The sequence below is a fragment of the Diuraphis noxia genome, unplaced genomic scaffold, assembly GCF_037042655.1.
Source record: "Diuraphis noxia isolate RWA-SAM2 unplaced genomic scaffold, SU_Dnox_SAM2 contig0004, whole genome shotgun sequence".
NCBI classification, from domain to species: domain Eukaryota; kingdom Metazoa; phylum Arthropoda; class Insecta; order Hemiptera; family Aphididae; genus Diuraphis; species Diuraphis noxia.
The window spans coordinates 5,909,861-6,047,086 of NW_028301714.1; the positions used below are offsets into that span (position 1 = coordinate 5,909,861).

Sequence of the window (137,226 nt, forward strand, 5' to 3'; positions counted from 1 at the left end):
TGTAAAATCAGGACTAATAATAGAATAATATTTTATTCTAAAATCATATGATAATTTAATTATTGAACCTTCAGAGGATAAATTAAAAATAGATTTTCAAGATTTAAATAGTTAAAATAAGAGTTAATATACGAGTATCCAAAAAAGCATATTAAACGAACCTGTCAATTATCAACATCAATATTAATTTTAAAAAATGAAAATATGTATAAGTAACACTGAATTGTGATTGAATATCGCATTGGTGATGTATTGATGAATTTCGTGGTAACTAATTAAATACCTAGATTTTGAAATTGTAATTACTTGTGTATGTGTATTATTATTATGTTTCATTTATAAATTCTTTAACTATCACTCATTCCATAAAAAAAATAAAAAAATTTTACCAATGCAATTCCACTTTTTATGATTCGTATATACGACACACACTATCGATAGTAATAAAATAAAACACTAATTATTGTATATTATATTTAATTAACAATTAATAATATAACATGTTTTTGGGGGTGTGAGATATATTAAATCTTCTATATTAAATTTATTAATTACATATATAAATGCTAAGCCTGAAACCCTAATTAATTTAAGGTCCAGTTACGCCTATGTTGCAGTCCATTATAATTTAAAGAAATTAAAAGCAGGATAGTATACGCATTATATATATGTATAAATATATACATAAATATACTTATGTCTACTTTTATATGGGTTGTTTGAAACCTTGCACAGTGCACACAAAAAAAAAGGACACACGTGAAAAAAAACCTGAACTGACGCCCCTTCATTTTGATACTTCAGAGGAGAATGACAGACACAAAAATACAAACACATCTATTATTATTTATTATTGTAAAATCAATAATATATTCATCGCTCGGCTCAGAATTTAAAATATCATAAACAGTTATAAATAACTATAATTACCTTCGAAACTTGTACTTGTATAAGTAAATAACTACACTTATTATACGAGCATTAGGGTCGAAAATAATAATACAAAACAAACCTATAAAAAATCGGCTGAAAATACCAACCTATAACTTATAAGTGTATTTATACACCATCTAACCCACTAAAAGAATGTAACTATATTATGCAGTGTTCGAATTGTGGGGGGGTGCACAGGGGGACGGAGCTCACCTACTATTTGTTTTTACTTAGATGGAGGGGGGGGGGTACAAACTAATGTCCGAAAATTTTTTTATTAAAATATGAATTTTTAATTGATGTCAATTGTATACAAATTTTACTATTTTTCTTATAAAATTTTTTTTTGATATAGTTTAATAATTTATTACATCTTTTCTACACGGTTTAATATCTATAACCGTGCTTGAAGCAATTTGTTTATATTTAGAAGATATCAACTTAGTGTCTGAAAGTATTACTATATCTATTGTTGATATTAAATATAAATGCTTTGTGGTAGATATAGGTTTAGGTAAAGTAATCATGACTGTACCCAGGGTGGGGCAAGATACTCAAAAAGGAGTATCGAGATACTAGATATTTGATACTTGGCTTTGGAGTAGGTATCGCGACACAAGATACTAGATACTTCTTTGGAATATCGCGATACTATAGATACTCGAATACTCGATACATTTTAATAAAATTATTCACGGGATTTTTAAAAATTATGGGGATGCGCACATAGAGGGGTGCTTGGGGGTGCTTAGCACTCCCAGGTTTAAAATTAGCACCGCATAAACTATTTAAAATATTTATTACATAGTCATATCTTTTGAAATATTATTATATAAATCTGTTTATGTATATCAAGATATTTTGAAAATATCAACAGTTAGTTTATCAGCAGAAATGATGGTTTTAATGAATAGTCTACCAGCCAGCTTTATATATGAAGGCATGAAAAATCAATGTTGTAAAAGTTCGTTTCCAAATGTCTGTAAGCTATTGGGAATAACAATTCCAATTTCTTCGTCAACGTGTGAACGCTCCTTCTCAGCTATGCGTAGATTGAAAAACTGGTTACGCACCAATATGGGCCAAGAAAGATAGAAAGATTTACCAAGCTATCTACGCTTAGCATTGAGAGTGATCTTACCAATAAAATAGAGGGGGAAATTATATTGCAAACATTTGCAATATCAAACAGAAAATTAAATCTTGTCTAACATTAATAATTAATGATTACATGTTATTATAACTTGTAATATAATTACAAAATATTTATTTTTATTTTTAATAAAATTTATAATTATTGCAATGCAATTATTATAGTATTAGGGTGGTGTAGTGGGGGGCTTCGCTCCCCACAGGTCTGTGTACTATAAATTATTTCAGCACCCCCTAAATTCACACCCTATGTGCGCCTATGGATGGGCACTTCATTAAGTAATTAGAATGACAAATAAAATAACAAAAATTGACACTTATTCAGTAATAATAATACAAAATAAAAGGGTACACTATAACGTAGTAACTATTATATAGGTACACTATTAAACAAAATTACGGATATCTAATAAGGTACAGAACTACAGACGTAAAGTCCAATTCAATGTGCGTGTATATATATATATGTATAATATACAAAATACAATATACATCACATATATAACTATATTTTATGATTAATCGGTACTGGGTAAAAAAATTATTTCCAACAACCTACAATATTAAATAAAAATATTATTTTCTGGATTATTAATTATTATTATTATTATTATTAATTTGATAATAAAATCAGAATTGTATTGAAGATATACTGTCCAACCCTGACTCCACCAAGTGTCATTCATTGCATGAAATGATGATTAATAATCATGATGAGTAGGTAGGTTATATAGGTGCAAACAAATCTATAATAATGTATACCTAATATTAATATCACTTTTTATGTGAATTTTGTAATTGTTTATTTTTTAATATTTTATTATGTTCATCATCTTATGTGTATAATATTATGTTTTATTATTCTTTATTACCTTTATGTTTCTTTAATATATAATAAATTACTCAATTACTTACATTTTATATAAAAACCTGTGTATTTTCTATATCTATAATCTATATAAACCTTCAACTCATATAACATAAAATAAGTTAAATCTTATAGTTGTCAAAGTTTAAAAGATCAACAAGAAATAAAACATTTTATAATTATTATCATTGGTATCGTGTACCTATCCAACTATATGTACTGGCAGTACCTATACTGCAATATTTCTTAAAGATCTTGGATAGCATCTTATGGGTATTAGCTAGGTACCTACCTAATAACTTGTAAGAAATGTTACTATATAAAACCACAAAAAATTATTTTTCGGTAATATTGCATTTATGGTACATTATGCAACATTAACATTATATAAGTACTATATTAATATATGTTTAAAACATTTAATAAATAGTATTTTATAATATCGCTGAAGTATTTAGTGGCATTCAAATGTGAAATGATTTTTTAAAATCAACAAATACAAGCATTATTAATAATCGCAGCAATATATGTATGTTATATTAAAATAACAAACTTAGTGATATTACATGTTGAAGCAAAATATTACATACATATAAAATCAATATAATATTGCAGCACAGTGGAAAACCTAAGACCAACATGAAAAAATATATTATTTAAGAATATAGATTATATGTGATATATGAGTCAATTAATTCCAAGAGTTATAACCTGTATTGGCAGTATTTGTTGACAGAGATTAACATATTATAGGTTTATTAATAGGTACCTAATTACGTTTTAACCCAGAAACACGGGCATATACGAAAGAAGAAGTAGGTAGGTAACGAAAATGTTAAGATTCTGTATAATAAGCCAGACATACCACATACCTATTCTCTTTTATTATATAGGAGAAAACTATTAGGTAGAATGGTCCGGACATGCATGGAGAGCAGATGGACAGTTAATTAAAAATGTGCTAATCAATAAAATAAGTAAAACGAGACCCCTAGGACGACCAAAACCCGATATATTAACGTAGCAAGTTGCCAAAGATATAGTAATGATAGACCAGAACGCAATTTTAGAAATATTGTATCATAGAGATGGATGGAGAGAGATTTTGATGGCAGAGCTGGTCCTGAATGCTCCTGAAGCTCGAGGATCCGTTGAAAAGTTAAAAAAATACGTCGCTGCTATAATAATAATATTATAGACCAGACGTTTTGAGGGCACGTAAACAACAAAACAGTAAATATAGAGTGAAAAATTCAATAATATCGAAGTCGCTAGCCATGGATAATAATTTTGCGTTAAAATGCTGAAGTAATATTGTGACGGTGACAATAATAATATGTTAAAGTAACAAAAATTGTTTTCAATAAATGGCAGTCAATCCTTTATTTAGACAGTAGAATGTTGTTGTTACATTGTTAATGCATGTACCTACCATGGTCATCAACTTCAAAACGATATATATTTATGTTTAATGCATCATTATTTAATTATTACTATAACGCCGTCTAAATATAGGAAATATAGGAATTATAGTATATATTATTCATTGTATTATGCTGAACAATATCTTACACCAACTTCCATTACTTATTCCAACATAACAAGAATGTCATGATGTGAAAATAATACTTCACATATAACCCATATAGGAAATAAATAATAATATTAAATATGGTACTGCATAATATGAATTGAACGAATCGTTTAGATACCTACTAAATTATTACCTATAGCTGTGTGTTGAACAATTTCTAACATAGGCAAAACAAAATATATAAGAAAACTTTCACACAAAAAAAAAATGGATTTTTATGTCTTATTATATTTTACATTTTTTTTAAAGCAAAAAACTAAATTGTCACATTGATGTATTAAATTCTGACCAAACATTATTAATGTATTGATTCAGACAAGATCTTTTTTCATCTGCACGTTTTAGAGCAGTAGAATTGTCCAATCTTCAACTTTAATTTCTTTTTTGACGATGTCCAAAATGGATCTGGTTAGAACTTATAAGGGCGTAAAAGGTTAAGAGTTTTCACTACCTACATTTCTTAATAAATTATAAAATATTAGAAAAACTTGAATTATATAATTAGGGTAATTATTATCCTAAACCAGTATTCAACAAAATCAATTTTGTTATTTTATTGTATTTTAATTTGAAAAACACCGAGTACCTATGGTGTTTGTACCTGCATGTTTACGATTTTTTTTTCGATACATTTTGATACAAAAATACACACAATCAGGTAAACCTGATGCTAAAGATGACGTCCATCCCCACTCAGAATTATGTTCAGTACCTACCTGTGCAATGATTTATTGTTAAATTTAACACATTCATTACCTTTTTCTATAGCCAGGCTTCTCTGCTTTTAAAATTTACTACCCCCCCCCCATTTTTAAACTTTGGTCTTCATATTCTTTACAGCACAATTTCATAAGATGCACATTGCTTTTAAATTTAAATTATGTTCCACGCTTATACCACTATTCAGTGGCATTGGACAGATACTAATCAGGTAAATGAACTATACCTTAAGAATTGGGTTGTTGGGTAAAATAATAAAGTTTACTAACTAAGTTTGGTCCATACCAAGGAAACAAAACATGAAACATTGCTGACGAAAAAATTCCACGAAATGCGTCCGACAAAGTTATCAACAAAAATTTAAAACACATGCGTCCGTCCAGAGTCTGCACCAGTGGTGGAAACCTGTAAATATTTATTATTTACCAAAATACTGTTTAAATATGACGTTGCAATCGCAGCTGCAGCTTGAAAGATTTAAGTTAAGAATAAAAAAAGAAATTTTGGGTTCGTCCAAGTTTTTTAACGAGAAAACAATATGGTGGTAGTGATTTAATAATTATTGATCTTCGACGTGATAACGAAATCTAGAGAATTAAGGTAGGTATATGCTAATACTATAATTGTATTATAATTAATAATTATATCTTAAATATATCTATAACTATTTAGGATTTGTTTTATTAAATTTAGTACATAATATAATTTTTAAACAGGTGTAATGGGCAATGACTGTTTCAAAAATTGTCTACGTATGTCGAGTGAATCAGGTAGGTACATTAATTCGAAGGGTTTTTTCAGTATTGTATTATTTGCTATTGTCGATGTCAATTATAACTTAATATACGTCAACGTTATTGGATGTCAGGTGTATATCCGATGGTGGCGTGTTTGCAAACACCTAATATTTAAACATATTTTATAAGAACAAAAATTAAAAGTATCGGACGACATAGTAATTATGTTTTCCAGGAAGAGATGCACGTAAATGTATAATGCAACACGGCACATTTAATATTTATTGCTGATGATGTCCTTCTATTGAAACAATATGTCAATATACATATAATATTATGAGGCGCACATGACAAAGGATCAAATACAAGAATATTTTAACGACCAGAGCTCGAAGAGTAGTCGAAAGTTGATTGGGAATATCGTTTGCAGATTTTAGAATTTTCTCTAGTTCACGCTCAACATTAACATCAACATTTACGCAGAATGATTTTTTCCACGTTTTAAGTAATATTAGGGTAAAATCACCCATTACAAAAAATATAGAGAATAATATTTTTGAGGTCATGACTTAACGAATTGTCTAAATATTGTCTCAAAATAATTTAAATTTACAACATTTTTTTGTTTATTTTGAAAGTCGAATACAAAAAATCAAATAACAATAAAATATAAAATTATTTACTATTTAAAAAAATTGCCATTTTATGGGTAGGTAAAAATATAGATAATTGGAGAACTAAAAATAATGGAAAAACAAAAAGGGAATATTTAGCATATGACGTTAAAGTGATATATTTAAAAAAATCTTTTGGTAAAAAATTCGTGGACTACCTAGTACCTGGGTCCTACTTATTTTAATTCAATGCCGATTATTACAGAGAAGAATATTATAGTAAACAATAAAAAATGTTTTAAAAAAAACTGTTAACGACTGGTTAATATTGTAAGTACTTAGGGTAGTTATATAATATTTTACGAGCATATATTGTGTACTCTATTATACGTATATTATTCTTTTGTTTGTATTTATATTAATTTAATTATTATTTGTAAGTAATTTGTCGCTCTCTACCTTCAACACAAGCATTTGCTTTTAGAAGGTAAGTAGATAATCTCTAAGCTTAATATGTAAATTTTTGTATTTAGGTGATAAATGGATTCTATAATAAAATAAAAATATAAAAATATTTCATTTAAATGTTCGTTCACATTGGATGAATAATGAATATCTTGAAGTCTGTTGCGCTCACAGTATCTCTGTTCGCTTTAATCACATTTGCAATTTTTTTTTTTACTTAGAGCAAGGCAGGAACTTTTATAACTGGATAGATATTTTGATTTTTATAACATGATAAAATTCTTATTTATGTTGAAAAATAATTCATTATGATCTTAACCAAATGTCTAAAAAATATAAATTATATTCAATAGAAATTTGAGTTTAGTTAAGAATTTTAGAATTTTATTCAACCCTATTTAACTTACAAGTTACAAGCATTTATTTTTATAATGGAAGATCATAAATTCCTATTTTTTAAGACTCAACGGGACTTTAAAATGCTTTTATCATTTCCAATAAATGGACTGAATTTTTAAATGAAAAAAATTTCAACCAAGTAATTAGTCTATCACTTAATATCAGTCATGTTAAGAATACCTTTTAAATATATTCAGAATAAATATTTAAATACTTGAATCATTTGTATTTAAAATATATATTCAAATTACTTCCTTTTAAAAGTACTTGAATATAAATAGTAAATACAAATACTTTTTTAGTTTGATAAATTATATATTGAAATATTTATTTTTATTCATACTTAATTATAGAAAGTTAATTACTTATAAATTCTCAGAAGTTAGAGCCATTATAAAACATTTCAAAAGCAAAACCTAAAATAGTACATGATGAAATATTGAAAAATGGATTTGAGTTAAAACATTAGAATGTAAAAAAGTATTTAATATTCTAGAATATAAATACAAATAAAAAGTATTTCTTAAGTATTTAAAATACATTGGTTAAAAAGTATTTAAAAAGTATTTGAATACTTCGTAAGACCACTTAATTGTTAATTTTATTTAATTAGATATTAGGTACCCAATAAATAAAACCAAAAATGGTTAACTCATAACTTGACATCATTTAGAAAATATAATTTTCTGTTATTATTTTTTGAGTTATAAATGATGATCCTTTTTTGTAGAAACATATTAATTAGGATTTCAAAAATATTTGTATTTTAAAAAGCTATAGGTACAATAAATTATATATTTTTTTTAATTAAAGGCTCATGTAATAATAATAATAATTTATTTTGTGTATCTACATGCCAATACACTAATTATTACAATAATTATTATAAAGATATAATGATAATATTATAATTTATAAATAATATTATATTGTTATTAAAATTATTTGGAATGTTTATTATAATTAGCGCCACAGTAAAAATGAATTTTAACTTTAACGAAACCAAAGCCATTTTACAATAAATAAGTAAACTAACATAAATATACAAAAGTCATAAATTATATATCACATGCAAATTAATAAAAAAATTAACTAAAGGTGATGCCAAATAATATAATATACTAACAAGATTTCTGTTAAAATAACATCACAATAAATCCGTAATAATAAAAACATATATTTATAAAAATGGACTGAATTTCTAAACGGAAGGTAACAAAGAAATTAAAGAATACAAACAATAAAAATAAAATAAAACAAAATTATACCTAATATGATTTATGCAATTTTCCCATAAATAATAATTGTCATTTGTTGGTTACATAATTTCACAATAATTAATTGTTTTCAATATAAATAAAACCACAGTGATAAGTCTAGGTTAAAACTAACAATATTTATAATCAATACAATATATAAGTAATTTAAATAAAATAAATTATAATAAAAAAAAATATTGATAATTTTATATAAATAAGAATTAAATACAACAATAATTATGATTCAGCATAAATATTTAAGGGTTATAATATTACTTTTGACAAAAAAAAAATATATTTATATATTCCACTATGTTATTACAGAATTACCAACATATCACTTTTGATATTAGACAAACTAATATCCAATACTTCTAAAATGTTCGCTCAAAATCGTATCCAAATTTTGTACTTAGTTTTAGTAATTAACATACAAAATAATAAATTAGGTAACTGATGTATAATTACATAATTTTGTAACAATTTAGATATGATTTTGTTTGAACCCAACACTGTACACTACTGTAAATGTCATACCTATTTAAATTTGATACAAGTTTTTCAATAATGATAATTTACCAATAACACATTATATACAAAATACTATACCTTGTTTCAAAAGAGAGCATACCAAGAGGCTGCCGCAGGCAAAACTGGTTTTCTTACGTAAATCTGGTATATTCTCTTTTGAAACAGAGTATATATATATATTGTATTTTAGTGACACGAGAGTAGTTACTTTAGTTTGATAAAAAATAAATATTTTACAATATATTGTATATAATCCACAATACTTACTTTAAATAGTTTATCTAAGTATAATATCTGATAGAGAGAGTAATTTTATTAAATAGTTATACAGCTATATAACTTTTAAATTTATTAACAATATTATACTGCCTGTTTGATAATTAATGTTATATTATTATTACATCAAATAATATTATTCATTATATTATTATAAAATACATAATATATAACTTTTTTAATTTTTTAATTTAATAGATATTCATGAGGTAAACGAATAGGATATAATTTAAATCAAACTTTATTTTATATTGCACTTAATATTAAGTTAAAAAACTTAACAAGATCATAAACTAAAACTGTTACTTTCTTCCTAAAGGAACAATCTCTTTTTCATAGAACACACATTTCTTATCTCTAAGCTAGAGTTTGCCTATATTTTTAAGTAATAATCTAAATAATATAATACTTTATGTTTAATTTAAAATCATTTAGAGTCTAAATTTTAGACTAAAATAGGCAGAAATTATGTTGGGCATTATTATATTTTTATACTTTCACATATAAGTATAAATAGATTTTTAACTAAATAACAGTAATATCTGAAATTGTATTCATTTTGCCAATTTAGAGTTTGAAATTATGGCACAAGGTTTGTTGCAACGATGATATTTATTTTGTGAACCCTTTATAATGTGTACAATAAACATTCTGTACATTTCACTTCTTAGTCCCAGTTTATTTCCTAAAACAAATAACAATGAGTATAATAATGTATTACTAATATATAATGAATTTGTTAGACCGATTTACAAAGAATTTTTTTTAGATACAGAACATAATAAGTAAATTACCTTATAAACCAAAAGGATCTAAGACAGGCTGTGGCTGAGAGCTCTGAGTACTGGAAGGAGCAGTCATTCCAAGATTACCACCACCTACTGCACTACCACCAATACAGCTGGGTTGTACACCCTTAAGATATAACATAAACTTACGTAAGAAATATTACACAAATATTGTTCAAAATACAACTCAATGTTTTTTTTCCAAAACATGAATCATTTATACAATCAACAAATTAATTGAGTTGAGGGTAGATACAAATATTAACATTTTAATTTTGAACGGTAAAATTACTATTAAGTGATGTATAAAAAAAAAAATGTAAAGAAGATAAGATTATTAATTTAAATATACGAAAGAAGTAAATTTTTACAATAAAAGCAAATTAATTTAGGTATATTAAAAGTATAAATTATTGAAGTAAATATTAATTGTAATGGGTAATGTCAAATATCCTTAATTGTAATAAAAATGTTTAATATTATACAAAACAGCAATTATTAAAATAATAATTATGATGAGCTTATAAAAATGGCATATACATCCTTATTTACATAATAATTATACAGAGTTAATTTCAACCACATATTATTAATGACAAAAACCTGCCTCCTATGCAGAAATATCTAAACTATGATATGCTTATATTGTGATGTAAATGTGTAATGATGGCTGAACTAGCAAAGCTACTTAAATTTTTACTTTTTACAAAATAAAATGTGTACCTTTAAATTTTAAACAAAAGTAACTAATTATTGATAAATTCAGTACAACATGCAGACTGATATAAAATTAAATACTTGATTATATGTGTTATATCAACAAGTAATAAATGGGATCAAGTAATATTTAAATTGCATGTAGAAAATTAGATTTAATTTTACTAGCATTAAATTATTAAGAAAAAATAGTATAAAGCAACAGTGGTACAAACATACTTTACTGAGACTCAGTTTTATATAATTTATTTTTTAAATTATATATTCTGAATAATTAATTAAAATAGTATAACAAATAAAGGTTCATGCTACTGCTGGTATAAGGAAGGAATAGGCAACTCAAACTCACCAAAGCGACAATTTTTAAAACTTATAAGTCTCGCAAGCCAGGATTACATTTAACTTTTTTTCTCATTTATTTATAAAAATCAAAAATATAAATTTCAAAATGTCCCCGGTCCCTGGTATAAAATATAACTGGGTTATTATGTTTAATTTTTTCCTAGAGATATTAGTTATCACTTAATATGTTAAATACATATGACAATTTATTGTATATGAACATAGACCACACCCAAAAATTTGTGTTCAATGTGAAATTGAAATAGGTTTAAATAAAACTAATTCAATGCAAATTTATTTTTAAGCAGTTTTACAAGTGAATGTGACTTACCATTGGACCATATGTTGATACAAATGGTGAAGGGTTGGACATCATTCCTTGACCCTATAATCCAATATACAGCAAGCAAAATAAAATAAAATAAAAATAAAAATAAAATTGTATGTACATAAATAAAAACATGCAAAATAAAATGTATATACAAAAATAAATAAATATGGACAAAATTTTAATTTTAGAAGCAATTTACTAAAGAAAATACCAAATATACAAGCAAAGTATAAAACATAGAAACAACTTAATTAATACAAACAGATTTTTCTTATACTTTTTACTACCACTAAAATATATTATTTTTAAGTTGTCAATTGAAAACTAATGATCAAAATTTGCTACATACCATAGGTCGATAATTTGCACCAGTTGTAGCGGCCATAGGCTGAGGACTCCAACCCATCCCTGGTTGACCATTGCCAGGTTTTGGAGCATTTTTAGGAGAATTCCACTGAACTCTTTTTAAACAAAAAAATCAATACTAACCATTTTTATAAAATAAATATAATATAATTACTTACGGTGGTGGTTGTGTAACTTTATTAATAGTAAGATTTTCCGCTAATGATGCTAAACTGCTATCTAAATCTCCAGTTAATACCTTTTTATTACCTGAATCAGAAGCACCTAAAAAAAAAAAAAAAACAAAAAATAAAAATAAAATATAAAATACTTTATCGAAAAAAAAAACAAATCATTAAAGCAAATAAAATATGATAATAATGGCAGCTCTGATTAGTGAAAATCATATTAATAGCTAAAAAATAATAATAATAAATTACGATAATACCCATGCTACTGACATAATATAGCATTAAATATAATAATATAAATATTTAAAAAAAACCACCGCAGAGTTAACTCAAGTACGGACCATACAACATATTAAGCCTAAAACTTGTATTTTTACAAAAGCATTAAATAATTATTGTAAATAAATTAAGATAATGTGCTACAGGCCAGTAATTGAGTGACTGGTTCGAAATAAAAAAATATCCGGAAATCAAGAAATCATAATTCACACAACATAGAAGGCCGAAACATATTATGTGCCTGAATACAATATCATATTATATTGTATACCTGAAGCAAGTGCGGCCAAATCAGTTTTGCCAGAAGATCCATATATAGGCTGAGGAGTGCTTTGAGGAAGAAAAATATCTGCTGCCAAATCCAAAACAGGATTAGGATCAGGATTAGATAATGGAAGAGTAGTAGAAGGCGGAGGAGGTCTTGGTGGAGGTATTGATGTTCCACTAGATTTTCTGGATTGTGATTTTTCAATAGATGGAGTACTTGATTCAAAAATATTTGAATCAGAAAAAACATTTGAGGAAAAAGATGTTCCAGAACTCGCAGCTTGAAAGACATATACACTCAGGGAATTTCTTATAAAAATATTGTTCTATTCATTGTTATTATACTTTGAATTTTTCATTTACCTGTAGCAGTGGGAGCAGGACATGATTGGTTGGGTTCAGGTTGACCAAAAACAGATGTAAATGATTTATCATCAACAAATGCATTACTAGTATTTGTATTAAATCCATTGCTCATCCAATTATTAGCAAGAGGAGTAGAAATATCATTTGAAGTGTTTGCTTGTGATCCTGTCATCGGAGTAGAAAAAATGTCAGCAAATGGATTACTTAATTGAAGCAAATCATCTGAAGCTTTTGTTGACATCTAAAAAAAGACGATTTAAATTAAATAAATAACTTACTGTGATATCATATAGCACAAACATTAAAAAATTAATAATATCTTGTGTAATTACCTGTGTAGCTGGAGCTGGACATGAAAACAAGTCTACAATAGGCTCAGACGAAACTAAAAATGGATTGTTGGCTGAAGCGATTGAACCATTCACAGGACTGTTGACTTTGGCCTAAGAAGATAATTATTGTTAACAAAAATAATTTTATAGAATACCAGTATTTTACTTTGTATTGGTTTAATACAGCTTCTTCTTCAGCCAAAACTGCTTGCTTCAATGACTCTTCAACTCCATCTGCTTGCTGGGCAATTGTTCCAAAAGAGCTGCTAGTGGAAGAAAGGGCAGATACACCAGTCTTTACATCTGTCCGATGAGTGCTATATGATTATGTCAGGGATAGGACAGGAGATGGAAAATAAAAACAAAATAAAATACAAAATTCAAATAAAAAAGACAAACATAAAATAAAAAGAACTGCAAACACTACTAATACTTAGTTCTAAAAATGTTTAGACTAACTAAAGAAACAACTTAATTACTAGTGGATAACATAGGGTGACCATATTTATATAAAAATAGCAGAAACAACTAATTGCTAAGGATCTTGCAAAATTGTTTTACCTTTCTTATATTTTAAAGATATTTTGGAGACAATATCCTATTAGGCCAAATATATTGTTGAATAGACCAAAGAATAGCCATGCAGGTTAATAATATGAATTTGAACACAGTAGAACTGTACAAAAATACATATTTCATATTTTGTGTTCTATTTCATTATAATGACTAAAAGGATGTTTACAATACTCAACTTCTGTTCAGTGAAAACTGTCGTTTATATTGTACTAATGGTTTTAATACAACACTGTAAAGATATGACTTCGAGTACAGGTTATATCTTATACTCAAATTTATTATATAGAGATTACGGTATTAAAATGGGACCTTGTCGGAATAAAGAACATTATTCTTAGAAGTGGCATAGCCATTTTAAATGAGGCATATGGTCACCCCAAAATAACACAATGTGTAGTCTACAGACAAAAATACCAATAATTAACAATTCATTTTTACAAAATTTAACTGTAATATTTTTTAAATAAATGACTAATTAATACTAAAAAAGTGTTACCTAATTGATTTCAAAGGACATAATACTAAACCATATTATTAATTGTTTACAATTGTTCTATAAACTTCTATGGACATTTTGATACTTTATATTACTAATCAAGTATTAATATTTTTACTATTATTTTATTAATTATTTTTTGTAAGCATAACATTATCTGTGCATAAAATGATTATCACTGACTAAGATAGAATTGATTGGAAATGAGAGCCAAATCATCAGGCCAATTAGGGTTAATGTAAGTTTATGTAAGTGAGAGAATAAATAACTAGATTAAGAATATAGGTAGACCTTGATATGTGCTTTTTGAATTTCCTCCATACTAGCCTTTCCTAAAACTTAAGTGACCAATTATAAGATATAAGATAGTGAGGTTAACTGAAAAATATATTATGATATAATGAAACAGAAAAATATTATCCTAAAGAGCAGAGATATACAATAATTTGCAATCAGTTAATAAATTGTGATATTTCACTAAAGGAAAATTGATGCAATATCACAATCCAAAAGAATATTATAAAAATAATCAATCTTAATCATTACAGATTTTAGTTATGTGTTTAGTAGTTAATATTTTAAAAACATTTTTTTTTCTCCCAGAAATTCTAGAATATTAGGTTCACAAATGACCATTGGCCAATAATAGCAAAGCACAAGGAAAAATATATTCGATTCTGTTTAATGAAAATCCATATATAGTTGGATAAAAACTTATTCACTTATCACAAGGCAATTTTCACAGTAACTTTTTAAATACTTAGTTTAAAGTATGTATAGTTATCTGTTTTTATACGTGCAATTTTCAAACTAGAAGCGCAGTTATACAGAAGTATAAATTACTAATTCAAATAATATTTGTCATTTAGAGTGAACATAATAAACTAATGTAAGAACTACAATAGTTCTTTACTTTGAATATAAAATACAAAATGGATAAATGATAATTATATATAACTCTAGTTAAAGTTTAAACAATTTAAATGTAAACAGACATTTGAATTATATAATAACTAAATACATTGTATTAAAGACTCAATAGGTGCATCAATAAAAAACTAACTAATTGGTAGGTACTAGGGAATACAAACATATAAAATATATTATATCACAGCATTATACTGCCAAAAATCCATTAAATTAAAATAAAATACCCTTCACAAATTATAAAAGTTAATCAATAATCCATTTTATGCTACCTAATAAATTAAATTTGTTTATACATTAAGCTACTATAAATGTCAGGAATTCAAGGAATATACGCAATTACTAGATCACTTGACAATGCAGTCCAAATTTTTTAAATTGAATGATAAGTTAAATCAATATAATTTATTGTTATATCCTAAGGTGATAAATAATAAATGATAATCACTTTATTAATTATGTAACTGAATATTACCTTTTGGTTTAATCACATTTTGGGGGAGAGAGAGGTCAAATAGGGATTATCATAAAAATTGATTTTTTGAGCAAACGGTTAAACAATCATAAACAATGAAAGTATCAAGAACTATTATAAAAATACATGCCAAATATCAAACATTTTTTTATACAATTTCAATGGGGAGGGTGATGAATTCAAAATGATTTATAGTTGGTCTTATAAAGATAAAAAAATTATTTATTTTTTAAATAGTCATATCTAATAAATATAAATTATAGTATGACAATAGGTACATGCTATAATTGATATTCTTTAGTAGTCTAAGAAAATAGTCTAATGAATCATGAATGAATTAAACATATCACACTATGAATTATAGGTATTGTATGTATTGTACAGAATATGTTTAAATTGCCTAGCAAAATTAATCATAGTCAATAATAACTGCCTATTGAGAATAACTGACTGCTGACATTGACGGTAACATAACATACTTAATGTAAAATAAAGACTACAAGATACAAATTAATATCATTCATACAAAATCAACCTAATAATTAAAATATCAGTTACAAGAAATATGTATGACATATTTTAGATTATAAGATAAAGTTCTTTAAAGTATGATATTGCATGAATAACATTTTTGTTCAAAGGTACATAACAAAAATTGTTTACTGGTTTTATTCTGGTATTAAAGTTCATAACATAGAATTTTAAATGTTTATTTTTATTTTACCAGTTAATTATTTGTTATTTTTTTTAAACAATTAATTTGTAACATTTGAAATTTAAATGTAATTATAATGTTTTCGTCATATTTTAATAATGCATTAAAAAAATAAAGTTTAATTAAAAATACAAACCTAAATTATAAATATATATTTTTTTTTAAATAAAGTAAATTCTTTTTATAATATTAACTTAGTTAATAGTTTTAAATAAACAGTCAATCATTGGGTGAATAACTACTAATCCAAATCACATTCAAAAACTTTTTTCTAAATAATATTTAACTATAATAGACAGAATTAGATAGAATTTATATAAATAGGTAAAACTAAATAACATAAACACGCACATAAAATAATATAAGGATGACTTGAGGATTTAAAAAAAATGAAGTGGAAAGGAACTTAAGTATTTTAATATTAATTATTATTTATCAATAAGAACTAATGTATAACAATATTGTAAGAAAACATTTTCTTTTAATATTTCTCTATTTATAATATATGGGACGATTCATTTAACATAAGATACTCATTATTTCACACTATACAGAAAACATTGAATCATAAATTATGAATAAAAAAGAATTGAACTCATGTTTTGGTGGTATTTTTTAAAATTGGTTGTGATGATAATATAATTATATTATTTATTGATTGCTATGGGCACCATAGGTACTGTCCGCAAAAATTACAGTTACATTATTATATCCTGCAACAGTTGCTAAAGAGAACCTATGTATTATAATGTTTTAACATTGATTTTAATTTTGTTATTTAGAAAAAAAAATGTTGTATCCAGCCCCAAAACATAAATTGAGTGTTAAAAATGTTTAATTTTTTTTTAAAAGCTTAGTGAGTCTTAGAAACCTTATAAACTATAAAAAATGTTAATAGTTTTTGAAATAATGAGTGTCTTTGAGTTAAATAGAGCATCCAGTATAATTTGTAGATTATTGATAGATAAGATACGTCTTACTATTTTACCAAGATAAGTCATTAAAATAATAATTTTTCTAAAAAGAAGTTGAAATTCTATGATTTCACCTATATAAATTATTCATTATAATTGAAACCAAAAAGGTAAAGAAAAGAATTTAAAATCTTCCATTTAATTTCACAGAAAACAATAAGTTATGAAAATAATAATAATGTTTGAGCATAAAATATTATCAGAGTGATTAATGAATATTAAAATTAAAATGTAACTTTGAACAAAATAAATCTGGAAACTTTGAGAAGACCTCATTCCTCATGTGCTATCTTACTCAATTAGTCTTACAAAAACACTAGACTTGGCAAATCTAACATTCAGAATAGTCCATTAAACTTGTTAGTTACAAAGTTTTTTAATTTTAGAATCAAACAAGCACAAAATTTGGAAATAAAATGTCTATCAAAAATAGCAAAGCGAAATAGACGTAAAATATGGTATGTTATGACTTTATGAGTTTGTAAGTTGGATATTATAAATGAGAATATGACATCCTCATAACACTTTGTATCATATTATTCATTATTTATGTAAAAAAAAATAAAATAATAATAATAAAAATAATTTTTTAAAAATATGCACATACCTTGTTGCTTGTGTTGGAGTGTTTGCTGCTGATTTTTTACCTTCAATAGAAGCTAAATGTTGTTCTAATGCATCCAATAAACTACTTGGGGCCTAAAAAAGTAATTTTGTTATGCAGATAATATTATAATAGCTGTATTGATTAAATTTAACATACTTTAGTGAGATCGGGTATTTCACCCTTATCGATTCCAACATTTTCTGCAACTTTGAGAAATTCTCCTACACGATCCATTCTTATAAGAAACTTTTTATATAAATCTAAAGCATCCCGGCATTGTTTTTTATTCATATCAAAATATTTTTCTGTAAAGAACATTGCATTCGCATTTGATAAATATAAAAATAAAATACTAAAATAAATAACAATACTACAATTATCTAGCTATTAGTAACAGTGATGAGCAAAAACTATATATTTGGGTTTGAGCAAAAATTAATTAAGCAAATCAATTTAAATTTATCATAATTAATACAATTACATATACACAGATCTTACCTAGAAATGCTTTCTAACACTAAGTTTGGTTGAAATCATTACACAGCAATTTGACTTGGGATATTACTATAGTGAATTAGTCTAAGTCTGAATTTTACAAACAAATTAAAATATATAAATTTTTATTGGAATGCTTCCATTAATGAATTACAAAAATGGTAACAATGAATTAAAACAAAATAATCTGCCTGTATCCACACATTTTTTAGCTAAATAATATTAATAATTATTAATTCAGTCAAATAATATTATTAAGAGTACCAAACCAAAAATCAATTTTATTTCCCTTCCATTTCGACACATCTAGCTGCACGAGTTTGTTCCAAAAGGCAGTAATTTCAAAGAGTTTGGCGAGAAATTTTATATTCATTTCTAAATTTTAAATTTAAATTTAAAATATTTAGAATTTTGTAGTTAAATGCCCAACACTGTTTTAAATTAATCTATCATATAAATACCTAAAAGATTAATGATACTATCATTGTAACCAGCAAACAATCGGATCAGATCACGAAATAACAACATGAATGACATGTTAATAACACCATTTGAGAGATCAGCAGCAGAACAATCAAATTCAAGTAATGCATCAAGTTGGGACTGTAAAACTGGTAATGTCTTCAATAACTTTTCTGAATTCATAGTGCGTAGAACTCCATCTTCTTTGCTAAAATTAAATATTCAACAAGATAAGTTTAATTGCAATTTAATAAAAATCAAGAAGCAAAACATAAAACATTTTATTTTGATAATTCGTTCATTATAAATATAATTTTATCATACTAATACCTTCTTTTAACTTTACAAAAATCAAATGCTACAGTGCGATAAGATAAAGCTTTTTCATTTAAATATTTTGAATAACGTCGAATAAATGGTGACATATCATAACCTAAAAAAATAAAACTAATAAGTAGGTACAATCATTTTATATGCATTATATGACTAATTAATTTTATTTAGAAAATCATAAGAACTATAAATAGATACAATTGTTTTATTTGTTTATAATTTTTTTTTTTAAATTAATTAACTTAGTTTGTTAAGTTATTATTCTTACCAGATCGTACTCCAACAGGTCCTAATTGTACCAAGCATAAAAATAAAACAAGTGTACTTTTAATACTAATTTTTTTCAGTTTAATTATTAGTATTTCATAATTTATATTAAGCATTAAATTAAACCACACCAACATAACTCATAATTATTTACCTTGTAAACTGCTTTTATCCAAAAAATTGCTAAGCTGAAAGGAACTATTGCTGGATGCCAAATACTGTGTAAATCTCTAAAATATATAAAAAAATTAAATTAAATACTATAATTAAATAAAACAAAATTATCTTTACTAACCTCGTTCCCATAACACATCAAATGATGAACCGTGATTAATGATTTAAATACAACCACCCAACTGGCATTTTGTGATCGTTCAATTAATAGATTGGCTAGTTGAGGAATTGACACATTAGGTTCATTAGTACAGTGTATCAAATCTGAAATGAAAATAAATTATCATGTTAGCATATTAACAATAGCAGAAAAACAAATACCTTAAAACAATACTCTATAAACAAAGTTCAAAGATAGATAAATAATTATTAATATTATTTTAAGTGTATCTAAAATAAATACTTCAAAGCTGTCACAAAATACAACACCCTGTATACATTAAAAATGTTATGTACAAGCTTTGGCATATCTCCCTCTCATGAACATGAACCCTTTTTTATAACTATCACATACCAGTATACCACATTAGTTGAATTATAAGGAATAAGCCAATACTCGATACTCGATTTATACTTAAACAATAAAATCTACCAGCATTATAATTTAACAAATATGAGACATATAAAATAATGTAAATAAAAAAATAAGTTAGTATATCATTTATTTCATAAATACTTTAAAGTATCTATCTTTTTAACTATAACAATGATGGCAAGATCTATCCCTCTCTCTCTCTCTCTCTAAGCGTAATCAATTTATCTTTCTAGCTATGTCTGTGGTAACTGTTAACTACTATATTTCAAATGCATTTGTCATACAACTAAAATTCATTATAATATTGTAATCATTAAATAAAAAAAAATTTTTTTAGTCATAAGTCATTATCAGTATAGATTAATATACTAGTATATTTAATCTATGTAAATGTAGAGACCAGAATTGTATGCATTCTCATATAGTCATATTTATACTGAGTGTATACATAACTATGTGGGCGTTTTAAATAAAACTAATTTCAAAGATGGAAATTTATTTTGCCTAAAGATGCATATTTGAGAGGTTAAAGCATCCTTGTTATTTAGTTTTAATGCATACAATTTGTATGTTTAATACACTTTTAGTAAAAAAATAACTTTTTACTCTTTCTTTGGTTCTCTATAAAATTAAAACAAGAATTAATTGCTGATAAACAATTAATTTTAAATCACGACATTTTTTTGATAGTCAATTTTTGCATTTTTTTTTTTTGTTTGACATGGTTTTAAGTTTTCCACACTGTATATATAACAACTACATAGGCAAACGCAGGGGGGGTAAGCTGGGGCATTTCCCCCCCTGGCTTTTTCAAAATAATTTTTTTAATTGAATGTTTTAAGATAAATTACTATATACTAAACAACAAATTTAAAGTATAAAATAAGTTGTAATATAATAAAATATAATATATTGTATACGAGTATAATAAAAAAGGTTATTTTTTTAAAACACCTAGTAAAATTATAATATTTATCCTCAAATCCTAACCCCCCCCCCCCCTCTAGGAAAATTTCTGCGGGCGCCTATGAACAACTATAATACTATTCAAAGAAATGAAAAGAAATAATATCATGGATACTAAGACAGTTTATGATATATCTTTGATAAAACCCTCTAAACTAAATATAATAGAATAAAATATAAATAGTAAATAAATATACAGATACATTGTTTGATCTATACAATTCTAAATAGTTTCTAATGAATATACATTTGATTTACCTACCTAGTTTTTATTTATTTTATTACTTAGACAATAATTTGTCAATACAGTCTACTTAACATATTATATTATGTAGCTTAGATTCAAAATAATAATAATAATAATAATAATTATTATTATTAATTTATAAACATTTTTTTTATCTTGGTCCCAATTATTAAACCATATAGTCACAGCATATCTTGATTTTTGTGCATATAGGGCATAATTTGACATTTTAATCATGCATATTATCATCATATTTAGCATTATTTTAATACACATAATTTCAATCTAGGGGGACGAGGTGGCCAAGTGGTCTACCGCGTCGGCTGTGGCTCAGCCGGACCGGGTTCGATCGAGACCATCGGGCGGCATTTTTCTCCGGGCAAGTCACGGTTAGAAACCTACGGGTGCCCCAATAGAAATTCTGCCAAAAACACTCACCCACCGTGTAAAACCAACCTACAGTTCTATAAGAACCTACAGTACAACCCCCTTCCCAATGGCCTTAGTTGCCGCGGGATAATTAAAAAAAAAAAATTTCAATCTATATAGTCATTATTTAAATTTCCTTAAATGTTTCCTTTAATAGCAATAATAGTAATGGTATCGAATAAACAAAATAGATACACATAAGAGTACAGTTATAAGTTATTAGTACTTATATAATATATTCAAGATGGATTTTTGGATATACCTAGAGTAAATTATGAAAATAATCTCAAATCTCAAATCTGGGTATATAATAGTCTGATTTTTTCAATATTTTTTAGATGTGAAATTTTTTTCTACAATACCAAAGCTAACTAGAAAGCTTAGCTACTCAACTACTAATTTCTAGATCAATTTCAATCACTACCAGAAACAATTAGGTGATTAGGTCTAAGTAAGATACGGTGGAATATTATTATTATTTATGATATTAAAATTGTATCGAGTAATTCAGTTGCAATGTCCAGAAAAAAATTAATTCTCATGCTAGCTGATAGTTTATTAATAAGGGAACAAATTCACTTTAGCTACCCAGCAAGTTTTTTGATTTTTATTATCGATTCAAATGTATTTTAACGAATTAATAACGACGGTGCAAAAAAAATTTGCAGAAACCATTATTTTGGAAGTTATAACCTTCCGAAATTTGCGATTTTACGTTTATACGCTTGCGCACATTACATGTACTCGTATATAATCATTCTAATCCCAGACCATAGGCGAATCTACAGGGTGTGCCTGGTGTGCCAGTGCACACCCTGCGACTCTTAAAAACCTGTGTAGAGCCCATTATACTCATTTCAGTTACAATGGTATTGAGTAATGAGTCTAAACATTAAACAATTTGTTTTTAATTTTAATACATTTTTATGGGTACAAATATTGCCAATAAATATTATAGTGATAAAAATAGTTGATAAATGATCAGCAATATTTTCAAGAAAAGAAAAAAACATGCCTGTTTATTTATAGCACGGCTATAGTCGTAATTTATAGCCATAATCATAGTTGTTTTATGTAATTTAATTTTACCAGTAATTATCATTTTTATAGTTATTGACAAAATGAAAAATACTTTATTTCGTATTTCGTATTAACATTTAACATAGAAGTATTAAGTATAATATCATGTCACCTATTACTAGATACCAGTTATATTATATATTGCATACAATTCTTTGTTATTAATAATAATAAAAATAAGATGTTATATTAAACTTCCAAGAATTTTAAACATAATTGATTAACAATTTGATTGTTAGTTGTATGTCCAAAAATAATAATTGAGTAACATATATTGAACTTTGCAATAGTGATGGTTTATTAAATTGAAACATTACATGTGTATTTTACAGCATGAAAAATAGCATATAAACTAGGTAATAAAAATTAATCTTAATAATATTATTTAATATTATTACCTAATGTTATTTCAAATGGGAAACATATTCTAAACGTGTGATAACTGAGAGGTATTTTGAACTTCAGAGGGTCTTTTTGAGGTGAAGGCACACCCTGCTATGAATTCCTAGATTCGCCTATGTCCCAGACGCAGCGTCTATAACGTATTTTGACTTTTTTTCAAGATATTTTAACGACTTAAGAATGACGGCGAAATCATAATTTGCACAATTAGTGAGTTATCTTAGTTCCCGGACACATTAAATTAGGATTTAAAAAAAAAAATAAACAAGATTCTGGTTTTATCAACAAATTATTTATTTACACATCGTAATCAGTGCTATCGTCGTCATTGGAACTGTCCGTATCTTCAATGATTACGTGATTCTCGTTTTCAATGAGAGCAGCTGGTGAATATAATTCTCCAGCAAGTTCAAAAAATGTCGTTAATGGTTCAACTTTTTGGCTAATGAGTATAAATATTATAATATTGTAATTGTAACCTTAGCAGTTATTAATTAAAGTAACATAAGTATATTATAGTAGCTCACTCCACCTACCGCCTCCATCCTATACTGGTGTATACTACACATAAGGCCAACACAGTCAATACAATTAACATATAATATATATTTATTAATAAACAATATCAGATTCTTCATCATCATTTATACCGCTAAGTGAAAGTAATAACATACCTACCTAAGTACCTATAATATTATAGTGGCTCCCTTCGCCTAACGGCTCTGGTCACTAAACTCGAGGTCCTCCGGCCTCTCGTTGAATGGGGGCTCAGCCTTAAACTACCCGGGGCTAAAATAGCAAACCTGGGAGGAGAAAAAGGAGGGACGACCCCTTCGGGGTCGTGGGGGGGGGGAACGAGCACCCCTGCCATTCAGGCAGACGAATCACCAGACAAACAAACTTAACCTTGTTAATTAAAGTAACACAAGCAGAGCTCGTGGCCTACTGGCTCTAATAGCCAAACTTACCAGCTTCGGGCAGTAGACTACCAAAGAACAAACGGTAAAAAAAAATCCGAGTAAACAATTCGACTAAGTCTATTGCGGGTAATGTTATACATGCATACGTAAATCGCAAACTTTGGAAGGCTATAGCTTCCAAAATAATGGTTTCCGCCAATTTTTTTTGTACCATCGTTCTTAACTCGTTGAAATGCATATGATTCGGTATAAAAAATCAAAAAACATACTGGGTAGCTCATGTGAATTTATGCCACTTTTTTTTGATAATATTCATCTACAAAAAGCATCTCATCACCCAGTGACATACACAGGGGGAGGGGCAATGCCTGTGTATTTTAAATTTAAATTTTTTTTTATCAAGCTTCAATTGTCGTCAAATAGTAAGAAAGGATATAGATTCTTACCAGAATAGCTATAGGCTACAGCCAATAAGTAATAATATATAGATAAGCTAAATTCATTTTTATACAAAAACATAGTGTTAGCATACCAATTTTCCTAAAATGTTCAGTAATTTTATGGTAAAGGTATAAACTACTTGTATTAAATTTAAGCATTAGCTATAATACAAATTTCATAATTTATAAATGTTGAAAATTTGAAATACAAATTAACTGTGATGTTGTCAAAATTTGAACTTTAAATGATTATAACAAAAAATTCACCGATGTATCGTTAAAATATTAAAATAGCTATAATAAAAGCTAATGAGGAAACTATTGTATTCAATTTTTAAGCATCATTTTAATCGAATAATTTTTTATAAAAATAACTTAAACTAATCAAATATTTTGTAGGTACCCATCAAATTGAAGACGATGGTCTAGATAAGGTTACTCAATAATTTTAACAAATTTTAATTTTTTTAATTTTTGTTTTCCCAGATATTTAAAAAAACATTTCTAATTTCCAATTTTGACCTCCCAAAAGTACCAAAAGTAAGGATGGAAAAATCTTTCAAACGCAACTTCCTCTGTGACCCTCTCACAAACAAACTAAATTACGCCATTAGTACAGTCACACGACATGTATAATGTATAACCACAATAAAATATCATTTATTTACATATTTTAGTATTTAATAAAAAAACGTTTCAACATTTAAAAATTCTATTAAACGATATTTAATTATTAATTTTATATTTTAATACTTAATAATATGTATTATTACTTAAATACTAAAAATGTAACCAAAAAAAAATGTTCTTTTACTAATGGCCTAGTTTTCGATATATTTTTATCAATAAAAAAAATATGTGTTATTATTTATTAGAGTACAAATCAGACAGGATACAGAAACTGGGTGTGGGAAATTCGTCTCAGTTCCTTTATTTTGTCAGAAAATAATGATAAATAAATATATGTTAATTTATAAAACAAAAAAGTACTGGGTAGAGCTTGGCAACTGGCGTATTACATTTCAATACGAGTTTATGAAAATTATAACTTTAAAAAGTCGAAAAGAGTGTTTTTATAAAATAGTATATTATATAAAATCCAAAATTAATTTGAAATTTCATTCAATCGTTAAAACAAGACATTTTTCAATCCTGTCATAAGAATATCTAAAAACAAATTAGTAGGTATCTACCGCTTTGTAGTAGACGTAGTACATAAAGGTATCGTGTGGATTGTCACTGTATAATGGATGTGCTAAATTTTAATTCAATGTTATAAAATCAATGTATATAAATTTGAACAAAGGTTAAATGGATATTGATATTGATCTATGGGCATATACTAAGTATACATATTTCATGATAATATTGCTATTTTACTTATTTATTTTAGTATTATTAGTAAAGTAGATTGAAGTAATTTTTACCGAAAACTTTGAATTCGCAAATGCCTTTGTGTGAAAAAAATATAATAATATGCTTCAAAAATTCCAAGAACTTACAAATAATATATTTTTTTAATTTTAACAAAATAACTAAAACTGTTATATTTCTATTATATATAAAAAAAATAATAATAACTGAAATTATTAGTGAATATTATAGTATATTATGTATCACAGATATCAAAAGTTGAAAAACGTATGATGAATCTTGTATAAAATACTCATATCTTAAATTCGAAAAGAAAATTTTGTATGAATTTTAACTCAAAAAATTTGACAATGTTCGAGATTTTATTAAAATACTTTTTTTAATTACATTACTAACAACTTATGAAGAATTTTGTATTAAATTTGACAATATTTTGAACGAAAAAAAAAATTATTTTAAAACAATAACAGAAAAAAAATGAATATTGCACATGTCTATAAATAGGCAAATAGCTAAAAAAGAATCAAAAATATTTTGAAAATTATATCATGCATGGAAATTGGTTATAATATAATCATTTGACAAACATAAATTAAAGTAATTGGTTATTGGGTTATACCAAAAATACAAAATTAATTTTGTCAAAAACTGGGTTTTGATTAAAAATTCCCGTATTTTTAGGCTTTTTCTTAGTTATGTTTTTGAAAACTATTGGAAACTTTTTACTTGTGACCCCTCCCATAAAAAAAAAATTAGATTCACTTTCCTACTAAAAAAGATGCTATGCTGAAATAAATTATCGAAAAATGTTTATTGTTTCAAAAGATGATGACGGGAAAAAGTTTATTTAAACAATCATTACATTAATCGCTTCGCTAGAAAATTAATTTTTATGATCTAAAAATTAGGGTGTGATAAATAAATAGACGAAACTAGACGAAAAAATGTAATTATAGTTTAAATAACTTTAGTGATCAATAATTGTAGGTACTTGTAATATTATATTTTTAGGTCTTTAGGATGATTTTATTGATATAAAAAGTAAAATCTTATTTATATAGTAGGTTTTGTTCTTGTATGCATCCTGAAACTTAGGTATTATTAAATATTTTATATATATATATATAAAAAAAAATCATCATTTTATTGTGATAATTTAAGAGGATGTCACATGAGTGCATTGAGCGCCACCACTGATCCCCGATTTTTTTTCATCGAGCATATTACATATTACAACTATTTAAATTTATTTGCGAGGTATCAACTCGCACAAAATTGTAGTGTTATTGTATTTGGGCGAACCAAATTTTTTAAATTCCAGCACTATTTTAAGTGGATAATATAAAACACCGTGGTAATATCAAATATGATTAAGCGTGCATCATTAGAGCATTATGTGCATTTTAGAACTTCTAATTAAATATTTCAAATTGTACTACCTATACCGTATATACCTAATACTTATACTAAATAGGTGCTTTACTTCTTATGTTAATTAATTGGAAAGTCATGACTCATGAGCTCTAATTTTAAATATAAATTAAATACTGTATAATGCAATATATAACTATTATAACTAATATATAACTTTTTAACGCGATCTAAAAATAGAATTTTTTTTTAAATTCGAAAATTGCCATTTAGTATTTATTTATAATATTAAGAAAAAAACAATTTTGAATAAATGAAAGCAACTTTCATTATTAAAAATACAACATATTATACTTATTGTGTAGAATTTTACGGATTTCACACTTTGAAAACTAGTGTGCGAATGCTAATCTAATAGGTAATAAAGAAAAGACTAATTGAAATTATATGTAATATTTTTTATTTGTTGTATAACCACCATAAACAGCTATGTGCACGTCAACTTTATAGCCGCACGATCTTTGTAACGAAATTAACGAGTCGCTTGGAATACTATCTCGCACAAATTTTAATTATAGCTCTAATTATTTTGATACAAAGATCATGGGATAAAATTGACTTGTGCATAGCAGTTCGTGGTGAATATATTGAACAATATTACAAGAAAAATAAATAATATTACATACAATTAGAATTAGACGTGTTTTTTAGGTTGTTACCTACCTGTTGTATTAGTATTATTAGGTATCAAAGTGTAATAACCATACAATTTTACAATATTATGCTGCATTTTAAAAAATTAAGAAGTTTTCATTCATTCAAAATTCAACCAATCATAAAATTGTTTTCAAAAAAAGATTTAAATGGATTTTTGAAATTTAACATGGTAAAAGGGATCTTTTAGTTACATTATATAAAATTTTAAAATACACTATACAATAATTGTATAATATTTTAAATTAGAGTTACTGACTATACAACTTATAAACATACTGCAACTTTAACATACAAACACTTTAAATGTTTACATCAATGGCGTAGCTAAGTGGATTTTATGGTGGGCGAGCTTCGCCACCCTGAAATTTTATTAACACAAAAATAATAATTCTATGGTCTATGAAAGTTTTCTACTGCAAATACAAATTTGTATAGTCGTACAGGAACTAAAACCTAAAATAAAACCTCGACATCAGTATGTTAAATAACTTATGAAAACTCTGGTTAAACCCAAATTCTGTGTAAACAAATCATCAGTTCTCCCTCTCGAAGAAAAAATCCTGGCTACATCATTGGTTTGTATGATATTTATTTTAATTATAATATAATATTAAATCTGTCAGTGATTGTTTTAATCAGTAATTGGGTTCTCTATCATATATTTAACTTAATATATATATATATATTTTTTTTTTTACCAGAAACAGCGTGTTATGATTGTTTTTCATCATGGGCGGATACCGCATTCATAATTGATAGTGATAATTGATAAACATATCGAATTAAGTAAAACTGTGTAAGAGCTAATAAAAACACTATTTAGTACTACATAATTGAATCAATCAAACCATGGTTAGAAGTCAAATTTAAAACGATCAAATTTTAGAATCAATATCGTTATGATCATCATAACTAACAAAACACATTTAGCCTAAATCGAAGGTTATATTCATCAAGGAAGGTTCTGGATTGATATTTATTACTGCTTGGATAGCAAGATTAAATATTATAATGTTTTTGGCCAAGATGCATTTCAAAACTAATAAAATACCCCACTGAGAAATAGAAACTCAATATTTTTGAAGTCATATATTTCTCCCCTTCGTAATTGATGATCTAGTTAAAATCGACGTTAATACAAAAGAGTAGTTAGGAACAGCCAGCCAACAAGCACGATTAACCTTTATTAACAGCATTATTTCAATAAAATAACAAAAAAATGTAATAATTATTGTTGTTTACGTATGAATACTGCATTTCTGCATAACACATAAATTTAACAATATCCCAATTATTTTAGCAAATAAGTGTTTATCTAATTATTGGGGAAAATAGTATTTAAATTTACTAACTTCGCTAATTAATTAAAACACAGTTTGAAATCAACAATATCAGTAATTTTATATATAATTAAAAATCATTTTAAACGTTAGATTATATAGTATATAATATATTAATACACTATTAATAAAATACAACTTGTTAATTTTGAACTGGGAAAGATGCAATTTTTAATATTTTATGGACCCCGCCGATAGTGTTTTGGCGGATCCAGGTTAAACCAGGTAAAACAGACGAGACGTCCCACACTACCGCTTGACATCGTCTGTATATTATATTATATTTTATTTACAATAATAATGCCACGAGTAGCCACTAATCAACTATTTTAAGTGATTACAGTAATTTTTTTCTATTGGTCAGTCTAGTGTTTTACGCGCATAATTGTATTATGATTTTATTGTTTATCCTATTACAGAAAGTTCGAATTCAGTTCCAAATTATGTAAAACAAAATATTTGATGCTCTTTTTAAAAATATAATTTAGGGGTTTGTCATTTATAAATAAGTCTTAAAATAAACACGGTGGACAATAAGATGTATGTATGTATCTAGATAATATTATGATATAAAAATAGAAATTTAATAATACTTTTGAGATAACTGAATATTTTAGCATATTTTATTACTTAATTTTTTTTTTTTTTATAAGAAATTTACAATCTGTTCTTAACTAGAAACAGAACATATTATGAATTTTTTGAGGGAAGAAGCCACCCATTGGTGACACTACCTATTTTGTGTTCTACTTTAAAATTTTAAATATTTTTATATTATATTAAATACCTATATAAATTTTCAAGTAAAATAACTACTATCCTTGAATTTATTTTAGAATATATTAATACATACATTTTTTTTTACAATTAAATTGTGAAAAATTAAATTAAAGTATTTTAATAAATTTATTTTCTTATATTTATAATTCATTGTTTTAATTTAATTGTTAAAAAGGCTTGTACATTTCCAAAAATGTAAACTGTTTTTAGTTGTTATGAAAGTAATAGATGAACCTATGTTGAATGTTAGTTGTTTATATTATATTTGTTACGTTGAGTCTTATAAATATTTGTATTATTACCTATATTATTACTATTAATCATAAAATCAACATACCTACTATACGTGTGTTATTTTATCTAAATACTTGGCGTAGATTCACATTTCTTAACTCAACAAAAAACATAAGTAATAACAAAGTATAATAAAAGCTAAATAAATATATTTTGTTTCAAGGTGGATAATTGGTTCTATGGTCTATGATGAAATTAAAGGATTGTACTTGTACAATTATACATTTTTGACATATTGTGTGTTATTAATGCTATTTCATCAAATCAATTTTTTATTAATGAGTGTACAACATTGCTACTCACTTTATTAATACCATATAGGTACTTCGATCTCATATATATATATATATATATATATATACACTGTTATTCATAATTTTGTACACAATATTCTTTGTTGTGTTTGTTTTTATCTATGTATCTTCAATTGTTTTGGTTTATCATTGGTTTTAGTTATCAAACATTTTAATTGTCACATCAACTTTAAGCAAACATACATAACCTAACAGCATGTTGTTATGAAGCCAACACAATTCAGTAATCTCTGGAAATATTTATTTTCTTACAAAAATCAATTAACAAAATCATTTTGATTCATATTCAACATTTTATATAACTAATACTAAACATTACATTTATTGACGTTATGAAACAATTTCCAGAATACTATGAATATGACTAAACTGTTTCATATTCTAAATTTAATGAAATAGGTGATATTTAATAAATAAGACTTACATTAATGTATACATCAGGCTTTATGTAGTAACAAATTATAAAATATATCTGAGGCTAATGACCTTGATGCCGAGACATAAATTATTTTAATTTAAAAATAATAATAGATATTTATTTAATAGCTTAATTAAGCTATTTAGTTTTACCCTCTAGATATGCATATTATTATTTATTAAATGATATATTATTTTCTTTAATTTGCAGCTAAAACAAAGTTGTAAAGCACTTGGTTTATAATTTATACACGTATATACACTAATATATCATAAGGTTAATTGTTAAATACAGTTGAAATCACTTAAATGTCAATGAATTCGTGAACTTTTAAGGATCAAAGTATTTTATTATTCATCACTTCATTTAATAGCTTTAATGGTGGTACTAGATCCCAGAGGTTGACTGCTCCCTAGAATGTACATTTATCAAGGTTAGCTCACTGTAATGGTGGCTAAAGAAAAATCTTATACTAGTTATGTCTAAGGAATATAAAAATCTATAATATAGTTTACTAATAATCAAAATTAAAAAATATATTATTCATTATTAATTTCAGATACCTAATTAGTAATGTTTTCTGTTCACGGTCTTATTCATAAAAATTATGGATAACCTGATAAATTAAGGTATAAACCTAATTTATCAGCTAACCTTTTTTCTCTTCAAATTATGTTTTTGGAACTTATGTATTTTGACGAGTTAAAAACATTGATACAATCAGAGTTTTTGTTCGGACTTGTTAAACTATAAGTTAGGTCACCCAATATATTAACTTAAGTCTAGAGTCCTAAATCTAGAAACCAATTTTAAAGCCAGACTATAATGATCCTTAGGTACCTACGAATTTCAAAAATTCTATTATGTCTTTACATTTACATTTTAAAACAAACAGGGTTATATTTTTGAAGATTGTGACTTGTGAGTTACCTATATAGATTATTTTAATTTTCTTCTCTTTAAATCTACTGAATCTTTCTTGAAAATGATATATACCAAATGATAAAATATGATTTTTCAAAATTGTTTTGATTGGCATAATTTATGTATTATATTATATCTACGACTTATGATTTATTTAATATTGAAATACATAATTTTAGAAATATTTAAAAATTATTTGTAATTTTATTTGATGATAGTAGGTATGCCATTAAATAACATAAAATATGTTACAAAAGGAAATCGTGTGGCAGGTTTGCTATCCCTGGTTTAGGCTCTACATAGAATCAATTTCTTCTCTCCCTAGGTCCTATTTCCACGTTCAAGAGGGAGAGGGTTGATCACAAACTTCCCGATCGAGAGGTCTGTAGGACTACAAGTTGTACAACCAGAGCAAGAAGGCGTAAGGAGCTACTTGTCATATTTTAACTGGCAAGGTTATGTCTTAGATTATTTCAAATATGCAAGGAAATTAAATGAAAAATCAGAACATTTAATAATTTGAAACCAAGTCCAAGCAACAATTCTGATTCTGTCACCATTCTTAACTTGTTCAAATAGAAAGTTCCAAAAAAATAAATTAAAATTTGTGATAGATGTGATAAATATAATGTATATTCGTAAGAAACAAAAAATAACTTAAGTAGGTTACAACTTACTAACTAATGATTTACACAGATTTTTTTATTTTGCATCATCGTTAATATATTTAGATTAGATTAGGGTAAGTTATTTAACAACAATCGAAAAAAATGTAGCCCAAAAAGAAGTATTTTCTCCAAATTTTTAAAGTTAAGTCTATGATAAACAAAATTAAAATGTATAGAACAAGACTTAATGTCAGCATTCTCTGGTTCTAAGAAAATGTGTAGGACTACAAGTTAGAAGAGCTCACATAAAATGTTATCAATATAATTGGATGGTTAAGGCAAGCCCTGACTATCATCCATTGAAACTTATCATTATATACCTACCTAATAACTGTTGTTTTATGAAATAGTAGATAGAATATAACTTGTAAATACCCAGTGGCCAATATGTAATGTCTAATACTGAACACTAGTATGAGCATGGTATATTGTGGTAATGCTTAATTTAAAATAAATTATATAACTAATTGAGAAGCAATACTAACATAAATACCCTCCTAGTTCACCATAACACTTAAAAAAAAGATATATAATTTATAAAATATCAAAACATTGTTTAAAATGATTAAATATCAGATATGTAAATGATAACATAAAACACTTTTAAAATATGTATTGCTAAAGACTTATAAATCACTTAGCTAATGGCCAGATGGCCTAAATACAGAAATTGTATATAGGTTATAGGTAAAGAAAAAGAAAAAGCAAAGACAATTTTAAAGGATTGTGTTGATTAAATGTGTGTTTTATTATAACTTTCAAAATTAATATTCCTTAAAACAATAATTGTAATTATTTTACAAAAATGAACCAAATATTGGCCACCGATGATGTTAATTAAATAACAGAAGGTAAATAATAACAAATTGCAAGTATCAATTAGGTATTATTATGAATGATAAATAACAATACCAGATGTCTAATTACATGACACTGATGTGTATGGATTATATTCTTTTAATATGAGTGCAAAAATGTACATAGATAGATATTTTTACTTAAATTGGTTTTTAAATTAGTTAATTAAATTATTAATAAATATTATAGTCAGAGGATGATTTTGATTAAAAATAAACAATTACCACAAATTTAGCATTGCTGGTTATGTAGTTAACTTATTAATCAAATAAGCATGTTGGCTACAATTTTATCATATTCGACATGCACTATAAATCAAATAGTACCTAAAACCTAGGTATTATTCTGATAATATCATTGTCAAATAAGTATATATAGGTATATCTACCTAGTTTCAAAATTTAACCAGTTAGGTCTAAAATCAGTCAATAAATAACTAAGGATTAAGCCATAAGCTTACTAAGGGCTGTTCTTACAATGTTCGGTTAACTGTTAACAAACACTTAACCGGACATTGTAAGAACCAGCCTAAGTTTGTGTGTGGGTTGACATTTCCACAAATAATGCAATAATATGGTATAGGTAGATACTCATTGTAACTAACTGTATTCTCTTTTATAACTAACTGTAGATCTTTATTGGATCTCTTGTCATTTAAATACAATAACTGTCAATTACATTTCTAATTATTACTTTGAAATCCAATGGAGATGAGAATACATCTATTATTCATATGATTTAATCATAGTCACTAATTCACTATAATTATTATTATGGAGAATAGAGAGAATTTTTACTAAAATATTTATTTAGGTTAAATTATTGACATTTAAACTATATTTTAAATATTAGTTATAATATATAGGTAATAAGTATGTTTTAAATTAACATAACATAACTTATTTTAACAATACATCCAAGTTACGCATAACACATCTCAAATAACAATCTTGTGATTTTACAAATCATAACATTTTAAAAATGTTACTAAATGTTAGAAAACCTGCAACTTCCACATATCATTTATTGTCCTAAAAACTATATTTTGGGTAGGTACTTACTACTTGTCTGTAGTCCTGACTACCATGGGTCTCAATTTTGTTACCTTAACTATCATCCGATGAAGCGACTACTTACAGTTAAAAATTTGATTATCCCTATTACCTGTTGCTTACCACAATGATGTCTACACTTTTAAAAGCTATTTTAGTCTTATTAGTTACACTTATACCTTACTTTGGAGCTCCGCTAATAAGAAGTATTTATATTTCATATTATATAACACCAATACATATATTCTAGTTAAACATCAGTGTTTAAGAGTTAAATGATAAAATATAGATTTAAAAATCAATAAAACAATGTTGTGCTATCGTAAGAAACAGCCCGATAGATAGGTAATGAATAATAATAATCTCGATGATAATATTAGTGACAAGTATACACTCACAGTCCAAATGTTTCTTTTTCGGTCCAATCAGCTCTTCGGTGGTGGCCTTGCACACAGACTTGGCCAGACCTTGTCCAGCCAAACTGTGTCGGGCAGCCAGCAGTCTATCTTGTATTGTTTGACCAGCCATCTCGAACGACCCTTCGCGTATGAGTGCTTCGCGGTTTTCGTTTCTCCTTCTTTATCTGTGTCGTTGGTTTACCGTCAGGCAGACTATCTACCTGGGCGGTTAAGACGAGCGTGATCCAGAAACAATCAACCTGATCAAACGCTCGGGAACGGGTTCACGAAGTATTTTGCACGCAGTCGATTTTTTTTTTCCTCAACCGTTACGCGAAGTCAAGGGGAGACTAGAAATGGTAGAAATCCTAGCTAACGTCGTCTGTGGTGGACTGCACTGCCGTCTCAGTCTGCTTACTGCTAGCCAGTCGTAGCCCGTCGCCGACGTTCCTGATGGCTGATAATAATAATAATGAGAATGACAGCGATGAAAAAAAAACACACACGCACACGAACACGGACTACCTACTTATCACGGTTCAATAAGACCGTCGTCGAATTTGTTTTGCCGGTAGATCGCAGCCGCCTCGTCATATGTGGACGATGTCCTAATAATAATAGGTATTATAATACGAAATGTAATTTGGTGGCGGTGGTTGTGTGAGTGGTAATCGTCGTCGTATTCGTACGGCGCAAACGGACGGACAGTTGCAATGCTCTCCGTTTCCCGCTTATGGACGAGTACGAAAGGACGAAAGGCGAAAAATTATGTTTGGGGAGGTTTCGAGACAAGATTCTGTTTGCGACTCACGTCTCAGTGTCTCACTATAGTCACTCACTGGCCACTATGACTTGCGAGTAGTTGTGACTGTTCCGCAGTGGGGTTTAGCACTTTCCCACCCGTTCGCAGGCGCGAAAATATTTCCTAACCATTTTGCGCTTGCGCTCACGGGGTCATGGTCGAGTTTTCCCCACCCCCGACAACCTTCACGGTTATCACTCAAATGTCTCAAATCCCGCCCGACTGATAAAGTGATAACCAAAAATCGTTTCTCCGAGACCGGAAACGCCAACTTCACAGTTCCGGTAATTGGACTTCATCTTCATGTTAATACATTTTTTCGACTCGCAAGTCTCGCACTTTGTAGTCGATCTTTATTGGTGTTTTTGAATTTCGGACGAAAGTTATTGTCCCATGGTAATTGACGATTGATGAACTCACATAATCACGTAACGTGGCGGAGATAGACGAGTAAACAACGCTTTAAATAGTAAACTTTCATAACGATGGTTCGAACTGCTATTTTGTCCAGATCCAGTTATCGACTATGTAAGCGATATGTGGCTGAAAAGGTAACGACTAAATATGTTTTAAATCCTAAGCAGAGCGATGAGTTTATTGATTTTATAATGATGTGTGTGTTTTTTGTTTTTGTATACACGATAAGTAGACAAGTAATCGAAATAATGCTTTGATTTTAAACTCAATACCTACATACATCGAAAGGAAGGTGAATATTGTTGGTGAATTCAGGTTGTAGGTATAAGGGAAACTTAGAACTTTTACTCAAAATCTATTTTAGTTCTTGAAGTGACTTTCAAAAAAATTACTGTAGATAAGTACATGTAATTTTCGCTAAATATTTATATTGGTATTTTATAGACATCATACGATTTTCAAAATATTTTGACTCTTGTTGAACTATTTTTAGGCATTATATAATTTTTGAAAAACTTGTAATTGTGTTACAAGGTTCCTTGAAAGTCTCATTGAAAGTTGTTGTTTGTGGGAATTTAAAAAAAAGTTGAGCGTAAATACAAAATAATTTTTTATGAGTGTCTGAAGTTGGAATTAAAATACTAATTAAAACATTTTTTGTAGGTACCTATTTAAAACTTTACAGTATAAAATGATATAAAAAAAAAATATGATAATATGTAAATAATATTACTTCAACCTACCGGCTACTGTGTTAATAATAATAATATAATTTAAAATATACTTAACTGAAAAACCGTCTTCATTCAGAATCATTTTCCTTTACAATTTTTATTATATCATTTAATTCAAATTTAATACTATCCATTAAAATGACCCATTTGTAACCTACAACTGTATAGGTGTATAGCAGAGTGTCACCCACTTACTTTTTTGTCTTTTATTTAAAAAAAATCAATACATTTTATAAAATCATTGTTGGAAAAATGTAACTTGAGAATAATTAATTTTAAGTTAAAAAGTATGCTTCTAATCTGTTTATTGAGCAATTCAGATAATATGTTTAATACCCTGTTATATACAATATACTCACATACATAACTAGTGCCCTAGACTTTATCATTTAATATTTATTTTATTTTTGTAAATACTTTTATCATTGGAAAATTTACTGCCAATTTCATATTTAACTAATATGTGTTTGCCCAAAAAGTTATGTGTCAGATAAAAAAGAAAAAAAAATTATTTTCCAATTGTTAAAATTTTAGTAAAAACGATAATTTTTGTAAACAACTAATATAATATTTTTTTTTTTTTTAATGTGTATATTCTATTGAATTTGTTTGATATTTTGGTGAATTAAATTTTGATTTTAAAATGTTTCAGGTTGCCTGCGCAATTAATAAAAATTCAAAAGATGTAGTAAATGATTTCATAGCTAATCTGAAAATAGGAAAAGTAAATTCTATGAACGATATTGGTTTTCACATGCCTCTTAATATTCTTCAAAAATATTTTGGAACAAATCCATTAATAGATTTTAAAATACCAAGTCACGAAATAACAACTTCTCAATTAAATCCACAACATTTAATAATACATTTAAATAAACATGAGTTTATTAACGACATACTTAAAAATAATATTGATATAACTTGTCAACATTGTATACAGAATTCTAAACCTTCCATCATTGATTTTAGGTAATTGGTAAGTTTAATATAAATAATATAATTACTTTAAAGTCACTGATCATTATATAAAATTAACACATATTTCACTCATTACAGTTCTCCAAACATTGCAAAGCCATTTCATGTTGGTCATTTACGTTCAACTATTATTGGAAACTTTATTTCTAACTTAAAAAATTTTATCAATGGCCGTGTTATACGCATTACCTACTTGGGTGACTGGGGACCTCAGTTTGGTTATACCCTACTAGGATTAGAACAAATGAAACCAGATATGTCTAATAACGATATGACAATAGAATCTTTACACAATGCGTACATATTAGCCAATCAAATGGCAAAAAATGACTCGAGCATTCATAATAAAGCTAAATCTATATTTAAAGATTTAGAGTGTGGTAATTCTACCTCTGATATTATTAACTTATGGAATGAATTTAGATCAATCACTATTAATGAATTAGAAGTTATTTATAAGAGATTGGGAATAGTCTTTGATGAATATGAGTGGGAATCAAAATATTCAAAAGAAAAAATTCAAGATGTTCTAGATCAGCTCAATAAAATTGGCTTATTAAAACGTAAAGAAGATGGATCTACTGTTGTGCTTTCTAATAATCAAGAAATCACAATTTTAAAAAACGATAACTCTACATTATACCTCACACGAGATATTGCTGCAGCACTTAAACGCCACAAATGTTATGGTGCTGAAGATTTATTTTATGTTGCTGATAATACTCAAGGCAAACATTTTTACTTACTAAAATCCATAATTGCACAAATTAATTCAAATATAAATGTGCATCATATTCCATTTGGAAGGATACATGGTATGAGCTCAAGAAAAGGCGAGGGAATATTGTTAAATCAACTTCTAAATCAGGCAAAATTCACTATGAACTTGAAAAGAAAATATTCTGAAAGTTGGTATAAATATAATATGGTAATAATTAGAGTTAAAAACTAATTGCTCATATATGTATACAAATATATGTTTTTCTGCAATGGTTATAAAATATCAATTCATATTTTGAAATTTTTTAATTACAAAGATTAGGTAACATACTTGTGCATATTTTAGTATATTTTACAAAAACTAATAATTTACAACAAATTTAAACATTTTAACAGTATGATTATGATATTAGGATATATTCTCAAGTATTATAATCATAGACATGTTCATACTTTGGTAGCTGAGGGGGCACAACAAATTTTTAAATTGTGAGACCTATTTTTAATTTTTTTTTTTTTAGAAATTTTTAGACATCTTTATGTTACAAAATTCACAATTATAGGAATATTTTTTAATTATGATCAAAAAGTATAACCATTGTCAAAACAATAAAAATACCTTTAAAACTAAATTAAAAACAGATACATAATATTTATAATATTAACTAAACATGTTATATAGTTATAGAGAATTAATTAACATAATATTATTATGATACTATAATCACTAATTAATAAATTCTCAAATATAAATAAAATGTTCTATTAATTGTGTGCAGCTATAAATCAAGGTACAAAAATTGCAATCAATCAAATCTATAGGTACTGCAGGGGACACACAACATTTTGTTTGAAGCACAGTCTAGGGGGGGGGAGGGCAGCAGTGGCCACTTGCCCCTCCCATAAACACGCCTATGATTATAATTTCTTCCTGTTTTTGCCCCCTATAATTTTAGCAAAATATTATTAAGCATATTATAATATTTAAAATAAGTACATATTGCAATAAGTCTTGAATCCTATTAATAATTGTTATTAATGTTATTATTATCACCCCTTATTTATTTTAATTATTTTCAGCTACCAAAAGTAATTCAATGGATGATAATGAAGTCGCAGATATATTAGGAATATCTGCTATAATAATAAATGATCTAAAACAAAAACGAAAAAAAGATTACAATTTTTCTTGGGAGTCAGCATTACAGGTATCATGTTTAAATTTTTTTTAATTCAACAAACCTAGTTTGGTTTAAGATATTAATTATTTTGAGATTCTGAACGAAGTGATGAATGTATTGATTTTACAATGATGTGTTTTTTTTTCTTTGTGTCTGTGTACTGCATAACTAGTCGAAATAATGCTTCGATTTCAAACTTTTGAGGTGGTTTCCGATGTAAAATTGCATTATAGAGGTCAAAAGTAAACATTTTCCAACATTTTTCAAAAAAATCGAGAAAAACAAAAAAAAAATGACAGAAAAACGGGAATTTTTACGCAAAATCAGTTTTCAACCAAATCGATTTTTTTATATGGTTGTAATTCAAATACTAATCACTGTAAATACTTGAAATTTTCACCAAATGTTTATGGTAGTGTTATCTATATACAGTTTAATTTTCAAAAATGTTTGTGTCGGTAAAAAAATGTTGAACGACCAAAAAAACTTGAAAATTTAATACAAGGTTCCTTCTGAGTTATTCTTATTGTAGCTAAAAAAAATTAAAAATCATAAGTCACGATTTTTTTTAATAAGCGTTTATAGTTCAAAATTTTACGAAATCTGTCCAAAACGCGAAAATTTGCAAGTAATTTTGAAGTTGAAAAATCATAAAAAATTTTGCGTTTATAACTAAGGATTAAAAATACAACAATAAGTTTTCCTTCAAATAGCTATAGAGAAAACTCGAAGTATCATTATAGGAAAAATTTTAAGTGCGTTTGAATTTTAAATTTTTACGAAATAGCGTAACGATAACGATTTATCCTCAAACGATTTTAAATATTTGTTATTATTCAAAAAGTATAAGTCGTATATACTTCAAAATTTTATCAGTTATTTAGATTGGCATTTTCTTTACATGATTTAATTTTCAAAATGTTTTGACTTTTTTTGAGATATTTATAGACGACTGAAATTTTCAATTTGTTTGAAAATTTTTTTTTGAAGTGTGGATAAAAATGTTTTGGCCCTATCAAAATACTTGAAAATTTAATACAAAGTTCCTCATAAGTTATTATTATAGTGATAAAAAAATTATAAGAATACATAGGCACAATTTTTTTTTATTAGTATTTGAAGTTCAAATATTGACTTAACACGTAAAAATTACGGCAATTTTCAAATTATCTTAGATCGAAATTCATAAAAGTTTTTCTTTTTAATTCTATGATTTGAGAATTTAATACAAGGCTCATAATATATTTTTACAATAGCAGTTGAAAAATAAAATAAATGTATTGCCACAATTTTTTTTTACATGTATTCAAATTTTAATTTTGACAACATACGTAAAATTCACGAAAATTCGTAAATTATTTTATTCTAGAAATTCATAAAAAATTTTCCTTTTATACCTAAGATTTGAAAATTTAATACAAGGCTCCTTACAAGTTTTTCAATCTTTATCACAAAAAAAATGTCCACCGGAAATTCAAATTAAATTTTTATTAACATTTGAATTTCAAATATTGACAAAAATTCGTCAAAACCATGAATATTTGCAAATTATTTTGTAGTTCAAAATTCATAATATTGTTTGTATTTATATCTAAGGTTATAAAATTTAACACCAAGTTTTCCATAAGTTTTGCTTCAAATAGCTATAGAGAAAATTTGAAGCGTCATTATAGGAAAAATATTTTGAGCGTTTGAGTTTTAAATTTTTATGAAATCGCGGTAATGATAACTATTTATCCTCAAACCAGGTATTCGTATATCTATGATAATATAAGGTATTATGAATTATGACAACTATATGATAACTACACTAATTGATTTTATCTATTCTGTGGATTAACCGTGCCTTATGCAAAATGCGCCTTAATTGAAAAATAAAATATTTGTTTCAAAATATAATATGTGACAATATTTAAATATAATATATCCTAGACTGACAAATCATCTCCGTTCAGAATCGTTTTTCGTATACTATGATACCTATCATTGCATTCAAATTTAATCCCATCCATTACAGTAACCTACTGTACAGCAGAGCGACATACACGACTGACCCGCTTTTTTTTTTTTAATATTTGAATAGTTATTTTAAACATGTATTTTTGTTAAATGCTTAAATATTTTCAAATATTCTTTTTTTCAATTCGAAAAGCTAAATCTTGTCAAAATGAAAAAATTGACTTCCACTTTTCTCTCTTTAACGCCTGGGGTTGTACTCAAATGTCTTACAAGTACATTATATAGTAAATTTAACATTCAGCAGAATACATGTAGCTCCATCTGCTTAAAAATTAGAGTGAACTGACCTCTTATAAAATTTAAAGGTAAGACTATTATCTAGACAACTTTATATGCTTTTTATTATATATTAAATTTAAAGTGAGTTATGAGTATTTTAAAATTGTAAATTTTTTGTGCATCTTAAAATACTCATAACTTCCTTTAAAATGTAAATATAATAAAAAGCATATGAGGTTGTCTAGATAACAATCATACCTTTAAATTTTATAAGAGGTCAATTTACCCTAATTTTTAAGCAAACGGAGCTACACGTGTTCGGCTGAACGTAAAATTTACTATATAATGTACTTGTAAGACGGAGACAACACATGCGGGTATCACGTCCTCTTAATATTTATACTGTTGTACCTGTCTCAGTGGGTACTCTTTTTTTTACTTACTACCGTAACTTGACTTTTATTTTATTTATATTGTTCTTCATCAAGTATCATTTTAAAATTTCATTAAATTTATCTATTGATTGTTGCATAGCTTTCGCTATCTCTGTTGCCATAGATGTCATCAGCAAATTTGACACAATGGATTACTTTTCCATTTATTTTTATACCATTGTTTGTACTTTGAATACTTGAACAACTTCTATGAATATATTGAATAAGTAGGGTGACCAAAAACAGTCTTGTTTCGCTCTTTTTTTGGTTTCTGACAAACTCTTTCTCTAATTATTGTTTCTTGGTCTTTATATAATTCTATAATAATAATTTTTCTGTATTTTTCCAATACAGTTATCGATAGTTTAATTTATTTTTTAGGTGAATGGAGATACTGGCATTAAACTTCAATATACACATTGCCGTTTAATAAGTCTAGAAGATGTTAATTCTAATGTAACCTTACCAGATGATGTTGTTCCTGAATGCTTTACTGAAACTGTCGCATTAGACTTAATTTTAGAAATATGTCGGTAAGTTATTTTTAACAATATAAATTAATCAATAGACAATAATTTTTATCAACTACTATAGTGAAGTGACAAACTGTACATACATTTTAAATGAAAGAATTTTCATTATTTTGTACTTACCACCACTATCCCCCTTTTTAATTACAACAAAGTTATAATGCAAATAAAATGTAGTCGAAAGAGCCAAGTGGTTGTGCCTTAGTATATAATTCTGCGCCACAGTCACCACCCCCTTTGAAAATTTGAGCCCTTCAACCCACTACTGTTATAGTACCTATTACACATTGATTATATTTCTGATATGCCAATCATTTTTTTTATATGATTCTGAAAATAATTACTGATGGTTACAAATTTGATGGAAAGTCTACTTGTTGTTGATTTGTTGTTGACTTTTTTTCATTTTTTAAATTTAAATTCACCATTGAATGTAGCAATTTGAAAATTTTTTAATTTGTTTGTTCAAGTCTAAAAATGTAAGATATAAGATATTTGATCTCGAGTAAGTCTCATAAAAAACTAAAATTTGTATTCATTAATCTTTGATTTAACATAATATAATGAATATATTGCCTAAAAACTATAAAGTAAATAAAAAAAAACATCAATCAGCCTTTCTGATCTTTTAAATTGCAGTTGATTGAAAATTAATAACATTGTCTTACCTCTTATTTTGTAATAATTAAATTATAATATTATTTTGTTTTTCAGATTTGAAGATATATTAAATGAAACAAACCAGGAATTAGAAGCATGTATTTTAGTCAACTATTTATTTCGATTATCCAATTGCATCAACAAAGCTTTAAAAGTTTTAAATGTTAAAAATTCTAGCAGTATTGTTGCTCAGCAAAGAATTTTGTTGTTCTGCAGAGCAAGAGAAACACTTAGTTGTGGAATGAAAATTTTAGGATTAGTTCCATTAAAATGTATGTGATTAATAGCTTACTTACAAATTTTTGTTCTACTAGACAAATGTGAAGAATATAAATAATTAATAGTTTTTTTGAATGTTTTTACTTTAACTTTCATTCAGGGATTTCCAACCAAATCATTTATTCGGGTTTTGAGTACTAAATGTATTTGGGTGTTCAAACACTGAAGTAAAAAAATGTAAATGAACGTTAGAGTTTTAATAACTGTTATTTCATGAGTTAATGATGGTTAATATGGGTAATGAGTAGTCTAAAAAATACAAATATTTAAATTTCATTATAAGCTAAACCCTACAAAAAATTTTAAAAACTTATTTATTTTATTATTTATAATGTGCAACAATTGTTTTGGACCAATATAATATACACTAATAAAGTAATGAATTATATATATATTATAAGAAATAATTTAACATCAAGTGATTTGGTTTAATCCTTAATCGGAATCAAATGATTTTGTTGGATTTTATTTTTAAGAAAATATTTATTAAATATACCAACAATTGATTATAAAATTGTTCTTGTCAATACTATTGTTGATATTGAAGACCTACAAAATCAAACTAATCACAAGAAATACAAAATGATATATCACATGAAGATTGCAAAAAACAAAATTATTTGTGTTTCGGGTTAATTTGAATGTTTTGAAAGCAGAATTATTCAGGTTATATGGGTTTTGGATGTTTGATTCTTAAGGTATTTATAATTTATGGTTGTTAAAAGTTTGGTAATTTAGGTGCAGGACCCTGCTTTCATTTAATCTTAAAACCTACTGTAAATATATTACTATAAATAAATAAACTATGTAAATAGTAAATATATTACTATAAATAAATAAACTATGTATTTATAAATAATATCTAAGCTATTTAAGTTTTAACGGATATCGGGATATTGTAGAAAACTATGGATTTGCTCACAAGTTATCTTATTAAAGTCCAATAATCTGTTAACCTGATTTTAGTTACAAACAAAAAAATCTTTGTATTGTTATAATTGTGGTTATTTAAACACAAGTTGCAATTAAGTAATGAGTAATATAATATGTTAAACATTTTAATACCTTATTTAACTTTACTAATTACAACATTTTAGTCATAGGCGTGCGCAGGCCTCTTTTTCAGGATATGCAGAAGACTGACAATAGCGCGCTCTGAAAGTTATTTTAAGCTCGTAAAATTCTGATAATATGTATACACAATTCACAAATATTGAAAAACCTACTGTTTAATTAAAAAAACTATTTTAATAAATACCATTACACAATACAAGAAGTATGTATTTCGCAAATACTTGGTAGTTGATGATAACTGATAACTGGATGTTTCAATTTTCCAGAGTCGATGTTCGCCCCTCACAGAACTTCAGGGTATGCAGCTGCATACCCTGCATACCCCCTGCGCACGCCTATGATTTTAGTGTTACAATTAAAAATATTAATTCATGTCTTCATAAAGTATGTGTGTTAACACATTTTTGATCTGATAAAATATTTAACTATTTTAAATTCATCATTCATCTATACTTTTTTAATGTTTTCACGGGTATTTAATAATGGAAAATTACACATGTATGTCAACCATCAGGTGTTATACGTTTAAAAAATTGCAACATGTTTACTAATGCATATATTTGTGGTATTGCATTCACCTGTTTTTTGAATGCAAATTCTTTCTAAGCCACATATTAAATAGGTGATAAAATTAAATCTTAAAATAATATACTTATAATATGAAATATTATTGTACATACCGTACATTGTAAAGTATTTTAAAGTAGCTAGCATATAACTTATGTTCGGATATGTTTCCATAGGACACAACGCTTATGCTTGATACTCTAAAGATCAAAAAATTTACAATTTTTGATGTTTTTTTTTCTTGTGACTCATTATACCTCATTTATTAAAACAATAATTACTTCTGTATTAATCTGTTAATGGTTATTAATTTCATTAGGCTATAATTTTACTTGATAATTATTTGAATTAGATGAATTCAATCATATCTCAAACAAAATAATATAAGTGTACAATAAGAAATGACACATAACAAATGGGTAATAAAGACATTTTTACTTGGAATTAGGATCGAAATATTATTGATTGAAAATAATTTGTATAGAGAATATTTATTTAGAACTAACATCTAAAAGATCTTGGTCTTCAATAATCTGTTTTTTTTAATGCTAAAATGCATTAATTTTCAAAAACTGGATGTTTGGTTATTGATGAAACCTATTGCATTAGAACCATTAAGGTTCTTTTATTATTTGTTTATAAGTTTTTTACTGTACACCAAAACATATTAATAAATTAATAATAATACAAGAATAAGGTCCAGATAAATTTTTTTATCTATATATTTATTATTATAAGTAACAATACAAGAATGACTTACAATTAATTGTTGTTTTATTTATTGATATAAATAATTATTAATTAGTACATATTATTTAAATTACATATACATGGTATTAAAATTTATATCATAATAAGTACTATATAAATACACAATAATACAATATACTTGCTTAATATATCTTAAACCAGTGCCATAGCCAGGAACTTTTTATGGGGGGGGGTTCAGCAAATTTAAACTTACCATACTTTACTTAGTGGTATCGGATATTTATTTTATTGTAAAAATATAACATACGAGTATATCGTAAAAATTAAATTCATCAATTTATTAGTTTTAAACAAATACAACTACATAACAAAGTAGTAAATATGATCATAATATTATGACTTGGTGTGTGTGTGTGTGTGTGTGTGTGTGTGTGTGTGTGTGTGCAGCGTGTATACAGGGTGTCCCAAAGAGATCTGACATTCTGACAAATGAAATAACTTTTGTTCTAATCAATATTTTTAAATATAATTCATAGACACTTGCGCTACATTTTTAGAATACATTTTTTATTTTTTAATACTGAAAATAAAAAACTTAAAAATTGATAAATTTTTTTTCGAAATATTCAATATAGCCAATTTGTAAATCTGATTTTTAGAAAAATGTATATGGTAAAAACACTTCTTTAAGTCAAATGGCTGATTTTTTACAATTTTTTTAAATATCAATATTTTCGTTAAGTAAATTATAGTTAATTATAGTAATTTATATTTTATAATCACATATTATTAAAATAAATGCAATAAAAACAATAATTATATTTTAACATGCACCTATTTAAAAATTTTATTATAAAATATTTTTAAAAAACTTTATATTATTTGAAATTAAAATGTTTCTAACATAAACTAGATCGTAATTTACTTAACGAAAATATTGATGTTTAAAAAAATTGTAAAAAATCAGCCATTTGACTTAAATAAGTGTTTTTATCATATACATTTTTCTAAAAATCAGATTTACAAATTGGCTATAATGAATATTTCGAAAAAATTTTTTATCAATTTTTAAGTTTTTATTTTCAGTATTAAAAAATAAAAAATAAAAAATGTATTCTAAAAATGTAGCTCAAGTGTCTATGGATTATACTTAAAAGACATTCAAAAAAAATATTGATTAGAACAAAAGTTATTTCATTTGTCAGAATGTCAGATCTCTTTGGGACACCCTGTATTGGGGGTCAAAACCGCCACTGTCTTAAACCATGAACCACAGACACAATGTGGATAACAGGGTGCCTTTGCATATTATATATAAGGTAGTAGGTACCATAATTCATAGGCGTACAAATACCTTAATGATATTAGGTTAGGTTTTTAAAGTCACAATTGAGGGAAAGTGGCCCATTTTCTTCATGGCACACCCCATACAAAATCCCTGTGCATGCCTGTATACCATATTTGTTTAGTGTAGTTAGGATTTGTTTCGTAGTTTTAGGATGAGATATACTTTTTTACATTCATAATAGTGAAAGACTATCCCCCACATCCCCTCTGTTGATTAAATTTTATAGATCAAAAAATTTAATTGATTTATTAATTATTATTAATTAAATAAAGTACCTAGGTAGGTAAATTAATTAAAAATTATTTTCATCCATTGTCTTACTTTTCCTCGTCATATCAACCCTATATCGATGAAAGAATGTTGAAAGTACTTGGATTCATTAAATGTACCTAACACCAAAGGCTTGAAAGGAAAATCTGCTCTTTACCTCCATTTTTTATTGATTGCCACATTTTCCTCACGATAGGCCAACTACCTTGAACGAATACAGAATAAATATAAGTAGTACTTAGCATGTAGGTACTTATTAAGTACCTATACATGCTGCTTCCATACTCAACATTTCTATCATACCACACGACCACTCCTACATACCTACATGAAGTTCTCCACGTCCAAACTACTTAACTTAAATAGATCTTTTTACCATCAAATTGTTCTTATAATCGGATTCACAAATAGGCTATTTTAAATTTATCCATATACATGTAGCACTAGGGTCAATTAACTAACAAAAAAATAAATAAAAAATATTAATTTGAACAAGTTATTCCAAAAGTCAGTTCTATCTGTTACCTACACCTTATACCTACATATAATGGTAATAATTATTTTTCCAGATTAAAAAAATCCAAAGCAGTTATACCCATTAAATTTTACATTTATTACCGTTAAGGTACCTATACTAAGCATATACAAGAATCTATCAACACCTTTTAGAGCATTAAAACATTTTTTGCGTTTCTATAGCATTAAAATCGCAGGCCGTAATTTGCAAAAATAACAGTTTTTAACAATGTTAATAGTAAAATTATTCAGTGCTCATACTAAGAAGATATAAGATGTAGACGGTTAAAAATTATATCAGAAAGTTGTAAATTTCTATCAGTTTTATCTTTAAACTGTGATAATAGTAAACCATTGTCAATTAATATTATTACAAAGTCACCATAAAATATTTTATAGCCAAGTGATGCTTATGAGAATTTAACTACCATTGGGTATTTAAAGAAAAAAGCTTTGTGGGGTTAGGGTGGAAGTATTATTAATAAAATATATTGAACAAATTTTATTAAATGTAAAAATTATTCTAATTCATAATACATCCTATTTTTATTAAACCACTTGTTCTATTTAGGGCCAGTTACATTAAATAATATTTACGAAGTCAATTTTGAAGGAAAAGCAAAAAATATTGAGTAACGGAGTCTAAAAAAATATTATAAATAATTTCGTATGCAAAATGTTTAAGACGGCGTTTCTGTCTTTGCTTACTAATATTTGATTAAAATTGATAGGTAGTTATAATAGATATTTGGTTTTTAACAGCCAACAGTGGTATGCACTAAAATATAAACACATACTTTTAATCTGATCTTTCGTAAGATTTGCTTGATTTAAGTTATCTTCTCTGCATAAAGGAACAATAAAATCTGTGCCAGGTCGTCCGGTTTTTAAAACTGAAAAATGTACATTTGTCGGAAAAAAATCATTATTTTTCATGGATTCTTCTGTCATTATCTCAAACCCTTTTTTTAATATCAACGGAATTGTATGAATAGTTGAATAATTACCATTTACTTTTTGATAAACAACAAATCTCAGATCGTATAACTCACCTTTTATAGTTCTAGCAAGACTTAAAATTGGCATAACCAAGTAAGGATAACCAGCACCTCTGCCAAATTCTTTTTTTATTTTATTAATATTTTCATAAAAACGTCGTTTAAAATCTTCGTTTGATTCACCAGTATTATATGCTATAATCCCTTTACTTTGTCCAGTGCCACATGGTTTGTACAAAGGTTTCATTCCTAGGTTTTTAAAATCATCCAATGCTTTCATAATACCATTAATCCCATCTTTTTTGGTAATCCCTCGAAAGTATTTCATTCTATAAGCAGCAAGATCATTATTATTCATATCAGATATTAAAGCTAAATCTTCTTCATTATTTTGAAAATTATATGATTTATCAAGACCACATGGATCATAAATAAAACCTCTATCCCGCGCTAGAGTATGTAACAACTTTGCTTCAGTGCTAGTATTAAATTTCTCACGTGCCAAAGCAGTAGACAATTTGTTAGCCTCTTCTTCGAAGTTGACGTTCATAATATGAACTTTCTGATAGTTGATCTTTTTATTTTTTGTTTTACTAAGGCTAAATGCTGCACGGTGATTAACAATTCCATTAATCCGTCGACCAAATAAATATGGCTGACCATGTTCAATATCACAACACTCAACAACATCTCTGGTATAACCCAACAACACCATTGGTTTATTGGCATATTTTTTCATCATAATAGTAGAATTTTCGTACGCATTTTTTATTTCATTCTTATATTCATCTTTGGTTAAAATACCACTATCAAAATTAACTTTAGTAAGATCAATTTGTTTATAATAATGTATTATTATGTTATCAATTGAATCTACATGGCAAGGATTTGTGGATGAACTAATCTGATCTGCATATTCATCAACAATAAATAATTTTTCCCATATAAACTCGTTATTTGCTGAAATGGGATATTCACCATTTATGTGTTCTACGCCCTCGCGTCCAGAATTTGACACAATGATCAATGGGTACTCACCATTTTGTTCACATTCTTTTTTAATTTTACCGGCAGAAATTCTAAATGTATTAAGAATAGTTTCAAACTGATTTAAAGGCAAATTTCGTATTCCAGTAAAACCTGTTCCATTTATTTCCGCACAGTTATAATCTAACTTTGTTAAATTGTTACCATCTTTTATATTATATGCCAATACATCCGGTGCACAACATATGAAATCTAATCCTTTCGTGCCTACTGGTAATTCTATAGATGAAAATTTTTCAAAAACATCAGCCAATTTTTGATCCTGCTTATTGCTAATTTGTATTCGATCAGATGATACACCATTCAATAAACTTACAATTCTAGAATGTTCAATAGTTTGAAAGTAATCTGAAAAAAAAAAACTATAGAGTAAACATCTTGCTTTGAATTATATTTGAAATATAAATATATGTATAGATGTGTACCTACTTAATTATGTAAATTTGGCTAAGCATCATTAGCTGATATCGATCGAATCAATCCAACAAATTTGTTGATAGATTTTTGGACATTGTCGAATAACTTTCAGAATTTGATGGAAATAATTTGTAACGTTTATGTGGGGTTGTCACCCCCATTTGGTACTATCAACTTTAACCAATGCCAATATTTTTAAACTGATTTATAACAACTTGCAACGCAAATTTTCAATTTTGCAACTTCACCGATTGTCGGAAGTCCAATTTTCCGATGCGGGTGCCAATTTCACGCAGCACTCCCACTTTGAGTTATTCATGTCTCATGATCATGAATAATACATACAACAAATTTTAATAATAAAAATAAAACAATTAGAAAAATGTTGACCTGTTATATTGATTTTAGATTCTGAGCAGAGCAATGAATATGTATTGATTTTACAATGATGTGTGTGTGTGTGTGTGTGTGTGTGTGTGTGTGTGTGTGTGTGTGTGTGTGTGTGTGTGTGTGTGTGTGTGTGTGTGTGTGTGTGTGTGTGTGTGTGTGTGTGTGTGTGTGTGTGTGTGTGTGTGTGTGTGTGTGTGTGTGTGTGTGTGTGTGTGTGTGTGTGTGTGTGTGTGTGTGTGTGTGTGTGTGTGTGTGTGTGTGTGTGTGTGTGTGTGTGTGTGTGTGTGTGTGTGTGTGTGTGTGTGTGTGTGTGTGTGTGTGTGTGTGTGTGTGTGTGTGTGTGTGTGTGTGTGTGTGTGTGTGTGTGTGTGTGTGTGTGTGTGTGTGTGTGTGTGTGTGTGTGTGTGTGTGTGTGTGTGTGTGTGTGTGTGTGTGTGTGTGTGTGTGTGTGTGTGTGTGTTGTAAAATTAAAAATTTATTTTGAATTTAAAATTCGTAAAAATGTATTCTATTAAATACAAAAATTTGAAAATTCAATACAGAATTCTTCTCAAGTTTGTCAAAAAACTTTTATTAAATGAAAAATGTCTACCGGAAAATCAAATTAAATTTTCATGAGAATTTGAAATACAACATTGGATATTCACTCAGTTCTCTTAAACTGATATTCTTATTCTGTTGTTATTCAAAAACATATAACTGTAGAAACTTGAAATGTATATTAAGTTATTTATAGACATTCGACATTTCCCGTTTTTTTAGTTTTTATTCAATAAATGTCGATAAAATTTAATTCATTGGATCAAAAAACTTAAAAATGTAATACAAGGTTCCTCATATGTTGGTATAATATCAGTTGGAAAATATTAAAAATACATAGGCATGTATTTTTTAACAACCGTTTAAAGTTCAAATTTTGAAAAAATTTATTAATTGAAAATTTATAAAACGTTTAAATTGTACAACCAATAAGAATTTAAAATTTAAAACAAGATTCCACATAGGTAAATACTTTTATACATATAGATATATATAACGGTTAAAATATAGGTACTAAGTAATAATCTTACAATGATGTTTAATTTAGTTTATAATTATGTAATTTTATTTGTTTTATCGAGAAAATTCTGACAATTCAAATATTCGATTTAATGATATTTGGGCGTTTGGCCTATCACTTTTGAATTTAGCCCATCAATTCTTCGCTGTCCATATAGATCTAATATATCTCTGTACCAAATTTCATCGCAATCAGTCCAACCATTTAGAAATGAATAAAGGACAGATAGACAGAAATCCATTTATATATATATATATATAGATTAATTATATTGTTATTAAAAAAAAAAATACAGGTTACTATAAAATAAATTCCAAATTAATCAAATCAGATTTATTATATACCTAACTCACTCAGTTATTCATATTGTATACAATTTTGAATTTATTATAAAGTATTATTGTATCAATATAAGTCATTAAGACATTAAATATTACAATTAGATTAATTAGAATATAAAATATACTCTAGATATTTTAAGTACATTGTACCCACGAATAATATTTTTAAATTACAACAATATAACTAAAATTGTTATTCTTGATTATTTAATATGTAATTTCATCCAAATTTAAACTTAAAATAACTATAAAAAAAACTGTGTTTGTATAGTTTTTAGATTTTTTTTAGCAGAGTTAACGACTTACCTATGTGGAATTGTATTATGCCAGTTAAAGCACAGGAAACAAATTTAACACACAGTTTAAGACATGTAAGAGGATAGGATTTTTAACGGGCTACGAAGTGCACGGGTTCAGCTAGTTAGTATTAAAATATTCTAGACTGACAAACCGTCTCCGCTCAGAATTATTTTTCCTATACATGCAATGATATTATATCATTGAATTCAAATTTAATACACCATCCATTACAGTAACCCACTTGTAAACTACTATACAGCAGAGCGACATCCACTTTTCCTATTTATTACTTATAATATTATAGATACCTATTAATAAATTATTAATAATCAAAATTACCTATTATATTTAAAAAAAATAAATATTATTCCAAGAAACTTTCTGAAATTACGTTTATTATTAATTAGTACTAATTGATACACAAAGACATTCATAAAGTATTTAGTAAAAATTGTCTGATTTTTATACACCTTAAATACCTTTCGTGATACCGTTACTCAAGGTACCTATATCGGTATTGTATTTATATATTTTTTAATATTATAATAATATTAATACCTACCTACAAATGTGATTTGTATTTAATAATCATTTGACCAACCAACTCTAATATTAATAAATAATAAGAATACAAATTTACTAATATCAATAAAAATATATATTACTAAATGTCTAAATATAATAGGTGTACCTATTAGCTGTTTAGAATATTTTCGGTTCCACTTAAATTTCCATTTTGTTTTTATCTATTTCTGATACCTAGCTAGTCTAGCTATAGGTCTGATATTTTTGATCTTTTGATTTTGTATTAAAACTTTTTTGATTACCTACGTTTCAAAATGTTTGACTAAGTTTAACTGTCGCTCAATGGAATTTAAAGTTAGTTAGGTATACTGGTAAGTGATTGAGAAGGAAATTTCAAAATGTGGTTGTAGTTTATCTAATAATATTGGTTCTGAATTGAAGTCGAAAAATCAAAGGAAATACGTGAATTTGGCATACTATATACCTTGTTCCAAAAGAGTAGACACCAGATTTACGTAGCAAAACCTGTAGTTTTGCCTGTGGCCGCCAGATATTTTCTCCTTTGGGACGAGGTATAATATAGTTATTTTTATGATTGATAATTTCATTAATTTTATTTATCATTTTTATTAAAATTTGTTAATCAATATTATAAATTACGTTTGTTTACTTATGTTTTATTAAGTTGTCCCTTAACTTTGTTTAATCTATTTAAAAAATATATAAGTTAATATTTTACAAATTAATTGCAAATTAGTTTTTGGTTGTTGTAAATTTCAAAATTGTTGCAAATCAATTTCAAAATATTAGTACTGGTTTGAAGTCGATAGTTCAAAGTGAAGGTGCAATTCTATGAACGTAACAAATTCTGAAAGTTGTCCGACATGTAGCCAACAGATCGTGATGATGAACATGATTATAACAAAAAACATGTTCTATAAATTATGAGCATTTTCAAATATCAATATTTATACATATACTCATAATTCACTTTAAAATTAAAAATAAGTGATAAAAAATTAAAAACCAATAAGTGAAGGTTAGAGATAATGTTCATGCCTAAAAGCTAGTTAGTAGGTCAATTCATTGCTCTAGATAAAAATATGTATAATAAAATATACTAACATATTACAAAATAATTAAACGTGTTCACTGTTTATACATTTTGGCCCACTATAAGAGCCTTTTTTTATTGTACATAGCCCTCAATTAAAGAAGGTTAAATTCTGAAGACCCCCTGCAATCCAGTATCATAATAATTTTAATAATAGCACACTATATTGTCATCCGCATGTGTAAGACGAAAATAATACATGCGGCTGCAATGTCTTTTTAAGTACGATGACGGCCGAAAACACCGATAATATTATTAATGTCATTATTTTTATTTCGAAAAATATGAAATTTATTTTATTGGTGATTTAGAGGTTTTAACAACATGCGGAGGGGGAAGTAGATGTAGATTATACCTATATATGCCATTGAATCTGTTAGAGTTCGATATAAATTATAAATAGCCTATCTTAAATGCGTAAAAGTTACTCAATTTATATAATGATTTACCACCCTAAAAATGTTATTTAAATATTTAATATTTTTTGTGTTTGATTCACGTATACATGTGTGTTTTTGTGATTAAAATTATAGAAGTATTTGAATAGCAATTTAACGTTTAGTTTGTTTTTTTTATTTATTTAAAAAATGCTAAAATAGATAATAACCGCCATATAGCCGGTGGCGATAAGTGACCGTAGCAATAGCAACGGACACATACATTAAGAAAATGTCATAAAATACCTGTTTTAAATATTCAAAACAGTCATAAAGCAAAACGGAAAATTATAGAAAGCTGAAAGAAAGATTTATTTTGACTGAATGAAGTCGGATAACAAAGAAATCAGCTATAAAAAAATAGACATTAGTGTTATGTATTTGGTTGGTTTTTATGATTAATAATTAGTATACAATTCTGCCGTCAAATGGGTATATGTATGTAGGGAATATTATTATGTAATAATATATTATGTTGGAAATAGAAAATATGTGAAAATATGTATAATTTAATTATATCATAAATAATATTTTATAAGCCGCCATATACGACAAACGTTAATCACCGTATAAATCGGTATAAATAACGTATAAAAGATACCTATATACTTACTAAAAAGACGGATAAGTACTCACCTGCTAGCATTTCCTTTCGGCAGACGTCGCTAAGATCCACTTTTAATCCACGTCTGGTGAATGATGGTGCCATGATTATTGCCCTTGATTGTTGTGTGAGTTGTGACTATTGTAACGTCTTGAAAAGGATTTGTAAGGGTGGAAATAATCGATAATATAGATTGTAAATTTATATTTATTGTTCACAAAAATCTGTAAGTGTTTAAATTAAATAAAAGTTACCAAGTCCAAAATGACTAGTTACTTTAAAGTTATGATGAGCGAGGTGTGACTAGAAAGAGTAGTAATATCTTCTTCGGTGCGTCTGCTCATCATTTGTTGGGTGATTGTTCGTTTGACGAGCGCTCGTTAAAGACAGTGGCGGTCAACCGATGAGATAATTATGAGAGGGATAGTCCTCCTATAACCTTTTATTCAATGTTTATATAAATGTAATATCTGATAACCATATAAATAGAATTTTTAATAATTAAATTGTGCATGTTAAGAGGACGCCACACCCGCATGTGTTGTCTTCGTCGTACAAGTGCGTAGCATAGCAAATTTTACGCTCAGCAGATCACGTTTATCTCCGTTATTTTAAAATTTACGAGTGAATTGACCTATTATAAAAATTAAAGGCAAGATTATTACCAAGTGCATCTCATAGGCTTTTTATTATATTTTAATTTTAAAGCGAGTAATGAGTATTTTAAAATTGTAAATAATTTTTATATCTAAAAATACTCATAACTCGGCTTAAAATTAAAATATAATAAAAAGCCTATAAGATGCACTCGGTAATAATTTTGCCTTTAATTTTTATAATAGGTCAATTCACTCTAAATTTTAAAATAACGGAGATAAACGTGATCTGCTGAGCGTAAAATTTGCTATGCTACGCACTTGTACGACGAAGACAACACATGCGGGTGTGGCTTCCTCTTAAAAAGATCAGCCACATACTCCCCCTTCCCATGACAAATTAATTTGACCCCGCTGAGTCCACCATCCGAGAGCTTGTCTGTGAAGTCTCTATCCCCGCTATATTCTACATAATACCGTATTTAGTCATCTCCGTAACTATAAATAGATAGTTATGATCACATTTTTACTAATGGGCACATTCCTCTTCAGCCCCAGTCTATTTCTGAGCTATCAATGTATCAATAATAGATTTAATTTTAAAAACTAATGTTCAATTTAAAATTATAATTTTTAATTTTTATAATGAGTAATGGTTTATGACTTAACTATTTACTTAAATGTTAGGTGTTTAGGTTCTATTACTGGATAGCATTTCTCCTTAGTCTTTATGTTATCATTGTTGTATATTATATCTGTTTTAATACCCTAATTTTCTTATTATGCCTTATTTTGAAGCAAATAAGATTGTAAAATATTCTTTTTTTTCAATAAAATAACAAAAAAGCGGGTAAGTCATGGATGTCACTCTGCTGTACAGTATAGGTTACTGTAGGATGGAATTAAATTCTGAAAACGATTCTGAGCGGAGACGGTTTATCTGTTTAGGATATATTATAGATTATTAAAAATTTTCAAATCTTAGATTTAAAAAAATTTTTTTTATGAATTTCTAGCTTAATATAATTTGCGAAAAAAAAATGTGACTATGTATTTTGGGTAGAACACGATTGCGTATGTTTGTAGATGGGTTAAAAGTACCTTTCAGAAAAAAAAAAAAGCGGCTAAGTCTTAGATGTCGCTCTGCTGTACAGTAGGTTACTGTAATGGATGGGATTAAATTTGAATGCATTGATAGGTATCATTGTATACGAAAAATGATTCTGAACGGAGATGATTTGTCAGTCTAGGATATATTATATTTTAATATTGTCATATATTCTATTTTGAAATGAATATTTTATTTTTCAATTAAGTCGCATTTTGCATAAGGCATAATTAATCAATTAGTGTAGTTATGTGTAGCACCTGTGTAGTGTAGCACCTTATAATTTATATTATCATAGATATATGAATACCTGGTTTGAGGATAAATCGTTATCATTACGCGATTTTATAAAAATTTAAAACTCAAACGCTCAAAACATTTTTCCTATAATGACACTTCAAATATTCTATATAGCTATTTGAAGCAAAACTTACGGAAAACTTAGTGTTAAATTTTATAACCTTAGATATAAATACAAACAATATTATGAATTTTGAACTACAAAATAATTTGCAAATATTCATGGTTTTGACGATTTTTTGTCAATATTTGAAATTCAAATGTTAATAAAAATTTAATTTGAATTTCCGGTGGACATTTTTTTGTGATAAAGATTGAAAAACTTGTAAGGAGCCTTGTATTAAATTTTCAAATCTTAGGTATAAAAGGAAAATTTTTTATGAATTTCTAGAAAAAAATAATTTACGAATTTTCGTGATTTTTACGTATGTTGTCAAAATTAAAATTTGAATGCATGTAAAAAAAAAATGTAGCTATATATTTCTTTTAATTTTCAACTGCTATTGCAAAACTATATTATGAGCCTTGTATTAAATTCTCAAATCTTAGAATTAAAAAAAAAAACTTTAATGAATTTTGATCTAAGATGATTTGAACATTGCCGTAATTTTTATGTATTTAGTCAAAATTTGAACTGTAAATGCTTATAAAAAAAATTTGTGACTATATATTTCTTTTATTTTTCAAATGCTATAATAATAACTTATGAGGAACTTTGTATTAAATTTTCAAGTATTTTGATAGGGCCAAAACATTTTTATCGACACTTCAAAAAAAATTTTCAAACAAATTGAAAATTTCAGTCGTCTATAAATATCTCAAAAAAAGTCAAAATATTTTTAAAATTAAATCATGTAAATAAAATGCCAATCTAAGTAACTGATAAAATTTTCAAGTATATACGACTTATACTTTTTGAATAATAACAAATATTTAAAATCGTTTGAGGATAAATCGTTATCGGTACGCTATTTCGTAAAAATTTAAAATTCAAACGCACTTAAAATTTTTCCTATAATGATACTTCGAGTTTTCTCTATAGCTACTTGAAGGAAAACTTATGGAAAACTTAGTGTTGTATTTTTAATCCTTAGTTATAAACGCAAAATTTTTTATGATTTTTCAACTTCAAAATTACTTGCAAATTTTCGCGTTTTTGACAGATTTCGTAAAATTTTGAACTATAAACGCTTATTAAAAAAATTGTGACTTACGATTTTTAATTTTTTTTTTATCTACAATAAGAACAACTTATAAGGAACCTTCTATTAAATTTTCAAGTTTTTTTGGTCATCCAACATTTTTTTACCGACACTTCAAAAAAAAATTCTCAAAAAAATTTAAAAATTCAGTGGTCTATAAATAACTCAAAAATTTTTGAAAATTTAACTGTATATAGATAACACTAACATAAACATTTGGTGAATATTTCAAGTATTTACAGTGATTAGTTTTTGAATTACAACCATATAAAAAAATCGATTTGGTCGAAAACTGATTTTGCGTAAAAATTCCCGTTTTTCTGTCATTTTATTTTTGTTTTTCTCGATTTTTTTGATAAATGTTGGAAAATGTTTACTTTTGACCTCTATAATGCACCAATGATCTTCACTTTTACATCGGAAACCACCCCCAAAGTTTGAAATCGAAGCATTATTTCGACTAGTTATGTAATAATAATATAATAAATATCGAATACATTTACAGTTCTATAATAACACTACATAAAAAAAATAATAAATAATATGAGATTAACTTAATAATATAAAGTAATTAATAAATAAATAAATCTTCAATCATTATTTTAATAAAATTATCGTAAATAAATAAATAAAAAAATATGTGAAAAAAGGACGTTGCATCAACGTAATCGTTCTATTTACTTAATCTATACATTTACAACTTACTTGATAATTTGATTGACAAAAAAATATAATTTCATAAAATAAGACCGATTTTAATTCAGAAACAGTTAAAAATCCAAACAAGTCTCAAAAATCCAAAAAAAGCACTAAAAATTAAACAAATCATTTTTATTTCATTCATAAACAATCCAAAGTTAATAATGTATTTTCTATTTTTTTATTACAATATTATCTAAATTAAAAAAGAAGTACCTATATTTTAATTTATATTTAATATACTTTTTTTAAGTTAAAATTTTATTTTGCGGGCTTTGAGCTCAGCTTAAACAATGGTTAAATATTAAATGACTATATAATATATATAATATATATTTCATAAAATGTTATTTTACAATATTAATTAATATAAAATAAGTATTTCTACTAAAATTTCAAAAATTACAAATAAATTTCAACGGGCCCACCGGCCCTTAAATTATTCGGGCCCCTGTACTCAAGGTCCATCAGACCCCCTTGTGGGGGGCTCTGTATACCGGTATGAAAATTGGCAACAACGCTTAAAACTTCGTACGCAATCGTGTAGTTAAAAAACAGGTAAAATCGTACGGACTCGTGTTGCTTAAAAAGGTATCGCCGATAACGAACGTACGCAATCGTGTTTTACCCGTATTTTTATTTTATTTTTCAACTGCTATTGTAAAAATATTTAAATTTTCAAATCTTAGTATAAAAGGAACATTTTTTATGAATTTCTAGCATAAAATAATTTATGAATTTTCGTGATTTTTACGTATGTTGTCAAAATTCAAACTTTGAATGCTTGTAAAAAAAATTTTGACTGTGTATTTCTTTTATTTTTCAACTGCTATTGTAACAATATGTCAGGAGCCTTGTATTCAATTTTCAAGCTTTTCTACCCAACAATTAATAAATTTTTATCGATATTAATTTTTAAAAAACTAATAATCATCGAAAATTCCATATGCCTATAAATAGTTCAACTAAGTGGATAGAATATACTTTTATAAACATTCGGTGAAAATTACATGTATCTATGGTCGTTTGTTTTAAACTCTTTTAAAGTTACATCAAAAACCAAAATAGATTCTGTCGAAAACTGATTGTGCGTAAAATTTCCCGTTTTCCCCTTAATTTTTAGTTTGTTTATCCCGATTATTTAAAAAAAATATTCTACTTTTGACCCTGAAAAAAAATAATAAAAACACACACATCATGGTAAAATCAATACATTCATCGCTCCGCTCAGAATCTAAAATATTAGGTTAACTGTAAAAATGTAGGTATATCTAAATGCAAAACTATATCATCAAGAAAAATAACAGAAATGTTTGTATTAGGTATTTTAGTATTAGTAAGTAATTAGATTATATTTATTTTAGGTTACAACTTAGTGAGAAGTCTACTTGATGTTAATTTTCTTTCATTTCAGATTCTGAGCAAAGCGATGAATATATTTTGAACTTAATTCAACATTGTTGAAATGTTCCAAATTTTATAATTTGTTTGTTAAAGACTAAAAATAATGAAATAAAATAATAATAACAATTTACTGAATACGTATACTTGATTGAAAGATCGTTGCATTTCTGCACATAGCATTATAGCAATCAATAAAGATATATCTATATATAAATTATTAATCTATATTATTAGATAAAGATTCATCTAAAAAGGAATATGTATTACGCATTCATATAGATTACCCTAATTAAATTTTTGGAGCATATCTGATATTAAGTTTTTATATATTTTAGCATTTAAAAATAGAAATAGAGATTCAATATTACCATACTTTACATATTTTGACTTTTTGAATAAAATTTGTACACAAATACGATGTGATTTCTATCTTGCATTAAATTATTCTTTAGTCTTTATTTGACGACATTTAATGTGGGCGTCATCTACCTGCAGAAGCATCAAAACTGCTGATGATTATTGTTATATTATTCTGTGTAGCGGTATACACATTCAGGGGCGTCATTTCAGTTTTTTTTTCGGGTGTGTGAAGTTTCAAGCAGGCCATTTTGAAATTTCACCAGGCCATATAAAAATATATATATACATACGTATATGTATATTATTCTGCATTAAATTATTTCCATACATTATAGACCGGTTATTACAATTTGATTTTAATCATATAAATAATTGTGCATTCGTGGCTCGTGCATTATTTTAGGCTTCAGCAAGGCGCAGGCCAATTGTAACATTCTAAATGTAAGGGGTGCAACCGCACGCCATGCCACCCCCCAAATGACGGCACTGTACACATTAAAAGTTTATTTCCCAAACTATTTTTCGGAATTTACTATACAATTTTGATATTTAAAACTGAAAAACATGATTTTTGAAAAAATCGAGCATTTGGAAGTTTTTGAATCATTAAAAATTGAGTTTGAACGATTTTCATGAAATCTTTATGTAAACAAGCTAGGTAAATATTACTTATTAGTAAGTTATTACATTAAATTAAATTTTTTTTCAAATTAGTGCGCACAACTGTTGAATTTATGAGGTTCGCATAAAATTCGATGGCAAATCTCGAACAAATTCAATGAATTCCAAAACTGAATTATTTCCCTAAAATACGCGCTTTTGAGTTAAAAATATCAAAAATTTATATTTTATAAACTATATGCATCATAATTTGTGAACAGTACCTATTATAAACATTTTTATATCATCTAAGTTTGTGATTTTTAATAAACACTTAAAAAACTGACGAAACAACTGTTAGTTACAATTGCCAATAATAATAGAAAAAATAGAAACTATATTGGAATTTGAAATTAATAAGTTTCAATAAAAAATTGGCATGATTAATATTATATCGGAATGATAAAACTTGACATAACCACAAAAACCATTATGGTAACCATGGTGGCTCTAATTCCTTGCATACAAGGTGTTATCTGTTATCTATGAGTCGAGTATTACCCATAGAGTAAGGTATTAACACCATAGACATATTTAAACATGTTTATATTACCACAGAATAACCAGAATGGACACTCGCTGAGCACTCAAAAATCGGGAACATACTATTCAATTTGGTGGAATATCAGTGTATCCATTCCATGTATATTGCAATTTACGACTGTGGTAATACCTGCGGTATTTGCTTAACCCACTGATTTTACCGGCCGAATTCCGTGGTTTAACCTTAGCAGTTACTGTAGTTAGTTTAACTGCTGTAAAACGCGATTTTAATATTTAATGAAGACATTTATTAGAATTTATAACTCATAATAGTTATTACTCAACGAATGTAATTCGGAATTGTGTAGACTGTCACAGTGTCACTTCACCGTTCATCATTCTATCTAATCAGTGTTCAGTTGTTCAGTAATCACCTGGATAATTTTCCACAATAATATTATTCTATGGATTATGGAATGTATTTATGTATGTCCGTATTCTATTTTATTGGTTGTTAATTTTGTCTTGAAACCGAAATCCGACTTCTATTTTTTTTTTATAGGAATTATATAATAATATCGTAACCGTCAAAACCAAGGTCGTTCAATGACCAATCACAAATCTACCTCCATAAAACAAATTTTTAATTTACTGATACTGGCCACTACTGTACCATAATAGTAGTAATCTGGTAAGAGCGATTCGCTCAAACAACTTGCTAAAAACAGACTTTTGTTGACCGTTGACATTTATCATTTTTGCAGTGTTTAATATATTTAACGTACGCAGATGCTATTTCCATTTGTAATTCACTATAACGATAATAATTTTTGATGATATATTATCATACTGTGGCAATCAAATCGTCTGTAGACTGTAAGCAGTAAGCACTTGTACCTTCCCTGTCTGTATTGCTCATCCGGCGGTACATCTCTGTCGGCCAGTGGTATTCATCATCGTCGTGGTACAAGACAATCATTGAGGTATGTAAGTAATATCATATTATAATTGCCTAGAATTCCAGGTAGCTACGCAACATTCTATTCAACCCTTACACTTGTGGTAAACATTTTTAACCAATAACCATGATGCACGGCATCAAATTCTGTACCTACTCGCCCTTTAACCCCTTAATATATTTCATTATTTAACATGATTACCTATTATGTTAATATTTTAATTTTTGTTTTATGTTATCAGTTATAATATATTCAATCACCCCACCTCCCCCCAAAAAATGTCCACCATAATGCTTAGGAGTCAAAGATCCCGTTTGCCTCATCACTGTACTTAGATGCCATTAGGTTTTTACCGTACCATGATTTAATGTTTGATAAAACTATTTTTAACCTATTATTTATATTATATTATATATAAAAGTACTTTTTATAAATTTTATTTTTTTAAGATTGCAATTCAACGCTTGAAGTGAGATTTAAACGAAAATAAATGTGCAATACCAGAGAGGTGAATACTGTATAGCTAGTTTGGTTGCTCAACATTTCAACAAAAACTTCAATGTAAGATATTTATAAAAAAAACATATATTATTAGTAGTTTATGTTATATTAATTAGCTCTCCCGTCTAAACCATAAATTTGTGATTTTAATAAATTTATTTGTATAAGCGGTTTAAAATTGGCTAATGGATTTGCAGAGTAATTTGGAACAGACAAATCATTGAAAATTTCAGTATCACCTTGAAGTATATTGAAATTTATTTTAAAAACCATTAGTCCAATATTTTTATCAAAACATTTTAAAATTTTGTTTTAATTATTGTACTATTTGCGCTTGTAAGAAATTCATTGATAGAATTTTCCACTTGTTTTAAAATGTTTAACGAGTCTACAAGTGATAAATTTAAATTTTTCAGCTTTTTGAAGGTTTAATTTAAGCAAAATCATACATCAAACATAATTTATTTACAATTTTTAATGTTTTTTGCTTCAACATCCAAGTTTTTTTATTAAAATATGTATGAATATCATAATATGCAAAAAATAATTCTATGAACAGTTATCTACTTTCTCTCTTTTTAAAATTTTAATAAATAATAACATTGAACAATTATAATATATTTATATTGATCATTCTGGATTTAAATGTAACTTCACTTATTAATTAGGTAGATTCATCATACGTTTAAACAAATATTTTAATGCACCCTTAAATAAACATGTAATAGTATAGTACTAATAGTTATTTACTTCAACTGTTTTTTTAGGGCAAATGCAAATATGAATTCTATTGATGAACATCAAATATTTACAATATCTGATAGTGATGATGATGACTCTATCATCATAACTGAAACGTCAAAAACACAAACTGAAAATGAAAATATTATTATTGATTTGATTGATTCAGATGATGATACCCAAAACTTCAGTGTAAAATATAAGCCAGGTCCAAAATCAAAAACAAAAAGTGTTTCTATACCGGATATCACAATCAATGATAATGATAATGTATTGCCAATTAATACAGAAGCCAGCAAATCTTTAAATAATGGAAAATGTTTATCCACAACTGTTCGTAAACGGAAACCTGGCCCAAAATCAAAGACAATGTTTGTTGATGATATAGTTTCTGAAAATAACGAAACTGTTGAGAAAAAAAAGCGTTTAAACGAGTGTGATGATATTAATAACAAAGAGTCGAATTCAAAAAATGTATTAAATGATAATTCTGTAAAAAAAAATTAGAAGTTCCTGAAAAGTATAATCATAATTTTCTCCTCAAGTCTTCAAATTTAAATTATCCACCATCTTATCTTTCAATACCACCTCATAATAACCAACCTTCATGAAAAAACATGCCACCAATACCTAATATGACAGTCAAAACTTCAGAAACTAAAGTGAGATTAACTTGGAACTTAAATACGAAAAAATAGGTGTTATAAAAGCAGATAATATATTTTGTCTATAGCTTGTGAACTAAAAGTTTTTGATTTTTATCATTTTGCTCTGATAATTATGGATGTCCAAAACGGACGAGCACCTTTTGCTCTACAACTAAGATTTAGATTATATATTTGTAATAAGTATTTTTTGTTTATTTTTCATTGTAACTGAATTATAAGCCAATGGGTTAAATATTGTAAAATTATAATTTTAAAGAGTTGATAAATCTTTCTTTTTTTTTTTTAACAATAAAGTATGCCACTTGTCACTTATTGAATTTTTTCTATTGTAAAATTTTGTCAGTTCATATTTATGGTTCATATATATAAGTACTAGATTCAATATTACATATACTTTATATTTTTGTAATAGGTTTTTTAAAACCATTTTTAGGACTATTGTAATGTAACATTTTAATACGGTTGAAAATACACTGAATTTATAATTTAATATATCAATATTTTCAAAAAAGTTATTCTCATAATTTATTTATAATTACAGGAAGCTACTTAAGTAGTTCCGAAAACCTCAAGCTTAAAAATATGGAAAAATCAGATCTTGATTAAATGCATAATTTAAGAAAAAAGTGAGACCGTGCTTATGATCATCAGGCACAGAATGATAATCAAATTTAAGCTGGATAAATATATCAAGAGAGTCACCAACTGAAACTGCAAAATCAGTAATAATACATGGGTTATTAGGGTATTATAAAATATTGATTTAAACAATTTGAGTTACTTTTCATTTTTCAATTCAGGTTTTAAAAACAAATGTTTGACAATTTCATAAAACATGAACTACTTTTTTCAGGCAAATTTGAATATAGTTAAAAAAATATAAATATACATAACAACTATATAACATTTTAATAATATTAATGGATAGAATCATTGAAATAATTATTTAATTATTTTGTGGTTATTAGACAAAAAGATTCTATTGTTTGTTCTTTTTTTTAGGACGGTCACTAATGATATATTTGGTTGATGCCCTTCATACTCACTTTATTTTAAAAATAGAACTCAATAGAAAACATGTTGAAAACAGTAATTTAAAAAGAGAAACTTTTAGAAATTACTTTATTGTAGCATATCTCAATTTGGACGAAAACAATTAGAAGAAACAGAAATTGTTTTATTTGTCCTTTGTATATATTATTATTCACCTAAAAAATTTTATTTAGATCTATTCCCTTTTTACCAATTTGAGTATGTCTACCAACTCAAACCTGTAATTCAGTGAGTATTCAAAAGTGGTATTTTTACTTAAGAGGACGCTATACCCGCATATGTTGTCTCCGTCTTACAAGTGTGTAACATACCAAATTTTATGATCAGCAGATCACGTTTAGCTCCGTTAGTTTAAAATTTAGAGTAAAATGGCCTCTTACAAAAATTAAAGGTAACATTATTATCGAGGGCATGACGTAGGCTTTTTATTATATTTTAATTTTAAAGTGAGTTATGAGTATTTTAAGATATACAAACAATTTACAATTTTAAAACACACATAACTCACTTTAAAATTAAAATATAATAAAAAGCATACGTCATGCCCTCGATAATAATGTTACCTTTAATTTTTGTAAGAGGTCAATTTACTCTAAATTTTAAACTAACGGAGCTAAACATGATCTGCTGAGCATACAAATTGTTATGTTACGCACTTGTAAGATGGAGACAACGCATGCGGATGTAGCGTCCTCTTAAGTATCATTCAATAAATTAATTGCTAGAGCAGCATATTATACAGCCACACTAGTTAGATTTTTAATGACTTATAAAAACACTTTAAATTAAGAGTTAAAAGAGGTAAAAACTTAACATCAAATGCTTCAAATATTAAATCAGTAATTCATGTGAACGCAATAATAACCTTACTAAAGCCAACTGTGAAAAAGATGGGTACTTCTGAGATTTTGGCTTTATTAAAATGCACAAAAACTTAAAAACTATTACACTCAGTGGCATATCAAAAGGGATACGAGGGTTCTACCCCTCCCCCCCCAACAAAGTTAAATTGTAAAAACATTTTCATTAATAAATTATTTACAGATACATTTTTCAAAATTTATTTCTGCATCCCCCCCGAAAAAATTTCTATATGTGCCACTACTGATTATTTATTTATTCAAATATATGGACTAGATTCACTAGATAGATCATTTAAATTATATATGAGTAAAATAAATAGATAATATTGATGATTATTATAGTTCAACAAATATTGAGTATATTTTAATGAAAGATTAAACTGAAAATAGTGTAGCTAATGTAACAGATTGAGTTTGTAGACAAATGGATCATTATAAACCTTCATGAGCATGATTTGAGGGGGGGGGTTTCAAGGTTAGGATCAATAAGGTGTTTTATTACTAAAGTATCTATTAATTTATTTACCAAGTATAAATACCATTGGTAACCACAAAATAACTATAAATATGTACATTAAAAGTAAAAATAGTTAGACTAAAATAGTAATAATAGTGATATTTTCAACATTATATATATATGTACATATATATTATATACATGATGTTATATAATAAACTATACTGAATATTCACTGGATAAACAAAATAACCACTTTATCATCCTAAGTGATTCCCTAAGCTCAATCCCAAGTATTGCTAACTCACACAATCCCAATGACATATCAAAGAAAATACATATTGCCATCTCTGCCTACCATATGCCAAAAGAAATGCAGTCAAATTAATGTGAATTCTAGGCCACTCATTACTAAAGGCAACGAAAAATCTGACACGCTAGCTAAAAAAACAGCATCAACAGCCCCCTAAACGGCAATGTCGAAAACATATCCATTCAAGATGTAAAACGCAAAATAAAACTTATTTTAGCACAATCCTGGCAAAATGTATGGTCCACACAATAAACTTAACTTAATGAAATTAAGAAAACAACCCTACATTGACCACTCAGACCATAAAATATAAACCATCATTAACAGCCTCCGAATTGGTCACACCAGACTCACCCATGGTTACCTAATGTCCCAAGAGGAACCCCTCACACGCATCTCTTGTGGTGTCAATTTGTCAATCAAACATATAACCGAATGTAACACACACCGCAAAACAAGGGACAGCAACCAACTATCTGAAGATATATTTGAGAGCCTTGGACCTGCTAATCCCCAACATAATTTCATTCCTCAAACAAACTGGATTGGACAAATAATTTAGTCAGAATACTCAACCTTGTTTCTGTTTTTGTTTGTTTGTTTACGATTAGTCAACTGTTAATGTAATAAATAAATAACCTATACAAATATTCTAAAAATTTCTGACCCCCCCCCCCCCCCACACACACACACAAAAAAAGTTTTGTAGATTGGTAATGATTTGAAATGGCCTGCAAAAATGTTGACATCACCAACAGTAAAAAGTTGAAATGACACCTCTGCAACCGTGTATTGTAAAACTGACAATAAAAAATAAGGATATTAACAGAAAATTTAGTCTTAACACATACAATACATATAATATTATATGGATTCTATAGATTACCTAATTCATCCTTTTATCCAAACATCGGAGTTCACTAAACATGTTTTTGCACTCTTTCATTCAAACATTGAAAACTATATAAAGAATGTTATTTAAAAAAAGATTTTTAACAAGTAATAACCCATGTTTGTAAAAGTTATTGACCAAAGTATATCAGTATAATATATTATTATATATTTTGTTTATTATGCTATGACTCGGTACACAATTTTTAAACATCTTGCTATGTGCAGAAGTGGAACTTCTTAGGTTTAAAAAATTTTAAAAAGTAGTTCATGCACGAGTATAATGTTTAATAAAAATGATGTAATATTAGTTTTAAGCACTGCTGTTATAATTTTACATCATTAATTATTGTGGAAAAGTAAAATACAGGTTGTCCCAAAGAGATCTGACAAATGAAATAACTTTTGTTCTAATCAATATTTTTTAAAAATGTCTTTTAAATATAATCCATAGACACTTGCGCTACATTTTTAGAATAAATTTTTTATTTTTCAATACTGAAAATAAAAAACTTAAAAATTGATAATTTTTTTTCTTCGAAATATTCAATATAGCCAATTTGTAAATTTAATTTTCAGAAAAATGTATATGGTAATAACACTTATTTAAGTCAAAAGGCTGATTTTTCACAATTTTTTTAAATATCAATATTTTCGTTAGGTAAATTATAGTAATTTATAGTTTATACATCACATATTATTAAAATAAATACAATAAAAAAAATAGTGTCTATGAATTATATTTAAAAGAAATTTTTTTTAAATATTGATTAGAACAAAAGTTATTTCATTTGTCAGAATGTCAGATCTCTGTGAGACACCCTGTATATACTATGTAGGTAGGTAATATGTTTTGAATTGCAATTTACTAATACTTACTAAAAACATATAAACCCACTTATACTGTTTATTGTATTTGCCAATAGGATTAATACGCTATTGTAGGAATGCACAAGTATGTGAATACTCTATAATTTCTATAATATCGAAAACTTAAGCCCTAACCTAACCAATTACAAAAATATTAAGTATATTATGTAATATTGGATCTTGTATTTTTATAATTGAACTATAAATATCAACTGACAAAAGTTAACAATATAACAAATTCAACAAGTGTCAATTTGCATACTTTATTGTTAAAAATATAAATTCATCGTTAAATTATTCAGAAAAGAGATATATCAATTCTTTAAAATTATTATTTTACAATACATAACCAATTAGCTCATAACTTATTTATAGTAAAAAATTAACACAAAACAGATACAAACAATTAGATAATCTAAATCTTAGTTTTTTGTAGAGCAAAAGGTGCTCGTCTGTTGTGGACGTCTACCGCTCTCAGAGCAAAATGATAAATATATCCTAACTCAAACACTTCTAGTTCACAAGCCATAGGCAACAAATCTGCTTTTATTTCGCCTTTTTTTTTCCACATTGAAGATTTTGGAGGTGCATCTGTCTCTTGGCATACAAACAGTTCATACATTTTGATTTTTGCTGTCTGCCAAGTCAAATGTAAGTCCCATGTTAATGTCACTTTATTTCCTGAAGTTTTGATTGTCATATTAGGTATTGGTGGCACGTTTTTCCATGAAGGTTGATTATTATGAGGTGGGATTGAAGGATAAGGTGGTGGATACTTTAAACTTGAAGACTTGAGGAGAAAATTATGATTATACTTTTCAGGAACTTCTAATTTTTTTGCGGAATTACAATTTAACACATTTTTTGAATTTGACCCTTTGTTATTAATATCATCACACTCGTTTAAACGCTTTTTTTTCTCAACAGTTTCGTTATTTTCAGGAACTATATCATCAACAAACATTGTCTTTGATTTTGGGCCAGGTTTCCGTTTACGAACAGTTGTGGATAAACATTTTCCATTATTTAAAGATTTGCTGGCTTCTGTATTAATTGGCAATACATTATCATTATCATTGATTTTGAGATCCGGTATAGAAACACTTGTTGATTTTGATTTTGGGTCTGGATTAGATTTTACACTCAAGTTTTGGGTATCATCATCTGAATCAATCAAATCAATAACATTTTCATTTTCAGTTTGTGTTTTTGACGTTTCAATTATGATGATAGAGTCATCATCATCACTATCAGATATTGTAAATATTTGAAGTTCATCATTAGAATTCATATGTGCATTGGCCCTAAAAAAATAGTTGAAGTAAATAAATATTAGCTACTATAGTATAACATGTTTATTTTAGGGTGCATTAAAATATTTGTTTAAACGTATGATAAACCTACCTAATTAATAAGTGAAGTTACATTTAAATCCAGAATGATCAATATAAATATATGATTGCTCAATATTATTATTTATTAAAATTTTAAAAATTGAGAAAGTAGATAACTGTTTATAAGATTATTTTTTGCGTATTATCCTGCATATTTTAATAGAAAACTTGGAAGTTGAAGCAAAAAGCATTAAGAATTGTAAATAAATTAAAGCATCAAAAAGCTTGAAAATTCAAATTTATCACTTGTAGACTCGTTAAACAATTTAAAACAAGTGGAAAATTCTTATCAAAGAACTTTTTACAATCACAAATAGTACAATAATTAAAACAAAATTTTAAAATGTTTTTAATAAAAATAGTGGAATAATGGTTTTTAAAAGAAATTCAAAAATCCTTTGAGATGATATTGGTATTTTCAACGATTTGTCTGTTTCAAATTATGAGGCAGATCTATTAGCCAATTTTCAACAAGTTTTACAAATATATTTATTAAAACCATAAATATATGGCTTAGCTGGGAGAGCTAATTTATATAATATAAATTAATACTAATATATGTTTTTTATACATAATATCTTACATTGGTGTTTTTGTTGAAATGTTTACATATTGAGAAACTGAAGCAGCCATACACCTCTCTGGTTGTGCACGTCTATTGTCTTTTAAATCTCTCTTCAAACGTTGAAGAACAGAATGAAGTAATATTGCTTGTCGCTCCAAATCTTTAAATTTTAATCTCCAACTCTGAACATTTACCAATTCATTAAGGTCAATAATATCCTTCACATCAGTTTCTCTTTTCAAGATAAATTTAGTGATTTCTTTTTCAAGTATATTATTAAAAGTTGATAACGGAAGTTCAATTACACTTCCATCTAATTCGATAGAAATCTTAGGTTCATGTTCTATGTTGGGTTCTTCTGACACAGTGTCATTCATTTTTTTTCCTACAAATTACAAAAAAAAATAATATTAAATTAGCCAAGAAGAATACTAATGTAGAAAACAAATATGCATAAGTGTGCGCACAGGGGAGGCAGAAGAGGCACCTACCTCCCCTGCAAGATTTTCTGCGTCAACAAGATCTTATATTACCTTTACCTACCAATTTTTGATAACATTTAAATAATTATATGTATATGTTCAAATGTTCAATATTCATTATTGGTATACTGGTACCTACACTATGGAACATCAATAAAACATATTATATTTACCTATTTTAAAAGTTTTTCAAATTTATAAATTTTTTTTCATTACCTATATATTTTTAATTATTTTTTATTATAATTCCTTGATAAATAAAGATATTATTATTAGAAAGAACTTATTAAAAACTTTTTTGATAATTTTATGTTTAATCCAACTCTTAACCGCATAGAACAATATCATGATTTAATAGAACCATATACTTGATTTTGTGTGAGGATTAATTTAAATTATTGTTGCCTCACATCAAGGTCTTAACTGGGAAAAATAGGCGGGGTGGATTGGAGTCTGGATCTAAGGTTTTGCCTCCCCTGCCAAGAAGATCTGCGCATGCTTATGCAAATAAGTAATACGCTGCATGACAGTTAATAGTACTTAGATGGCTAGATAATGTTAAATGGGTAAATGTAGGTATGTATTTATATTGTGTTCCTGTGATAAAATGTAACCAAACCATACACTATTAAGCAGTGTTGTGTATGCCAACTAGTTAAATGCACACACACACAAATTAAATTAGACTATAAAAAAACAAAGACAATAAGAATCAATTTCGTAATAATAGACCAATGAAGCAAATGAGCTGTGGTAGGTATTTGTAAAAATATATTTAAGAACGTAAGCACCACGGTAACAGGGCAGTCTGTTTGTCTGGTACAAGACTGATGTTAGTGGTGTTTCATTTAGGAATCATTTTCTGTGTTCTTATTGAATAAATCATGTTTTTACACGAATAATAAATAGACATTCTAATAGTTTAAATTGTTAATTGTAATTTTTATTGAGTGCATTATCCAAAAAAGCAGGTATAGAACACCAGAGTATACAAGTACAAATATGTGTACCAATTTTATAATATTTCTAATTATGTAAGAGATTTAGGGATTTAGTTATCCGAAATATTCTGTAAATACAATTACTCCGCTGTCATAACACACTATTACACTAAATTTAGTTAATTGGTCACAAACATATTAACATTTATATAACATATTAAAATATATTATATTATCTGTAACAATAGTCATTTTCAAAGAGTTACGGGTAGGCTGAGCATATCACAATTCAATGGAAACTATGAGAATCAGAATAATCATGATGCGGCAAGAACCTAATGGCATATAAGTACAGTGACGAGCCGAATGTGATTTTTAGCCATTTTTCCTCGGCCGGGTGAGGTGATTGAAAATATTAGGTACAGAAATATGTGCAATGTGCATCATGGTTAAAAATGTTTACCACGCCACTGCCCAAGTGTAAGGATTGAATAGAATTTTGAGTAGCACTAGTAGCAGTATACAATGCACCATCCAGACAACGTTATAATATGATATTATTTATTTACCTCAAATCTCAATGATTGTTTTGGACCATACGATGACGAAAACCGATGGCCGACAGAGTTGTACCATAGAATACTATTAATAATACATTTAATATTTATTATTAATAATAATTTTTATAATATTATTCTATGGTTGTACCGCACTACCGCAGAATGACTATTATCCGATAACAGTGCATAGAGACGATTTCGACTGCCGCAATATGATAACATTTTATCAACAATTAACATCGTTATCGTGAATTACAGAGGAAATAACAACTTGCTGTGTACATTAAATACATTACGCGCCGCAGTCCGCAGACTAGTCTGTCCCAACTCTCAAGCAACTCATTAAAATTTATCCCTCGCAAGTCGTATTATCACAGAATACATAATATTATTTTATACGTCATATATTTCACATGTTCCGCGGTACTACTCTACGTTGGCGGGCGCCGGGCAGTACTTATTGACAAAATTGTTCTATGGAGGTAGATCGATGATTGGTCATCGAACGACCTTGGTTTTCACTGTTTCGAGATATAATTCCTAGAAGCCGGATTTCGGTTCCGCAGAAAAAAAAAATATGACCAATAAAATAGACCGGTCGAATATAATATGCATTCCAAATTCTATAAAATTATTGTGGAAAATTATCTACGGTTAGCCCGGTTAGGTTTGATAGAATGGTCAAGCGACAACCTGTTCAATCCTAAGATAACATATTCATTGAGTAATAAACTAACATCAACTATAAATTATTATATATATATATATTCATTAAATATTAATTACGTATTTTAAGCATATCATTCAATTTTGGGGTTCAACGAATTTGTTGCAAGATTTGCATAATGAATAAAATATACTCTGTTTGTTAAATAATGATTTTATCAAAATCGCTCAAAACTCCATTAGTAAAATTCAAAAATTTTAAATACTTGATTTTCTCTAAAATCATATTTTTTAGTTTTAAATATCAACTTTTTATAATAAATCCAAAAAATAGTTTTAATGTGCATATCGCTACACAGAATAATAATAATAATCAGCCGTTTTGATGCTTCTGGTAGATAACGCCCAGATTAAATGTCGTCAAATATAGACTAAAAAATCTTTTAATCAAAGAAATCACACCATATTATCAATATAGTGCTATACTTACAGCATTTCCATAACGAAAAAATAAGAAGGGCTACTTTTTCAATTGAATTTTTTATTATTTACCATTATCAAATCATCGACCAAGGTTACTATCAGGTGTATGTAATTTACTGAAAGCATATATTTATAACACCTCATATCATTTTATTACACATAAATATTATTTAACTAATAAATAGTCAAACATAAATTCAACAAGTAATCTCTTGTCTTTTATATTGATCAAAACCGACAACAAATATATTTTCATCTTTGATCATTAGATTTTACTTCTTATTTTATTTACAAAGGGTTTAGAAAACAAAAACAAAATATTTTTTAGTTTGGTTTATAATAAAACAATACATACGCTATCAACAAATTACAATAAGTGTTATGTAGGCAAGGTATTTCTTTATTGCCAAAAAAAGTAATCCAAGAAGTTGATTCAATCAATTACATTTTACTACTTTTAATGTATCTGCATTAAAAATCTAATGCATACCATATATTTTTACAGTATAATTTAAAAATTATAATATTGATATTTACATTGCATGTGATTTGTTTTAATATATCAATTAGGATAATATTCAACACTTTCATGTATGTTTTATGTTCTGATTTACATATTTCTACTAAAAATGTACAATATTATGTTATAATAGTTTTATAACGAAAGTGTAATCTAAATACACAAAACAATAAATAACAATAATTATAATGTTGTACTTAGCTTTGGGATTTTGATTTTTGAATTTTATATAAATACATCTTAGTTACAATAAAATATATGAGCTAAAAATGTCTGATAAAATAACAAATATAGGTGATTTAATGATTCCATTACAATTTATTTAGAACTATTCCAAAAAAATTGCAACTTATTTTTTTGTAGTAATCGTATGTTGTTTTAAATATATGGACAAAACTAAGTTAGCAAAAATAAAATATAATTTAAGACTTATACTAAAAACAAAAAAAAGGAAAGGAAAAACAACCGAGCACAAAAAAAAAAATAAGTGCAAATACAATACATCAATAATAATATTAAATTATTAAAAATACTCCAAATGAAAAGTTAATAAAATTGATCTTGAGATTTTACGTTAATATTATGATGGAGTATAAAGGTACTTAATGATATAAATACATTATTATTTAAACTAGTTACTCGGTATAGTTTTTTTTCTATAAAAAAAATTTCATTTGTTTTTCATATTACATAACATTTAATTTTTAAAATTATACTTTGTTGTTGCATACCTAGATATAGAAATATATATTGCATCAAGAAGGGTTATTTTTTATTTTTTCCTTGTTTACCAGATCCTCTGGGTGGTGTTACTGGTCTGCCTGATGACAATCCTCCATACATGTACTTTCGTTTGTCAGCCGGCTGGAATAAATATTTAGTTTAAAAAATCAATTACAATATTACGCATATAGTTTAAACTCGCATATAAATTAATGTACAATTATTATTTCAATACTCTTTTACATGTTAAAGTTAGTAATTATTTAGTTTTTAATTAACATGTTAAATGGAGGGTAAAAAAAAGTAATTTGCATAACTGTGTCAAGATCTCGAGATTGGTAACAAGGAGTACCAACATACATGAGCAGCAAATTTAGCTTTTGCCATTTTATCTGTGGACTGATTAACCTCATTGCTACTGGCGAAACTACTTGTCATACTCTATAGTTTAACTAGAAAGGTAAAGCTCAATTCAATTAGCACAGAGATTAATTTTTAAGTCAGTTAACTAAAAAATAGAATTGCCTAATTTTTTAGTTCCTCTGTACCAGTGAAATAATCCTGAGAACCACATCTATGAATTAATAATATATGCAGTTCATTTTAGATAACACCCCTGTGCAGAGTATACATAATTAATATTTTTAACACAATAATATATATAAACTGCTGAACTACAAATGCTTAAGCCACCAGGCCAATAATCAACATCACAATAAACAGTAAATTTAACTAACAAATATTTCTGAACATTCCTGTTTTGCTGGACACCCCTTTTTGTATGTTTTAATTAGTGTATTTAAGTATGCTGAAAACGATGGTGACTATGTTATTGTTCGTTAGAATTTAAAGTATTTTAGTGAACACTGCATGGTTATTCCATTTGACAAATGAAATCTAAAATATCTCTAGACCACTTTAAACAAACTAAAACCACTTTAATGGGTCTCAGAATTCAAATACCTGTAATTTCAAAATTAAGTCTTACTACCAACATCTGACTTTTTCATCGTTTTTAAAATCCTTAATTACAACAAATATTCAAAATATTTAAAATAAAAATGTACCAATATCTGTTTAATTTTCTTGCAATGAATAACAACATTTAACACTAATCATGCTAATTTTATAGAAAAATTTAGTAATACCAGGTTTTAGCCAGAACTCTGTGTGAATACATGTTATTAAATATATAAATTAATAAAAAAAGGTAGGAATTGGCATTCGCAAAGATGACTTGGAACTTCTGCTCTATTATAATTCGTGCAGTTAAAAATTAAGTCAATATAAGACAATAAATATGAACAGCTATAGGAAAAGGTTTGTAATATTGCCCATTCAAACTTACGAATTAGACAACGGAAAAGATGCATTAGCATCATAGAATTTTATGCGTCTCCAGTATTTGAATCTATCAGTCTTTAAAACAAATAAAACAAGTTTAGGCATTAATTTTAATTTAAACTCTCATATAATTTAACATCAGTTAAAAACAAAACATTTAAAATGTATTTAACTATCCAATCTTCCTAAATTTTTACATCATCTGAAATTGGTGATATAAATTGCACAAGATTACTAAAACAAGTATTCAAATAACTAGTTCATATCAACTTAAAAACCCAAAGTAATATAATTTATTGAATTAAATATTTTACTTTACATACATATACCTAATTAATTGGTGTATTATCAATTAAAAAAAATATTCAAACCAAACTCACCCTAACACAGCTATGTCTTTTAATTAAGTTAACATTTAATTATAAAAATAATTAATAGTAAAAAAAAATATTGTAATAAGCTCCAACATCTAGAAATTAATTTAAAAATCATACCTTTAAAATCTGGAATGAGCACATTAGAGTTTCGTCTACAGACATCATTGCTCCAGCATTGTCAAACTCTCCACAATAATTTGGTGCAGAAAATAAAGTGACCAATTGACGCTTTGCAAAGAATTCATAACCATCTTCTACAACCTAAGAATAAAATAACAAAATAAATTAACAATATTGATGTAATTGTTAAAATATTTACAAACCTGGTGAGCCCTACATATGAGATCAAAATCATGTTTATGCAAAAATTTTGTCACAACCTCAGCACCAAATGTAAATGATACACCTCTATCATTTTCTCCCCAGCCCATTGTATCCTTTAAAAAATTATAGTCAAGTATTATAAATATTATAAGTATAAATAATTAAATATTACTTTATCAGGATCAGACCAAAGCAAGTCGCATAAGAGTCCTTGATCAGGGACATCTGTTGGCCTCATAATCCTCCTGATTTGTTCCATTGATTGCAAATCAGGACTAAGACCACCGTGACAACAAAAAATCTTTTCGTCAACAATTGCTGCCACAGGCAAACAATTAAAACAGTCCGTAAATATTTTCCAAAGTTTTATGTTATACCGCCGTTTACCTAAAAATGATATAAATAAATGATTGCATAAAGGGGTTTAAATTGTTTAAAAGAATACTTACATTCATCATAAAACCCATATATTCTGTTTATACTAGCGCATTCGTGATTGCCACGTAATAGGAAGAAATTTTCGGGATATTTTATTTTATATGCCAACAACAGACATATTGTCTCCAGAGACTGTTTGCCACGATCAACATAATCACCCAAGAACAAGTAGTTAGACTCAGGTGGAAAACTGCCATACTCAAATAAACGTAGTAAGTCATAGTATTGACCGTGAATATCCCCTACAAAAGAAAAAAAATTCACTATAGATTAAGAAAATTAAAAGCTATATATATATATATTCATATAGTATAAATATAGTTGCAGGTTAAGTAAACTAATTTTTAATTTTAAACAACTGTATATTTAGTTTATAGTTTTATCTTTTTCAAAGCATCTTCATCAGTGTTTTCAAAAATTGTATCATGAATTTTACAAACATTACTTAATACAATATTATTTAAGTCGTATCTGCATAAATCATAATCAGTGACTACTTTATAATTGATAAGACTTATTACAACATTTTCTACTTTAAGAATTTATACCATTAGTATATTTCCTTTACCTTCCTATACTTTGATTCCATGTACAATCCTAAGAATTTATATGAAATTTTATCATATTTTCCACTAATTCTTATTTTAAAAATAATGTTATACACTCTATAGTGAATATTAGTCAAAAATAAAACCTTTAGAGTAATAACAATAATTCTTTTTAAACTAATAATTCAATACTTATAAAGTTTCTTCGGGATTAAAGCATTGTTATTGATAAATTATGGAAATAATAGATACTCTATCACTTATTTAAATGAATGAGATTTTAAAATAATGTTAGCCTTTGTTAAATACTAAAAATATAACTACATTCCGGGTTACATTCTATACCTTTAAATGATACTTTTTGTTCAAAATATAAGGTATGATATGTATTTATTTCAATTTAATAATAACTATACATTTTGATCAACCGCATTGTTATTGGATGCCCAAAATACGCTTAACACAGACAATTTTCAACATCCCTCAGACTTTTATCAGAAAAAATTTACATTTTCATTAATTAACTTAACCACAAATTGTAAATATCTTAAAAGACTACATTTCTGTTCATACCTATTTGTTACAATTTTAAGCTAATAACTACAAGATATTAAAGCCTTAATCTTCTTCTTCTAATAATAATAATACAGTAGGGTCTCGATAATCCGAACGAGGTTAGGGAAAGGGGTTGTTCGGATTAGCGATTTATCCGGATTACCTATGGCTTAAAAAAACCATAAATTTTATTGTAATTTAAGATATGAAATTTTATTTTTATTTGTATTAATCGTGTAAAAGCTCGTTATTTCAAAAGACAATGAATATATATATAAATATAATATAATTATTAAGAGTATAATTATGAACTTTAATATTTAAAATATCGATTTTTTTTTTTTTTTTTTGTTCATTGATTCCCATTATGGATTGGTATGCCTTGTATAATTGAAAAAATTGTATTACCGGAAAATATTATTTATAAATACATACATATGTGCATATTATGACGATAAGATAATTCTCAAGCCCGTTCGGATTACCGCGTCTTTCGGATTAGCCTGTGTTCGGATTATCGAGACCCAACTGTAATTAACTATTGTGTTGATACACAAAAGTTTAAGAGAAAAGAATGGAGGATGAAAAAACTTATCAATATTCATATAAGAATTAATAGATTCAAAATATTATTCATAACATATAACTAGTTAGCAAGTTCATTGATTAAATTGGAATATTTCAGATTAACAACCACAATACCTACTGTTATTTTAAATTAAATACAGTGAAAACTGTCTAAAGCGGACCCTGAATAAAACGGAAAACTATCAAATACGGAATTTTTCTATGGTCCCCGCACGTACCTATAGTTTTACGTAGACGCTCAACCTCAATAAAACGGAACCTTCAAAACGCGGAAACGGAACGATTTTGTAAGTCCCATGCAAGTAAAAACCTTGCATAAACCGGAAAAATGACACGCGCATGTCAAACCTAAACCAAAAATAAGGTATAAAATATAGATATGCCGATATGCGTATGTACAATGTACATCGTTAAATAGTGATAGATAAAGAAGATAAAATTGTTCATATGTACATTATATGTACATACAATGCATATTATCGCATCTTAAACGATATGAAATGTCTTCTTTGTAACTGTGAAACAGTCGTACGTACACTTTTTATTTTATTTTATCTTCCGTTCATCGTATTAAATATTAAAATGCCAAAATATAAGTGTCTTTCATTAAATGAAAAATATCAACTGATCGATATGAGTACAAAAGGACATTCAGTAAGACAATTACAAAATATATTTAATTGTGGAAAAACTCAGGTTTACGATACTCTTAAAAATCAAAATAGAATTAAAGAAGAATGGTTAAAAGGTAATTTCATAATTTTATTTATTTTAACAATGTAATAAAGCTTCCAACGGTTGGTTATCTAGTTTTAAAAATAGACATAATATCGCGTGGAATCGAGTTTGTGGTGAGTCGAATGATGTAAATATTGATAGTGGAAATGAGTGGAAATCGAAAATATCTGAATACGTAAAAGATTATGATGCATGTAATATTTACAATTGTGATGAGACTGGACTTTTTTTTCGTGCGATTCCAAATAAAACATTAAAACTTAAAGGGGAGCAATGCAAAGGTGGAAAGTTATCTAAAGAAAGATTAACGGTGTTACTATGTGGTAATATGGTCGGAGATATGGAAAAGCCTCTAGTAATAGGAAAATCAGTTAAACCTAGATGTTTCAAAATTACCCGTAATTTGGTGTGCTAATAAAAAAGCTTGGATGACCGGATCGATAATGGAAAACTGGGTTTGATAAGAGAAAATAGAAAAATAATTTTATTCTTGGATAATGTGTCTTCCCATCCAAAACTTATTTTATCAAATTTAAAACTTGCTTGGTTCCCACCAAATACAACATCTTTAACTCAGCCTATGGACCAAGGTATAATTTATTGTGTTAAAATATATTACCGTCGTTTTCTCATGCAGTCTTTGATTGCAAATATTGATCAAATAAATAGTACTTCAGAAATTTCAAAAAAAATAACAGTTAAAATAATGTAAATGATTTTTTGATAATTGATACAAATTTGGTAATGGAGAGTCAAGAAATACATTCACAAAATGATTGTGAAAGTAATTCATCTGGCGACGAAGAAGAAGTAATGCATGATGAAGTCACAACAATTAATACATACAAAGAAGCATTAATTCAAATAAAAAATCTACATTGGTTTGCTATTGATCAACAAGATGATAATCTTCTTCAATTGGTTTCATCGATCAAACAACATACAGAACAAAAAATAGTAGCAACCGTAACAAAACAAAAAACACTTCATCATTTTTGGAAATGCTAAATGTTTATATGTAATATTTAATTGTCGTCTTATATGTAGTATGTAATATGTAATAAAAAACCTATACATGATTTTAGTTTAAATTTAATGAATTTTAAAGAATTATATTATGTATTTAAAACAATAAATTGAAAACTATTCTTTGGTATGTATTTCTTATTTATTTGAATTGAATAATCCGGAATTTTTCCGTTTTATTGAATAAAGCGGAATTTTTTGTTGGTCCGATGCGATTCCGCTTAAGACAGTTTTCACTGTATTTGAAATAAAAATGAGTTTAAGAACAAACAACACCATAATAACAGAAACTACAACTAGATTATACTTATTCAGTGGCATTGTAAAACATGATATCTAAATTAATATACAATGTGGTCATAAGCAGGCGAAGATTGGCTGGGATGCTACAGCATCCCTTGTCCTTAACTACATTTGACAAGATGTTTGATCCAAAATTTATTTTTAATTTATTATTGCAGAATAACTTATGAATGTTTGATGTAATCTGGTACCTATTGACGTTTTTGAGTATTTTCGATATATTATTAAAACAAAATTAAATATTTAAATAATCTACACATTTTTAATTGTTCCCAAACTTTTTCGTAATTGGCCCTAAAAATTATGAAGCATCCCATGCCCTTTCTTTTTACCAGTTTGCGCATAGCCCACCTAAGATATCTAAACAACACACCACGGAGTACAGTAAACAATGTATTAATTAATAACAAAATTAGTAATGGTAAATGTGCGTAAAAACTACATCCAATCTCAAGTACTCACCACATATTTTCAACGGCGCCTCGAGCTCTAACAGTATGGGTTGCGATAGGAAGATCTCCCTAGACTTGAGGCACAGGCCCCTGATTTCACCTTCAGATAGCTGAACGTTCTTGCCAGGTCTCGCACCGCGCACTGTTCAACAGTTACACAACAATTGTTACAAATGTGATCGTCATCGATCCCAGGGACTGACCGAAATAGGTACCCAGTGACGGACACGGACGGCGGAACCGCGTTCGTGTCACGGCCTACCGGCGGCTTACCTTCCAAAAGTCTCGATATTATGTTGTCGATGTTCAATTTGTCACTGTCTGTCATTGTTTCAGCGTGCGCGGCGTGTGGGTCGTGGTTATTGTCGTGTCGGAGTCCGTGGTCGTGATGATAGTCTTAGCCGCCGCCACAACACGATGCTTGATTATGTGATGATCGGGTGCGATGTCAAGCCGGCGTGCGAGGTGTTTGGGTGCGTGTGTATTGTGGACGGAGTCGCTGCGAGCTGCTCTGATGGCACGCGGATGTGCCTTGCAGGAAGCCGGATAAAATCAATAAAATAAAATATTTATTTGTTTACGTTATCGCGCTACCGACGAAAAGGGAACGCCGTCGTAGTCGTTCCGAGTATCTAAAGTGAAATGACTGAAATGGCGTAGTTCGGACGTTACGTCATCAACCATTTTTTTTCCTCTCTCACCACCCCTCCACCGCACCCGGTAATGTTTATTCTTCCACGACGGGTATCGAATACCGACCGTTTTTCAAATATCTTGCACGATTATCATGGTGGGGAACTGGGGTATGTCATCTGCGGCGGCAACGGCGTCTTGTTCCTACTTCTTTTTAACGAATATTTTGATTTTCTGTTCCAAAGAAAATAATAAGTAAAAGAAAAATCAAAAATAGGTGTATAAACAATATGATATATTGTGTGCCTGTGTGGATTTGTGTATAATTTATTGTAATTATTACTATACATAAATTATAAATAACATAATTATCATTTATCAGTAATTGACAATATTGTATTTTAAAAAAAACCCGATTTTGTGAATGGCGACTATTTTTGTTTAGATTTTACACCTTTGTTTAAGCTTTAAACAATGAAAGCTGCTTTGACCAATACCTAACCATTGTAATTCTTTTCTACTGCAACGCATTACATCCCGACACCCGTTTAACGAGTCCGGAACAGGTTCACAATAATTTACGAGCAATGACCGCGAAAAATTGGTTCCTACAGCTGACGTTTTTCGCATAGCGCCGATCTATAGTACAAAATTAAAAATATATTGTACAATTTGTATAAACAATTCTCAATGAGACAAATGAACGCGCGAATGAACGATGCCAATCAATTATAGTTTATTGAGTTTATTCACTTACCTACGAATGTATTAAACACAAATATTACACTATTGTATAATTTGTATAGCGTAACCAGGGACCGAGGTCGCAACGAGACCGTATGGTAAAATATTAAATATTATTTACAAATTACAATGAAATTGGGAAACTTGTCACTTGTATGAGTCTAGTACTCTAGTGAGTAATCGTCGTAGACTCGTAATGATCGGGATGGAGAATTATGAAATTATGAATGAAAGATCGAAAACCAGTAAACCATAGAACTATCTATAAACTTTGTTGCTATTTATTATAATATTGTTCTATGGTTGTGGGAATTATCGAAAACTATATAAGCCGTAGTGCATAAAATGTAAATATAATTAATAAGTCTAGATATTCATGACCCAGTCGAAAACATATTCATACGTTGTGATTTAAAAACAAAACGTTATCTCGAGCTTAATTTTGTTTGGTTTGTCTGTAATTATAATAAATTGTCTATAATTGTTTAATTCTAGAAGTTAATTTATAAGGGTACATTGCATGAGGCGCAGCAAAAATAATATTATTTGGCAATAAATTCTGATGACGTATTAGAAGATATTTTTATAAAACAAGCAGCAAGCACGTACAAATAATATTGTAACTGTAATACGACTATTGCAATGTTATTACTTATTCATTGTAAATTGTAATGTAATATATTTATTATTTATATTGTCTTTTGTCGCAAGTAGCAATCTCGCAATCATTACGATGAGTGACGGGCCACGGGTGGGCATAGTGACAAATATAATAATTATTCACATTACGCAGTTATTGTTTTTGCGAGAAAAAAATTATCGCACGAAAACTGTTTTTTTTGAAATGATTCAGCAATATTTTAGCTTTTAGAGAAGCAATGTAATTATAAACTGTCGGCAGATTTTCTATAATAGTTAATATTACACAAATGCAATTATCCAATAAACCTCTACCCCATAAGTTTCCAAATTTTGGTTACATCTTGTATCCCCTAATTACGTCAATATTCCAATGAACTCTACTTTCTTTTTCATTTTTCTGTTACACAACATTAAAGACTGTAGAAAACTATTGCTATACATCTACTATCTAGAATGCTTGGTATTTAATAATAGGGAATACATTGGAATTGTTGAAATACAATTTTCGCGAACTCGAACTAGTAAAAACATCTAACAATAAACAAATTTTAAAATATAGTAAAAAGTGTATTTTCATTTACCAGAAAATTTTTTTTTTAAATCTGATTTTATACAAGGAACATTTTAAACTTTATAGTTTATTATGCTTTGTCTAACATAGTTCTGACAATATGTTTATTGTTTAGGTGTTTGGATTTTCAAAGTTCAATCTTTAAGGTATTCTAAGATCAAAAACCCATTGCTATATTTAAAATCAACTAATCTTGTTCAAAAGTCAAAACACAATATTATGAACTATTAATCGACGTATTGATAACTATTTTCATATTGTCATTGTAATATACCTATTATTTAAAAAGAACTAATATGATTTTGGTATTCTATTATAATAACTAAGTATTATAATTTACTTATTATTATAATATTATCATGAAAATTCATTCAATTTAATTGTATAAAATAATCATTTCTGAGCAATGAGCATCGAGCTATAATATTATAAATCAAAATATTATGATCTATTGGAGAACAAATAATATTAATAATAATTTAGCCTTGACTCTAGAGTATATTATTTGATTAAATTCAACTACACACTTCCTTGTTTATTTAAAAACATTTCAAATATAAACATACCTTCAAAATATAAAATTATGTTTAAAAAAATAAAAAAATATGATCTATTGGATATCATGATCTAATTAATTCTTGATATTATAAAACTATATATAACAAAATAAGCATAATAAAAAAAAAAAATTGTCAACAATAATTAACATTGTTTTATTTATAGTCACATCATTAAACACAATTACATTCTTACAAGTCTTCTCCAAATTCTAAATCAAATTGTTCTTTAGATATCTGAAACAAACATTCAAGTAGGTACTTTATAAGTAATTCAAAAATTATCGTTAAGATTTATTAAGAGATCAATATAGATCTATCAACGCTATTTTAGTATTCTACAAATGCATAATATACCAACATTTATGTTCTGTAGTTCCGATGAGCATTAATTATATTAATATTCAATATGCTTGTTTAAAAATTAAATTGTAAAACACCAACAAGAGAAAGCAAAATAAATAATGTTTTCATATTTAAATTTGTTAATAGGTTTATTTTAATATTTGAGATGACAACTCAAGTTGGAATTAAATACCAAGATATAATATCTTAATCCGTGGCTGGAACGCCTGGAACTCAACTGCTGAATATAAATTTTGGTATATCATAAGTAGGGTTCGGATTTGAAGGCAAATTCCTTTGTTTTATTTATCATAATATAAAAATAATTTTTATACAAAAATGTGTTTCATTTAATTTCTTAGACGATGGATGCATTTTTTTTTTGACTTTTTACTTATAAATGCCTTTTTTTACCTTTAGTACTTATAAATGCCTATTTTGTGTTTAATTTTTGTAGTATATTTATGAATTGCCTTTTTATATAAATTAAATGCCTTTTTTTACATTTTAAATCCTTTTTTTATTGATTATATTGCCTTCAAATCCGAACCCTGATCATAAGTTACTAACATAAATGGAGACAACACATACAGGTACAATACTACAATGTCATGAACCAATTATTATAATTTACAATATTGCTAATTTCATTAAAGTAAAAATAGTTAAATGTAAAAAAGGTTCAAATAGGTAAGGAAATGTTACATAACTGACCCGGGTCCTTCTCTATTACATTTACTAGATATCATATAAGTATTAAGTACCATATTTCTATCCCATGTTGTCACTGTTGAACGTTGTAAAGCATCACTGACATTCTCGTAGAGGACAATTAATGATTTTAGTATATATTATTTTATTATATTTTTAGTATATATTATTATTATTTTAGTATATATTATATATATTTTATAATTTTAGTGTTATATTTATAATTACTATTATGGAACACTGTACAGTTATTTTGGAATTAATGAATTATATTTATATTTTATAAGCTAAAAAAAAAAAATAATAACCAGTTTGAAGTAGTGTCAATGGACGCTCCCTTCAGTCAAGCCTCCTAACCTTGTAAATAAAAAAAATCTCACATTTACTTATTGTTTTATTTTTATTACAGATTGTAAATTTATATTATATTAAATAAATAAAAAAAAAAAAAAAAAAATGTTATAAGCTATTTACATGACAAAATTGTAAATAAATATTGTTGACATAAGCAGAACTATGTTTTAATGACCAGTTATTTAAAAATTTTCAAATTATTATTTACCCTACAATTGAGTTATAAATTCATTACATTAATATAAAATATATATGGTTTAAATTCTCAATTTTATATGTAAAACTTTTATGCTTTTTTATTTACGAGTTTATGACCTTTTAAACTGTATTTTAATAAGTTGATTACAACACTCAAAGTTTGTTGTAAAACTGCCAATTGGCATTCATTTTTATATTTCAGACATATAAATAGACCATTTTGTATTAAAATTCTCAACAAATTATTACAGAAGTTTATTAAATTAAAAAAAATATATAGTTAATTTTTTTACTGTATTATAGATCTGTACTTTACAATACTATATGAAATGAAAATTAGTTACAAATGGATATGAATCTAAAAACAAGAAATTTTATTTTAATTAAAATGTCATTGTCATCATAACAAATTTAACAGCAGGTATAAAAAATGATATGAACATAAAATATAGAGAAATTTGATAACAAATTATACCAATTTGTAAATTTTAGAATATATCTTGAGTTTTTGTGTTGGATAACTTTTGTATGAATGAGTTATAAAATATTTTAGTCTCATGAAAATATTACTAAATTTCACTATCAATTTTATGACATAAAAATTAAATATTTATTACATTTTATTAAGATCAACGAGCTATCAGATCATAATTTTTAAATTTGATAGGAAAGAGTACTAATGTATCACCTATAATACCATACAATGGTTCTAATTGTTACAGATAGATTATATTATGAGTTATAAAATAAATAACATTCAGTTAAATATGTTTTCCTTTTAGTTATTGTTAAAATATTTTAAATTTAGTTTAAGTATTTTTTATACCTTTTAGTTACATATTATAAATATGTAGCATACTTTGTTCAACTTAAGAAACATATTCAGGAGCTGAATTGTGCACAGGGGTATGTCTTACCGAAACGACAGGTGTAAGATATTTGATTGGGTAACGGTAACACAAGTGAGTTGCATAAGAGACTTCTAATGAAAACTGTTTTAACTGTTTTAAATAGAATTTTTTCCTAGGATAAAGCCAAACTATATTGTAAACCAGTTTCAACTAGTCACAAAAGTCCATTTACTGATTGAAATGTTTAAAAATTACCTTTTTATTTTTAAATTTTTTCATTAAGGCAATATCTTTAGCTAAATCATTCAAATCTTCTTGACTAAATGCCTGTTCTCGTTTCTTTTTTGCTTTAGCTTTTCCTTCTAATTCCATTTGTTTTCGTAATTCTTTCTTTTTTTTACGTTTTTCTCTTCTTTCAAGTTTTTTCTGTTTGGCGTCAGCCCATGCAACAGTTTGTTTTAACCCTTTTTTATGTTTTATATGACCAAGCCAAACTCCAGTTTCCATGTAATTTTGTAACTTCTTTTGTCGTGATTCTTCCCTCTCATTATTTCTAATTTAAAGTAAACAAAAATATTGTTATGATAAAAATATTCAAAGAAACTAGTCATCTGTAGCAACTTACTGATATTTAATAGAATTGAAATCCATATCAACAGGAGTAAAATCACTGATAATTTTATTTTTTAATTCTGGCATTTTTGGGAGTCTTAAAAGACCAAAGCCAGTAGCAAGTTTACCAAATTCCAAATCTGTAGATAACAAATTTATATGAGCAACAATTTTTTTTTCAATGCAATTTAAAATAAATGCATATAAATTAAATACCAACAACTTTAAAGATATTAGATTATAACAGGTATGCAATAATTACTTTATTATACTTTATATAACTCAATATACTTTATTGAAACTAAAACAAGGAGCAAAATCAGAAATATATGTTTTTTATTAAACAGCTAATAAAATACAATATGTCAGCGAGTCAGTCATAAAAGGTAAATAAAGTTGAAAAATAAAAATTACGTTAAACACTCAAAACATTGGGCTACTAGTAAAATCAGCAACATGTGCCCGTATTTCATAGTTGAGTATTTAACACCATGTCATATCATAATAATCACATTACCTGCTATTTGTCATACCCAATAGTAAGTAATACATATTAGTAGTAGTTTTGGTCATCGTATTATTTCTAATAAAATATCATCCATAAAGATAAATTACCTTTTATACGTAATAGTAGATAACATTCATGTTTTGAATAAGCTTGAATGTAAGATACAAATGCTTTATTAGCTTTATCAAATATTGTTCTATCTTTGAGTTGACGCTTTCTAACTTTTTCTACTACAAGATCTAAATTTTCAACTTTTAATTCAGGCAATAATTCCAATACTACCTAAAAACATTAATATACAATATATGATATTGTGACATATCATCCATAAAATTAGTTTCATTAATATATTACCTTTTGATTTGAATAAATAAAATGTACATAAGCATCTTCATTTGGCATTAACATAACTAATGAAGATCCACTTTTACCTACACGAGCTGTTCGACCAGCACGATGAACAAAAGAAGATGCATTACTAGGAGGATCATATTGAATCACCCAATTCACTTCTGGTATATCAACACCACGGGCCATTACATCCGTACATATCAAAATACCTGAAATATATGTGTTTTATATGTAAATAGTTCATATATAAATAAGAGGTTAGTTTATATAAAGAACAAATTATAGTAACAATCAATCATTAGATTTAACTTTTAAAATTTTATTTTAAGAAATTTCATCAATAAAAACTTATGTTTTGTTTAAAACTAATAAATATTTGTCAAATATAAACAAAGTTTTTGTTTGATTTCTGATAACTGCGAACAAATCATTAGCAATATTTATATATTATTAGTATTAAACTAAATTTGTATATATAATTAACTGTATTATGAATTATAAATGTATAAATGAATTTACAAAGAAATAAACCAGATGTTAAGTATATTGGTAAATTATTTATTTATAAAAATAATCAGTATTGGTTCTGCTAGTTACACTGATCATTGACAATGAACTTCAGTGAAAATGGTGTTTTGTAAAATAATATTTACCTCTTTCAGCTTTCCAAAATAATTCAAATATTCTGTAACGTTTATTATTCATCTTTCCGTGTAAGCTGAATAAATTTATTTCAGGAATCAAACTGTAAATTACAAAAATAAAAACTTCAAAATCTTAGAAAAAAACTTATACCTATGAAATAACACAAAGTTTAAACAGCATTAATAATAATTAATAATTAATATTGTATTAATATTTACCTTCTTAAAATTATTGAGAAGTATTCAACACAGGCACATGTTGATAAAAACAACATATATTTTGAATTTAATCCATTTTTTTTCAAAAATGTTACTAAAAATGCTAATTTTTTATCGGCATCACATATTGTATAATAATTTTGTAATGCTAAAGGTGTAGATATAGATTCAATTTGATTGCTAAAAATAAATAATAACATATTACCGTACTATATAATTTAATAATGATTAATTATAAAATACCTTTTTGGATTCAAACAATGTTTTTCCTTGACAATAACCATGATAGGATTTCTGAGTCCTGCCTTAACAAGCATTGCTACTTGTTTGGTTTGAGTGGCTGAAAACAAGCCTGTTCTTCTTTGCGTAGGCAAATATTGCAAGACAGTATTTATAGACTTTTCAAAACCTAATTCTAATAGCTTATCAGCTTCATCTAACACTAACATTTCCTATTAACAAATTCAAAGTAACTCAATAGTTCTAATGAAAGCATAAATTCAACTTCTTACCAATGATTTAAGTGATTTGTGTAAATGAAAATTGGGTATCTTTCTAGTTAATAAATCTTCCAGTCGTCCAGGAGTAGCCACAAGGATATTCGCTCCATTTTTATTAAATGCTTTGACATCAGTTTCTATTGGATTGCCACCTAAAGTCAGCATTTGCGTAACACCTTCAATATTTTTCAAAAATTCAGCCAATACATGACTGGTTTGAGTAGCTAATTCTCGAGTAGGAGATATTATAAGGCCTCCTACTTCATGTTTTTTCAAAGGATCGCTGCGTTTCTGATAACACAATATTTATTTAAGTATCATATAGGTACAATGGTACATACAAGTATACAACATAATATTCTAATTGTTTTTAAATCATGTAAAGTAAAGCTTACTAAAATCAATTCTAACATTGGAACTAAAAATGCCAATGTTTTCCCGCTACCGGTGACTGCTTCTGCAGCAACATCTTTTTTTTTTTCTAAGAAATTCTTTATAGATTCGACCTAAAACAAAAATTCTTTAATCAATAAGTATTCAATTGTTTTGTTATGTTCCAAACTATTACCTGTATTGGTGTCATACATTTAAATTTGAAGTGTTCATTGATTGTTTTTAGAACAGGTTCAGACAGATTTAAAGTTTCCCATTTCAAAGATGGTGCTAAAGACATACTTACATATCTTTTATGAATAAATATTAGTATTAAATTTAATGTAACAGAAATATTATAAAATAATACTGCAAAATAGTAAATACCAAATTGTTTTTATTATCTAGTCAGTGTCACACGTGTTGTTGAAGATTTAAAATTCATTTTTATCACAAATGCCCGTGATTCTTATCATATTTCATGTTATTATTTATCAGTAAATGATACAACACTATCAATACAGAACATTAGGGCATAGATAATATAATATGCATGGCTACTATTTTTTTTTTATAACTGGCTGGGCTTGCCGTTGGCCGTTGCCATTCGTCCCGATTTGACCGGGACAGTCTCGGTTTTAACACCATGTCCCGGTGTCCCGGCTGGTCATTAATTTTGTCCCGGTTTATGGAAGACAAGAGACAATAAACTTTAATATTATTTTGTTTAATAATAAAACATAGAATAATATATATAGTCTATATATATAATATAGAATTTGGGTTTATAACTTGTAATGAATTTTATTTAAAAATTAAAACTAATACACTAGGTAATACAGCTGTATTTAAAACAATTCATTCAACCGAAAAGTATGAACATTAGGTTATTACTAACAATTAATAAATGTAAATGCAGTAAATGTAGTTTACAGGGCCGGATTGGTTAGGCGAGCTACCTACCGAGAAAATCTCGATGGGCCTTTTAAAATAAATGTCGATCGCAAATGTTAAGGCAATTATTTCATAACACAAATTTTAATACATTTATTTAACTCTGTGCGGTACGTCAAATCTAGATCAATTTATACATTTTTATTTGAAAAAGGCCCCTTTAGGGCTGGTTAAAAAACTAAAACTCGGCGGGCCGATACCTTGTCTATCCGGCACTGGTAGTTTATGTAAAAAATTGTATTGGTTAATACATTTTTCAATTAAAATATGGGATATTATTAATTCCCGTATAATTATACATAAAAAGTTTTTTTTTAAATATTTTTTTTAATAATTTTTTTAAATTATTGTATTAAACTATGATAGGTCAACAATTACCTACAATTGAACATGAAATAAACAAATTATACGAAAAAAAGGTTATTCAATATATGGTGTCCCGGTTTGGTGTTTTTAAAATCTGGCAACCCTATAATGCATGGCTAAATCGCTAAATAATTATTTAATTAATTAATTATTTAGCCATGATAATATGTATATGATGTTTAATGTTTATGATCTAAGAATAGGATACTACTTTTACTCTGTGGTACTGATTTCTATAGACATAGAAGATGACTACCACAGACTCTTCTTCTACACCAGCGATTCTCAACCTGTTTATAGTCACGTACCACCTACACAATTTGAAAATTTTTGCGTAGCACCTGACCATTTTTTTGCTTATTAGTTATTATTTTATTAATAATGTATACGTTTATGTTATATGCAGTGTTGTATTGGAGGGTATACGAGGATATACGGCGAATACCCTACCACCAGTTTACTGATTTAGCGTATACGCTGTAAAATTACTAGAGATACGCAGGTAGCGCGCGCTTATACCCACGTATACCTTCAAAAAATTGTTACCTATTGAATTACCAATTGTCTTATAGTTATAATCGTTAGAAAACATGAATAACTGTATAAGATCATTTTTTTTTACCGCATAGGTACATGTCAAACAGAACTAAATGATGTGATAAAAAGTAAGTTCTAACTTCATCTTATACTATTGCATGGCGTAAATATGTCTAATAACCTTTTTTGGGAGGGGCGAGGGGGTAGATAAATCAATTTAAATATAAAGACACAGTGGTATACCCCACGACCCACCATAAGTTAATTTTAGGTTTGGTGAGAATTCTTTTTTTTTTTGAGTGAGAGAGAGAGGATTAAGCTCCACACAATTACTGTGTGTAGCTTAATCCTCTCTCTCTCTTTCTCAAATGTCTATGTGCTGAGCGTATATCCTAGAAAAAATTACGAATACATCACTGGCTTATATGTATAGAATTTTGTTGGTAAATTAATTTTTTATAAAGGTAGATTTTCTTCACGTACCAGCACAGAACAGTACAGGTACCACCTATGAGTTTTCCGCGTACCACAGGTTGAGTACCCCTGTTCTATACCATAGAGTAATTTCTATACTTTATAGGCTCTCTACTTTATAGTATATAGGTCTATATTGATATGTTTGAAACAATTTTTTTTAAATCTATCACTATGATACTTTTCATAACCATTAAACTATATAATATAATAATATAATATACCTATTATTAAGTTGAACGATCATAACTCATGATAATTTATTGACTGTGAGGTCTGTGACACGTGTGAACTTTTTTTGTCATGCTCTGTGTATGGGATGTAGTATAATATCCATTTATTATAATCTATATTAGAAAAAACTGATTTAAATTGGCTTTAAATTAATTTACATCATTGTTTATTTATTATTCTTATATTAAATCGGGAATATTTATTAAAATCATTTATTTATTTCCTCAAAATGGTTCATAAAGTTTTACATTAATATTTAGACAAAAATAGAGCATTATTGTCCTCGAAATTTAACCTTAAAATTATAAATTTGAAATAAAAACTGTAAAATTATAACATGTAGTCTATATTTAAAGAAATTTGTATTTTTAATTTCATTATAATAGGTGCATGAAACACATATGTTTACTTAGAATACGCCCTTACAGTATGGTTTAAAAAATGCATTCGAGCCCTAATAATAACTCGTATTCAAAAAAAAAATCCCAATGAAGCGGGCGTATATCGATTGCGCCGAAATGACCTTTTTACCTGTGAAAAATCTATTGATTCCGCCGGCTATCGACCCCGCCGAAGTTTTCTTTTTATTGATTCCGCCGGTTAATATTTGTAAATTATTTATTTTAATGAAAACAAAATATAAAAGGCTTAAATTAATATACAATTAATTTTCAATTCACTCGTAAAAACACTCGTAGTCTTAAATTCTGCGATTATATATGTGATAATTATATTGATGAAACATCAAAATTTAATCCGAAAATGTGGGCATCTTCTTCAATTTCTTCCGAACGAACAACAAATAGTTGCGAATCGTTTCATTCGAAACTTAATACCCAATTCAATAAAGCACCTCCTAATATATTTTTGTTTTCGCATGTATTAAATTTAAAAATTCAAACTGATACATATATAATAATAAGAGGGCTCGATAATACTAAAATAATTAAAAATAAAAATTATGAAAAAAAAAAAAAAATATGTAGAAACAATTTTTGAAGACTATTTAAATAAAAAAATTGATAGATTTAAATATATAAAATTGGCATCTAAGCACTATTCTGAAAAATAAATCAATTAATATCATTATTACATTTTAATTATTATTTACTATTATTTATTTTATTTTACTAAATAATTTTTGCATTTTTGGCGTTTTTAAAATAAATTGTAGAACATTTGATTATTATTTACTATTATTTATTTTATTTTTACTAAATAATTTTTGCATTTTTGGCGTTTTTAAAATAAATTGTAGAACATTTGATTATTATTTACTATTACCTATTTATTTTATTTGTACTAAATTATATTATTTTTGCATTTTTGGCGTTTTTAAAATAAATTGTAGAACATTTGATTATTATTTACTATTACCTATTTATTTTATTTGTACTAAATTATATTATTTTTGCTTTTTTGGCGTTAACTAAATAAATTTTATATCATTATTTTACTATTTTAATACATTTTACTTACAAAAATGTTTGAATTATTTTTTGAAATATTTATATTTAAACTTTAAAAAAATTGATTTAAAAATACATAGTCGGCGGAATCGATAGCCGGCGGAATCAATAAATAAAAAAGTTCGGCGGAATCGATAGCCGGCGGAATCAATAAATAAAAAAGCTCGGCGGAGTCGATAGCCGGCGGAATTGATATTAAAACGGCGGAATCGATAAAACCCCCAATGAAGCATCTTAAGGAAGTATACAATTATCATAAATTCATCATAAATTCACAATCTATAGAATAAAAAACATAATTAGCAAACATAATACTATATTTATGGATATTATTTATTTATAGATTTAAAATTGGTTTTGTTTTCCATGAAATTTTTCCTAAATTTATTATTTTTACTGGGAATTATTGAACTATACAGATATCTATTTGTTCGAGCACGATTAAATAATATATTCTGTGATCGTGTGTTCAGGCGATAAAGTATTAAGAATATTATGATATTGGTTTGTTATAAGTATCTACTGTAAAAAAAAAAAAAAAATAGTGGTATTAACGCAGTTTCGTTTATTTTATATTATGTCTGAGAATCCCACTTTTATAATAATGGTTAGTTGTATGGCATTTTGTAAAAATTATTTAAGATCGTTTTCCACGGTTTCAAGAATGTTTGAAAACTTAATTTGTCTCTAGTCCCTAAATTTTACCATATTTTCCAATCAGTAGTGCAAATCAATTTCTTTTTATGGTGGGCAATACTAAAAGTGTACTACCTGGCACTAGTGGTGGGCATATTCGGATTTTAAAAAATCCGAATTATTTGGATTTGTCAAATCCGGATTTCACGGATTATCCGGAGTATTCGGATTATTTAACTCGATTTTGCTGTTCAATGACTCATTTTTATATACTATTATACTAATAATATTTTAATTCTATAATATAATTTTTAGACATAGGTACTTATACACAATTTCGAACGCATTTTAAGTACCAGTGATGTTTTGCGCTTAGCTTATCAGCGCTACAGCCCACCCACCCCCAAATCAATGAGTCCATCATAAATTAGTTTACTTTTCAATTACTAATTAGTGGCCCTTTTATATTTAACATTTTTAATCGGTTCATAAGAGTTGCGTGTTGCACAATTACATCCTTTATGCAATTATACAGCAACCCATGAGTGAAATATTTATGTATTATGAATTATAATAGGTACATAATTTAGTTTATAAGTTTGGTATGCCCTCTCCGAACAATTTTAATTTTATGGTAATAGCACTGTGCCACGACTGTACCTACCACTATGCAATTATTATAAAATCAATAATGAAATTACACAAAAATGTAACACGTAGGACAAATTGTTTGTAGATGTATGTGACTGAACACTGTTTACTATAGATAATATTTTATTGATTAAAGATTAGAAATTGAAATGATTAAACCATTAAAACTAAAATAAAAAAAATAAATATTATGAAACATTAAATATTTAAAAAGTAAGAATTGTAGCCCGTCATATTTTGTAGATATATTAATTCATCTTTTATCACTATAGTATGCAATATGCATAGAGTAGATAGTTATTTGCTATTATTTACTAAAGGTAAATATTGATAGCTTACCTAAAAAAAAATATGCCATATTGTTACAGTTTATTTCTTAAACAGTTGTTCAAATTAATTCATTTTTAGTTTATCCATCGTCATTTTTAAGACGATTGTTTTTTAAAAAAATTATCACAATATTTTATTCTGAAAGTAAGTAACCTTTTCTTTATTATTAAAATTATTCACAATAAGTATAATGAGTAAATGTTGATAACTAATGGCTACTCACCTAAAGGTAGTATTTACGGGGAGACATTCGGCATTGCCACACACGCAGTTACTTTTTTGGTATTATTGTTTTTTTTTTTTATTTATCTTAGTAGGTCTCTAGGGCAATGTCTTTTGAGTCTTCTGCATACATCACTGTGAATGAAAATTGAGGATTATTGTTTGAATAATGGGTTATGATGTGAGTTTAAGTTAGTATCAAATTTAAAGTAATATAATTTCGATAATTGATTAAGGGTAGGAATTTTTAGATCTTCATGAAGATTTTTGTTTGCGAAATACCAAGGAGAAGATGTTACTAATTGTAAAAGGTTGGATTGAAACGCCTGGAGCGTTTTGGTATTGGATGGCTTTGCAGAACTCTATGTCCAAACTAGTTGAATTATTGACTTGTATATTGTAAGTTTATTGGGTAGGGAAATTTTGGATTTCAAGAGCAGTTTTAGGAGGTGAAGCCTTAAGTTAACAATTTTATGCAAAATTTGTACGTGTGGACTCCAGGTTAGGAATTTATCTAAAGCTAAACCAAAATACTTAACTTCATTTGCTATTGTAATTGTTTGATTATTTAACTTAATAAGTGATAAATTGAGATTTCTAAGTGAAAAGGTTTCTTGAACAGATTTTATTTATATTATACTTATACGATCTGTGTTCTTATTCAATTTATAACTGTATATTATTTTACAATTAATGTTTTGTTATTTAATATACCTCCTATTTTTACAATAATTAATGTTTTGTTTTTCACTATACCTACTTTTTTCTATTAGATATGGTATCATCAACCGATATTTAATGATTTAAATACATTCAATAATGTGTCAACAGTATTACTAAAAATTTTCAAAATATTAATGAAGTGATCAGCCTACATCAGTCAAAATCCAAAAATGGACAATATAAATATCACAGAGCTGGCCGTGAGTTTAAATTAAAAAATAATAATGAGCATCTAATTTATAATTTATAATTTCGATAGTTTGCAATTATAAAATTTCATTGATAAATATTTTTATTCTACTTAGATTGAACCAGTAGAAAATGTCACAAGAATTTTGACCAGAGAAGAACAAATGAGGTATGCTCAAATCAATGTATTATAGTAATAAAAATAATTATATTTGATAAGTATACTTACTGGTTAGGTTAATACAACCACATGCATCATAATTATGGTGGACTAAATTTAAAAAATACAATAGTATAAACTATTTGATGTAAAATAATTAAACACAATTACTGAATTTGTTAACATTGATATTTTTTAATTATCCATGTATAAAACAGGATAGGTAATTCTTTTAAAGTTTAGATTAGTTGCCAGTTGGAAAATAATGTCATACAAAATATAAATTATTAATGTAGGTAACTATTTAGTACACATCTACAGTTATTGACTACTGTAAGACATCAGTTTGTAGCAGATTTCCTTTTTAATACAATATTTTATCTGAAGATTTTTAGTTATAGGAATCAAAATGAAAATTCCAAATTTAATAATAGTTATAAGTATAGATAGCTTGATTTTATCGACTTGTTTTATTATAAATGTCATCTAGAATCATTATTTATGTTTTTACAATTAAAAAATAAACAATAAAACCTTGCCATACTTTAATATGTGTAAATATATATTTATCAAAATCAACATTGTTAGTTAGAAATTTAAAATTATTAAATATATAAATTGTATGTTTTTTCTTTCTTAAAAAGTTCTTATGTTTTAATATGTTAGATTATAATTTAAATTTATTATGTTGTATTATAATTCTCAGGGAAGAACATAGAAAATTACATGAATTGCATAAAGGCCATGAGTCAATGCATGCTGAGATGCTGCTAATTTTAATGATTACCATGATTGTTGCACAAATAGTTTTAATAGAATGGAAAAGAAGACATTTTAGATCATTTCAAGTAAATTGTATTTTTAAAATTTATATTATGTTGTATTGTGCTAACTGATTCATTCTTTAGATTGTGACATCTTTAGCGTTATGGTTAATACCATTTATAATGTCCATTCGTATGTCATATTGGAGGTTTATTGTATTTTGGACATTATTTTCATTGATCACAGGGCTAGTGGTACGAAAAGCTTTAGAAAAACCTTTACAAGGATCAACACCTAGGTATGTTTTTATTCCTGTCACAAGGGTGCCCCTTAAAAACCAGAGCCATTTGTTCAAAATGTAAACTTCCCTCACAAAGTTAATAATCCTCATTAAATTAAAAACAAAATAACTAAAATCAGGATTAAGAATATTTCTCCTTTATATTTTTGAATACGTAGTTAAAATCATAATTATATTTATTATTTACTATATTTTGATCCCAACATTTAGGTTTTAATACCATCTTAGGGAGTTTTCAACCATTGTCCCATTATAAACATTGTAGGCGCCCTGGTCTTGTCATATTTATCGCTAAGGCGAGCACTTATATAAAATAATACATCATGTTGTATATAGTGTGATGGCATAAATGTTATCCAGATTGGTGTACAAATGGTTCTATTTCATCTACAAACTAACATACGTACTTGGTATTGTTGGATACTTTATCATGGTTGCTGCATTCTTTGGCATCAGTGTTGTATTCAATGTTAACCCAGCTGTATGGATGGATTATGGATTAATGATTATGTACTATGGGTTGTATTTTGGTGTCTTAGGACAAGATATTGCCGAGATATGTGCATCTAAAATGGCTGCACACTTGGGAGTAAGAATTTTAAATTTATAAAATAAGTTATGCAATGACATAATACTTATTCTTTGTATAAATTATTTAATTTTTTTAAAGCACTTTGCTAAAAAAAATTTTGCAAGAAATAGCAATTACTCATAAATTCCTTATTTATGCTGGATCTAAACAATTTTAACAATAGCCACATTATATAAATTTTGGTATAGTATTAAAAAAATGTGATGAGTATATAGTTATAGATAAAGACCGGATTTATATGCATTTTAAATTGTAAAATATGCATGCAAACATGCACTAAAAAAAGTCAACATATGCAATAAAAAAAAAAGCGGGTAAGTCGTGGATGTCGCTTTGCTGTACTGTAGGTTACTGTAATGGATGGGATTAAATTTGAATGCAATGATAGGTATCATTGTATACGAAAAACGATTCTGAACGGAGATGATTTGTCATTCTATTTAAATATTGTCATATATTCTATTTTGAAACAAATATTTTATTTTTCAATTAAGACGCATTTTGCATATGTCATGGTTAATCAATTAGTGTAGTTATCATAATTCATAATACTTTATATTATCATAGATATACATGTACCTGGTTTGAGGATAAATCGTTATCATTACGCGATTTCATAAAAATTTAAAACTCAAACGCTCAAAACATTTTTCCTATAATGACACTTCAAATTTTCTCTATAGCTATTTGAAGCAAAACTTATGGAAAACTTGGTGTTAAATTTTATAACCTTAGATATAAATACAAACAATATTATGAATTTTGAACTACAAAATAATTTGCAAATATTCTTGGTTTTGACGAATTTTTGTCAATATTTGAAATTCAAATGTTAATAAAAATTTAATTTGAATTTCCGGTGGACATTTTTTTTGTGATAAAGATTGACAAATTTGTAAGGAATCTTGTATTAAATTTTCAAATCTTAGGTATAAAAGGAAAATTTTTTATGAATTTCTAGAATAAAATAATTTACGAATTTTCGTGATTTTTACGTATGTTGTCAAAATTAAAATTTGAATGCATGTAAAAAAAAAAATTGGCTATATATTTCTTTTATTTTTCAACTGCTATTGCAAAACTATATTATGAGCCTTGTATTAAATTCTCAAATCTTAGAATTAAAAAGAAAAACTTTTATGAATTTCTATCTAAGATAATTTGAACATTGCCGTATATTTTATGTATTTAATCAAATTTTGAACTGTAAATTCTTATAAAAAAAATTTGTGACTATATCTTTCTTTTATTTTTCAACTGCTATTGTAAAAATATGTTAGGAGCCTTGTATTAAATTTTCAAATCTTAGGTATAAAAGGAAAATACTTGATGAATTTCTAGTTTAAAATTATTTGCGAATTTTCGTGATTTTTATGTATTTTGTAAAAATTCAGACTTTGAATGCTTTAAAAAAAAAAAATGTATTCATGTATATTTCTTTTATTTTTCAACTGCTATTGTAAAAATATGTTAGGAGCCTTGTATTAAATTTTCAAATCTTAGATCTAAAAAGAAAAATTTATATGAATTTCTATCTAAGATAATTTGAACATTGCCGTAATTTTTACGTATTAAGTCAATATTTGAACTTCAAATACTAATAAAATAAAATTGTGCCTATGTATTTTTATAAATTTTTAATTACTATAAGAATAACTAATGAGGAACTTTGTATTCAATTTTCATGTATTTTTATTGGGCCAAAAAAATTTTATCAACCCTTCAAAAAAATTTTTCAGAAATATTTAAAATTTCAGTTGTCTATAAATATCTCAAAAAAAGTCAAAATATTTTGAAAATTAAATCATGTAAAGAAAATGACAATCTTAATAACTGGTAAAATTTTCAAGTATCTAGGACTCATACTTTTTGAATAATAACAAATATTTAAAATCGTTTCAGAATAAATCGTTATCGTTACGCTATTTCGTAAAAATTTAAAATTCAAACGCAATTAAAATTTTTCCTATAATGACGCTTCGAGTTTTCTCTATAGCTACTTGAAGTAAAACTTATGGAAAACTTAGTGATGTATTCTTAATCTTTAGTTATAAACACAAAAATTTTTATGATTTTTCAGCTTCAAAATTACTTGCAAATTTTCACATTTTCGACAGATTTCGTAAAAATTTGAACTATAAACGCTTATAAAAAAAAATTGTGCCTATGTATTCTTATAATTTTTTAATCACTTTAAGAATAACTTATGAGGAACTTTGTATTAAATTTTCAAGTATTTTGATAGGGCCAAAAAAATTTTATCGACACTTCAAAAAAAAATTTTCAGACAAATTGAAAATTTCAGTCGTCTATAAATATCTCAAAAAAAGTCAAAATATTTTGAAAATTTAATCATGTAAAGAAAATACCAATCCTAATAACTGGTAAAATTTTCAAGTATCTAGGACTTATACTTTTTGAATAATAACAAATATTTAAAATCGTTTCAGGATAAATCGTTATCGTTACGCTATTTCGTAAAAATTTAAAATTCAAACGCACTTAAAATTTTTTCTATAATGATACTTCGAGTTTTCTCTATAGCTACTTGAAGGAAAACTTATGGAGAACTTAGTGTTGTATTTTTAATCCTTAGTTATAAACGCAAAAAATTTTATGATTTTTCAACTTCAAAATTACTTGCAAATTTTCGCGTTTTCGACAGATTTCGTAAAATTTTGAACTATAAAAGCTTATTAAAAAAAATTGTGATTTACGATTTTTAATTTTTTTTAGCTACAATAAGAAAAACTCATAAGGAACCTTGTATTAAATTTTCAAGTTTTTTTAGTCATCCAACATTTTTTTACCGACACTTCAAAAAAAAATTCTCAAAAAATGTGTAAATTTCAGTGGTCTATAAATAACTCAAAAAAAGTCAAAAATTTTTGAAAATTAAACTGTATATAGAGAACACTAACATAAACATTTGGTGAAAATTTCAAGTATTTAAAGTGATTATTTTTTGAATTACAACCATATAAAAAAATCGATTTGGTCGAAAACTGATTTCGCGTAAAAATTCCCGTTTTTCTGTCATTTTTTTTTTGTTTTTCTCGATTTTTTTGAAAACTGTTGGAAAATGTTTACTTTTGACCTCTTTAATGCACCAAGGATCTTCAATTTTACATCGGAAACCACCCCCAAAGTTTGAAATCGAAGCATTATTTCGACTAGTTATGCTGTACACAGACACAAAAAAAAAAAAAAAAAAAACACACATCATTGTAAAATCAATACATTCATCACTTCGTTCAGAATCTAAAATGACAAACATGCAAAATAGTTTTTAATTCTACAGCAGTGGCATAGACATATGATTTCTGAAAGGGAGAGGATCAAAAAAAAAAAAAAACAACAACTATATGTGAGGTGAAAATTGGAAAATTCCCCACCCTCTCAAAATTTTTTTCTAAGGTACCTAGTTTAATGTTTATGGTATTCATGTTTAGCATGATTATTTAAAGTCTAATAAAATTAATAAAAAATAAATTTTAAATATTTATAATATTGAAAAATTCAAAGTGTGTAAACGTAATTTTATAGACATACGTCATACATATTATATATATAATACACTGTATATTGTTGTCTCTATAAATAATAAGATAAGCTATAATAAAGCATAATCGTAGTCGTCAATCGTCATCGACCATTTCGACCAAATAAATATTACTGTTTACTTTGCTAATTTGCTATAAATAAACGAAAATAAAATTATAATGTTATTCAGTAATCAGTATATTGAAAAAACTGTCAAAATTCAATAGCTCGATAGATCAAAATTCACAATATGAAAAAATATTACATTATAGTGCATACTACATAATGTAAGCAAAAACAAAAAATAAAGCTAATGGGGGGGATCTGACCCCCATGCCCCCTTGTCTACGCCACTGTTCTACAGCTATTTATTTATTGTAAAGTTATAAAATCAAAATATAAATTATGCAAAAATAAATAAACTACAATATTATATTATATAATGATGATAAAAATGAATTAAAATGAAAAAATATACAATTTATTCGATATATATTAATTTATAACAATAATATATTTTATATTAACCTCGGTTAAATTATGACAGCGGTTTGTGAGAATATATTTGTATGCAGATAAACTTCCAAATTTTCTATGGTATTATCATTGATTATAGAATCAATGGTATTATTATTTGTTTTTTCAAGTACTTTAGATGCTAAAAGATACGATTTTAATGGTAAATCAACATTTAATTTTCCAACTATAAAGTTTGTCATATATTTGCCTCGCGAGTCAATAGTTTTATTGATACAAAAATATATGAATGAACTTCCTATATTTTCTCGTATTTTTTTTAAAATGTCTGTGTTACATTTGATTACATAATTCTTCCTTAGGGTACTAGCTATATGTAGATGAGTATATTTTAACAAAAAAGATGTGAAATTGGTGTTTTGTAATTTATGCAGTGGTATGTTAGAAGCAATCTAAGCTTAACAAAGGTCTTGGAAAAATACTGATGATTTTCACCAGATGTTGACTATTGATTAACAAATGTTTGTTTAGAAGTTGGAGTTTTCGAATATTTTTCGTGAGAAAATGACTGAACATGCTGATCAATTTGAAATTTTTTTTGTACTACAACTACTTTATTACAATATTGACAAAAAACTGAATTATTATTTAATGTTTTGAACACCTCACCTGATTTGTTATACGGTTCAATCAATTTTCTAAGTGATGATAATTTCTAACTTAGACACTTTGGCATTGTAGAATAACAAACTCAAACAATGTTATACAAAATGTACACATTTTTACAGTACCTTGGTTGTTGACTATTGCCGAATGTACTCTTCGAACTACAGTCGTCAGGCTATCAGTTCGTGTTCTGTAGTATTGACAATAAGTCAATAATGTTAGACAAAATCGATAAGATAAAAATATACGATAGGAAAATCAGTATGCAATGAATAGTGAATACCTAACGAAATATTTTATTTTTAAAAATATTTTCAATTCATAATTAATTTATAATATTGTACATACAATTATAAAATTAAATTAAATTTATACTTAGTTTATACGAACTATGCAAAAACATGCGTTTTTATATTATAAAATATGCAAAATAAAAATTTGTTATATTATTTATTTAAATATGATTGATGAAAACACATTTACTGCATGTAATTGCTTATAAAAATATGAACATGCATTATATGTAAAATCCGGTCTTTAGTTATAGACAATTGATATGTAATCTCATCATCTAAGTCAGAGGCGGTTTGAGTATACTGTTATTGGTGCACTGCACCTCCAATGTTAAAGGGGTGGGTGGTCTTAGTTGAGCATGTGCTGACCGCAATGTTTAATTTTAATGTTCAATAAATGAAAAAAGTAATAAATTACCTAATCAATGACATATGATAAATGATAATCGTGGCTGAAACTGTTGAAAGCGTCGAGTTAAGAATATAAGGGCCTTATAATTATAAATTATAAACTTCTTAAAAATTATTTATTTGTAATTTCTATTATGATCGCGGTGGGGGTGGGGGAGTGAGTGGGTATCTTTATATTGTCTTGCACCACTAAGTATAATATATTCAAACCGCCTCTGATCTAAGTATTGTTAATTATTTATTTTTGCATTAATATTATTAGTATTATACGCCTCAAGGAATGCCAACTAGAAATTTGGATAAAAATATTTGTGCTGTGTGCGGTAACAAATTGTTAGTTAATGCTGGCGAAGAAGGTATAATTGAGTCTACTTTCCAATTAACATGTGATCATACGTAAGTTTTTTAAAAATTATTTAAAAATTGTTGAAATTGTATTTAAAATATTATATTTTGAAATTATAGATTTCATGAATTTTGTATTCGGGGATGGTGTATTGTTGGTAAAAAACAAACATGTCCGTATTGTAAGGAGAAAGTTGATTTAAAAAGAATGTTCCGTAACCCGTATCCTTTTTATTATAAAGATATTTAAGAAGAAACATTTTAAAAAGAGAAATTACGTATATTTATTATGATCATATAACATAGTTTTAGATTCTGAGCGGAGCGATTTACAATAAAAATTGAAAAATAAAATAAATGCGTAGTCACAATTTTTTTTTACAAGCATTCAAAGTTTTAATTTTGACATTATATGTAAAAATCACGAAAATTCGCAAATTATTTCAAACTAGAAATTCATAAAAAATTTTCTTTTTAAATCTAAGATTTGAAAATTTTTAATAATCTATAATATATCCTAGACAGATAAACCGTCTTCGCTCAGAATCGTTTTTTGTATACAATGATATAATATCATTGGATTCAAATTTAATTCCATCCATTACAGTAACCCACTTGTAACCTACTGTACAGCAGAGCGACATACACGACTTACCCGCTTTTTATTAATTTTGAATATGTAAATTTATGGACATCATAATCTATGAAAACATGTTGGTACATTAGTTTTGTATACAATTTCATTGTTTGTGAATTAAAAACATTAAATAATATATTATGCTATTAATAGGATGATAATAATTTATGAATAGTATACCGTGTTACCATTGAGAGGACCTCACATCTGCAAGTATTGTTTCTGTCTTACAATTGCATAAGTTGTGGGTAAGTAAGTGCGAGTTAGGAGTATCTTAAGATAGGTATACAAAAAATGTATTATTTTAAAAAACTCATAACTTGCTTTAAAATTAAAATGTAATAAAATGCCTATGAGAAACCCTAGATAATAATCTTAACTTTAAATTTTATTAGAGGTCAATTCACTCTAAATTTTAAACTAACAGAGCTACACGTGTTCTACTGAGCATAACATTTTCTGTTACGCACTTATAAGACAGAGAAGACACTTGCGGGAATCACATCCTCTTAAAAGGAAAACTTATACCTAGTAATAAAGCATTTATATATTTTAAATAATTGCTCTGTGATTAATAATGATTTATTCATTTTCAATTTCTGTTATGATAATACTAACAATTAAGTTGAACATTCAAAGGTTAAAACTATAGTTCCATCAGATGTTATATTCATTGTTACACAATTCAGTTGCTCAATTATAATTCAATATAATACAGGGTGTCCTACGTGAATTTACCATTTGCAATATCTCCTGAGATAATAAATATATCATAAATCTGTTTTTTTTATTATTCACATAGGCAAAGGCTACATATATTTAATTTTTTAATTTTTGAAAAAAATAAAGATTCCTATTTTATAGTTTATTTTTCTGAAAATTTTAACCTTTCAACATTTTATTTTCATTTATCTCATGATTTTTAATATTTTTTTCAGTTTATAGATAAAACGGCAAAAAACTGGTTTTTATCCAGGCAGCAAATTCCCCTCTATGGTTAATGGGTATATCCTCATGGGACATTCTGTATATTGAATAATATTTTTTGTGTAAAACTGTTATTAACAATGAAGATAAATAGTTACATCTTAGTACCTTACTCATAAAATTATTAAAATCTGAATTTGTGTTTACATTTTAGGTCGTTAATTCTATTTTTCAATGATACTAATGGTTTAAACTGCGCAGTCGGTAGAACGTTTTTTTCTTCTAAATTTATTATTTAAATTCATCAAGGCTTTGAACCTGAATAATTGAATTCTTGGTTTTGATTTAGGCTCTTATTTAGTTATCATTAATTTGTGTATTAAAAACTAGAGTCGATACTTTGTGTTTTAATTATAATTTATGCACAAATAATATATTTTTGAATACTGAAAATGTAAATTAAAAATGTTTATTTTCTTTGATGATCAGATTTTGCCCTGATAACTATTCAATGCTAATACATTTCATCGATAAAAAAAATGAATAACTGCGTTGAAAGTACTGAATACCGGGATTAAATATTTAATTTTTATACCTGTTTTTGGATGATGGATTGATTTAGTTTCAAAGCCCTGATTTATATGATGAACTAAATGTAATTATCCAGGCAATTAAAAATTAACAATACATTTTAAGTATCAAAAAATAAAATGAATAAAATATATTATTATTTAATAAAATGTTAAGAATAAAATATTGAATTATTTTAATATTTTGTATTTAATTATACATAAAGTTCATTTGAAATATTTGTTACGTATTAAATCATCTATGTTTTGATGGTAAGTCTCTATTATTATTCTGATAAAGACAATTCACTTTTTTTAATTGTTATAAAATATGTGTTATACATAAATTTTAATATGATATTTATTTTTCCTTAACTTTTAATTGTTCAGATGGGAAAAACCTCATGTTTTGTATGGTCAACTATTGGATTGGTTACGTTGGTTTGTGGCTTGGGGACCAATTATAATGAGCATTATACAATTTTTAAATTATATTCTTGGACTGAAATAGTTCCATACTTTAAAATAAACATGAATTATATTTTTTTTTTGTTTACATGATGTTATAATTATACACCTATTCACAGAAGCATCTCATCATCTAACCTGGACCTTAATTTTTGTGATGGTAAGAGGGAAACCTTTCAATTTTGAAAATGTGTTCATTAAAATATACAAAATTATAATAAGTGTTTAAAAATAATAATTTCAACATTATGTATACAATTTTATTTTAGTATTTATTTATTTGTCACATTTTGGTATGAACTGGACCTTTTTTTTTCCCCTATCCTAAAAACCCTTGTTTATAGAGTGATGTTTCCTTAAGCTGATTAATGTTTTAAATTTAATTACACATTAAATAATAAAATGTAATATTTTCATCTTTAAACTTACTTCTAATATCTGTGTGGTGCGCAACATACTAAATTCATGTTCAGCAAAACCAATCTGTGTTAGCTTTAATATTAAATTTACTACCTATTATACAACTTAAAGTTGACTTTTTTGCTACATTTCAATTTTCATGCAACTTATAACTTATAAGTTTGTAAAATATTACAATTTGAAGATGCTTATTATTTATTTATTTTATTAAATTTATCGATTTTGCAACAATACCTATCACCTTTCAGAATTTCTTGTGGTGTACAGCCTTACGGGGAGTTACATTAATATACTTAAAATATTAAATAATAGTTGTTATCATTGTTAAATAAGATATTTAACAAAAAGAAAACAAAATGATATTAAGTTCAATAATAATTGTATAAAGAGAATTATATTGTATACAAATTAAAATATCATTATCAAACTAATGTTATAAGCACAAATTATGTTCTTAACTTTAAGTTTAATGTTAGGTCGGTTACATCTATATTAAAGCTAACTGACCAGTAGCAACATTAAATTGGTTCTGCTGAACACAAATTTGGCACATTATGGCCTATGGGTAGGTATATAAATAGAAAATAAACAGTAAGCTAACCAAGGCAATAACAAGCAAAATATTTTGGTGGTGAGTGGAGGAGGATAGATTATAATTATGACTTTCTTTAACTAGCAAATTTTCAAATTTCAAATGAAATTTGTTTATATTTTGAGTGGAGTCTGTGCCCTATATCTCCCTAGCTGCGTCATATTTTTAAGCACCATGTAAAATATTCAAGTCACAGGCTGACAGGCTTATATAATTCATCCAAACTTTAGATGCTTATAAATATTTTAGAATCTGAGCGGAGCGAGGAATGTATCGATTTTACCATGATGTGTTTTTTTTTTAGTGTGTGTACAGCATAACTAGTCGAAATAATGCTTCAATTTCAAACTTTGGGGGTGGTTGCCGATGTAAAAGTGAATATACTTTGGTGCATTATTATACAGGTCAAAAGTAAACATTTTCCAACAGTTTTCAAAAAAATCGATTTTTTATATGGTTGTAATTCAAAAACTAATCACTGTAAATACTTGAAATTTTCACCAAATGTTTATGTTAATGTTATCTATTTAAGGTTTAATTTTGAAAAATTTTTGACTTTTTTGAGTTATTTATAGACCACTGAAATTTTCGATTTTTATGAGAATTTTTTTTAAGTGTCGGTAAAAAAATTTTGGATGACCAAAAAAACTTGAAAATTTAGGTCATTCATAAGGTTCATTATGAGTTGTTCTTATTGTAGCTAAAAAAAATTAAAAATCGTAACGTGCAATGCACTACAAAACTACTGAATTGATTTTGATAAGACTCTAATAAATGTTGTCATTGGGTGCAACATTAAAAATATAAAATATTTGACATTTTGATAAGTAAAAAGATTAATTTTTGATTTTGATTAATGAACATTTATGAAATATTTTTTTGAAATTTATGATAGAAATAAAAAATATTTGAATTTATAGTTACTGCTCATAGATTATTTTAATATGATAGTATGAGGTATTTGAATAGGTAATATTGCAGAAAGTTTAGGAAAATAAACGCGCTAGAAATTCTAATGTTGCTGGCCGATAAGAACGATTACCTATCGTACTCGCTGGCTAGTAACAAACGTTTTCGTCTAGGAGATTTTTAAATTTAAAAGTCTCTGTATTGAAAGAGACGTTTTTAGTTCATTTGCAATTCTCAATTCGACCAGCGACTACATACACACACGCACATTTAAAAAATGGCTGCTTACCATCGCGAAATACAAGACATTCAAGTCCAATTACTCCTGATACTGCATGAAATAGTTGCAGGTATCACAGATGGTTATTATGAGAAAACCGACGATATGCACAACTGGATCATAGCTCTTCTGCTTGCTATCGCTCAAGATACCATGTCAAGAAATGTCGATCTGTCTCAAGAATCGGAACCCATGGATGTGGATGAGGTCTCCGATGACAGAATGTTCGACACAGAAGGTGCAAAAGATACGGACGACCAGTTGTCATTTTCTGTAGCCAGTAGTGCATGGTCGAGTGGCGACGCGCCGTTCTTCGAGTCGGGGCCCGTCGAAACCACTCCGATTCCGAATGACGGCCCACTCGACGATGCAGAGAAGACGTGTGAAGCTGAAAACGGAATTGAGCCGGCTCAGGGCATTGAAGAGCCAGACAACGGGGAGGTCGTAGGTAGGCTGGACCCGCCAGCAACAACCGGAAAATCCGACCAGCCACGAAGGTATAAGACCTCGTGCTGGAAAGGCGTCAGGCGGATTTTCCGACGTCTGTGTTGCTGGCGAAGAGAAACCGTCCGCGACCCACGTTAGTCTGGCGGTCCCCTAAGGGCCGATGATGTCGTCAGGAAGACGGCGACGAATAGGAGGGGAGGATACGGGAAAGAGCCCGGAAGGTGCACGGCGGTAAGTCACCCGAACGCGTTTCCCGACCACCCACGTAGCGACGGGTTCACGAGCGTAGCGCGCTCGGTCGTAGTTGACGCGCGAGACCCTCTGGCGGCTCGGCGAGCGCCCGGCAGTTACAGTCGCGTGGATCGATGGACGACGATGTCGACGGCACGGTGGTTAGTTGAGGTAACGGCGTGGGCAACGATTCCGCCCCGACCGTACCTACGATGATGACGACGGCGATGGCGACTCGTTACGATGGCAGTGGCGGACACTTTGGCTCGAGGTAAGTGGTATAGAGATTTATGTGTTAGGAACACGGATGTCAGCGGCAACGAACCCGAGGAAACTATGAATGTTTCAGGGTCCGGTGGCGTGCGACTTCGTGGTGACGGTCATTGCAGGACAAAGACGCGGCTGAAGGGTCAACGCCAGGGCGAAAATTACCGATTGTCAAGGATCGCGGTACGTCGTTCGTACGGCGGTCCAATGGCTCTTGCCTTTTCGTCCCGCGGTAAACCCACATCGGCCGAGTCGCTTGTCCGTATATAGCGATCACCGTCCATTCCGCGGCATGCACCAAATCTCGATTCTCTCGCTTCGTGTCCAACGGTATCCGCTGCAAGTCTGTCGCTAGAGTCGTCTCACCGTCAACCGTCAAAGCGCTAACATCGCGCACTAGCCGCCGTTGCTTGTCGCCGTCGACCATCGATCCCGCGGCCGTCTCGGTCTGGCCTCGCCGGCTGGGCAAGGTCGTCACGCGTCCGAGCAAACTCGCCCGTGACACTCGTCTACCCGTGGGACCAGTCGTGGAACGTTGTTGAGGTGACCAGTGGCCAAAACTGTTACAAATCCGCACCCAATCGCCATCTCGTATCCTCCCCTCCTTGTTTTTGTGTCTCCTGACTGACGTATTTTTTTTTTTTTAATTTTATAACTTTTTTTTTGTGTATATATATTGTTGTTGTTTATCTCCTTCTTTAATACTGTTTGTCTCCCCCCCTTTTTGGCTAAATCTTGTACTGGCAGCATTTAAATTATAGTAATTTTTTTTAATGTTCTCATTTTTTTTTAAATGTTTCCCCTTTTTTGATTTTAAAAATCTTTTACTTGTAAAAATGTAATAATTTAGCCATTTTGTGCTAATTATACATATTATTATATCTTCAAAATTGTTTTCCTTATGATAATTGCAACTTTGCTCTATTTTTTCAAAAGTGTATGTTCATTTTTTTTTTTTTGAAACATGTACCTATATAAATGTATACATTTGTAACTGTTCGTTCAATTGTTATAATATGTGAATTTTCAATTTTGTAATTGATTAAAAATTTGTTAAATTAATAAAAGATAATTTTTGTATACACAAGCAATTTTAGTTTCTTCTTTTTTCGTATTGTTAAGTGTGTAAATCAAATGTTAATGACTAAAAAATCATTAAAAGGTATATTTTAAAGTTTTCAACAGAAACCTTGTTTGTTATTTATACAGAGTTTAGAGTTTATAAATCCGTCGACATTCTTTTAAGAGTACATATACATACTCAGTGCCGCAACTTGGTACATATTGGTGGGTGTGCGAACGAATATATAGGGCCCATGTACAGTGGAGCAACAATGTGGGATGGCGGAGATGGGGGCAAAGCTCCCGCGAATAAGATCAGACCCCTTATTTTCAAAAAATATTCCTTATTTAGATATAAGCCACTTATATAATTTATTTTAATTAATAGTATTGTTAGGTGTGCTGTACAGCCCCCCAGAAATTTAACCCTAGTTGAGACCATGTTTATGTACCAATAGGTCATTAAATACAATATATTGCTTGTTGTTTTTAGCTATATACATATAATGTTATGTAGTTACAGATAGGTGAAGAGCATTGAACATATATAATAGGTGAGGACTGAGGAGCAAAGTGGTAGCAGCACTTAAAACCATTTATTTTCTTTTTTTTTCCCAATTTAAATGTTTATTGCATTTAAATTGGGAACCAGCCGTCACAACATGACAAAAATAAAAAATTCGAAAATATGATATAATTCATCCCCCGTCATTCGAAATTATTATTTTCATTATTTTGATATAATTTTGGTTTAGGTGTTAGGACTTTGTTTTATATTATAATAAATAATAATAATTATTATTCTAAGGTATTCATTAGTTTCTATTTTTTGATATTTATTCCTGACATATTGTTACAAAAGCAGTTAAAAAATAAAAGAAATACACAGTCACAATTTTTTTTACAAGCATGCAAAGTTTGAATTTTGACAAAATTCGTAAAATCACGAAAATTCGCAAATTATTTTAAGCTAGAAATCCATAAAAAAATCATTTTTAAATCTAAGATTTGAAAATTTTTAATAATCTATAATATATCCTTGACAGATAAACCGTCTCCGCTCAGAATCGATTTTTGTAAACAATGATATAATATCATTAGATTCAAATTGAATTCCATCCATTACAGTAACCTACTGTACAGCAGAGCGACGTCCACGATTTACCCGCTTTTTTTCATTAACATTTTCAGAAAAATTATATAATTCAGAGCAGTGGCGTACACAGCTATTTTCAAAGGGGGGGGGGCGATAACATATAAAAAATTATATACATACATATATATATATATATATATATATATATATAAATCAAAATATTATGTCGTTCAACTAATATTTATTTTATTTACACAGATCTATAAATATTCTACGATTGTCGACCCCCATGTTTGTGTTTGAACAAATTTCCCGATAATTTCATTAATTTGTAACAAGTTATCAATAATATATACAATAGGTATATTACGACGATCTTGACGCCGTACATTTTTAATCGAAACTCAATTGTGACGGTAACACTGAAATTCTCTTAATTTAATTTTGTATTTATTTTTATTAGTACAATTGATTTTTTTTTTTAATTGTCATCATTTTTACTATACATTTTTACGTAATTACGTAAACTGAACAAATACTAAGGGGGGGTGAACACCTCCCCCCGTGTGTACGCCACTGATTCAGAGTCAAAATTAAGAACTCAAAACCATTGAATGCACTTTAGAAATCAATAGATTGGTAGTTAATACTCAGTTAATAGTTGTTTCAAAAAATAAAGTGATTATATGACGTAGTATAACATGTTCTATCATATATAATAAGTAACCAAGTAAGTACTTAAACTTAATTTACGTTTTTAATATGAAATATTTTTTGAAAAAGTTGTAACTTGTAGCAGTTGATGTACATCTTTTGTACATTATGAAAAATATTGTTCTATTTTATTTACTTTTATAAAAATATTTCAATTTGTAAACTGTGTTATAAGCTATAATATAGGTACCTATAGGACATAGGTAAGTAGGTGGCTAGGTACCATTCATAGACGTCATTACAGGATTAAGAGGCCGATTACCATTTTTATTAGGATAGCAAAATTATTATTGTACCCTATGAGTAATTTGTAAAAAAATTAAAATTTTTTTCTTTAAAAATGTATTAAATTGTCTAACCACAGTCCATAGTTTAAATATGTATTAAACTAAAAATTAATTGATTGAGATTGAGAGATAGGTACTAATAATGATAATTAATTAATGAAGGTTGATATTATTCAATGTCTTGAACGTTTCCCTCGGGTATTAAATATTGTGAGGTATATAACATGTTTCTACATTATTTTGATAAATTAAGATCAGTAAGACTTTATATCAATCCATATCAACTGCTTCTAGGCTCATTAAACCTTATGCAATTGAATTAAAAATATCATTCCAGATACATTATACTACCCCGTGATTTTACTTTAAATGATACTGCTACCTACCAGTTATCTTAAGTGCTAATTGTTTTTTTGTGGGATGTTTTTAACAATTAAGTTATAGATAAATGCTATAAATTTGTATTATTATGTCCGAATAATCAAGTACATGTATCATAGGCGTCATTTGGGGGGGGGGGGGGGGTGCAGGGTGTACATTTGCACAAACATTTTTATAAACGTCTTCTTTGTCCTGCCAACAATAAATATAAGTGCCGATATACCCAATTGTTATATATTAATGTATTATAAATATTTTTTTTTGTGCCATTTAGAACAAGGTAACCCATAAAACAAATTTCAGGTTTAGGTATATTATTTATTTTGAGTGTGCAGAGAGAAAAATGTATAGGTTAGGTTCGATTAAATACTATTAAGATGCTTTATACCCATAAATTTACTTAGCAAATACAACTAGCATCCACAATATAATATAAACTTATTAAAAGTACCTAAACATAGTTTTTCAAAAATAGTAATAATATTGTAATGTTTTCATACTAATATAGGTGACATATTAAATAAAGTTTTTGTCACCACTTAAACCCGCCGGGGGGGGGGGGGGGTTATCCACCCAAAAAAATCTCCATGTGGCCTGGTAATGATTTGAATGGCCTGCAAACATTTTGGCACCAACAATAAAAAAGTTGAAATGACGCCCCTGACATGTATACCAACTATATTACATTTCTTTTGGTTTATAATATATATTTTTAAATTGTTTATATTATCTTGAGATATGTGTATTTATTAACAGCTAGTACATAAAATTTAAAATGTATACCTAATGTAATCCATAAATAGATATAAACAACTAAGTATCTGTAAATCACTCAAAGCAGTTGTGAAGCGGAACTTAAAATGAAAAAAAAAAGGTGGACAAGCTAGTGGGTACCGCTCTGGCGCTCTGCTGCTATACAGTAATAATTTGTTGATCATGTCATCGTAATGGCTAATGGGTATGATGTTATATTTGAATTCAATGATAAATTATTGTACACTAAAAATGATTCTGATTGGAAACGTTGAATTATCATCTTAGGATACTAATTGTATCAATAATTAAAAAAAAAAATTGCATATATTTCATGGTTATAAATAATACAATTTTCTGGTGAACTTTTTTTTTTTGATTAAGATAAAAAAAAATATTAGGAGGAATCTTCTATTATAAATTTGAATGTAAGTTATGAGAAGAAAATTTTTTATCTAACTGAGAAATTATCTACAAATTAGGCAAGATTTCTCATAGTTATGAAATGCACATTAACAATCAAAATATTTGGTGAACATTTCAAGTTTCTATGGTTATTCGCTTTTTAATTACAATAAAATAATATTGTAAATCAATTAATTGGAATTCGTTAATTTATCGTAAAAATTTTGAATTCAACGCTTATATAAATTAATGTTATTTTCCGATAAATTATTTTTCGATTTATAATTGTAATTTCATAAGATGTTGAATCTGCGTATTTTTACCACTATATAGGTACCTCGTAATAGTAAAAAATACTCAAAATGTTGATGATAGACAGAAAAAATAAACTCATAACATTGTAAATAAAATATACATTCATTACTAGTATTTGCTACACTCTGAATCTAAAAAAAGTTTTTAACTACTTATTACAATATTTTTTAAGAATTATTTTAAATTCTGATCGGAGCGATGAATTTATAGAGTTTTTAGTGATATAATGTGATGTTTTTTATCTATACACGATAAGTATTCGAAATAATGCGTCAAATTCCAACTTTTGCATCTTTTCTGGAGGGAAAGTGATTAAGTGTTGCATTCGGGAGTTGGAAATTAAAAATGTTCAATAATTTTCTAAAACGCTGAGAAAAACAAAAACAAAATAAATAAGAAAAAACAAAAATTTTCTTCGCAAAATCGGTTTAAGAATTTATTTGATTTTTTAGTGCAACTCTAAAAAACTGACCATAGACACATGCAATTTTCACTGGATTTTAATATTAGAATTTTCTAAACATCATAAAATTTTCAAAATATTTTGACTCGTTTAAACTGTTATTATAAAATAATTTTCAATTTTTATTAGTTTTTTTAAAAATAAATGTCGATAAAATAGTTGAGCATTAATAATTTTTATGAACGTCTAAAGTTAGGAAGTCATAGAGTTTCCCTATCATAGTCCGTGATTTAAACACATCCCTTAATCATTGATTTCCAAATATTTTTACAAGGTGGAAAATTTATCTCTTGTTTAGATTTGTACGGCATATACATTTAGAAATAAATATATATATTTTAATAAGAGATTTAGGTATATTTAAGGCAACATTTATCCTGCATAATATATAGTATATTATACCTGCAGTTATATTGTTGAACATTATATAGTATATATATTTAATGTTAAAATTAATGTAAGTTTATATTATGAAATTGACACACATAAAAATTTAATAGACAACAAATACGAAATACCCACCCGGTACACGCTAAAATCTTGTGATTCAGCCATGTTAGGAGCTAAATGCCTAAATATATATATATATAATCTGTAGTATAATGAAATGAAATGACATTTTTCCAAAAATTGTATTTTGTAATTATTTACTTAGATTATTTTTTTTTTAAAAGTAATTTACAATCTATACAACATTATGTACAATGAGCAAATTTGATAGTTAATATAATATAAAGTAACAGAATTTAACATTTGTGGGCAGGCACTGAGCAGCAGATTATTATTTAAGAAATATTTTCAAAGACGTTTGTGTTTCTGTAATAATCAGCGTCTATCGTTAAATGGACCACTCCGTATAAGTTATAAATATAACTATATATATTATATATTACCTTTAAAATTTTACATCTTAAAATTATGGTGTATCGAACGTGGATCTAGGACAATAGGTCCCCTCGAAAAAACGCAGAATGCCGACAATTGACACCCGACATAATTTTTTACACTGCAGGCAATTGGTTCGTGCCTTAAAAATTAAATAGAACATATTTTTTAGCATAAAACGTAATAAATAATTAAAAGATAAATACTTGAATAAAAAAATTAATACTTTATGAATAAAATATATGATCAAATACAAAAATTAAGATAAATAATATGATAGGTATCTCGCGTGAATAAAGCCTCCATAGTGTTCAACGATGTTTTACAGCAATAGACTTAAGGGATACAAATAATTCAAAAGTTCATCTTTAGAAAAGTTAATGTCAAAACTATTATACAAACAGATAAATATTAGGTCGGGGACGAATTGCCAGCTGTGTTTAAAATTATGACGGGGACCGATTGTCCGTTTACCATCGAACTACGTCACACTACATTTAAACATTATTGCGGCAGAGGGTATATATTTTGTACTTTACACAAAACCGTCAATAATTATAATCATAATAAGAGAGCAATAATTTATTCACGAGAAAAAAACGCGTCAGGGCTCGTAAAACAATTCGGTGTAATGTGACGGATGTATAGCCATGTACAATATATGTATATAGGACCTATACCTAGTACCTATAATATATGTTCCCATATATATACGAGACACGCGTTGGCCGCTGGTACACATTATGTGGGTGCACCGTTCTCCCGATTACCTAACCTACGATAGATTATTGGTGCATATTTATTATTATTTATTTTGTGTAAATATAAACATTATGTCATCTTATAACAGATCTGCAATCTGAATGATATACACATGCATAATATATGCGAGGACCAAGGTGATAGGTATTATATGGAAATAATAATAATATATAAGAGAGCATGCAAGAGGGCTACAAGATAATTAACGTTTCCGCGAACCACTGCTATATACGTTCGGTTGACACACGAGTTTCGACGCGACACCTCAGGAGGGCAATTTTTTTTTTTTTTGACAAATTATCCGACACCAAGGGTGGTCAATTGGGTCACGCTCACACGTCCGTCCTCACCCGCCTTCCGGGCAACACACCCTCGTCGCTGCAGAGTTCTCGATAAAAACAACAACGCGTTTACGTTCGTATCAACATCTTATGTGTACGCGTTATAAATTATACACTTTGTAATATTTATTGGCCATTCAGGTTTGTTATTTATTATTATTTTCTATACACGTTAGGTTATTGCGTCGATATTACACTTAATGCGTTCCAGCACTGCGTGTCCGTGTCCATATGTGTCCGGCGACGTGTGAATAATGAATGTACCTACCCCAGTTAGCCGTGAGTATAAAACTATATTATATTAGGTATTATATGTAAAAACACAAATGTTAAAATCGCCTCCGATTTGACTTTATATCGTACTTATATTATTCTGTATCGCAGTGGACTTCGACCTTTTTGACTCGCCACGTACTTTTTTTGAAAAAAAAAATGTTCACGACCCGTGTCGACTTTGTTGGCCATAACGGAAGCAAACAAAAGAGTTTAGCTGCGAGTTTTGAATGATTTCCCGTGCATAAGTGTTCACGTAACATTTTCAAAGAACTTTCAATAAACATTGGCGCATCACAAGTGAGCTTAATCATTAATTGATTTTCTATGTCAGTACCTAAATATTTTAACTGTCATTTTATCTAATGAAAATAATGGTTGTTCATTCTGTTCATAACTTATTAGAATTCACAATTTAATATTGCATAACCTTATTTATTTATTTTTTTTTTAAAGAAGAACCAAGCCTTCGAATATAAAAAAAAATACAAATGTTCCAATCCAAATGTGTCCATCAAATCACAAAAGTTCTTTTCTATGTATCAAACGATACTCTCTATAAAGACCTCTCCATTTTAACAGTAAAAGAAGTAGCTAATAAGACTATCTATATAAGCGCTGCTACTGATCTATTCAACCACCACAATATTCTTGTAGCAAACTTATCTGTCTTTAAAATTCACGGTGATCCCAGTAGACGTTTTAAATGCAAATATCTAGTTCAGGTACACAAAACTATTAGATTATTATTAATTTTTATAATTTACAGTATTTAATTGTGTAAATGATATAATATATTATATTATTTGCAATGGTGCAACCAATGTGGGTGTATTAAGTGTGTGGATGGACACCCCTCCCCCCTTGAACCATATTTACCCAATGTTTAGATGGTCAAATTAACAATTTCCTAATAATTCCTATCAAAAAAAGTTTCATGATATCATAAGAGTATTATGTATATTATATATTATGTAAAAAAACGCGTTTACCACAGAATTCGCTGAATTAATGTTTATTTGCGGATAATTTTATTTAATACTTTTCATTAATCTATACAGTTCGATTTCGATACCTATAAAAGGGGGGGGGGTAAATTAGTATATTATGTCAATTGTATAGAACAAAATAACTTCACAGTAATAATTCTCAGATCTCGTAGAATTGTCGGATTTGCATACCTATTTTTTTTTATCTGAGAAAAGAAGACTTCCTATAGGCCGCACTGAACTCCGATTTTTTATTTTATTTCAAATAATGGTATATTGGTATGGTATAATTTTAAAAAAAAGCTTAAAATTGTTTTATTTTTGAAGGTATTTTCTTAAAAAAAGTTATCGAATTTGGTTGATTCTACAAAACAATATCATATTTTTCACATAGAGCAGTGGTTCTCTACATTTTTATATCCGCGTACCATCTACAGAGTTTGAAAATTTTCATGTACCTACCATCACACAGTAGCGTACGCAAGATTTTAGTTCGGTCAGGATTTTACATGAGTAAATAATTTAAATAATAATAAACAATTTAAATAATTTGGTAACAGTTTTTGTATAATTAGTTATAACTTATAAGTTATAACAAATAATAATTAATTATAATAAATCATCAATTTAATTTATATCTATTAAAAATTACCAACAATTTGTCGTCTCGGCGATGTATTGAAATGATGGTAAATCAGATTTTTTCGTTGAATAAAAAATTCAGGGGGGGAGGGTCAGAACCCTAGAACCCTACCCCTGCGTATGCCACTGTTACCACATGATCAAATAACGTTTTTTTTTTCCCAATTATATAAAACATGTATGCTTTATTATTTTACAGGACGTGTAGGATTGCATTTGATTATTAGAAACTAAAAATTATGATAATATTTAATGTGAACATTGTGAACAATTATTAATTAGGTCCCATTTCATTTTTTTATACGAAGGGAGATTTTCTTATAGATTACCACCAGAGAGACAAAGAGCATTCCGCGTTCCACACGCAGTTTGAGAAACACGTATTTTCGTGGAAAAAATTAAATTGGTAGGTACCGGATGCTTTAAATTTATTTTATACGCATTATTAATAACATACGACATACTACATAGTGTCATATAGTCATAGTTTACATATATAAATGGTTGAGCCATATATGTATATCTACCTTTTTATTGTGTAATATATTTATTATTTGCATATGATTTGTGGTGTACATTTTTTACGATAAGGATTAAGGATGTTATTTTTCAAAATTTCTTAATCTGAAATCGAATATTTACAACATATTTTTATACTACAAGTTATAATAATTTATATTTTATAAGTGCACTCGTGAAGGTAGCTATAACACAAGAGTATTGAAAAAATGTGTTTCCCATTGGTTATACATTATCGACATTATTTTTTTATGATGTTTCAGTCAGCTTTATGTTCTACTAAGTCAGTACTGTAAACATAATATTGTATAGAAAAATAAACAGTAATCTTTCAGTTTTTAAGTGGTTTCAATTTAATTATTTTACTATACAGTAGCCGTAATACATATACAATATACATACCTACTTACCTAAGTAATCTATAATATTATATTCAGCTTCTTGGTAAACCTTTAAATTTAATTATTTTCATGGAGTATTCAATGTATTATTGGATTTAACTGTTAATAAATAGTTAACTATTATAGTTGTCACTTTTTTTTTTTTTTCTGTTTGAACCGACAGCAGGGGAGGATCTGTGTGAACATTACTACTCCCCATTATAGTTGTCACTTGTCAGCATCAGTTATTGCAGGGGCGTCCTCAAGGGGGGGCGAATGGGGTAGTCGCCCCCTCCATGACCTCTATTTTCTTTCTTAAAATTAATTAAAAGGTAAAAAACCTAGTAATTGGTGTATTTTCATATAAATGTATAGGTGATGTATGAAGTTCGCCCCCCCCCCCCTATGAGAGGGTCTAGGGACGCCACTGAGTTATTGTTACTATTGTATTAATACTAGAAAATATATAAGTTAATAAGATTATTATATGAAAAAAATTACTCAATTTAATTAAATTATTCAAAAACATTTTTAGTTTGCAAGTGACAACTGTACTTTCGTGGTTTCTTCTCCTTCAAAAAAAATGTGTCGTAAATTGGATTATATTACTGCACCACCAGAAAATCATAAAAATTTGTATACTTGTACAGTTTTTATTTTTCAAAAATCTGTATTTCACATATTACCTATTTGTTTATTAAAAAAGTATGAATAAAATTATAACTGTCGAACAAGAGCTTTTTTTTATATAAATAATTAATTTCAACTAGGACAATAGAAAAACAAATTTCCGCCGGGAATTTTCAAGGTTAAAGTATTGTTGAGTTTCAAATCAAAATATTAGGTACTTAGCACCACCAGAGATTGAGGCCAATTCCTATCAGTTATTAATTGTAATTACTAATTAGTTATTTGTTATTTGTTTTTTAACACTTGGTTATACATGCGTTCTATTTTTTGGGTGCCAAAATATTGTGAAAATATTACTACAAAAGTGAAATTCGTGAAAAATTCGTGGACCGGAATACATGTATTTTCTTCTAATTATAGAGGTTTTCTCAGGGGACTTTGTGTTTAGTTCGATTTATGAAGTTTTTCGACTTATCGAGGGACTACCGTAGTGAGTATACAATAATAATAAATATATAATTATGTTAAGAAAATTGTGTGTGCGCAGGATAAGGGATGTATCATCTGTATAATTATTTATCTCATACAGTTTAAGTATCATAGTAATTTTTTATTTACCTATTTATAAAGGATATAGTTCCATTTTCCTCCACATTATTTTCGACTAAAATTATGTTTATTTTCCTCCAATATTTTAGTCTGCATTGTTGTAATATAATTACGTTCCGTATTATAAATATAGAGACTAAGGACCTATAAATAAGACTAGGATCACATTTTGCGCTTATTGGTTGATGATTACTAGGGCAGAGGACTTGTAGTCAAAAAAAGTCACCAAACATGCATTTATATGCAAAATAATAAATATAGATAGATATCTGAAATATGAATTTTAAAAATAAAAACAAGTAGGTACATTTTTTTTTAGTTAATATTTTATTTAAATGATTTTGTTTTTTTGCCGTGTTACAACTAAACGTATTAAAAATTCATTTACATTCGAAATAAAATTACAAATAACTATTTTTATAAAAAGCGTGAAACCTTTTTGTTTCATACTCTGGTATTTTTATTAACTGAGGAAAATAAATATGCAAATGTCACAAGTCCTCTGCTCTAATGATTATACATTCTGGCATCGGCAATTGAAAAATGCTAGTCCGGGTGATTACAAAAAGCAAAACAATTATTCATATTATTATGTCTAATTTTTCTTTTCTTTAAACAGATATTATTCATTTGTTGCTGAAATATCCTATAATAATTATATAAAAACATAATAATATTATAATCAATTTTTGAAATTTTTTTCCTATGCATAAATTATTCATGTAAATTAATTTATTATTTTATTCATTATTTATTATAGGAAAATGGTCGAGAATTGTTTTTAATTTTTTTGAAAGAAAATGGACGGTGGAGGAAAACTCAAAACTGTATCTTGTTTTTGAAAGAACATGGCTACGGCCTATATAAACTATGAAGTAAAATATAGTAAAAATCAATTAAAGAATGGCCAATTTTGGATCCAATAATAATATCGTATCTCGCGTGGTAGACAAGTAGGTATATAAGGGCTTAATATTATATAGGTACTATTACATACGATGATACTATTCAGGGCCGGGCCGAGGGCCAGGCAAGGTGGGCGCCTGCGCTGGTCGAAAAATATGGAGTAGGAATGGGGGTGCAAAATTTGATATAATTAAATTTGAAAATCTAGGAAGGGAGGTGCAAATAGAATAAAAATTTTATTTTGCCAGGAGCGCCGCTATTGATCGGCCCAGGCTTGATACTATTATTATAGTATCATGTGTAATCTATATAGTATATAAAATTATGCACTTATAAAGTTATAAGTTATAACCTGCTGCAACTCGCGTAACATATTATAACTTGACCCATATGGCTATACTCGCGCACCTATATACTTACTGTTAGCAGTATATATACTCTACCTAGGTTCACACAAATAAACGCTATAAATTTCACGAAAAAGCGGCCAAATATATGCCACGGACGTGAATTAAATTTTTTTTTTTTTAACTAATAAATTGTTCCGATCCATGCGACCATTATTGTATTGGACGTATGCCACATACTTGCGACCGTTTTTGACGTTCCACTAAGTTGTAATATATGGTTCAGGAATGCGAATTGAAAGGTATCCGCGCTATTCCTGCTCGGCCGTTGTTCTATTTGGCCTGGCGTATCCAAGTCGTGTCAACCGATGCGGTTCAAGTGTAAGAAATATGTTCGTTTATTATTATTATTATTATAATAATTCATTTAAATTGCAGTATACCCACAAGTCAAAATTCGGTAATATTCACCATTCGGATGTCATCGGGTTGTGTACCTTCACATCATGGAGGGAATACGCGCGTCGGAAGCCCCGAATTAATGTTCTCTTGGTGTCTGGTGATCGAGGTCTGAATAGATAAATCTGAAAGTTCGTGCGAATTGGTAAAATTTTAATCAAAGTACGATGGTTAAATGTTCAAGTTATTTAAACTTATAAATCACACTTCTTTTATATACTGCAAACAGTAAACACGGTCGTGCAAAATTAATTTTAAAAAACAACCACTTGTTATTATGCAAAAAAAAATAATCAATGTCTTAAATACATTATTGTTATAAAATTTAAAATTATTAAGTAATATAATATTATACAATACATTATGATATATGATAAAATATTTAATATAGGTAATTTGTCCATTAAAGAGTACTTAACACATTTTTATATGTCTTATAAACGCGTAGAATAAAGTTAAACCTCTCTCACCTCTCTCCATATATATAATCTTGCATTATGCAATATGTGTGTAATAACAATCATGTGATTATAAATTGATTTTACATAAAGTTATGGACTGAGACGGAGATATATAAACATTATACTGCAGGCGTACATTTTAAAGCAATTTTAGGCAAAATAACAAAATAAAATAGTTTAAAACCACGAGGAGAAAAATATCTTGTTTTCATGATCATGTAAATTTGTAACATAAACAATATCATAAAACTTTAAACTTAATATTTATAATTTAATAGTTAACAGTATGTAAATATTATAAAGGTTCATTGATTTCCAATATGTTATTGCTATATACTAACATGTTATTTATAAAATATTTAAGTATGCAATGAATTTGGTACCATTGTAGAAAAAGGTCTTACTTATTTTTGGACATTTATTTTTGTAATTACACAGTTTTTATGTCGGGTGAAAATAATTGTTGTACATTTTGTCGTTATATTAATATGAATAGCATTTTGTTTAAAATTGCATAATATGTTGTTACAACAGTCGAATTTTTGAGATATTATTTAGTGTGACATAATAACTTCCAAAATATGATAATTATGTAAATAATTTTTGTATGTGGATATAATAGGAACTCGGTATTTGAACCAAATATTGATATTGTAAACATATTTAAATCAAGTAAATACAAGTTTGATGTATAAATAATTACAAATATTATTAGTTTTGGTTTTTTTTTTTAAATTAAAAAGTATATTTAGGTATTAAAAAACTACATATAATCCTCGAGATAGCCGGTAACAATATTTTTGTTACATAACGTTTTTGTCTTCATCTGAGATGTATAGTCCAATGTTTTCTAAATGTCTTCTACGCGTGTCTAGGGCCATCATAAATGTGTTAAAATGGAACAAATGCTACTGTCGCTACTAACCATAACAGACATAGGTACTATTTATTCTTTTTTTATTCTGTGATTTTTGTTAAACAAATACTTGTATTATATAATACGCGTCCTTTTAATAAAAAAAAGAAAGAAAGTTATATCTCTGCGATGGTCAGTAGCAAAAATTCCGTTTTAACTCATTATGATGGCTCTACGATATACAAAGCACAGAAAACAAAAATGAAGCGTCTTTAAAATGTAACATGTGACCTTTAACAAAAAGCGATTCATATGACGTAATATATCAATATATGATTACCATATATATATATATAATATAATATAATTAATATAATTATTATTTTAATTTAAATGTTGAAATAATTTTAAATTATTATTATCATTTATTTTAATATTAATATTAAAATTATTAAATTGTACTATTTGTACTTCTAGGGCTACATTTAACAATGATCGCAGTGTGTGTATATATATATATATATACAATATACTCAATGTGTATGTATATAAGGCTCACCCACGTCGATGATAGCCGTGGGCCAAACTATATACAGGGTGATTCTTTTATCAAACAACACTCATATGGTGTTTGTGTGTAAATACCACCTAACACACAAACACCACCCAACTTTGGGAGGATATATCTTGTAAACGGATTAACAAAAAATGAAAATTTAAACGTGAAAATTCATTGAAAAAATAGCCTTTTTAGTTTATGAAATTTTAAGTATAGGTTGTCATTTGAAAATCAAAAGTTGATAATGGTTTACCTAATAAATATAAGGGAGAAAATATTTAAAAATATATAGTTCTAGAACAAGATGGATCTAAAATTATTTTGAGAAAAAAAAAAGTCAATAGTTTTTGAAATAATGAGTGTTGATTGATAACAGAATCACTCTGTATAGTATATACGATTATAAACACATATAGTGCGCAACATTATAAATCACTCAGATTCAATAAAATATCGGACACACACAAAATGCATACATCGCTGCAGGAACAAAATTCGAATCAAACACAATAAGAACTATACAACTACCTATTATTGTATGAGTATACGTGTGCATACCTATATTATGCTCGTAGGTATATAGTACGAAGGTGTACGACTGTAGTGGCTATTTAAAACGCTAGTGAAGTAGAATACAAGCTATAATAAAAGTGGCCAACGAAAATGTGAAGCGCGCGAATATGATGTAGACTTCGTGTTATAATTATATATTGAATTTTACGCGAACACGTCTACGAGCAAACGCAAATATTATAACAATATATGTACCTAAATTATGTATTACAATAGGTACAATTATTATACTACGATAAATAATAATTTATGCAGTACATGGTCGCATTATTGGCTGCGGCTCGAAGCGATTTAAGAGCCACCCGAAAAACGATTATCCGCCGTTAAAAATAGAAGATAGCTCGACGATATTTCAAAGTCAATAAATCGTTTCGTTTAAATGGGTTACGAAAGTTGTATTTCAGTTTTCACAATGTTCCTCGAGTCTATAATATTAATGCCCTGCCGCGGCTGAAGAATATGATGTTTTCGAACTGCTGGAAATCGTATATAATAATATTCGACAGGTAGTTTATCGTCGTGGTGAAGTCTCAAGACGCCCAATTTAACCATACATGTAAGCACAACTTGGTTGATCCAATCTCTGGAACTAGCTTCAAAAACTCGGAGAAAATTTGAACATTTAAAAATGAGAAAAACTAAATACAAGTAGGTACTGCATGCTCGAAATTTCCTATTCGGCCCTAGGTATTTGGCAGAGTTTGCATGGCTACCAAAACTTACTAAAAACAGGGATAAATTTTTGTATACATTTTATAATTTTGGCCTTCAGCTTATCACAATAATTGTTTTTTTTTATTGATCAAATAAAACACGTCAGCTACATGGCCATTAGTTACAATAAATTATGGTAGGCATATAAGATTTAAGATTTTAACAATATTTTTTTTTTCAAGAGGCATTTGACGTAAGAGTATAGTTTCTTAGTATTTATATAAAAAGGAAAAAAACAAAAACGAAAAAGGAGGAAAACAATTGCAAATTATTAAATTAAGTTATAGAGGCCTGTTGACTTCAAAAAAAAACTATCATTTTATTGTTCTCCACAGCATTGGGTCCCAATGCGATGTCGAGGGTCGTATCCAATCAGGTGTTTTGTCGTTCTTGCTGATATTTTAGGCATGATATTTTAGGTGATGTGTTTCACTGATATTTGGACACCGCAGACTTCGCACGAGTGGGGTTCTTCCTTAGCCATTAGGTGTCCGTGTGTAAGTCGCGTGTGTCCTACTCTCAATCTGTTAAGTACCGATTATTCTTTTCTGTTTAAAGAGCTGTTTATCCACCTGAAGGTACTACTAATAATGTATTTACAGTAATCCTAGATCAAACAATATACAATTTTGAATATTTTATCGGTACAAGTCTTTGTAATGATTAATTAAATATTTAAATATAAACATATACATAATGCAGTCCTACGTTACGCAGTGGGGAGATAACAGGCCAGTATATAGGTATACCTTTATGCATAGGCGTCTCAAGAAATTTTTCTAGGGGGAGGGGGGCACAAAATTAATTTAAAAATAAATGAAAATTTTTTATATATTCTATGTTTACATTTTAAAATTAATCTATATTTACTAAATTAGTGCATTATAGGTAGATAATGATTTAGAAAACAAATTTAAAATTCTATAGGGGAGCATGTGCCCCGTATTTCCCCCTGGGAATGCCTATGCCTTCATAATATACCATACTACGTTATATTATTTGAGAGATCGAACGGTTTACTTGCAACTGAATAATTTACTAAAATATAAAATATGACATTGGTTAACTTTTATTTGGTGCAGAATGATTCTTCGGCATTTTGCGTACACGATCCGCGCTGCGGCTGATCACGTGGCGTGAGAGGACAATATTATTAATATAATGATTTGGACGTGTTCAAGTGGCACGCAAATAACAGACGAAAAAACAAAAAAAAAACTAAAAAAAAAAAAAAATGCACGTTGCGGCTAACGAGGAGGTACCTATATATACGTATACATTATAATATGCGCGCGTAAGATATATGTATCTTAATACACAGCGATCTCTGCGAGAGCACATTTGTTTATACCTCGAGAATGATGTAATATATTATGTGTGTGTGTATGTTATGTTTATGTATAATAAATATCTACCGCAGCGTGTGTCGTGTGTGCACTATATGACGACGACGACGATGGGTGTTGTGTTACGCGATGTATAGGTATATATTATAATGTATATATAATATGGAAAAGGAAAAAAAAACAGGAGAGAAGAAAAAACCATCATCCCCCCCTCGGACCAGACGCGTCGGACTTTTTACGATTATTAATATATAAGGGATAGGGTACGAAAATAAGCAATCTGTCTGCGCAGAACGCGCAAACGTGTATGTATATATTTATACATCATATAATGTGAGGTGCGCGCGTGTATAATATACACACATAATATAATATCGGGAAGTCGTTAAATGAAAAGAAAAAAAAAAGAAACGGGATCGAAACAGTCGGTCGGCCAGATGATTTACCGCCGGCGATGATGTATACATTTTTTTCTTCTTTTTATCCCTTTGCACGGCCGAATGAACCTAACCCGACACGTCCATCACGCGCGCGCGACATCATATATACATAATAATCGTAGAATTATTATTATTATTATTATTATATGGCTCTACGATCGTGTCTCGTGTGGTTATACGTATGTTTAGACGAAGTATTGGCGCGACTATATAAACTATAAACATAGGCCATAGATAGTAGCAGGGACGTAATATATAAACATTTTTATATATATATTTTTTTTTTAAAGACCATATTTTACAACCTGTGAGATAGGTTAACATTGTAATAAGCAAAATATATGACAATCTATGTATATGTTAGATTGAACAGTTTGTATGTGACGTAAACCTGAACCGATTTCAATTAATTTTTTAAAAAATCTCAATAGATTCTTTGAGACTACTATATATTATGTAAGTATTTTTAGCTTTTTTATTACACCCATATAATAGGTATATTATGGGTTGTACTATTGGGTGATTCAAACACACGAATTTCGTTTTGAATCTCGAAAATTGAAACATTTTTTGTTTGTAAATATTAGAGTTGTCATTGATTACAGATTTTTTTTTTAAATTAAATACAGCAAAATTGTATTTATTCCAATAGTTTAATGTGCAACACCCGTCGTCACAGGAGGATTGCCTATCTCGATGGAAAATAGTTCACTAATACGTACATATAGAAATACACTGACATAGCGCCGTATTCTATGTTTGTTCATTTTTTCCCGGGCGAAGTCGAATTGTACCTATAAACAGCTGTTAGCTATGCATGTTGCATAGAGATGTAATTATAATATATTAAAGCAATAATATACTGAAATTTTTATAGGTTTATTTTTAATTTCAAACATAAACTGTAAGAGTTTTTTTTTTTTACAACTAAGCGATAAGCCGAGATCCTATTCCTATATAATATTACTTAATATATTATATGTAAATATTTGTTTAAATTCTCGAAAAAATAACAAAATACAAAATGGTATAGTAATCATATTGCCAAAATGCCAATCTTCTGCATGAAATATAATAGCATTAGCAAAACTTAGAATATCACACAAAATGTAAACATATTTCTCTTAAAACTTATCATTGTATCAATTTTTCACCTATTAACAATTTATTATTTTGTAAAAATTAAGTAAACTATAATATGCATTTTGAAACGCCTATAACCCCGGTAGTTGAGGCATATTTGTTAAATAAAAAAAAAAAAGTAATCATATTATACATTATTCCTGGCAATAATAATGATTTTAGCTTATATGTATTTTTTAGATATTTTTATTTAAACTAAATTTTTGTCTTTAATGAATTAATTTAGCTATGATGTAAGAGAGTAAACTCAAAACTTCTATATATAAAAAAAATGTATGAAGATATGAAATCAATATACAATCTAACATTGAACAAAATACAGTGTGGATAATGAGTGTAAGAGTTCTACGTCTGTTAACAAATTTTAAATGTCCCGCAGATAATAATATTATAAATGCACTGTTTAGTATTATAGTCTAGCTTTGAGGTGACCATAATATCACCGTCACCGCGAATGTGTATAAAGAATGTTCGGGGTGGCCTTAAATTTGTGACTATAAATCATAGTAATAGGTATCATGCATAATTTATATATGCGTGTGTGTTTTAAAATGAATTATGAAATGACTTATTATTTATATAACCGCTTAACTATGATATTCATATATATAAATAAGTGTATATATTGCGCTGAGATACAAATATATACATTTTGTATCCTGTAGTTATATTACTAATTAATAATTAAGATATTCTATATTAAGTACCTATTATATTTGTACGAGTATATACTACGAATAGCTCAATGGTTTATTAAGCATTATAAAAGCTTTTAAAAATGTAAATAATTCATTTCTTTTCTGAAATTTTTCGTTTATAGTTTTAATTTTTGTAGAATTGTTAATTAGTACCTATTTGCGATTAATTAATAGTTATTTCTTACTTTGGATTCTTATACCCACGTATTATGTTAAATGTTGTGAAAATTATGGTTGCATAATATAGCCTAAACAAAAAAAATATTTTTTCTGAAAAAGTGGTTATTAGACCACAAATTACAAATTAGCGAACCATAATATATATAGAATATAGATGGTCGGAAAAAAATCATTAAGGAAACACCACATCTGATATAAAATAGCTCACACAAGTGTCATATTATAATTATTCTAATATTGTACTATTTTATACATATAAAATATATAATATAGTTATATGTATAATATATTATCTATGATTTTATAATATTTTGTTGGTTAGACTGTTACATAATATATAAATACATTTTTAAGCCGATTTGGATGAGGATGGATCTATGGAATGGAGAATTATTATTATAATATTATGTTATAATTTGTTTGATTAGAAAAATAAACAGGTTAATTATTTAGCCATAAATCTTAATACATTTTTACTTATCGTTATATTTTTCAAACTTATATTTATTACATTTATAGAATCTGAAGGTGGTCATTAATGTGAAACCAAAAAAAATCAAAAATCAAAAGTAGTATAGATGTGCAGTATTGTAAATGAAGTAAATTTTAAATGCAAAGATGAGCAAAAACCATGTATTGAAACAGGAAAGTCTATTGATCATGACATGTTTATCAATGAAGAATTGAAAACCAGTAACATTGTGTTTTTCTATACTCCTAAAGCAAAAAATAGTGTGAAAATTATAGATAAAAAGAAACCAAAAGTTGACATTAAAGGAAAAAAAAAAGGTTTTTTTTTTCGGTGGGTTTTTATCCATTTACTTTTTTCCGTTTTGCAATTCATATATTTATGTATTATATAATGATTTTGGTTAACTATTAAAATATAGCTCATATAGGAATTACAACACTATAATCCGATGAAAACAATACTTATGAGGAACCTTTTTTAACGTTTTGAATCTTTTTAGCTACAAATCTAAATTCTATAATAGATGATTCAAAAATAACTTAAGAGTTGTACATTTTTAGTATCTATAGGATATTATTATAGCACAAAAAAGGCAAGATAATTATAAATATTTTGAAAATTATCTAATTACAAATAAAATATGTTAAAATCTGCGATAATTTGTTTTTGAGTCATAATATCATTTAGTCATCTATACAGGCGACGAAGATCCTAAGAGCTAGGATATTAAACTTATATAACATTATTAGCAATAAGCAACTAAAATAAGGAACTATAATTTACGCGTCTTACCTTGAAGTTCTGCCCGACACGTGTATAAGTTTTGGAAAAAAAATGCGATGTGCTGACTTCATCCTACATGTCTATGCACTGAACAGACTTATAGTGATGACTGACGACTGTCAAATGACAATCACTGCAATCGTATAGTATTTTGTAAATTAAATTCACCGTATTTACTAACTAACATATTTATTTAACCATATTATAAGCATAAGCTATGTATATGTATACCTATCATAATATGGAAATGCATATTGGTATGTATTGATACATAATAAATAAATAATATGAAAACGAGCTTATGTTTGATATAGGTGGGATCCACGTACATCTTAATAATATAATAACTTTCAGGATACTCGTCTATGGGGAAGACTATACCGTGGGTGGAGACGGTGGAGTATAATATAATAGCGCATTAATTGGCAAAATTATTTTGGGTTTACGCTCAATTGTTTTTTTTTTCATTTTGAGATAATGATGATAGTGTTTATTGTAAAAAAATAATAATCAAGTATATATACATGTTTATTTATTCTATAATAATTATTAATAAATAAATAAAATAATCGATACTATATAATCGACTAAAACAAAATGCTGTAAGTAAGAATTGATAGTATAATATTATAATATAATGTATGTTTTAACTTTTAGATTATATATAAAAATTATGCTATGATTATGTTATATTATGTATAAACCTCAATTTGCTCAACAGTACAGCTATTGTCGTGTCTTGGTTATAAGCACTTATAACGCATTTATAAAACGATATTGGTGAACTAAAATTTAGATGATCACGCCGCCTCTCCGTATTAAAAGTCTGCAACAGGTAGCTTTATTACATTGAAATATGTTTCCAGATATTTTATCAGCTGTTGCGTATAACATGTTACATATTATTGTAATATAATACGATTTAATATATAATTCAAACGACTATTATATGGGCTAGACATGTTTTCTATATCTAGAAAATAAGAGTTCTATATATTTGAAAATTCCATTGAGTTATATTTAAGTAATGTAATTAATAAGGGATTCTTATAATGACCATAAAAATGTAATATTTTAATATAGGAAATATTATACATAGCCACATAATAATAGGTGTCATAGCATATAATATTATTAACTAGTACCTATATATTAATAATAAGAAAGTAGTAAGTAAAGTAGGTAAATTTGTAAACCACACCCACTCAAACAAAAATCTGAGGGGACGCCTGATGAACACAGTTTTAATAAGAGATACGTGCGTATAATATAATATATATTTATTTAATCGAGATTATAATATTGAGGCAATTTAGTTATATATTATAAATTCTAATTTCGTGTATTTATTTATATCGTTTTTATTTAAAGATACAGCTGTATATAACACTTGTTCGACCAGTGGTGATGTATGGATGCGAAGCTTGAACGTTTCATAAGATACAGCTGAACAACCTCTTAGTATTTGAACGAAAAGTTCTGAGGTTGATTTTTGGCCCTTGCATAGATAGTCATACAGGAGAGTGGAGAATCAGACATAATGTGGAAATTAGAGAGCTATATCAGAAACCAAACATAGTCGACGATTTTAGAAAGAGACGGCTCTTTTGGGCAGGCTACGCATGGCGTAAAGAAAGAGCCCTTGTATACAAGTTACTGTGTGGCTCTCCAAAAGGCGTAAGACCACTTGGTAGATCAAGGTTGATGTGGAAAGACCAGGTGTCAAAAGATGTGGAGCGGGCTGAACCGGATGTTGATTGGAGAATCCTAGCAGAGGATAGAGAGAGAGAGATGGCATGGTATATGTTTGTCAGTTTGGTCTTAAAGGCCGTAAACTACGAAGAAGAAGAATTTCGTGTATTAAGTATATCTTTAAAAAAATGTAATGTGTACTATTACGTGTTTACGTTTTCGTGTAGCCAAATTTTAATTAGAGTTCTTGTAACCATTAAAAACACACACCGAGCAACACCACACTTTTATTTGGAATGATTAAATTTATTATTAGGAAAAAAATAACTAAAATTATTTAATTACAAAAATTGGATATACAAAGTAGAAAATAATCAATATTGTCTATATTGATGTAATGATATGTGTAATAGCTATAATAGTAGAACTAAGTACTATAGAACTTGTATTAACTGTATTTAAATATATTATTTTAGCTGACCCCTTTTGAAATCGTTCGGGAAAGAGTTCAGTGAACAGTCAACAACAATTGACTCTAAACTCTGTTATTACTGACTGCTATAGCGATTATACTTCATATTATACGGGCCCTACGAACAGAACTCCGAGCTTGAAATGATTTCCAAATTCATTAGGTATTTATTTCGCTGACGCTAACCTCATTTTTCCTAGCCGATTAGACATTTTTTAAATATTAAGTTCAGAGGACGTAATACTGGTATTTGTTTGTAGTTGTCTCCATCTTATACAAGTGCGTAACATATAGAAAATTTACGTTCAACAGATCACGTGTAGCTTCGCTGGTTTAAAAATTAGACAGAATCGTTTTTTTTTGTAAAACTTAACGGTAAGAACGTTATCTGTGTTTGTATGCGAGTTATTTATGATAATTCAATTTTTAAGTGAACATTTTTAATTTATACGATATTTTGTACGCAAAACTTGCTAAAAAATTGGACAATCGTGAAAAACCTTAAAAACCCACATAGGTACAAACACAAATAATATTCATTATTGTTACTACCATGTTCCATAATATATAGGTCGATTCATTTTTGATTTTTAAACCAACGAAGCTATACGCGACCTGCTGAACGTAAATGTACTATGTTATACGTGCTCGCAAGACGAGTGCCAGCGATACGTCATCATCTCAAGTTAATTTAAAAAAAATAAAATAAAGTTAAAAAAATATATTAGTTAACTTTCAACTCACTTTTCTTCTCTTTTTTAAATTTGAATTAAGAAAATCGTTACAGTGTGCCGCCCAGCTCCGGTATAAATGTGTTTATAATAATATAATAATATGCTTTATATGCATTAAATACATTTAACTGCACCGCGGTGTTGCACCCGCCAAAAACGACCGCGCAAAGCGCACACGCGGCATTCCTCGCGGCGGCGGCTCGTCTATTTGTAGATACAAATCGTTGTAAATTACAATCAGACTCTGAGACGAAATAGAGCTTTGTGTCTCACTAAATAATATTAACTACGCGTCTTTATCTGCCACCGCCGCCGCGTGCATCATTGCACCACCACCGAAGCAACAGCAGCCACCGCCGCGCGCCGCCGTTAACGCCACATGTTTGTTATTAACCCCAATATTTTCGTTGGCATGGACCGTAATAACACGTCGGTGTATGCGTCTGAAAAAAGAGAATAATGTTGACAATATTGTTGCGATGATTTTGAATAATACATATTATTATTGTTATTATTATTATTATTATTACGCACCTGTAGCTGTAGGCACATACGTAGTACGGTGACCGTACGGAACGCGATATTGCAATGATGATTGCAAAAAATT

At 27.5% G+C, this 137,226-nt stretch overlaps 8 protein-coding genes and 1 long non-coding RNA gene across 17 annotated transcripts; 4 read left to right on the forward strand and 5 right to left on the reverse strand.

The window, feature by feature from the left end:
• Nucleotides 1-5,582: 5,582 nt before the first annotated feature.
• On the forward strand, nucleotides 5,583-6,492 carry LOC149055556 (uncharacterized). The gene is made up of 3 exons (XR_016191752.1): nucleotides 5,583-5,867; nucleotides 5,984-6,037; nucleotides 6,240-6,492. It is a non-coding gene; the product is annotated as an uncharacterized LOC149055556 (long non-coding RNA).
• A 1,765-nt stretch (nucleotides 6,493-8,257) lies between these two features.
• On the reverse strand, nucleotides 8,258-36,376 carry lap (phosphatidylinositol-binding clathrin assembly protein lap). Of its 8 annotated transcripts, none has more exons than XM_089227321.1 (18): nucleotides 36,064-36,376; nucleotides 35,535-35,991; nucleotides 20,129-20,271; nucleotides 19,988-20,063; nucleotides 19,835-19,855; nucleotides 19,564-19,666; nucleotides 19,233-19,441; nucleotides 18,433-18,581; nucleotides 18,277-18,368; nucleotides 13,673-13,769; nucleotides 13,507-13,617; nucleotides 13,172-13,415; nucleotides 12,813-13,088; nucleotides 12,251-12,356; nucleotides 12,076-12,187; nucleotides 11,727-11,780; nucleotides 10,343-10,463; nucleotides 8,258-10,233 (listed from the first exon to the last, which is right to left on the reverse strand). In XM_089227321.1, the coding sequence occupies exons 2-17, from the start codon at nucleotides 35,662-35,664 to the stop codon at nucleotides 10,344-10,346; spliced, it is 2,043 nt and encodes a 680-aa protein (XP_089083447.1). In that variant the 5' UTR covers nucleotides 35,665-35,991; nucleotides 36,064-36,376; the 3' UTR covers nucleotides 8,258-10,233; nucleotide 10,343. The 8 variants fall into 8 exon arrangements, with proteins under 8 accessions (XP_089083447.1, XP_089083445.1, XP_089083444.1 ...); XM_089227319.1 differs by having other exon boundaries at nucleotides 13,673-13,772; XM_089227318.1 differs by having other exon boundaries at nucleotides 13,673-13,823; nucleotides 36,064-36,374.
• A 172-nt stretch (nucleotides 36,377-36,548) lies between these two features.
• Nucleotides 36,549-44,576, forward strand: ArgRS-m (arginyl-tRNA synthetase, mitochondrial). Its single transcript, XM_089227327.1, has 6 exons — nucleotides 36,549-36,887; nucleotides 38,140-38,456; nucleotides 38,544-39,373; nucleotides 40,266-40,393; nucleotides 43,420-43,571; nucleotides 44,283-44,576. Exons 1-6 carry the CDS (start codon nucleotides 36,822-36,824, stop codon nucleotides 44,506-44,508), a joined length of 1,719 nt encoding a protein of 572 aa, XP_089083453.1. The 5' UTR covers nucleotides 36,549-36,821; the 3' UTR covers nucleotides 44,509-44,576.
• A 2,276-nt stretch (nucleotides 44,577-46,852) lies between these two features.
• On the reverse strand, nucleotides 46,853-57,039 carry LOC149055557 (uncharacterized). Of its 2 annotated transcripts, XM_089227326.1 has the most exons (3): nucleotides 56,503-57,039; nucleotides 56,259-56,450; nucleotides 46,853-51,386 (listed from the first exon to the last, which is right to left on the reverse strand). In XM_089227326.1, the coding sequence occupies exons 2-3, from the start codon at nucleotides 56,329-56,331 to the stop codon at nucleotides 49,729-49,731; spliced, it is 1,731 nt and encodes a 576-aa protein (XP_089083452.1). In that variant the 5' UTR covers nucleotides 56,332-56,450; nucleotides 56,503-57,039; the 3' UTR covers nucleotides 46,853-49,728. The 2 variants fall into 2 exon arrangements, with proteins under 2 accessions (XP_089083452.1, XP_089083451.1); XM_089227325.1 differs by having other exon boundaries at nucleotides 56,259-57,039.
• A 6,218-nt stretch (nucleotides 57,040-63,257) lies between these two features.
• On the forward strand, nucleotides 63,258-66,224 carry LOC107169369 (uncharacterized). Its single transcript, XM_089227385.1, has 4 exons — nucleotides 63,258-63,524; nucleotides 63,601-64,021; nucleotides 64,447-64,558; nucleotides 65,266-66,224. Coding segments are annotated over exons 3-4 (483 nt in total). The 5' UTR covers nucleotides 63,258-63,524; nucleotides 63,601-64,021; nucleotides 64,447-64,556; the 3' UTR covers nucleotides 65,747-66,224.
• A 4,351-nt stretch (nucleotides 66,225-70,575) lies between these two features.
• On the reverse strand, nucleotides 70,576-74,619 carry LOC107169367 (uncharacterized). The gene is made up of 3 exons (XM_089227532.1): nucleotides 74,306-74,619; nucleotides 72,332-72,698; nucleotides 70,576-71,658 (listed from the first exon to the last, which is right to left on the reverse strand). Exons 2-3 carry the CDS (start codon nucleotides 72,688-72,690, stop codon nucleotides 70,770-70,772), a joined length of 1,248 nt encoding a protein of 415 aa, XP_089083658.1. The 5' UTR covers nucleotides 72,691-72,698; nucleotides 74,306-74,619; the 3' UTR covers nucleotides 70,576-70,769.
• A 1,144-nt stretch (nucleotides 74,620-75,763) lies between these two features.
• On the reverse strand, nucleotides 75,764-84,036 carry LOC107169372 (serine/threonine-protein phosphatase PP1-gamma catalytic subunit B). The gene is made up of 7 exons (XM_089226140.1): nucleotides 83,655-84,036; nucleotides 83,392-83,523; nucleotides 79,183-79,413; nucleotides 78,906-79,120; nucleotides 78,733-78,846; nucleotides 78,527-78,670; nucleotides 75,764-76,829 (listed from the first exon to the last, which is right to left on the reverse strand). The coding sequence occupies exons 1-7, from the start codon at nucleotides 83,707-83,709 to the stop codon at nucleotides 76,731-76,733; spliced, it is 990 nt and encodes a 329-aa protein (XP_089082266.1). The 5' UTR covers nucleotides 83,710-84,036; the 3' UTR covers nucleotides 75,764-76,730.
• A 2,624-nt stretch (nucleotides 84,037-86,660) lies between these two features.
• On the reverse strand, nucleotides 86,661-92,615 carry LOC107169366 (putative ATP-dependent RNA helicase DDX55 homolog). Its single transcript, XM_015519093.2, has 11 exons — nucleotides 92,390-92,615; nucleotides 92,217-92,327; nucleotides 91,834-92,112; nucleotides 91,565-91,773; nucleotides 91,322-91,501; nucleotides 91,112-91,203; nucleotides 90,462-90,667; nucleotides 90,215-90,389; nucleotides 89,613-89,739; nucleotides 89,243-89,540; nucleotides 86,661-86,765 (listed from the first exon to the last, which is right to left on the reverse strand). Exons 1-11 carry the CDS (start codon nucleotides 92,492-92,494, stop codon nucleotides 86,721-86,723), a joined length of 1,827 nt encoding a protein of 608 aa, XP_015374579.1. The 5' UTR covers nucleotides 92,495-92,615; the 3' UTR covers nucleotides 86,661-86,720.
• A 5,108-nt stretch (nucleotides 92,616-97,723) lies between these two features.
• On the forward strand, nucleotides 97,724-109,390 carry LOC107169373 (E3 ubiquitin ligase RNF121). The gene is made up of 9 exons (XM_015519098.2): nucleotides 97,724-97,988; nucleotides 98,840-98,989; nucleotides 99,095-99,147; nucleotides 99,845-99,986; nucleotides 100,047-100,201; nucleotides 100,565-100,793; nucleotides 106,449-106,582; nucleotides 106,652-106,753; nucleotides 109,055-109,390. The coding sequence occupies exons 2-9, from the start codon at nucleotides 98,960-98,962 to the stop codon at nucleotides 109,173-109,175; spliced, it is 966 nt and encodes a 321-aa protein (XP_015374584.2). The 5' UTR covers nucleotides 97,724-97,988; nucleotides 98,840-98,959; the 3' UTR covers nucleotides 109,176-109,390.
• Nucleotides 109,391-137,226: the final 27,836 nt, after the last annotated feature.

Bases quoted from the DNA above. Each gene is read 5' to 3' on its own strand.
- LOC107169366 (XM_015519093.2), bottom strand. From the start codon at position 92,494: ATGTCTTTAGCACCATCTTTGAAATGGGAAACTTTAAATCTGTCTGAA. The intron at 89,541-89,612 runs GTAAGTTGCTAC...ACTTTAAATTAG, and splicing joins TTCAATTCTATTAAATATCA to AAATAATGAGAGGGAAGAAT. The intron at 86,766-89,242 runs GTAATTTTTAAA...TGTTTGTTTCAG, and splicing joins AAAAATTTAAAAATAAAAAG to ATATCTAAAGAACAATTTGA.
- lap (XM_089227318.1), bottom strand. From the start codon at position 35,664: ATGGCTGGTCAAACAATACAAGATAGACTGCTGGCTGCCCGACACAGT. The intron at 20,272-35,534 runs GTGAGTGTATAC...TTTTCATTTCAG, and splicing joins GAAAAAGAAACATTTGGACT to ATTTGATACACTGTACTAAT. The intron at 10,464-11,726 runs GTAAGTCACATT...TTATATCTTAAG, and splicing joins TATCAACATATGGTCCAATG to GGTGTACAACCCAGCTGTAT.
- ArgRS-m (XM_089227327.1), top strand. From the start codon at position 36,822: ATGGTTCGAACTGCTATTTTGTCCAGATCCAGTTATCGACTATGTAAG. The intron at 38,457-38,543 runs GTAATTGGTAAG...CACTCATTACAG, and splicing joins CCTTCCATCATTGATTTTAG to TTCTCCAAACATTGCAAAGC. The intron at 40,394-43,419 runs GTATCATGTTTA...TTTATTTTTTAG, and splicing joins CTTGGGAGTCAGCATTACAG to GTGAATGGAGATACTGGCAT.
- LOC107169367 (XM_089227532.1), bottom strand. From the start codon at position 72,690: ATGAATGACACTGTGTCAGAAGAACCCAACATAGAACATGAACCTAAG. The intron at 71,659-72,331 runs GTAAGATATTAT...CTATTTTTTTAG, and splicing joins ATTTCAACAAAAACACCAAT to GGCCAATGCACATATGAATT.
- LOC107169373 (XM_015519098.2), top strand. From the start codon at position 98,960: ATGGACAATATAAATATCACAGAGCTGGCC. The intron at 99,987-100,046 runs GTAAATTGTATT...TTCATTCTTTAG, and splicing joins GACATTTTAGATCATTTCAA to ATTGTGACATCTTTAGCGTT. The intron at 100,202-100,564 runs GTATGTTTTTAT...AATGTTATCCAG, and splicing joins TTACAAGGATCAACACCTAG to ATTGGTGTACAAATGGTTCT.
- LOC107169372 (XM_089226140.1), bottom strand. From the start codon at position 83,709: ATGACAGACAGTGACAAATTGAACATCGACAACATAATATCGAGACTT. The intron at 78,847-78,905 runs GTAATATTTAAT...AATTTTTTAAAG, and splicing joins TTTGGTCTGATCCTGATAAA to GATACAATGGGCTGGGGAGA. The intron at 76,830-78,526 runs GTATGATTTTTA...TATTTATTCCAG, and splicing joins GCTCATTCCAGATTTTAAAG to CCGGCTGACAAACGAAAGTA.
- LOC149055557 (XM_089227326.1), bottom strand. From the start codon at position 56,331: ATGGCACCATCATTCACCAGACGTGGATTAAAAGTGGATCTTAGCGAC. The intron at 51,387-56,258 runs GTGAGTACTTAT...TTTTTTTTTCAG, and splicing joins CCGAAAGGAAATGCTAGCAG to ATTACTTTCAAACTATTGAA.